The sequence below is a fragment of the Cylas formicarius genome, unplaced genomic scaffold (genome assembly GCF_029955315.1).
Source record: "Cylas formicarius isolate icCylForm1 unplaced genomic scaffold, icCylForm1.1 PGA_scaffold_4__25_contigs__length_36172078, whole genome shotgun sequence".
Classification (NCBI taxonomy): domain Eukaryota; kingdom Metazoa; phylum Arthropoda; class Insecta; order Coleoptera; family Brentidae; genus Cylas; species Cylas formicarius.
In genome coordinates this window covers 5,783,112-5,899,327 of record NW_026844334.1, presented here as the reverse complement: position 1 = coordinate 5,899,327, position 116,216 = coordinate 5,783,112, and the positions used below count along the sequence as shown (strand labels likewise).

Sequence of the window (116,216 nt, the reverse complement as noted above, 5' to 3'; positions counted from 1 at the left end):
TTGTGGTTTTCAAAAAATCGCGAAAGGCGGGTTTTTAAGGCTTTCTCGATCACTTTACCAAAGATAGGGATGATTGCAACTGGCCTAAAGTTATTTGGAATGTGTTTGTCTCCTTTTTTATAAACAGGAATTATTTGTTAAAGGCCGTCAGAGAGCCCACAATTTGCTCTCTCAGTATTTTTGAATTGAAGCAGTCAGTGGAATTTGAATTGCTCAGACTCATGATAGTGTCATGTATTTCGCTTTCTGATATGCATAGATATGCACATTGGAGAAGAAAAGGTTGAACTCATTGGGCGTGATCGAGTTGGGCGTGACTCTGGATGATCGATTGTTTTCATGATTGATTAAGGCCCAACAGCTTTTGCTCATGTTGATAGATTTGGATACAAATCTGGAATAGTAGACCTTTGTTTTAGTTTCTTTAATTTGTTGTTTGTAGTTACAATTCGCCTGTGTGTACTTTGTTCATGTATCGGGTGTGTGGGAACCAGGTTTCAGTTGCTCGGGTGTGGTACCTGATTGTAGGAGAGATACCAAAGGTTGACAAAGTTGGTAGTCAAATTGAAATTGATATTAAAAGCACCTGTGATGATGAGTTTTCTTTTTAGAGAGTAGAAATCTCTTAGGAGAAGCTCAAATCCGGACATAAACAAATAAAGGTCGCCGTGGCTCACCGATCTGTATACGTTTATTGTTATAGTGTTCTTGTGGATTAACTCTATTCCGCAAAATTCCGAGTGAATATCTAACGAGTATTTGACCGCAGTCCGACGGCATCGAAAACACACATCACATGCATCACAAAGTGTTCAGAAAGACAAAAAATATCAATATTTTTATCGAACAAATAACAATAATATAATAACAATTAAGATGCAAACTTCACTAATAAATACAGACCGATTCCAAATTGGCTGTGCAAGTTGTACAGTACTACTACAACTATTGATAAGAAAGTTTGTCGGGCTTACAATTAACAACATAGTTGACATAGTTAGTTATCCAGTGTCATTTTTTTTTTCTTACATAACGAAATGCCTCTGCCAAGTAGTTTCATTCGTTTCGCTCTAATTGAAATTCATAATATCAAAGACAAGTTGTCTTCTCAAAGACATCATCCACGTATCTACAGCACCATAGAAAACTTTTCCCTTAAGAATGTTCTAGTATGATATTTTCCAAATTGTCCATAAAAATCTCCACTAACAAAGGATTAAGTGGATTTCCCATAATCAAGCTTTCCTTAGATATGTAAATCTATCCATTAAATTCAAAATAATTTTGGTTTAAAGATACTATTAAGCAATCTAATAAATCTTTGTTCACTAATGGTTTAACCTATTTCCGACTGAGGGTGAAATCTACTAAATCTTTCACATCCATAGGTGGAATACTGGGAAATAAGTTTTGTACATCACAAGAAAATAGTGTTGCATTAGAAGGGATTTTGATATCTTTAACTTTGTTGATTAATTCAAAATAATGTTTTATTGTAAATTTTGGTTTAAAATCTGGGTGGAACTTTACACAGATTTAAATTAATACAGAACATGAACAATTTAAAACAATTACATACATAGGAGGACACACTGAAAAAGTTTCAAAACATTTGTCAAAATGTGGTTTAAAATTAGCTTTCAGAACTCACAACACAATAGCAAAATTTTTAAAAAACAACAAAACGAAATGTCCAAAATCTCAAAAATCAGGTGTCTACAGGTTGAAATGCGGATCTTTTCCAAAAATTTATATTGGACAAACAGGTAGATCCTTCAAGAAACGCATTAACGAACATAAAAGAGCGTTTAAAAACAATAGTCTAGATTCTAATTATGCTAAACATTTAAACACAGAAAAACACATTTTTGACGACAATTTTGATATTGTACATACAGCCACAAAAATGTTTGAGTTGTGCGAAATTGTTATGGCGAAATAAAAACGATAAAATTCGAGTTTTCTGGAAAACTAGAAAAAATAAAATAAACATATGATTGCCGGTTTCAACGAGCAAGGCGCAAAAAATCAACAATATGTATTTTTTCCGGATACCTGTGTCGTTGTAATTAATGCAGATAATTGCCTCAAACTAAACGCCGATATCAGCGGCCCCAATTAAATGTTCAATTAATTACGAATTATATATATACCCACGCCCCAGCTTTTCCATCAAACCGCCCGGTGCTAGCGCAGTGGGCCCCCTCCGACCGTAAAGCACCAAAATATAGTTTCCCCGACCATGTGGGCCTGTGCTAAAGCGGTGATAGTGCTATGTGCTTTGCATGTGGCACGGTGTCAAGTCCGTAAGTCTTTTTCCTTTCTACACGCACAATACATCACATCATGTCACGTCACAGATGAGATTTTCGTGTAATGAATATTCCAAACCATGATGCTTTATTTAGTGCTATTTTGATTTGGTAAAGCAACTTGGCCTTAGCCAATTGACAATGTTCAATGTTTTTAACTTTTCTTAAAACCTAGAAAGGGTATTTGTAACCAAAATTTCGACATGTTTTTAAAAACAGTTTCTAAGGAAAATTTAAAAAAAAAACATTTTGTTTGTACCTCCAAAAATAAGGGTACCGCGTCTTTATCTTTCGTATTAATGCATTTTAGACATCCTGTATCAAAGAGGAACACAATTTGAGAAGCAATTAAATGTTACATAGAGAGATTATTTTATTAACAAAATTACAATACAATGTTTACAGCACGTCTAAATACCAAAGAACAAAAAACAATTATATGCAATATATACATATACATACACATACATACTCACACATACGGTTAGATAAAATCTACAATGCTCAAGAAAAGATTTTATTTTGGTTTTAAAAATTTTAAATAGCAAGTTTGCGACTCGACTTGGAATTGTGTTAATTAGGTCAAGAGAATTTTTTATGCTTTTAATGTATTTAAACTTCCTAGTTCGAAGCAAATTTGAGGATGAAGTGGGATAAGGGTTTCTATATTCGTGTTTGATGTTTTAAATGTAGAGTCATCTGCAAAATTAACCGCAGCCACAGGGTCCATATGACCAAAGACATCATTAATGTAAACTAAAAACAATAATGGGCCCATAATAGAACCCTGTGGAACTCTGTGCATTAGAATTCTTAAACTTGACATTTTATTACTGCTTTCTATTAGGGAGGCAATGGGTTCCAAACCGTAAAATGACTGACTCAGTCAAAGGTCTTGGAGAGGTCACACAGCGTTAAAGTGCTATGCTTAAAGCCCTCAACTATGGCAGCGACTATGCGTAATAGTACTTGGGTGGAACGCCCCTTTCTAAATCTAAACTGGTTTGGATTTATCAAATTACTCAAAATAATAAGATAATTCAGAATATGTCCTTTTTTCTAAAACTTTTGAAACTATTGGGATGGTTGATACGGGTCGGAAATTATTTATTATTTCTTATGGATTGGCACAACGTTAGACACTTCAAAAATATTCAGTAAGGAAACACCTATTTATTATGTCAGTTAATGGTAAAACTATTACATGGCAGCATTCTTTAATAATCCTATTGTTAAAACTATAAAAGTCTAAAGCTTTGGAATTATTCAAAGACTTTATGACCTGCTCGACCTCAAGTGAATAAACCAGGGAAAATTTGAATGAGTATTTAGGTTTAGTCATGTGATGTATCAACAAATGGCTTAGCAGGAGTCTCATTCAAAGTTTCAAATATTTTATGGGCTAGTGTACTAAAAAAAATATGTCGAGTTCGACAGTGGATAAATCTTTCGTAAAATTATTTTTTTCTACTCCCATCTGTAAAATACCTAATTACACACCCATCTAGCGTGCGGGAAGCGTCAGTTTACCACATCAGTTTCGTTTCTCACGGATCCAAGCCACTCCTTTCTGGGATTTTACCGCACGGGTTTGGGAGCAATTCGATGTTTTCGGAGATATTTCCTAAGCTTTGAATTTAGACGTTTGTCAATTCTGACTTTCATGTCAGTGAATGTATTCGTGTTGTTTTGCTAAAATGTACCCAAAAACTAACGACTGTCGAAAAAGTATAGTATGCAACACGTTCGGTAAACTTTTTAAGTCACTCGTTTATTAAACACTCGCTCCGCTCGTGTCAAATAAACTCGTGGGTTAAATGCCGCTTACCGCACTTGTTGCATGCTATTACTTGTACCATACCGCTCGGTGTCAATTAATTTCCAAGAATCTTTGCCCTTTTTTTTGATAACTGTAAATAGTTTTTATAGGAGAGTTTTTTTTGTATTTTTTATTTCATTTTAATACTCCCTTTTGTATTTTTTATATATTGAAAAGTCTACTGGATTCTTTCTGACTTCCACGGGTCGAATTTTCGACAATTTATCTATAATATACTTATATCATGACATATCTACCCAATATTTGGTCAAGAAGATTTGACAATTCGTCAGTAGTGAATACATGTCCATAAACAGTTTTCGTTAGTTTAACCTATAATTGCTTATTAAAATTGAATAAAATGTGGCTCGCTCAGTGCAGCTTATATAAGGTTGTTCGGAAAGTCATTTCGTTTTTTCCCGTCAGAGGACTTAATTACGTTTTTTCGAAACCAACTTCACACTTAAGTCGCATAATCATTATATGTCTTGAGAGCTGATATTGCAAGGCTTGTGTGTGAAAAAGTTCTATTAATTCTACGCAGTAGTTTTTGGTTGGTGCCCTTTTAAATATGGAGAGCAATAAGCAGCATTTTCGTCATATTTTACTTTTTTACTTCAGAAAAGGTAAAAATGCTGTCCAAGCGAGAAAAAAATTGACGGATGTGTATGGAGAAGGCGTGTTAACAGTACGCCAGTGCCAGAACTGGTTTGCAAAATTTCGATCCGGCAATTTTGATGTCGAAGATGCACCACGGTCTGGAAGGCCGGTCGAAGCTGACAAAGATGCGATAAAGGCATTAGTTGATGCAAATCGGCGAATAACCACACGAGAGATCGGTGAGAGATTAAATTTGTCGAATTCGACTGTTTATGGCCATTTGAAAGGCATGAGCTTAACCTCGAAGCTCGATGTGTGGGTGCCCCATGTCCTTACGGAGCGAAATTTGTGTCGTCGCGTTGACGTGTGTGATTCGCTCCTCAAACGTCAAGAAAATGATCCATTTTTGAAGCGGATTATTACTGGGGACGAAAAATGGGTTGTATACAACAATGTTAAACGCAAGAGGTCATGGAGCAGAAAAGATGAACCGGCTCAAAGCGTGTCAAAAGCCAACATTCACCAAAAAAAGGTGATGCTCTCCGTTTGGTGGGATGTCAAAGGAATCGTTTTTTTTTGAGCTTTTGCCGGACAATACAACGATTAATTCAGAAGTCTATTGTCATCAACTGGACAAATTGAATGATTCACTTAAAGAGAAGAGGCCCGAATTAATCAACAGGAAGGGTGTAGTGTTCCACCAGGATAATGCGAGACCTCACACAAGTTTGGTCACTCGCCAAAAACTTTTACAGCTTGAATGGGACGTACTGCAACATCCACCATATTCTCCAGATCTGGCGCCTTCCGACTACTATTTGTTCCGGTCCCTGCAGAATTTTTTGGATGGCAAAACCTTTACCTCAAATGAAGATGTCAAAAACCACCTGAACCAGTTTTTTGCCAGCAAGGACCAAAACTTTTATGAGAGGGGAATTATGTTACTGCCAGAAAGATGGCAAAAGGTGTTGGACCAGAATGGCCAATATATAATTTAATAAAATATTTATTCATTATACGAAAACTGTCTTTCATGTTCCCCAAAAAAAAACGAAATGACTTTCCGAACAACCCAATATATTTATGTTGCTAACTAAATGAATTTAGGGCAGCCCGGACTGATTAGAAATGTTTGCTGAAGCTAAGTTCCTAACCAGCCATTGTGGTTGATAGAATACATTTTCGTCTTTACAAAAATAATACCTTGCTAACCTGTTAAGTGGCACCCATACAATATCGTCAGGATCTTAAAAAATAAAGTTTTTAAGAATACACCCGAAATCTGATTTAACGCTGGTCCTTTTTGACTCAAAAATATTTTCTTATCCTCTATAGGATAAACTATAAAAATAAACATGTGCTGTAGTAGACGCCTGATTCAAAAGAAAATAACAAGTTAGTAAACGGAAAATTAAGAACCAAAATGGCCGTGTGTTTGGGATTAAAAAAAACTAACGGCAGTAAAAAAAATGTTTTTGCTCGTGTTGTGAATACTTTGGAGGCAACTGAAAGTAGGAAATAAAAACAGTTCCTAAAATTTGTTCTTACATTAGGTTTTTATTTTTAATTTGTTACTGCTTTGTCATTTACATAATGTTAAAAAAAAAGGATTTTTTAAAGTATCTTAAACATTTTTTGGCCTATTTGGTTGTACTGTTGTAATGACGAAAGGTTAATTTATCAAATCCAGTGCCATCCTAGGAAGCATCCTAATCAATTGTATTGTGAAGGATATGTACGCCACTGACCTTTTGCAATTTTTGTTATTTACTTTGGACCATTTCATACCACAATATACTTAGTTACACCATTAGTTGAAGTAAGGAGTTTCGGACTTGTATTTTGGAAACTAAGCATTTCCGGACCTATGCATCTTTTTTCTTTTTTTTGCGCATGTTTTTGAAACACTCTGTGTACTTTAAAAGGAATAAATTAAGAAATTAAATCTTTAGTTCAGCCCTCTTGAGCTTAGCTTTCAAATTGATTGTATCATTATTGCGACGATTAGCAGTCAACACTGAATATTAATAAGACTGGCACAGGACCGTAATCAGATGTGACTGGTTTAATTTTCTAATAGCAATCGGAACCTCGAAATTGCCCAAGACGTATCTGTGCACGTGGCGCGTCATTGCTTACCACTAATAATTCACTTTTGTCGTTATCTTTTCCGAAAAATCGACCAGCTCCGATCATATTACGCACATGCGGTGTTTTTTTTTTCCGGTTAAACGACGCAGTTTCCAAATGTCGAAATAAAATACGTCCCTTGTGAGATGGCGAGAGCTTTTCGATCTTTTTTTTTTCTTAGAATGTAGAATATTTTTGGACGAGGTCAATAAAATTGAGGATTTTATGAAGGATCCCAAAAGTCAAGGTCTAGAAAATGTCATCAAATGTAGAACTGATTTTGGCATTGGTGATTTCTAATGGCTACGTTTATATTAAGAGAAAAATTACGGCTCGTGGATGAGCGCCGAAAGCTAATTTGATCCCTGTCACATCAGTTGTATTGTTTTTTTTTTCTATATTCGTGAACCCTGATGAAAATCTTTTTGGAAGACTGTCTGATATAAACTCCAGATCTAGAATAGTAATAGAATAGAAATTGCTTCAGTGTATCGTTCGTTTTAAAAGCTATAGAGAAACTACACTCAGAAAACTAACTAAATGCGCAGAAAATCACCTTGTAACAAAACAAATCTTTCTACAATTTAACAAATCAAAATATAACATCTAGCGTGCGGGAAGCGTCACTTTACAGCGTCAGATATTTCCCATGCTTTGAATTTTGACGTTTGTCGATTCTGATAGTAGGTAGTATTCGTGTTGTTTTGCGAAAATGTACCGAAAAACTAACGGTCGTAGAAAACGTATAGTATGCAACACGTTCGGTAAACTTTTTAACTTTTTAACTCACTCGCTCCGCTCGTGTGAAATAAACTCTTGAGTCAAATGCCGTTTAATATACTTTAAAACAAATTATTACTATTATTATTAAAAAAGGACGTTTTTTTTCTTTTATAATAATAAGATGACTGCATTAACCAAACCTGAACGTTTATGTGTTAAGGGCGGCCGGTTGTTACTTGTAAAAGATTTCTTAACATTTTGAGAAGAAAAGAGGGACTTCTGTCATGTGGTTTTTACCAGCCAATAGAACAAAGGTATAAAGTCGCCATTAGTGAATGCGTGCTCCTTCATTTTGAATAATTTTCTTTGATTTTATTGCCAAAAACTAAGTAAAAGCAATTAGCTTTGATTGAAAACAAAATATGTTCGTTTTATTTTAGGTTAAATGATTTAAAAAGTCTGTTTTTTTTTCATTATTTAATGTGAGAATCTTTCCCTAAACCATGAACATAATTATATGATTTAGATTATTAATTCAAAATCGGGACAAATTTAATTCCAATGAAAATATTATATTTTATAAGCATGTATCTGAAACTCGAAAATAGGACTTTCTATTCTTGGGATAGCGTGAACAGAAAAAAAAGAATTTTTCTTAGAATTTATGATATAGCATGTTTAGATTTTTATTTTAAGCATTTAAAATAATGTTTAAATTTAGTTCCAATGAAAATATTATATTTTATAAGAAAACCTGTTACATTAATATGGCATGTGCCTGAAACTAAAAAATAGGACTTTCTGCTCTAAGGATAGTATTAGTAGGGAAAAAAACGGATTTTCCTTACAATTTATAATAGAGGGCGTTGAAAGTGTTATTTTAAACAATAATATTTTGTCATGCTTATTTTATAATCTAGAGTCTCCTAAAATACAGTTAGCCAGAATGATCATCAACCTTAAGTAGATTTGAGAATGGAAAAAGTCTACAGAAATAAAGCAAATTGATGAGAATAGGAAGAGTTGGAGATGTGCATTTGTCACACTTTTCAATTTCCTCGTCTTTCAAATAACACTAATCATTTTTAATTATGATAATGCCAATAAATCGTATTTCTTTGTCCTGTGTTTATCGTCAGAAAATAATAATAAGATGGCACACGATAATGACATCGTGAAACTAGAGAAGAAAAAGAAAAAAGAAAAAGGTAATGTCCTCGGAGATATTTCGAATTCCCTTAATATACTGTCTTTTAATAGAACCATGTGGACAAACCAATGCTATTACTTTAATTTCGATCTACATGCTTTGGCGTTTTTTACTTTCCTCTTTTCTCGTTTTTCGCTTTCTTCTCCGGTGCTGTATTTTTTTCCTTTCATTCTGTTACGAAAAACGAAAAAAATCACATTTACTAGAAGTTTGTTGTTCGAGTTTTAACGGTGACACCCCGTATATTGTCCCAACGTTATCGGCGAGTCTTTTTCCTAATCCTACACGGCACATTACATGCAAAAACGACCCGGCGACTAACAGCATCGCGTTGAGGTAATTTGAGGAGCCTTGGTGGACGACACGTCGACACGTGTCATCGACATCTTCGCTAAAAGGCGATTTCCTATTTACGCGCGTTCAGCGAATCGGTTTGCGAACGATGACGACGCGCCAATCGAAATTCGACGAATTAATTCAAAATCGTTCGGACATGAATATTCCCGAGCAAATTAATGGGATACCATCTCGGCGTCTCTCTCTCGCTTTTCGGCGAATTTTAATCGCAATAAGTCGCGGATATAAAAATTTGAAAGAGCCCAGACGCGTCTTCAGTTCGCTACCGGGTTTTCGATCGCGTCATTTTTTTAAATAGTTTGGCGCGATGTCCGCTAAGGTCGTTTTGGTATTCGTACTCGCCGTCCTGGTGATGGTTTCGGCGAAATCCGAAAGAAGAAAACGACCGAAACCCATTCGTAAGTAACCCATGCAACAGGAAAACGTACCATTATCTCAGGAACTAGAAGAGACTGAACAAAAAGTTGCTTGGATTAATTTGGACTTTTCATTTATTATAAACTTGTATGCATATAAATCGGCCCATTGTGAACTTTTGACTTCAATTCCATTCAAAATATGCTGCTTAATACGAGTCTAAATTGATCAAAATTTATTTCTGCTTTTTAGATTAAGCGTAGTCAAATTTTATTACTAAAAAAAAGGGTTATTAACAATTATCAACTCAACACTTATTTTTTATTCATCTGTATGACCCCCTCTTTCCTAATAATATCCTACTTGATTATTTGTTTCTTGTGGAATGTTAAGCCACTCTTCTTCTACTGCAACAATAAGCTCTGGGATCGAGGTTGGGGTACGAAGTCTAGCTCGAATTCTCCGTTTCAGCTCATCCCATAAATGTTCGATCGGACTGAGATCGAGATTGGTTGCTGGCAACTCCATAACTTGAAAACAGACTTCTGTAATGTACTCTTGCGCGATCCTTGCCGTGTGCGGCCTAGCATTGTCATGCTTAAAAATGAATTCTTCTCCAATGCACTACCAAAAAGCCATATTCTGGTCCAATATCCAATTCAGATGGGGTAAGTTTTGGACCAATTGCAGTTGTTTTTGGGGTTAGGTTATTTTCCTTCAGTCTTCGTCTCACTGTCCACTGACAGCAACAGCTCGCTGGCGAAGTCCACTTTCGGGTTTGAAGGGGCAACTTGAGCGGCTTTCTGCTGTGTAGTATGTATCAAGGTAATACAATTAAACGCTATCCAAATGGTTAAAAACGAACAATGTGAAAATTCCAGTTGCAATTTAAGTCTATAACAAGTTTGTTACTGCATGTCACTATAACTACTGCATGAACACGTTTCATTTCCTTCTAAAAGATATATAAAAGATCAGCACTCTTGAAAAATTTAGACTTATACAGCATATTAAATTGTCTTCCAAATAGCATGTTAGTCAAAAATTTGCAGTGGTCCGATTTCTATGCACGGAAGTTTATATGTATATGTATATATGTATATGTATATATGTATATGTATTGGGTTTAAATGCAACGTTTCGCAATGATTGACGTCCATCTTCATTATTAGCCCGATATTTAAGGCGATTTATCTAAGGTATGTCAATCTTGTTTCAAATTGCTTACAAAAAGAGATTCTCTTGCCGTTGATTTATTTTGCAAAAGTTTTTAACATTCTTAAATGAAAAAAAATCTTAGTGTTATCATATTATGATATGTCTAGATAGACCACTGAAAGGTGAATTCAACGATGTGTAATATCCCGAAGAATTGAAGAACATTTAAAACATGCAGCGTCATTTCTCCAATGGTCATGAATTCTGCGCTAGTAGACATTGACAGCAATAATTATTCTTACACTAGTAAATAATATTGACTTTTCCTTCATCCAGTATTTACACTATTAATTTTTTTTTATTATTTTTTCTTCGTTCATAATATTTGCTATGGAAACAAAAATAAAAAAAAATTACAAAATCTACCGCCGGTTTAGAAGGGAAGGAAGTCGGCATAACAAAAAGAAAAACAGTCGTCAGATACGGAGTATTGTTACTTACCACTATAGTCCTGTCATAAAAACTAATTAAGTAAGTGGGATAGGGAATGGATTGGTGACCACGATGATTATGCCTGGCCCCCAAGGAGTCCAGACCTAAATCCACTTTATTTCTTGTATGAAGTACTCTTAAAGACCTTGTTTGATATTTGTACTGCTAGTAAGTTCCATTTTAACTAACCAAAAATAATCAAAATTCTTAATTAAACCTATCTAAAAGGGTTTCTCGAAAATATGCTTTGAAAATTATTTGGCAAATAGGCTTCGTACTAACGATGATGAGCAGTAATTCAGAAATGGTGATTTGTTGACCCCTCCTATTACATATCGTTGAATTCTTAGTTCAGTGTTCTCTCTAGACATAACATAATAGACCGGCATTTGAAAAAAAATGAGAAAACTGATGGTGCGCGAAGTATGGCAGCAGCGTTTTTTTTTTCATTTAAAAATGCAAGTTTTGCCAAATAAATAAAAGAAAAGGGTATCTATTTTGAAGATTAAAAGACCTTGGTATTGGTATTGGCCCTCGCGGGCGTCCAAGCACTTAGGCCACCAGATGGGCCCGTTGTGCCCCCAGGCCTCTCTAGAGGGCGTCCAGAATGCCGCCCCTCCTGTAGAAGGTAAGCAACTCCTTTAGCCCAATACCGTGCACTGAGTCCGGATCGATCAGGGCCGTTCCGAAAACTCCCAATCTTGCCCATGTCAAGGCAGGGAAAAGTGGTGAATCTGGTTTGATATTTTTATGTTTTGAATGTAAGGAAGGACGACAATGGCAAATGTGGAGTTGCTTTTAGACTTATTTTCTTTGGGAGATTGTAGTGAAGTGTATTTTGTCATGGAACGCTTCGTATCTCTAATGCATATGTTAGGTGTTTTAAGTTTTAGGTTCAGTGATTTGGGTTGACATAGTATTACGTCTCTGTACCCAAGAAGTTGATAACCGATTATTTTTGAGCTGGATGGTAATGACTAAAAGACCTTAGACAAATAAATCATTTTGGACGTCTAGCCAACGATTCCGAAACGTTGCGTTTAAACCTCATGCTGTTATAAATCGTTGAACTTCTCTTTCAGTATTAATATATATTATTATGGGGTGTTCCATTTGAAACAAAGTTTGTAGTGGACACGGCGAAACGACTCGCCCTGTATACATGCAAATAATTAACCCAAGCAGCTTTTATATTTAACTTTTTGTTCAATGCCTTCTAGTTCCTAAAATAAGGTAGTATATAATATAGTATAGGTAGTATATAATATAAAGATACTCTTGAGTAAAGCCAACGAAAATGATTTATATATAAACATTAAATACATAAAAAAAAACAAAAGTATTTTATGACTTTTTTTCCTGTTGTATGTTGTAAAATAGAGAATAATTAATAAAAGAACTTAAAAATGTATTAAAAAAAAAATAAAAGTAATTTTGAGTAATTAAAAGATCGATTTAAACAAATAACGATTACATAGCATTTAAGGACCTAATCCCGGTGACTGAGTGACACAGTGGCTTCAAAAAATTAAAAAATGAACTTGATTTTGAACCAGATGTTACGTATCCACTAGTCTGAAAATAATTAATTTAGGCAAAACAGGTAAAACAAACACACTTTCTAATGTTGGAAAAAGGTCGAAATAATAACAATAACAAAATAACAATGGACGTAACTTTTTAAATGTAAATGTCCATAAGACCAATAAACTAATATTGTCCTTCGGATATTTTGTGGACTGTCACACTAATGTAACTTTAATAAGTACCCGATGACATTTAACTATGAGTGTAGACTAACCAAAAATAAAAATTTGCCAACTGGTTATGTAGCTAATCCCAGACCAAAAATTAAACATAAGCACACATAATATAGCGCAGTCGGTAGGATCTTGAAATCCAACACGATATACAGTAAACTGTATAATCAAAGTTTGACTATACCAATAGTTGCAAAATCAAATACTTTAATATCTATCTTCCTTAGCTAAACCATTCTGTGGTAAACTTAAAGTCAAGAGAGACGAGTAACAAATCTGTATGTGGTTTATTGTAACATGGGTAATTAACTTTTTATATATTGCTGAAATGTGAAATCTACTTAAAAAAGGAGGGATGTCACATGACTTAGACAATTGTGATATTTAACTTCGAGTGCAGACTAACCAAAAATAAGGACGTGCAGTTAACACCATCCAGTAGGATTCACCAAATATAGCGCACATTCTGTATGGCGCAGTCGGTAGGACATGAAATCCCACACGAAATTCGGTAAACTGTATGATCTAACCTTTAACTAAAGCAATTAATGTGGTAGATTGCCACTTTTAAAATCAGTTTCCAGTTCAATTTTTTTTTACAATATCTACAAGGACAATTAACTTCTAATTACTTTCTTCTTTTGGCGGGCGAAATAATAATATAAATAATATTTTCTTCTTTTGTTGCCGTGTTGAAAGAGTGAAGTCCACTTTGAAAATTATTTACTAGAATTACTTCAATAGAAAAATATCGCAGAGGGTGAGGTAAATGCATAGATCAATTTCAGAAAATATAACATAGAAACTAACACAAAAGGAACATTTGTTTTGTCAACGAAACACCCTGTAGTAGCTCGGTTTAAAAATAACTTCTTTCCAGCGCCGTACCTCAAACCGTGTTCCAAGAGCGCCAAAGACTTCAAAGCGTGTTGCGTCGCTCATGGCAACGAAGCTCTCCCTACTTTGCTCAAGGGCGACCCCAAATTCAACATTCCGAACTTGACCCCGCTGCAGATCCCTAGAATCGACGTCGCTACCGCCGACTCCCTGAAGATAGTCTTCCTGGACGTGTCGCTTCTGGGTTTGGACAGCGCCAAATTGACCGACATGAGGTAAAGTCTGTTCATAGATAAATAGATAGATAAAGTGACTAACTGATACTAATTAAGGAAAGACCCGAGCAAGCGGTAAGAATGAAATATGGCCGAACATGTGTGTACTTTGCTTAGAATTTAATTATTTGGGGTTTTGTTAGGAAAGGTACTAAACAATATTTATTTATTCATGTATGTATTTATGTTTAAATCTACAATAAAATTACAAATTATTTTTATTACCTACTTAAATTACTTCAAATTATTCACGTAATATATCAGTATCACTATCGCTATCATTGCCTGTTCTAACTATTATTTGTTCTATATTATTTGCAATATGGATATACGATTGTTCCGCTTTTTCTATATGTTTAACAGAATTTGACCAACTTTGTGGAGGGATGTTAAAAACTTCGGTTACGACGAATGGCAGATTTCAGTTGGTGTCAAACATGTTCAATGGGATTAAATATACAGGTGGAAGCCTTAAAACTGTATGCCCTAGATTTTTCTCATAATTATCACAGACGTATTCCTTTTGTAGGTTCAAGCTTTGTAAAACCTTAATTAATTGCTTTTTGGTATAATCTTCGTGAAAATAACTGTCGTTATTATACATGTAGTTTTGGATTGTTGCTTTTGTGTCACATGAGAAAGGGGTTTTAGTCAACTGTCTACTGTGATAACTTGCATTGTCCATTACAATGACGCTGTTAGCAGGAGTGTTTGGAACTAGTTTATTTTTAAACCAACTTTCAAATAAATCAGCGGTGGTGTCTTCATGGTAATCTAGAGAAAAATCTTTAATATTTTTCACATTTTAGAGCCAGCATGCAAAATAGTTATTCTTTTACCTCTTCTTGATGGCTCGTTTGTTTTACACTTATCAGCTGAGTCAACCCAAAACTTTTCCGGGGTATCATAAGTGTCGAACCAGGTTTCATCCAAGTAAATAATTGGCCTTTGTTGTTCTCTGTAAATCCTAATTTTTTCTAGATATTCCAGTCGCCATTTCCAAATTTCAAAAGATTCCATTAAAACTTGCCTTTCGTCAATTTTTTTAAATCTAAAACCCATGTGTCGAATACACTTCCATAAGGTAGTTCTGCCACATTTGACACCGGTTTCATCTTTTTCATGCCTCCTAAATAAGATATCTAATGTAGGCGCGCTTTGTTCCTCGAATAACTGACAAATTTTACGCCGTATTATATCTTGAGCACTTTCATCTACACTCGAGAGAATGGCAGCATCGCTTCTTTTTTTCCTCGCTGAAATGGGATTATTCACAATTTTCCATACAGTTGACGTTGAAATTTTCGTCAATGTATTTTCTATTACGGACCACAATTTTACCTGATTTTAAATTCCGAAACTTTAGGTAATAATCTTGATGCATTGTATGTTAATGACCATCCTATTCAAAAGCAATTGATCATTTTCTTATATCTTTGAACAGACCTTAATTGGTTAAGCGATGGGGTTACTGTCGATGACATAGTACCCAAATGACCTCCGTCATTGCAAATACTTAGAAACTTGAGACCAAAATAACGAAACGTGTGTGGCATATATAGCAAGCAATGACTTAAAAGGAACAACTGAATATTAAATAACAAATTAAAAATATACATAAACAAATACGTATTATTTAAAATAAAAAAAAATTAACATTACGATAAATGATTTTAGTTTGGAAAGAGTTGATAAAATAAAATATTTAGGCCTATGCTTATATAAAGAACAAAATAGTTCTCTTAGTTGCAGCGTTATACAGATAACTATTTTTTAAGATATCTTATTGCAGTCTGGGGTACATGTAATAAAATAAAAATAATGCAAAATAAAATCCTTAAAACTCTATTTAATTTAGATTACAAACGCTGTATCATTCAATTCAAATTGATCCGATTGAAATTATATTTAAATCTGAACAATCTAAACTTACCTTTAAAATAAAATAGAACAAAACGAAAAGCAACACCATATCAATGAAATACATTCACAGAACTTAAGAAATCACAGTGACTTACAGTTACGGAAAGCCAGAACAAATAAAGAATTGCAATATCCAATTGTGAAAAATGAGACTTCAGTTAAAATGCTTTCGGCACCAATGCTTAATGCATTGTTTAGAAAGTTACCTTACTTCAGGTCTAGGTCGTATAATAGTGTATTACAATATAATTATAATATGTATATGTATTATCTGACTGAATAAAAGATTATTTTAAAAAAATACAGCAACAACAGTCTAACATAACCTCTAAATATTAAAACTTGGTTGACCTGTTAAACGACTTCAACTTCATTAGGAATTGATCAATTATTTTATGAATTTTTGGCCAGTGTAAAACTAATATAGGATGTAGTTCTTTTCATATACACGTCTAAACCAAATGACAAAAATGATGTTTACTTACGGACGTTAATGTTATCCACTTACTAGACGTTTTATAAGAAAATTAGACAGGACAGATGATGAGAAACTATCGGGCGTTCTATTTAAAATTTCAGTCTAATTTTCAACGTTTTTAGCGTAGATTTTGACGCGCACAAAATCGAACTGGACATTTTCGTCGGCCGAGTCTCCATTATCGGAAACTACGAGGTCGGGGGTAAAATTCTGATATTGCCACTCGAAGGAAAAGGGCCAGCGAACGTCACTGCCGGTAAGTCCCCCACTCACTCACTTTACGCCCTATATTAAATATCGTGCGTTCTCCCAACCAGCAATTATCTCGGCAATGGGATGTCCTAATCAGTGTCGAAAAAAAAATTTCTTTTCTGTTCTCCTTTCTCCGTTATCAGCTATCCGTTTCTCTGCAGACCTGGCATTAATTGGCTATATCTACTGAACGATTTTAAGCCGTGCACAAGCTACATAAAGCAGGAAAAAATTATTTTATTTATTATTAACTAACCAAAACTAACCAGAAGACGCAGAAGACACAGGTCCATAAACTTTTATTCTTGACAATTTTTCAAAAATATGCAATTCAAAAAAACTGAAAAATGGGTCTCCCTATTATTGAAAATTGGCTATGACTGAGAGACTGTGCTTCGGATGTCAGTTCATTTTATATGGAGATATAGCCCACATAAACAGTTAAAACTTTAGTATTTAAGGTTTTGTACAAGGTATTAAAAAATTAACAGATGTCTTAAATTTACAGTTATCGACATCAGATTTGGCAGAAGGGTTGAAGTCCACACCCGCATTTCATCTGTTGAAAAAGGACTTACTCAAATCTCGCAAAGTATTTTTTAAGAATTTTTGATTTTTTTTTTGTATATTTTGACTTCTATAAAAAAATGTTTTCTCGAAAACTATTAACCCGATAGGCAAAATTTGTGAACCAGGAAATGCGAGAGATTTTTCCATTATATACAGTGTTTCAGAGTAAATTATTAGCCGTAAATCAAAATTCGAGGAAAATATGGCCAATTGGTTTAAACAGTGATATAGGCCACATCGAGAGCTACAATTTTTGAATTTACGGTTTTCGTCTATCACATACGCTCTTCGAGATATTTGAAAAAATACAAATGAAAATTACAATTTCCCGCCCTCAATCTAGACGCGATGACGTCAATTTAGTATTACAACGTACTGCATGATTTCAGAAGTGTTTTCTCGAAAACCATTTACTCTTTTGTAAAAACTCATATACCAGGAAACATAGGAGATCCAGGGCTGTAACCTCTATTTCGAATATTATTTGCATTATATGTGTGTCGTTTATCGGCAAAAAAATCTAAAACATGCTAAAAATTTCCGTTTTTGTGGGTAAATTATTGAGGATAAATGAAAAAGTGCTAAAGATGCTATAATTTGATTTGAGAACAGTACCATAAACTGTACCGAAAGAGAGTTTCAGGTTTCCTCAATTATACAGGGCGCGCAAGATATTAGAAAAAATAGCATTCGCTATTATTTGTACAAATTTTAATATTTAACAAAGTATGCCGTAACTTTGAACTTCGGCGAGACTTGAAAGACACTTTATACAGAGTGAATGCACAATAAAATTACATCGATTTTGCGAAAGTTCCATAGTGGTCCGCAGGAGCACAATGGAAAAACAATGCGTCTCTCTAGGACAAGGAAAAGCTGCTACGCGCTACGAACTTGCCCCGCCCATCGACGATTTTCCGAAATCCATCTTGTTTGATTACGCCGCTGATCTTGCAATCATTACAAACAGAAACGCCATAAATTCGAAAATAAAATATTCATCGACAAGAAAAGTTAGAAGGACATTATTTTCGGGAACGAGTTATTTAAATCAATTCGTCATCTGAAGGCGAATTAAATAATTAACAACACGGCAAATGCGCACGGTGGTAAAATATGAGCCATATCAAATGTCAACTCGAATTCTATTCGGCACGGTAGTACCTACCTAAAAAGTAAATTGCTTTTTAATATAGTTGCGGTATAATTTCAAATCTTAGACGGTTTTAGTAATCAGCGGCGTAGTGTATGTTTGGTTAAAATTCAAAATTATGTGCTGAAATTTTTACTCTTTGAATAATGTGGTCTGTGGAAGAAGAGAAAATTTTGTTCCTTCTTTTTTAGTAATAGTATTTTTGCAGTGTTGAATAGTTTTTTTTTTTCAAATTTGGAGCCTTATTGCGTCGGATATTGCTGTAATTATTTTTTACAGTCCGAAAAGATCCAGTGGCTCGACAAGCATTTTATACCAAACCTTTACCTCATTAAATTATGCGATCTCATTTCAATAACACGCTGTATATTCTCAGAGACGAAGAACGAGAATTGTAAAATCCTTTTATTGTAGACGACGGCAAATTCAAATACAAATTCAACTATAAGCTCGAGAACAGAAACGGCATCAACTACGCCATCATCCAGGACGATGACCAGCTGACGTTTGAAGTCGGTCACGCGTATTTCAGACTCGACAATCTCTTCAACGGGAACAAACAGATGAGTAGGTTTCTGGTATCAAAACTGAATCGTCGTCGGACATTTTTTCCTTCTCAGGTGACAACGTGAACAATTTCCTCAACGAGAATTGGGAAGAGGTCACCAAAGAATTGGGCGGGGCTATACAGACCACCATCGCCGTCATAGCACGCAGGGTCGGAGGCGGGGTACTGTCCAACCTGCCCTTTGACAACTTGTTTTTACCATAAATTAGCAGTGCCGCTCGGTTTCAGTATTGTTTTCCATATTGTTGACGTCGTTCGTGTTATGTGAATAGATAACTTCTATTTATTGTTATTAGTTTTTGTCTTTTACCACACGCAAGGAGATTAATACCTGACTTGTTTTAAGGGTGGGGAAGGGAACTCAGCACCACAAAAAATACATAATTTTTCAAAGAAGCTTTCATATTCTACTGTAATATAATTTTCAAATCTTCTAGATTCCCGCTCAAGATTTACATCAAAGGTCCATCATCATATCATATTCTCTAGTTTCTCTGATAGATAGAGTTCAATACCTGAACAATTAAAAATCATTACTTTAGATCCAAATTAGATTCCGATTTCGATATTCTGGTTAGTTTCGACCTAGAACCCGTATTTGCTCAAGTCCCTATTCCTGGAACTCTCAACATTATTTCAGATATATTAAAATCCGAGAATTTGAAACCAAACCATCTCATCTTAATTGAAAAACGCTCGTCTGGAAGATATTTTGCTTGTAATAAACGTCCGGAATGGTAATGGATTCTCCATTACAACCAGTCATCGCGAGAAGAAAGCTTTGGCCTCATGGTCAAGAATCCCTCCGAGATTTTACAGACCATTTAAACTGTATACACCCTAATATACGTTTTACCATTAAATTAGAAACTAATAATAACCTTCCATTCTTAGATATTCTTTAGGTCATTCTATGTACAGAAAACCTAAGCACACTTTATCATCAGACCCAAAAATCATCAGTTATCTCTTGGTTATAGAGCCACCAACCCAGATATAAAACATCTTACATCTACTCTTCTCTCTAAAAATTTCCACATTAGAGATAATAAGCGCTCCATCACAAAATACACTTCACCACAACGTTCCAAATACAATGAAAAAAGCAACCCCACACTTGCCATCGTTGGCCTTCTTTACTTACTCATTTCACTGACCACATCAAAAGTTCTTAAGAAACATAACGTCAGAACCAGATTTACCAAAAATCCAAAAATCTCTCCACATCTTCGATCTGTCAATGACAAAATTTCGTTTGAGATACATATATTGGAGAGACCGAAATAAAAATATCAAGTACCCTCAAAGAACATGAAAGAGCCTTAATACTATGACATATAAATTGATCAACAGTTGCCGAACCCGATAACGAAACTAATGAAAACTAAAATTCTTGCATGTAATCAACTCTTCGCAATAGAAATACAAATCATTAACCTATTTGGTATCCTCATTAGTACTCTCGAAGTAGTATAGAACCTCATTAATTTCGATAAGTCGTTAAGAAATAATTTATTAAAATATGGTATGCAGGAATTTCCTAGATGGCAGAGTCCTGTTAGGGTTCTTACCAGTGCCTTAGATTCCACTAGAGAGTATCTCAAATTGCTGCTTTCGACTAGCTCAATATCAAGTCAGACTTTTGATAGGCGAAAATAAAAGCCATCATCAAATGTTAAAATTTATTATTGAAAATACAAAAACCCAACTACGCGTGCGCCAACCTAACCCCTAAGTACCAGTATTTCGTAATCCTGATGGGGTACCTCTTTCCCATCGAAAGGGATGTAACAGCATTTGTGACTCGGGTGCACCTGGCAAGGGAGCATTATAATTAGTACCAAGTTTTTTTCGGTTCATTTTCGAGCAACTATACCTTGCCCACAGTGTGCGATCCCCTGTGTCGAACCCTGCCTATATAGAGGTTTTCCCCACTGGAGGTTTTCCCCCCGATCACCGCGTCGGGTGGGACGTGGCCGTGTCTCGATGGTACCCAGTCGAATTGCTGCTCGCAGAGAACCTTGAACGGAGAGTGGAGAGTTTTCATTTTAGTTTATACGGTTATTGGTAAAAAAAAAAAAACGAAATCGTTGACTTTAAGAATTTAATTACAATAAAGGTCCATTAAGTGCAGCTTCCTTTCGAGGGCAAAATTAGCATTAACGGTTTGATAGAAAAGAAACAGGAATTCGAAATAAAGAGAAAAAAGAGAAATAGGTAATACTAAGAAAAGAAAGGGAAGTTTCGCCATGAACATTGGTGAACTACGAACTTCAAATTTTCCTGGGTTCCTCCTGGATCACTTAATTAAATAATACAATACATAAATAAAATAAAAACATATCACGTTGTAATGCACAATACAAACTGATGTAACGCACAAATATACGTTTAAAAAAAACAACAAATATACACTTAGAGTCAAAAAAATTCGGACAGTGTATAATATGATTTTTTTACTTGCTGAAAGATAAAGATCTGAGGCTTGATTAAGATTCTTTGGGTAGTTAATTGTAAAAAGATTGTTTGGTTGCTTATGGATTTTTTCCATTTTCCATTTTTCTTTCCAACCACGACCTTCCAAAAATAATGAGTCCGAAAGCAACCCCACACTTGCCACTGTTCTCCTTCCTTACATTCAAAACATCACTTGCCACATATCAAAAATTAGTAAAATCAGATTTACCTTTTCCTCTTTCCATTATCATTTCCAAGGAATATAGTGACACAATTGATATTTAATTCAGCAGTTGATTCCATGCGTGTCTGTCTATCTTTTGCAATCCTTTCTGCATTCTTATAATTATTAAGGGTTTTGTCTGGTCTACCCATTTAATTGTCGATCTGCTTCTTGGGCGTTTGATTTCAATGTCCCATGCATGATTAGTCGTGTCATTATTCCTGATCTTCTAGCTATATGCCAAGGGTACTTCAGATATATGCGGTTGTAAGTGCCTTTTGTGTGGACCAATTTCTTGTAAGCCAGATAGGTTGGTTAGATGCTCTGTCCACTATACTGGTAAGAGTCGTCTATAAACAGACATTTCGAAAGCCTTTATTCGGTTTTTACTTATATAAGCAAGGGGAAGATTAGAGCATCAACTAGACGGAGTTTCGTTGTTATGGGGATAGACTTGTCTTTCCATATTTTGTTTAGCTTGTTATCTTGACGACGGCGTATTTCGGTTTCACATTTGCCAGTGTTGGTAATTAAGGAACTAAGAAACCTAAAAAATTGTTTATCACTTCGTAGCCTGCAATTTCTGATGACTATGACTATCAACAATCATTATTATCATTTCCGTCTTTTTCTTCTTATATCAGTTTCTCCTTTGGAGGTTACTAGTCATCATGGCTACCTTCACTTTTGATACTGCTCATTTAAATAATTCAATTGCCGATAGACCAATAGACCAAACCATTCTCGCAGATTGGGCAACCAAGGGATTCTTTGGTGCCCTACACTTCGTTTACTTATAATTTTGCCCTCCATAATGAGCTTCTGCAGCTCGCTTCCTCGTTTATAGTTCTACTCATCCACGAGACTCTCAGGATGCGTCTATAAGTTCACATTTCAAAAGCTTCCAACCTCCTTGTGGTTTCTCTATGCCGCGTCCAGCCTTCCAAGCCATAAAGCAACAAGGGAAATACATAACATTGGACCATTTTTGCTCCTACTCTTAGTGATTTCCTGTTTATATTGAACATCTTCATTAGTTATGGTGCCAAGGTATTTGTAGTGCCTTACTTGTTCAATTGTTTTCCCGTCTACGACCTGTTGCTTGCTTCCTTTTTGTTATCACCATCATTCTAGTCTTGTTGATGTTCATGTTGAGACCGTAATCTTTGCTAGCTTTCACTACTTTATTTAATAGTCTCTGTAAATCCTCGAGAGAGTTGGAGGTGGATTTTGTGATTTATTTGATAAAGGAGACATACTGCGAAGCACGCCGCTGAACCATAGAAAGTTATCCCAACTCTTCAAGCCTGTGGGAAATTTTCTGCATCCGCCTATTCGCAATTTCGAAAGGAGAAGCTGATACAACAAGAAAAAGAAGAAAACGAAATTAATAATTGTTGATAGACAAGAAAACAACTTTTCATAGTCATCAGAAATTGCAGGCTACCAACACTGGAAAATGTGAAACCGAAATACGCCGTCGTCTGACCTTGGCAAGATAACAAGCTAAACAAAATATGGAAAGACGAGTCTATCCCCATAACAACGAAACTCCGTCTAGTTGATGATCTAATTTTCCCCTTGCTGAATGCCGAAAGGATTGTAAAAGATAGACAGATACGCATCGAATCAACTGCTGAATTAAATATAAATTTTGTCACTATGTTCCTTGGAGATGATAATGATAATGGAAGGAAAGGAATGGAAGGTAAATCTGACATATTTTTATTTTATATTCTTGACGATCCTATATTATATTGTATTATTTAACATTACATTGAGCGGAGTTAATAAAAAAAACTAAACTAAACAAAGTAGAATGCTAGTCAATTTCGGTTAAGCCAACCGACGCAAGAACAAATACTGCAAAGCACGCCGCTGAACCATAGAAATTTATCCCAACTCTTCAAGCCTGTGGGAAACTTTCTGCATCTGCCTATTCCCATTTATTAGTCGTACACAGCAATTTCGAAATTCCCGTATTGTTTTAATGTCAATAGAAACCAAAAATGGCCAACAAACGGTGTCAGCAAAATTAAAATATGAAAAAATCAAAGTTTCACATGGAACATTGGGACAATAATTCATAATGATATAATTCATGATGATAAATGAAAAAATAAAATGATAAAATTCAATTCAAACAATGAAAAAGTCTTCTTAAGACATAAAGTAATTCATAAAAATTAATATTCAAGGACCAGAAATTGCATTCAAGCTCATGATTTTCTTTGGATATTTTCTTACCTGGAACTGACTTTTCGGTATTTCTCTGCCGCCGTAGGCTACGTAAGCGACTTGCTTGCCGGGAATGACCTTCGCTGGGATCCAGTCACCCTCGTGGAAGGCCCTTCCGACGTAGATGGGTTGACCGTCCACGTCGGTTCCACCCCGTAGGGCCGTAGAGGGAACGCGTCTGCGCGCCACTGTATCGACCCAGTAATAGGCTAAAAACAAACGGAGTTACTTTTATTTCGCAATTTTTGGATAAATCGAATATTAAAAAGTAACTTTAGCTTAATTAATAATCACTGGGCGTCTGAAAATGTCAACTCATGTGGTTTTATAAAAAGGCTCAATTTTTTTTTATTAACTTTTATAAACTAACTAAACAGATACTTGTTGATTGGTCAGCATAATTTGCTAAAATCTCAAATAACTCCAAAACCATTATATTTTGATAATATTGGCAAAACAAATAAAGATTTGGACATTTTGGTCACTTCAACAACCACAGGATCCTCGACAAGGACAATCAACGTCTTTTATAAACCCACAGAAAGCAATAAATCACTCATAAATAATCATGAAAAATTACGGAGTCCTGCCTAGTTGGTTCGACTCTGGATTCATTCTTCTGAAGAAGAAACGTGTATACTTCACAGCAAATCAACACTACGATAGGAAATAAAGACTTTGATTGACATGCTGCAACTAGAGACGTCTGTGTCGAGACTGAATGTGAGATTTTGAATGAAATTAAAAAAATGAGACATTAAATATTTTACCTTTTCTCCAAAGCTACTGATATATTTTTTATTGCACCGATATCAGATAAATATTTTCCTGCTACCATACTATTATTTATTTATTGCATAAACCCTTTTTATTAGTATGTTTAATGCGTTGAGTGTAAAGAGCATTATTATTGTTCACAATCCAATAGATGGCGCTGCTTTGGATGCCCTAGCACAAGCGCCCTCTAGCGGCTTTTTTCTAGACATAACAAGAATACGAAGACGAATAATTTCTTTCTACCGCAGTTAGATGGCGCCACAAATACGGATTCATAACAAATTATCTTTTACTTTTTGGACCAAATGTTACCTTTTTCCTAGTGAAATCGGCTTTTCCGACATTTATTGTGCAGAAAACTACATCAAGCCAGCAGATATCAGCTTAAAATCACTAATTAGGGTAACTATTAAAATAAAATGACAGTTAATGTTTTTAAAATTACTTTGTACTTGGGTCAGTTTTGGTTAGTTTGGTTAGTAACTTTAAAGAACCCGGTACAAAAATGAATATACAACGAATTTTTATAGTTTCCAAATCAAATATTATTTATATAAGTAAAAAAAAAAAGATATGTTTCAACCCAGTTATCGGAATAAGTTGTATAGAAAAGATACTTAGTACCTAGTAACAAATCACTTCAAATTCAAGTTCAAGTATGCGTTTCACAAAAAATGTTGGGCTCGACTGCTAGGTTCATTCGCCCATTGCCGACTTCCGTCGAGGATCTTCGCTTTTGATCATTGACCAACACGTACAAAGAAAACATATAACCAATATTTGCTCAACTAGCAAAAAAACAAATTTGACCGATACCAAAAAAAACCGACACCCCCCGCTTCCGCCCCGGACCATCCGGGCCCATCCGGCCTCCATACCGGCTTGAACGGGGAAAAACAAAGGGATCGGCGACGATTATCACTTTACAACGTTCACAAAACACTGACAACACTAAATCCACTCAGTGGAGACCGATTTCAAAATTTTTGGACGATTACAAAGGATTCTGTAGGGAACGAACGGAGGTTAAACCGCCGCGTGCAATGTTTCACCACAGAATCAACAAATCACTTAAAAAGAAACTTCAGCAGCACTTCTTACTAATGCGAATGATGGTATACATAGCGAAAGAATGAAAGCTGCTATAACGAACGGAGGTTAAACCGCCGCGTGCAATGTTTCACCACAGAATCAACAAATCACTTAAAAAGAAACTTCAGCAGCACTTCTTACTAATGCGAATGATGGTATACATAGCGAAAGAATGAAAGCTGCTATAAATCAATAGAAAAGAAGTGAATATACATTGTATATATATCACAATATGTAATTGAATACTAGCTTCAATGGACATCCTTCTATTGAATTTATTCATGGCTATGGCAGATTTGATATGGGATGGTAGTATCAGCTCTTTTTAAAATAATGCTTTTTGAGTTTGTGTCTTGTTCGCTTGTGAAATGTGTCGAATGCTTTGGCAACATATTATGGATCATTTTGTATATAATATTGTATTACTATAAAAGAGTTTTTGATTGAAGCGAATCTTTTTGTTTTGCATATTCTTGGTGCCAATAATTTTTCTGCTAACTTTATTACATATATACAGTTAATATGCTTAGAAACTTTCAATTCGCTGTGAATAATCAATGATAGTTGAAGCGATATGAAGGATGGAGATCTTCGACGGTGACCGAAGGGATAAATCCACGTCAAAAAAGATACCAACCCTTACAACTCCAATATCACGACCTGAATCTAAATTATCTGGTTTAGCAAAAAATTTTATGCAAACATTTTAAATGAAAAATAAAATTAGGTGGTCTGGTCATACTTTGAAGTGTGAAAAAAGTGTAAATTATTTGTAAACATTAGAAACAAACGATTTCTTGGATTTCTAGCACAAAGGTTAAACCATCATATATTTCTTCAATTAAGAGAATGAAAAATGGTCCCTGCGCATATAGCCATTTTTCGACGTCATAGAAAAATGTTTTTAATTATAGTAAAATGGTTTAAGAAAATTATGCGGGTCATACCTGCCATTATGATATGAAAACTTGGCAAACTTGCTATCACGACACGAGCTTTCGCTGCAACTGATTCATCGATCCGCGCTGTGGCGTTTTTGATTATCCCTTATCAACTCTACGAAGCAGCAATCAAATAACGGAAGATTAATAATTTAATAAATCGCATTACACCAACGTCGATTCAAAAATCGAGCAGATTTCACCACAATTAAAACCTAACGCTAAATTTGTGTATATCTGAATACATGGATTCGAAAACGTGGTAGGCACAAATGTCAATGTTGGTATTCTTATTAGTGTTTTGAAAGGTTCTTCTGTTATCCATCATATCCATTTTTGCGAAAAGTGATGCCAGTTTGACAATCCAGTACATTTATTTATCTTTTCTTCGCCCAGGCTTTTCCTATTTTTTTTAAATTAATTTCAAATCGAAAAGAAGCATGCTAACGTACCTAAAACTAACCTCAAAAGGCATTCAATTATAATTAGCACATCAAATATGAGAACATTTTTTAGTACATATTGATTGATTGATGATTGATTGATGCCCTTGATTTGGAAACTCTTCAAAATATCTCGTTAATATTTCGGTCTCCTTCACCCACTACCAATCATATGCTATGTTTCTTAATGTAAATTTGGAAGGACAGTAATCATTAAACAAGGCGGACCGACCGAGTATAACTAGGCCAAAATAAGATGTTCGTTGGTGGTGTCGATTGACAGACCACGCGCACTGTGTTGCATAAAGAAGTCAAGAATGTCTGCCAGAAATATTAAAAAAAGATATGGACTCAAGACTGAAAGATGCATTTTCGTATGAGTTTTTTATAACACTGATGAAGTTGGAACTGACACCATAGCAATGTTTTATGCCACAGTAAGTTATGAAAGACAGAGTCGAAAGCTCCCCGAAAATCAACAAAGACGGCATAAACCTTTCTGTGTTACAGGCGCAAGTCCAATTGTACAATACGATGTCGAGTATAGGAGTCAAGATTAAATAAATAAAAACTAATATTTAAATAAGAATAATATGAAAACCGATAAATTGTAATAAATAATATTTTTAAAAAATATATTATTTACAACACAACTTCATTTGTAATTTTTCTTTATTATGTTGGCATGAACTATAGTCGTTGGAGTCCACAGAAATGAAACTAAAATTCATTTTCTTCAAAGTTTTCAACAATTTCTTTTTACCCCATGGGTCGAATAAAATCATCCTTTTCCATTTCAGACATTATTTTGTCCAAGATAGATATTTCTTTTTTTTTATTTCATTATCTTCAAAGATCTAAGAAGGCGGCGCACATTTTGGTTCTTGATGGTTTTTGGTGCCCTTAAATTTTCGTGAGCATCATGTACAGTTCAAAAGTCAAACTCGACGTGACACAAAAATCCTATTCTCGATTTTCAAGGTATGCCTACTTCGTGGAATTGACACGTCGAGCGAGATAAGCTCAACATTTCACGAAAACAAGTTTCAAGTGTATTACAAATACAAATACGTATTCGTTGCAGCTACAGCTTAAATAGCTGATAAGTTTTATCGATTCCCTCCAGTTATCTCAATTTTGGATTATTTTTGTCAACTTAAAATTGGATCGGAAATAGCTTACCTAATAGGCGAACCTTGTTTATTTAATGATGTCATTTTTCATTATCCGTCATATTGTTTTAACAGGCGCGAATTCAACTTCAGTTCTTTTTAAATTATTTTCCATCACCTGAAATTTATCGTTTCTGGAGAATTTTGGCATTTGGAGTGTTTGTTTGGTGTTTGATTTTTTGACTATTTCTTGCCGGTGATTAATTCGGAATTTTTTCGAATCAATCGCCGTCAACCGTTTATCAGACTAAAACAATAACGTTCCCGGAATAATCCAACGAAAAACGATATTTATGTTGGTAGATAAAACTCAACACTTCTGCAAACAAATCTTAATGTCCATGATAAGTCCAGATAAGGCTCTTCACCGAAGGTATATAAATTCAATAGGCACATCATCGATCCAGTAGTTTTTCCGATTAGACAATCAAACGTCGAATTGAAATAAAAATGGCAGGTAAATGAGCGTTTCGACTTTTAAAAAAATCGAGTCGAATTGCTTCATCTTTTAGCTTACTATTGGGTCGATACCGTGTCCAGGGGGGGAGTGCCGCACTCCGCCCTCCACGGAGGCACCGACGTTGACGGTGCCCCAATTTACGTCGGACGCGCCTTCCACGAAGGCGACTGGATTCCTGCCAAAGTTATTCCTGACAAGCGAGTCGCCTACATCGCTTACGGCGGTCAGGAAATCCCCGTACACAAATACCAGGTAACAGGATTTTTTTGTTATCTGTGGTTAGCCATGGACCCAGAAGCAATTTCGATGAAAACTAGCTCGCCTTAAGACGTGTTCATCTTTTAATGGCTTTTGTAATTCGATTATTATAAATATACTTAATACTACTTTATGGGACCACTACACTGATATATTACACTACATCTCTGTACTAACATTTCAAATTAACGATTGCTTGCGTGTACACACAGAATAGTAACCAGGTCCTTCCACACAGGGGTGTATTAAGTCCGTGGAGGCAAACATTACTCACATAACACGTTTCAGGTGCTTTGCGAGCAAACTTTTGACTGGGTTCCCGCCGGTGACGGACACATACCTCAAGACGCGGTAGTTGGTGGCAGAACTTCCGACGGAGAAAATCTCTACATCGGTAGAGTTCATCATGAAGGCGCGAACACAGTAGGAAAGGTATGCATTTTATTTATTGGGAGAGGTTGATTTTCTAAAATCACTTCGCGTTTGACAGGTGCATCCCAGCCACGGCAGCTGCTACATCCCGTTCGGCGGACAGGAACTGGGCTTCAAGGACTACGAAATTCTCGTGCTCAAACATTAACGCCCTGCTCGATTGCAGAATTTTTATTGCTATCTAATATATGAATTGTACATTTTTATACACAATTTCCAGTGCTTTTTAGTAAAATATTTTGAATTCGTATTCGTTTTTGTCGTCTTTAGCAATGTTGAAATTATTAAGTGCGCTATAAATAATATTAGAATTAACTCATGTGAATGTTACTTGCTTTATTGGTTTTTATTTCGCGTCATATTCACATTTCTGAATAACATTAAGCGGTATACGTGGACCAATGAAACGACAGATCAATTTAAGCCCTTGAATACCGTTGTTAAGTAAAGGCGGTGCTTAAATTGATGACGCAACAGAGTTTTTTTTTTAATTTACTTGTCAATTAAATTTTGGTATGGCCGCTGGGCTTAGATGCATTTTTTAAGAACAAGGCACTAGATTTTTTTTAACCTAACCAAACTCTACTGATAGGTTGAGGTTAAGTTAATCGTTAGCGTTTGTTTTTCGAAAATCTGCTTGCAATTCCACTAATTTAAGCAAATCCGCATCGAAAAGCATGGCGGATGCTGCAGCGAGGCAGTTGCAATACGAGTATAAGGCTGTAAGTGGCATTAAGCCAGTTTCCTCGATAGTATAAAGTAAGCGTCCTTTTATTTTTTAGAACTCCAATCTTGTACTCCAAGCGGATGTACGCCTTATCGAAAGACGAAGTCGAGATGAGGCGACCGGAGAAGTTATGTCCCTCGTGGGCAAATTGTCAAGTACAAGAATGGGAGATAGGGCGCAGCGAACTCGCCCAGGAAAAGCTGAGGAACGTAAAGTAAAGTATGTATTTAACTTATACCTTAAAATTTTGTATCATTCATCACCTCGTGTGCTTTAGGCGACAAAAAAGGGACGAAGCCCAATATGATTTTGCGAGAATGAGAGGAGCAACATTGCTGTCAGAAGGGGTTGATGAAATGGTGGGAATTATATACAGGCCAAAAACGCAAGAAACTAGACAAACTTACGAAGTGCTTTTAAGTTTTCTGCAAGAAGCTTTAGGGGATCAACCCAGGGATATAATTTGTGGAGCCGCCGATGAAGTTTTGTCAGTTTTGAAGAATGATAAGTTAAAAGAGAGGGAGAAGAAGAAGGAAACTGAACAATTGCTTGGTAAAAACGTCGAGTAGCATTGCAAAATGTGGAAACTTAATGATTAACTTTGCAGGTCCAATTGCTGAAGAGAGGTTCGCCCTTTTAGTAAATTTGGGTAAAAAGATCACCGATTTTGGCTCTGACGAATTGAAGAGCAACACCGGAGAAGAGAATATTGATGAAACTTATGGCATTAATGTGCAGTTTGAAGAATCTGAAGAAGAAGATGATGAAGATATGTATGGGGAAGTCCGAGAGGATATTGATGATGAGGAGGGGGAGGAAGCCAGAGAAGACGGAGCTATCCATGCAGAAAATGTAAAGAGTTAATTTTTTTTATTAAATTAGTGTTACATCATTGTAATATTCTAGCTGGGCAATGTGGATGAAATGAAGAAGGAGAAAGCCCTTCATCCGATGGATATTGACGCTTATTGGCTGCAGAGGAAATTATCTAAGATATATGATGATGCGATGGTGTCTCAAGCGAAGGCAGCCGAAGTGTTAAACGTGTTACGCGACGCTAACGACGACAGAGAGTTTGAAAACCAGCTCGTTTTGTTGTTGGGTTATGATTGCTTCGATTTTATCAAACAGCTGAAAAAAAATCGAAAAATGAGTAAGTTTTTTTTCTGGAAGTGCAATTTCAGGGCCTTACCATTTTAATTGTAGTTTTATATTGTACACTATTGGCGAAATCGCAGAGCGAGACGGAACGTCAGATAATCAAGGATAAAATGTCAGAGGATTCTGCGCTCAGTCGTATTTTAAAACAGCTTGAGACGGGCAAAGGCGAGGAAGAAAATGGCGGCGAGGAAACGGCGCACCGATCGCGAAAACGCAAGCACGGCGACGACGAAGAGTACAATTTGGGCGACTCCGATAAAAAGAAAGTGTCCGGTAACCGGAAACTGATCGATTTCGAGGACTTGGTGTTCTCCCAGGGGTCGCACTATATGGCAAACAAAAGGTGTCAATTGCCAGACGGGTCTTTTAGGAAGCAACGAAAAGGTAAGAGGTATTTACGTTAATATGACAATTTAAATCGATTTTTGAATTTGTTTTAAGGCTATTTTGGCGTTAACACAAATAGCTGATCCTTAATTCGCTGCTACGTTTGAGTTTTGATAATTATTTACTTTCGTATGACGCCATTTACGATGTTTTGCTACTTCCCCGCTTTTTTAAGTGAGCTATTTCAACAATTAAGAATTACTTTTTGTGGGATGTATACACAATGTGGGACATTTTCAAAAATGTTTCAGTCCATTTTTATGAATATTTTTAAATTAAAATTTGTATGTTTTTTGGTTATTTATATTCATCTGCAAAAAGGAAAAAAAGATTGGTGAGTTTTCGAGCATCATTCTCAATGGGGAAAATCGAGGCACCAGGAATAATTAAAAAAGAGTATGCAGTAAAAAAATATAAAGAATAACAGTGTATTATGTAACAAGTGCGGTAAACGGGATTTGACTCACGAGTTTATTTGACACGAGGGTAGCGCAGGGGAGCGAGTTTTTAATAAACGAGTAAGTAATTAAAAAGTTTACCGAACCTGTTGCATACTATACTTTTTCTACGGCCATTAGTTTTTTGGTACAGTTTCGCAAGACAGCACGAACACATTCGCTTAACAAACGTCAAAATTCAAAGCGTGGGAAATATCTCCGAAAACATCCGATTGCTCCCAAATCCGTGCGGTAAAATCCCGGAAATGTCCGAAGTGGCTCGGATTCATGGGAAACGAAACTGACGTGGTAAAGTGACGCTTCTCGCCCCCAGATCGGGAGTAGAAAAAATACATTACTTTATAACATGTAGAAATTAAAATGTATTTAGGATTCATTCCGTGAATTAAAACAACCGGGATTCTACTTTCCTTATTAAAATTGAAAATGAGTGCTTTTTCCCTTAAAATTCTCATTGTATTTTATTTATATTTTCATGTTTTGCTTTTTCAGAGCCTGTGTTTAACTTGTATAAAAATAAATTGGCATGTCTCTGCCACACGATAGGGCACATTCTATCACTAGTGGGCTAACAAGAGCTTTTCATTTCATAATTTTTGGGGGGCGGAGTTAATACTTACGGCTTCGGGTATTGATTTGTCTGTTCCTCTTCGCATAATATAAATCCACTAACTCTGGTCCATGGACAGTGGGAACTTTAACATTTTTTTTCATCAATCGAATCATATAGTTAAGTCTAAAAACAGTGTTCTTAAAACTAAAAAATATTTTAAAGTTTCAAGCATTCTGTAAATATTTTCAAACGATCTCCTAACCAGGCGAAGTCATGGTTTGTATTAGAGGCTTACAGCTGATATCTTCACGTTTTTGTTTCTCAAAAGCTTTCCTTATGGAACAACAACGTAAAGGTTGTGCAAGTATGGCTTGCATTCATTGCAAAAGTTCAGCAAGTGAGTAAAAGCGCCTAATAAAATATTTGTTGCACTTACTAATGCTATTCTAGTCACCCGCAGATGTCCAACTTAAAGAGATAGCATAAGTTAAGTTGCCTAAATATGAATGGTAACTTTGTAAAGGGGGAGAAACTGATTGCTGAGAGGAGCAATAACATAATACTGTAATATATATCACTAAGCACGAATATTGTACCTGCCTATGAAACAAGTTGACTATTTGTTTACATTCACATGAAATGACACTTCGGAATTCAATCGTTGCAAACTTCACGAGATTGCGGCATTTTTGCTATCAGTTTTGGTAATATTAATATGGAAAAACGCCTTTTCACTTTAAGAAAGTTGCTTTTCTCCTTAAAAATAACCAACTGCTTACATTAAAAAAAGAAATTTATCGCAAACCATATAGCTATTGTTAAAAAGGAACTATTTGTTATTCTATACAGTTTCACGAAATATATAGCAAGACGTTTCGTTAACTTATAGTAAATTAATTCACCTGTGCTTTTGAGTACTTAAAAGTATTATTCTGTGTATAGTAGGAAACGTCGGTGATGTGCAGCATTGGCAACATTGTCTCAACCGTCAAAATATTTGCATTACTTTGAAATCAGTCCACATTTATTAACTTCTACTTGTACCACAGCTACATATCTTACTGTATTTCTTACTGTAGTGTAGCGTTAGTCTAGCTCTGAAAAGCATTCTTATTCAAGGGTACGAGGAGGTGCACGTGCCCGCCCTCAAAGCCGAACCGTTCGCCGAAAACGAAAAACTCCAACCCGTCGACCAACTGCCCAAATACGTGCAACCTGTATTCGACGGTTTCAAAAGTTTGAACCGCATCCAAAGTCGTCTTTGCAAAACCGCCCTAGACAGCGACGAAAACCTTTTGCTCTGTGCGCCGACCGGCGCCGGCAAAACCAACGTCGCGCTTCTCTGCATGATGCGCGAAATCGGCAAACACATCAACCCGGACGGCACCATCAACGCGAGCTCCTTCAAAATCATCTACATCGCTCCGATGCGGTCGCTCGTCCAGGAGATGGTCGGCAATTTCGGCAAACGTCTGGCCAGTTACAATATCACGGTGCACGAGTTGACCGGCGATCACCAACTGACCAGGGAACAGATCGCCGAGGCCCAAGTGATAGTGTGCACCCCGGAGAAATGGGATATCATCACGAGAAAGGGTGGCGAGAAAACCTTCACCTCTCTGGTAAGGTTGATCATCATCGACGAGATTCACTTGTTGCACGACGAGAGAGGGGCGGTGCTCGAGGCTCTGGTCGCGCGCACCCTGCGCACCATCGAGTCCACGCAAGAGGACGTGCGTTTGGTCGGCCTGTCGGCGACGCTGCCCAACTACAAAGACGTCGCGACCTTCTTGAAGGTCGACCCTAGCGTCGGGCTCTACTATTTCGACAACAGCTTCAGACCGGTCGCGTTAGAGCAACAGTACATCGGGGTGACGGAGAAAAAAGCGACGAAACGTTGCCAGATCATGAACGAGATCGTGTACGAGAAGACGATGGAGCACGCAGGCCGCAACCAGGTGCTGATTTTCGTACATTCGCGCAACGAAACCGGGAAGACGGCCCGGGCTATTAGGGACATGTGTCTCGAGAAGGACACGCTCGGTCAGTTCCTGAAAGAAGGTTCCGCTTCGATGGAGGTGCTGCGCACGGAAGCGGAACAGGTGAAGAACCACGAGCTGAAAGATCTGTTGCCGTACGGTTTCGCTATCCACCACGCCGGTATGACGAGGGTGGATCGAACCCTCGTGGAAGATTTATTCGCCGACAGGCATATCCAAGTGCTGGTGTCGACGGCGACGCTCGCGTGGGGCGTTAATTTGCCCGCGCACACGGTTATCATTAAGGGCACGCAGATCTACGACCCGACCAAAGGCAGATGGGTGGAGTTAGGGGCGCTCGACGTTCTGCAGATGTTGGGTGAGTCGAGCTTATAAGAGTTTCATAAAATTGAACGTAACGTGGTGTCACACACCGCAAAATAAATAAATAAGTCAACATGGACAAATGAAAAATAATGAAATAATAAAACAGTAAATAAATATTGACAAAATGTCCACGTAAATATATCCAAAATGGTATGTGGCACGGCTTTATTTGGGTCTTTTCTACGTCGGCGTCATTTTAGTTTTTTTTTATGAACTAAACTATGTTTCAATGCAAAATTAGTTTATGCTGTAATATTGAAGGAATAATATTTTCGAAAGTGCTTTTAATATTAATATTAAATATTAATAAACAATAATTAACAGCTTGCCGTTTAGTTTTTTGATACCATGTTTTATTGTATTGTATTAGATTTTGTGTCCTTTGAGAGCAACACAAGGGCTTTCAATAGTCCAAATATGTACATAAAAAAAACAACTGACCATTTTTTAAAATTGCATCAATTTATAAAAACTGCAAATTGTTTGAAACATTTTTGTCATACAAATGTTGTACTTATTTACTTACCTGTTGACTTCTCGTTAATTACAAATTTCGGTGCTAAGAAATGCCAAGCATAGCATAGAAATTCTGATCAGTAACTGTACAATACAATACAATTTTTTAGTTTAAGTAATTGTTTCTTTTAGTAGTGTTCGATCAAAATGTTTTAAATAATATCTTACAATTGTAGATGGTTATCTATCATTATTTAATAATAATACGTATTTTACAATAACTTTTTATGCTTTTGTTATGTCCAATTTTCCTTCAAGGGACATCCGCATACGATACTTAGCGATTCAATAATAATAATATCGACTCCATTTGGTTCTCAGTACGACGCGACAGCGACGTAACGCACAATATAAATAAATATAAATTTAATGGTATTTTAAAAATTATTTCGGTCAATTCAGTGATCAATTGATCGGCCAATTGACACAGAAAAATTTAACAATTCCACAACCCTTACCCTTTTTGTACTGTAAAAATGTTAAATTTAATTTTAATTTAAATAGAAGTTAAACACCCTATTTATCAAATATGTTTAAAAATAAAATAGAGAACATTTTTATTATGATTTAAAGACAAATTTTAAAATATATATTTACTTCCAGGACGTAGACATCTTGCACCTAAAAAAAATCAACAATCTAAAGCTATTTACACAACTTAAAATTTTCTATATTTGAATTTATTATCACCTAAATTATGGTGGAACTAATTAATTGGCTAGTCAAAAAATGTTTTAAATAACATCTTGCAATTGTAGAGTGTTACTCTATCATTATTTAATAACAATATGTATTTTATAATAAATTATAATGCGTTTATAACCCTCCGAATACGATACTTAGCGATTCAAGGAATCCCAATAATAACATCGACTCTATAATAACATCGACTCTATTTGGTTCTTAGGACGACCCGACAGCGAGTATTTTAAAAATTATTTCGGTCAATTGACACAAACAAATTTGACCCGTTAATTTTACAATCCCATTGCTGATTAAATGAAATGTTGCGCGGCTATGTATCTACCTGTATTTAAAAAGTGATTTTTCACACGAGTAATATTGAAAGCACCTGAAAACGCGAGTTCTTTAGAGAGAGCAAGTGTTAACCAACACAGTTTTTGTTTTCACACCTTGAACAATAGCCCGGCTCGATTTCGATAGGTCTGTGTGCACACTATACCATACCTCGATTCTGACTTCTGGAACCCCCATCGGTCACCTTCCAATACCAGCACTCTAACCTTGCTTCATCTACCAATCGCAGGTAGAGCCGGCAGACCCCAATACGACACCAAAGGCGAGGGTATCCTCATAACCAATCACAGCGAGCTGCAATACTACCTGTCGCTCCTAAACCAGCAGCTCCCGATCGAGTCCCAGCTAATACCCAGGTTACCGGACATGCTCAACGCTGAGATAGTCCTCGGAACCGTTCAAAACGTAAAAGACGCGGTAGCCTGGCTCGGCTACACATATCTCTACATCAGAATGATGCGTCAGCCTACCCTGTACGGCATATCGCACGACCAGAAGAAAGAGGATCCACGGTTGGAACAGCACCGCGCCGATCTGGTTCATACCGCGGCCCTGCACCTAGACAGAAGCGGTTTGGTCAAATACGACAGAAAATCGGAGCAGTTCCAGAGTACCGAACTGGGCCGCATCGCGTCCCAGTACTACTGCACCCACGAGACCATGTTGACGTACAACCAGTTGCTGAAACCGTATTTGAGCGACATCGATCTTTTCAGGGTGTTCTCCCTGTCCGGCGAATTTAAAAACATCGCCGTTAGAGAAGGAGAGCCTGGTGAATTGCAGAAGTTGATGGAACGGGTACCGATACCGATAAAAGAGAGTATTGAGGAACCCAGCGCAAAAGTCAACGTGCTGCTGCAGGCGTACATTTCCCAGCTGAAGCTGGAAAGTTTCGCGTTGATGTCGGACATGGTGTACGTCACGCAGTCCGCATCGCGTCTGATAAGGGCCATTTTTGAAATCGTCCTTCATCGAGGATGGGCCCAGCTGGCGGAGAAAGTGTTGACCTTATGCAAGATGGTCGACAAAAGGATGTGGCAGTCGATGTCGCCGCTGAGGCAGTTCAAAAAAATGCCCGAGGAAATCATCAAAAAGATCGAGAAAAAGTATTTCCCGTGGGAAAGGTTGTATGACTTAGGCCCCAACGAGATCGGTGAACTGATTAGGGTACCGAAATTGGGCAAAACGATTCACAAATACATCCATCAGTTCCCGAAGCTCGAGCTGTCCACTCACATCCAGCCGATCACGAGGTCGATGCTCAAGGTCGAGCTGACCATCACGCCGGATTTCCAATGGGACGACCGCCTCCACGGCAACGCTGAAGCCTTTTGGATCTTCGTCGAGGACGTGGACTCGGAGGTCGTGCTTCACCACGAGTTTTTCTTCCTGAAGGCAAAGTACTGTCAGGACGAGCACCTGGTTAAGTTTTACGTGCCCATTTTCGAACCGCTGGCGCCTCATTACTTCCTGAGGATCGTGTCGGACAGATGGATCGGTGCTGAGACTCAGTTGCCGGTATCTTTCAAGTAAGTATTTATTCGTTAATAGTTCTTATTCTATCTCCAATGGTTTCTAATAATCAGGGCGCTGCAATTAATAGTAATAATAATAATAAACTGTCTTTATTGAAAATCAAAATATTACAATATAAGTAACAATACAAGAGTGGCGACATTCGCACAGCACCAACACCATAATTGTCATAATTATAGCATAAAGAATTTCATTAAATAATTTAACTGACAAAATGTTTATGAATATACAATGTCCTTAACTTATAGAAGAATTTACTTAGAAAACCGCAAGTCACCACCAAATTTTTACTAAATTTTTATACCCGTCTGAAGAAGGAGAGATAATCTCATCATTTAGTGTAATTTTAAAAGAGACGTTTTTTACAATATCTTAACTTTTATTTCCAAATAATAACATCTGCGGTTTGTGCAGATACCTCCGCAATTATTTTTAGATCTAAATTTATTTTAGTAGCGGCATTTAAAGCTTCACTAGCAACAAAAGATATAACTGAGTATCATCGGCGTATTGATGAGATTTACAAAATTTAAGAAAAGTAGAGAAGTCAGCTGTATAAACTGAGAACAGAATGGGTCTCAGAATACTCCCCTGGGACCACCCTTCTCCAAAGCAATAGCATCCGAATGAGTATGTCCTATAACTACCCTTTGGTCTCTCTGACCAAGAAAATTTTTAAAGGAAGAAAGAGCAGTAACTTTTATCCCGAAGAATTCCAATTTAGCTAGTGGAAGGAAATGATCCAAGGTGTCGAGCGCTTTGCTGTAGTCCAGGAGTATGAGACAAGAGTTTAATTTAGAATTCGCTGCTCTCAATAAATCACCAGTAACGTGAAGCAAGGCAGAAGTAGTGCTGTGAAGATGTCGAAACCCAGATTGAGTGTCTGGGAGGATCTTGTTATCGCATAGGAAATGACGAAGTTGTTTAGCTGCAATTTTTTCAATTATCTTTGTAGATGGTTGGCAGCAAACTGAGTGGTCTAAAATTGTTAATGCTATTTGGACACTCTTTCTTTGGAACGGGTATAACTTCAGCTTGCTTCCATGTGTCCGGAAAAATCCCGGTCAGCAGACACTAAATGTGAAGTAGTCAAAAGAATTATTTTTATATTAATGCTGTCTTAGCCATGAGCGTTAGATTTAATACTAATTAAAGTTTTATTAACTACCTCAAACCTTTCGATCTGTTAAGACCATACATCTTCACTCCCTCCCCTAGATCAGCTCTGTCCTCTCAAGAAAGTGCATTATCTCTTTCATTGGGAGTTTAAATAGGGTTCACAGCAGCGTTCGTAGTAGTGCGCGACAGAGACTGAAAGCCCACTTTTGGTTTCACTTAGAACCCTTGACTGCCTCAATCCCGATGAACTCTCCAAGTGCCGAAAGCACTTCAGCACACTTCCTGGTAGGCATCTCGTTGCTCTCAATACCATAAATCTATGTTTAAAATACACTGGGGGTAGATCCCGAGAGTCACATATATCCTAGTACTCCAGGAGAGCGGGCATATTCACTAGCTTCTGTCCCTGTATCTGTTTTGCACGTATCCGTGTACCAGACCTGTGAGGTACAAGCATATTTACATTTTTACAAAGCTAGTCGTCCGTTATAGGGATCTTCATTCTGCATGATGTATGAAAGGATCAGCCTCAATACTCTCGGTTCTTATAGAGAGGATTTCCTGATTCCCGCCTGTAATAGATAGCAAGGTGCCCCCTTTGTCCCCGGCTTTCAGTTTCTCAGGACCTATAATCTTAAGGTCTTAAGGTGTAAGAGCCAGTCACCATTAGGCAGCGCAACCTTTGCACTGGCTCTAGAGCTGACCATTTCTAGGCACCTCATCCTTCCCGAAAAGAACTTCCCACCGACGGAGTTACTGGACCTGCAACCGCTTCCCATAACGGCCCTGAGGAACGAAAAATACGAATCTCTTTACGGCGATAAGTTCCCCCAGTTCAACCCCATCCAGACCCAGGTATTCAACTCGGTGTACAACGGGGACGACAATATCTTCGTCGGAGCGCCGACCGGCTCCGGCAAAACGACCATAGCGGAGTTCGCGATTCTGCGCCTGTTCGACAAGAACCCCGACGGAAGGTGCGTGTATTTGGTGCCCAAGGACGCGTTGGCGGAGTTGATATTTGCCGATTGGCACAACAAGTTCGGTCAGACGTTGGGCAAAAAGGTGGTGCTGTTGACGGGTGAGACGGGTACCGATTTGAAACTACTCGCCAAAGGTCAGGTGATCATCACCACCGCGGAAAAGTGGGACGTGCTATCCAGACGTTGGAAGCAGCGGAAGAACGTCCAGAATATCAACCTCTTTATAGTCGACGAATTGCATTTGATCGGCGGGGAGGACGGTCCTGTCATCGAGGTAGTTTGTTCCAGAATGAGGTTAGTAACGCAAATTTTGGGGGCGTGGCCGCGATATGGAACGATGTTGTTTATTTCCATCTTTGAAGTACAAGAACATCATTTAGTGGAATGTTATTTTCTTCAGTCCACTTTGTGCACACAGTAAAACTCGCGCATCAGTGTTGTTTGTATCATTTAATTTTGTATCTTCATTGTCACTCCCATGTTGTTCATCAGCAGCACCATCTATGTCTTCCAGTAACAAATCTAATTAACAAAAAACAAGTAACAAAAAAAAAATCAAAATTAGCATAAACGTTTTTTACTTTTTACTTCTTTATCAGAAGAAGGCAGATAATAGTCGCAATTCACAATTCAAAAGACTTTTTCCCAAATATTGCATAGTAGACATATAGTATCGTTCAAATTTTCTTGGCTATTAGATAAAATATGGGTTAAAATAGGCAGCAAAAGTGTTGTATAATTGCCTATCCTTATCGACAATTTGCAAGGCTCTTTCAAGCAAATTGAGGTTTCTTAAATAACTTTTACTTGACTAAAAGAGTGATGAAACCAATGTACAAAAATTGCTGTAGACATCCATGCATTGGCAGGTTATTAATATTCAACAGGTATGTTCGCATTTTTGAAAGCTTTCCAACTAACAGCCTAACTAACGCGATCTTTGCTTATTTTACCCCCTGGTGCAGTCTTCTCCTGTAAGTTTGAATTGTTTTATCTTATTTACGTACACTTTTAAAGCACGTAGACAATGCCTTTTTCTGATATTAGAAATCCACCCTCCACTAGCCCTTGTGTAGGTTTTAGTGTAAAACATAAAATATGTCTCAATCATTGTGTGTAGTCCGTAAAAATAATAATAATAATTCTTGGTTCTTTTTTATATCTGAATCTGTTGATGTTCATACACCCTACTGATTTGCCCATACTTTTCAATTTTGACCAGGAATTAGTCGTTCTAATATATAAAACTTTTGTTTTATTGTTAGTGTAATATGTTTTCTTTTAATATGTATGTACCTTGTTAAAACCAATAACTAAACACTTATGCAATTAACCTTTAGACGCCATATGTTACATATAAACCATGCTTATGTGAATCCCCGGCCAAATTTAGCAAGCTATTTAACATATTTAAATTCAGTAGACGCTTAAAAACACAGATCCGGATTAAAAATGCAATTGAAACCTCGGTCCGAATTATTGACATTGAATTGTTTTTGGTGTGTTTCTCTGTTCTCCGAGATATTTCAAAAAAGCGATAACTTTCAGTTTTAGAATGAAACTTGAAAGTTTGACACCTTTTAATTCTGCACGGGCCACAGAACCTAGTAAAAAATGGCTCTCTTATTGACGATTTTGAGATTTTTTTCGAAAATCGCTAGAAAACATTAAAACTGTCCAAAATTTAAAGATATCGACTTGAAATTCTGCAGGAGGGTAGAGTTTGCTCCCCAGGTGGAAGCAATCGAAACTGTGAGGGATGTGAAATCTAGGAGGATTTAAAAAAATTCATTGTTTTTTTTTTCCTTGAGCACAGGCGTGTTGTTTTTTCGAAAACTGTAAATTTGATCGAAAAAATTCTTGAAAGAGAATGCACGAGATAAGTTTTCCTCTTAACGATTTTTTCAAAAACGTACAGGTTTGGTCGGTTACGAGCAAGAAACCAATAATTCCCGAAATTTATGGCTTTCAGATGCTGTAACTGAAAAATCTTGACGAAGGCTTCGATTTGGCTTGCAGTCGAAATATTCAGTTTTCATATTTACAAATTTCGCATATTGTACCGAGATATCTGATGGAAAACTACCATTTTGGGTTTGGGATTCGACTATTAGACAGGGTGCGCGAAATATTCTAAAATGACCATACATTTTGATTTGGATTGCCTATTTCAAAGGCGGGTGCGTCACGGTCTGTAGGAGTGTAAAAAAAGCGTCGAAAATGCGTATGCGCAATAAAAACAAAAATTTCAGGTACATATCGTCGCAAATCGAGAAACCGATCCGGATAGTCGCGTTAAGCGCGTCGTTGGCCGACTACAAAGACGTTTCGCAGTGGCTCGGGTGTAATTCGAACGCGACGTTCAATTTTCACCCGAGCGTGAGACCGGTACCGCTCGAGCTCCACGTGCAGGGTTTCAATCTAACCCACAACGCGTCGAGGCTCATAGCGATGGGCAAACCGGTTTACAATACGATCGTACGCCACAGCCCGCACAAACCGGTCATCGTCTTCGTACCGGCCAGGAAACAAGCGAGACTGACGGCCATCGATCTGCTGACGTACGCCACTGCGGAGGGCCAATCGGATAAGTTTTTCCACGCGGACGAGGAGGACATCAAGCCTTTCTTGGACAGAATGTCGGATAAGGTAAGTGCTATCTGCTGTGTTCTGTTGCTGGGGGTGTGGGTGGTACAGTGCATAAGGGGTGGTTTTAATAGGTTTTGGACAATTAAGGACACTTGGAAGCTACCACTACCGAGAATCAAATTTAAAGAGAAGTGAAGTCTATTTTTTGACACCTTTTCGCTCACACTTTCCATTTTTTAAGGGTGCTACTCTGAAGCAGTAAGGTATTAAAGGATCTGTTTGATAATAGGCTCGTTCTAGAACCCATCCAATGTGTCTTTCTGTAGTCTGACATTTCCAGTGCTGGTTTGTCCTTCGAATGTTCACCCGAACATAACAGCAGGACTATTTTTTAAAATATTAACAGTTCCATCACTGTATTTTGCCTCATTAGTTATGTTATTGCCTGGAACATAATTTATGGCAATTAAGGCACGTAGAATGTTGCCTAGACACATTAGAGCTCTGAAGAATGGTAACATTTATAAAGAAGACCAATCGTTTTACACTCAGCGTTTCTACACTTTTAAGTTTGATTCTTACGGCTATTTTAATATATGTTTTAAGTGCCTTTGAAAAATTATTATTAATATTATTATTCATTTTTCAATGAAACTTTCATGGGCCGTCGTAATACTTTTCACAAAACTTCTTTATTCCTCCTGCATCGGTTTTTCCTGAATCGAACTTGCTGATGTTTCGCCAATCATCCTGTTGACTTCTTCAGAGCTTGAATGAAACTGGCTCGCATTTTACTCTGTATCTGCTTATGTATTGTATGAGGGAGGCGGAGCTAAATGAGAAGCATAAACACCGTCTCGGATGACTGATTCCCATATTGGTGACAGGTAAAGACCTGAGTCGCGGTTAAGACTGTAAAATTGCTTATAGATTTCTATAGACTCTCGGACTTTTCGTTGGTAGAAGAATTGATTACATGCAAGAATTTTAGTTTTGTCCAATAAAATTTTATGTCCGGTTTCGTGATTGTGCAACTGCTGATGAGTTTATTCATCGTAGTCTTAACGACTTTTCATGTTCTTTGAGCCTGGTTGATATTTTTCGTCCGGTCTCTCCAATGTATGTATGTAATGTTCAAATGGAATTTTGTCTTCAGAGATTTTTGGGTAAGTGGTAAACCTGGTTTTGACGTTATATTTCTTTAGATCTTTTGATCTGTGGTCAGTGATGTTTTGAATGTAAAGAAGGACAACAGTGGCAAGTGTGGTATTGCTTTCGGCCTCATTGTTATTGGATGGTTGTGGTGAAGTGTATTTTGTAATGGAACGCTTATTATCTTTAATGTGGAAATTATTAGAGAGAAGAGCAGAGGTAAAGTGTTTTCATTCTGGGTTCAGTGACTCAGCCTGAGATAGTTTTACGGCTCTGTAAACAAAAGATAATTTTAAGATAATTTTGGATCGGTCTGTGTGCGTAGATTTTCTATAAACACAATGCCCCAGTGTTTCTATTGATAAGAATATCTGAGAATGGGAGGTTATTGTTAGTTTCTAATTCAATGGTAAATCAGGATGATTGGCAACATGTTAGCAAGTTTGACTCAACAAAAATCGACGCAGGAGGAATCTAGAAGTTTTGTGAAAAGTAATATTAGTGTATGACCTCATAACAACTATTGCTGATACACACCTTCAATGTCAAAACAAATCGTTCTTCTTTTCTACTCGAAGGCGTTAAAAGAGACGCTGTCTCAAGGCATAGCTTACATGCACGAGGGCTTGTCGGCGAGCGACCTGAGACTGGTCGAGCAACTTTTCGATTCTGGTGCGGTTCAAATCGCAGTCGTCACGCGAGACCTCTGCTGGGCAGTAAACATCTTCGCCTACCTCGTCATCATAATGGACACGCAGTTTTTCAACGGGAAAATTCACGCGTACGAAGAGTATCCTGTCACCGACGTCCTCCAAATGGTGGGCAGGGCTAACCGGCCCCTCGAAGACGACGACGCCAAGTGCGTGCTGATGTGTCAGAGTTCGAGGAAGGATTTCTTCAAGAAATTCCTGAGCGATCCGTTACCAGTCGAGAGCCATCTCGACCACAGGCTCCACGACCATTTTAACGCGGAAATCGTGACCAAAACTATAGAGAATAAGCAAGACGCGGTCGATTATCTAACGTGGACGTTCCTCTACAGAAGATTGACCCAGAATCCGAACTATTACAACTTGCAGGGGGTCTCGCATAGGCACCTCTCCGACCACTTATCCGAATTGGTGGAGAACACTTTGTCCGACTTGGAGCAGTCCAAGTGTATCAGCATCGAGGACGACATGGACTGCGTTCCCTTGAATTTGGGAATGATCGCCGCGTACTACTATATCAACTACACCACGATCGGTAAGTGTTAAGAAGCTGAGAATGTGAAATAATTGAGCACCATTTTTATGGACTCCTCTCCACTTTAATTAGAAATAGGATTAAGGATTTATTGTCTGTGGCGTATCTTCCGGTATTACGCTGCAAGCTGATGATCTGACTGAATCCATGTACAAAGTCCTAATTCTATGAAATATCCTTAAGTCTGACGGTTTCGGTCCTCAGTTTTGAGTAACTCATTCTTCCCACAGCCGACGCTCATTGTCATTGACCAAGCCGACCTTGTGCATGTAGTATTTGAGGCTGTAGTGTTCAGTCTATATTTTTAAGATAATTTTAAGATTTAATTTGTTACTTTATGATCCTCACCCTGGTAATCGCGGCGGCCAGCTTGCTAGAATTCAGGCTTTGACTGCATTCCTTGACGATTAGCGTGATATAGGACCAATGTGGACCAAGTAGTGACGTGTCTGCCTTTTTCCCTAACATGACATTTTTTTTGCAATTTTAGATGCGCATTGTGAGGGGGTTTTTAACGCCCTCAGTGCTGCCTCATTGCTTCCTTTCCAGCGTAGATCTCAACCACGTGTACTTCCGCTTTTAATATGTTGGGGAGTAAGCAAAGATCGTTTGTTGGTGCTGCTTATAAATTGCAATCCGTAGCGCCTTCATGTATTTTGGATTCATCAATATGCCAATGATGTCTTGCCCCCATAAGATCAGTCTTAAACTGAGCCCACTCATTCCTGCATGGCAGGTTCATTTCATAGGAGGGTCTTAGATAGTCAATAATAGTTTACCATTTACTAATCTTCTGACTCACTCATGTCTCGCCAGAAAATTTGTAAATAGTATTTCGACAAACTGCGTTAAAAAAAGCGCTCGAAAAAATTTCCGCCCTACATGTAACAATTGGCGCCCCCTATAGTCGATCGTACGTTTTAGAACTATTCAGTTTGTCGTTGAACAACAAAACCAAAATCCGCGGCCTGTTGGAGATCATTTCCTCGGCCGCCGAATACGAGGACATCCCAGTGCGTCACCGCGAGGACAACATCCTCCGTCAGCTCGCCCAAAACTTGCCCAACAAGTTGACTTCGCCTAAATTCAACGATCCGCACGTCAAAACGAATTTGTTGCTGCAAGCGCACCTGTGCCGGCTCCAACTGAACGCCGAGCTCCAAGGAGACACCGAAGTGGTACTGGGCAAAGCGATACGGCTGATACAGGCGTGCGTCGACGTGTTGAGCTCGAACGGGTGGTTGTCGCCTGCGGTCGCCGCCATGGAACTGGCTCAGATGGTGACCCAAGCGATGTGGAGCAAAGATTCCTATTTGAAACAACTGCCTCATTTTACGACCGAAATTATCAAGAGGTGTCACGATAAAGGAGTCGAAACGGTGTTCGATATAATGGAACTCGAGGACGAGGACAGGACCAAGCTGCTCGGACTGTCCGATTCGGAAATGGCGGACGTCGCCAGGTTTTGCAACAGGTATCCCAACATCGAACTCAGCTACGAGGTGTTGGATAAAGACGCGATCAGGTCCGGACACTCGGTGCACATCGCGGTCCAATTGGAGAGAGAGGACGAGGTTAATGGACCGGTCATCGCCCCCTTCTTTCCACAGGTAAGCGTAAAACAGGTCTCAAGGTGTGACGTATTGACTTGACTTTGTTTCCAGAAACGAGAAGAGGGTTGGTGGGTGGTCATAGGAGATCCGAAAACTAACTCGTTGCTGTCCATCAAGAGGCTGACGTTGCAGCAGAAAGCCCGGGTTAAGTTGGATTTCGTCGCGCCCAGTCCGGGTCATCACGGCTACACCCTGTATTTCATGAGCGACGCCTATTTAGGATGCGATCAGGAGTACAAGTTTTCGATTGACGTGGGCGATTACGAATCGAGCGCTAGTGATTCCGATTAGTGTTATTGTAGTACTGTGTGAGTTTCGAGTGGAGGAAAGTTGTTTTTTTTTTTTGAGTTACTTTACAATAATAAACGTATAGAAAGGGTTTTTTTGTAGTTTTATTTTTCGTAGTGACAACGATGAAAGTATCCGAATGCGACGAAAAAAAAATCGATCCTGAGCAATGCGACACAGTACCAACTTTAAAAAATGTTTAAGAATGAAACACAATACACATAAAAATTATCTTCACCACCTGGCAAAAACATCAATTTTGTCGACACTACGGTTATTGTTAAGAAACGGCGTGAACAAACACAAAAATCCACACATGAGTCGCAAAGATGATAAAGGCAATCTCTTTCCTAATAATTATAATAATAAATTTTACTTCACCAAAGGAAATCGATGTTAAAAAAGGAAAAAATGCTAGATTCTAAAAAAAATTTCATTTACCTACATTGTATTAATTAATCAGTAATTAAACACTATAGAAAAAAGTCTTCTAGAGAGTAAGGTGCTAAATCTGTTAGTAACTTTTTTATAGTGCACTTAAAGAGTTTTAGATTTGCAATTGCTGTTACATAATTTCATAATGTATTATATAATCTCAGGCACATGTAACAGTAACTCATTTTAGTTAATGTTAAACGGTGAATTGGGTCATTTCCATTCAAGGATCTGGTGTTATATCCGCAAAGAATATCAATGCTTCATAAATATATAAAGCGTACACCGTGAATATGCCTAAGGCCTTGGAACAGCCTTCTGCAGCTCTCTTTAAATTGCATTTTTTCGAAGCTACCAAGAGTCCTCTTTTGAACCACGAACATTTTCGATAGTTGACCACTACCTCCTCAAAAAATAACTTAATTTATTTAGCAAATACTCAATATGTTAGAAACTCGTTAATTTGTAAACCTAAGAATGTAGTGCTCTGTGCTCTTCGCAATATTCGCATTTTATATCAACCTATCTTTAGGACAAGTGGTGTTTCACCTATACCTAATCTAGGTCTCAAAATAATTAAATTTGCTTTTTCTATAGGTAAGCAGCTACGTAAAACGTAAGCATAAAATCTAATTCAAAAATCACGAAATAGGACAAGATCAATTAGTACAGCAAAAATTATAATTTATATTTCCTAACCTGCATTTTGCGCCAGTTTCTTTCTAAACAGTAACCTTCACACAATTAACTCGTTTTCCCCTATTTAACGAGACATATTTTGAGAGAATATTGCCATAAAACTGCTACATCTAAACTAAAACCTGTCGAATTGAAGAACTGTCAGTAGACATGTTGGTTGTTGAATGTTGCCAGTAGATCTGGATAATTCGTGACAATGGTTAAAATTGAATTTATCATTGCAATGAATCGTATGGGTCGATTCTCATTTCGATCGGTCTTTTTTCATTGATCACATCTTCATTGCTAGGATTTTCGATCCCTGGTTTCAATAATAAAGATAATAAATGAATAAGAATAGTGTTTCTAGGTCCTGGCGTTTTTTGTGTAGGAGCTATATGGGGTAACTCTATACATGGCACAGAATAGTACTGTTACGTTTTCGGATCGGTGTTGGCAACAGCTTAAATTTTTGCCAATAGAGAAAAATGATATATAGATTAAACTGTTCTTTGATTGGTCTTGGTTTAAAAACTATGCTTATGAAGATGCCTTTGGCTCGATTACTAGATCAAATTAACACTCTCAACCAACTTTTACCAGCAGTCCAAAAAAGTTGCTCTAAATTCAATTTAATCGGCAACACTGCTTCGGTTACACTAAGTGTTGGTCGGTTGTGCCACATATCGATCGGTTTGTATCACACACCCGTATTTAATCAATATTCGCGATGCAAAATTTGTTTGTATGGAGCGAGTTTCCTGCGCTCCGGCAGCATGATAACCTGATTCGAAACCCTAAATGATCCAAAAGAAAACTCGCAACGTAGCGCACCGTTTCGAAGATATAGCCGTCGGCTTCCAATCGCCAGAAAATGTGAAACCCGCCTCCCGTTACATCGAGTTTCTGGGAGAGATAATACGCGAAACTCCAGAACTTTACATATCGGACGAAGGCGGTCCCGACAGCGAGGAAGTGAACGATCTGATTGCGGGGAGAAGCAAACTAGTCGATCTCAGCTCGAACAGCTCGCTCAGCTGGAGCAACGAATTCGAAACGGAATTTACTAAGAAAGTTCAATCGAAATTGGAACACCTCGACAAGGTAGTTCGCGGTTTAGAGACATCACAGGATTACGACATAGAAGAAATCGAAGAATGGAAAACTTTATTTCCAAATTTAAGGTACGCGCGACGTTTGACTGTCGACCGGCTGCCATTTTATACGTCCTCGATTAGAATTTTAGGTTATACGCAGTCGAATACCAATTCTGCCGATACCTGGGTCGGTTCCGACGTAGATGACGTGCGACTCGAGAAAAACAAGTATTTGCTCAAACCGAGGGGATCACAGACTATCGGAAAACAAAGCGCCACTTCTCTGCAAAACACGCGATTACGTCAGCACGTTGCCCGAGGTCGGAGCGTCATCCCGCAAGGTCTGCCTTATTTGACTGCGAGACTCGACGATCGTGACGTCGGAAATGGTTTTTCCGACATCAGAGCGGAACGTCGAGGAGGAAAACTGTTAACTCTGCCGCCTATAGCGAACCAGTTCCGGTCGGTTTCGGCGGTGCCCAGAAATCGGGCGAGTGTTAGATCTAGCGTGTCAGAAATTGCCCTTAAAAAAGACTTGATGAAATTTTTGGACCATATCGCGTTTAGCAGCAGATGATAAACGTGTGTAGATTTCTTGCGAACTATGGTAGTCGAACGGTACGTTATAATTAAACGGGATGCGGTTTGTTTGTGAATATACGGGGTGTTACGAAAATTTGTAATTTTATAATTAGGAAACGCGACGCGTCTGATTTTATAATATGCAGGAGTGTATTGGAAATATTCGAAAAATTGACTAACGTACGTTGGAGGGTTGAAGACCACCCAAAATTTCCAAATCTTAGTTCTTATTCTGATAATATATACACGGTTCTACAAAATTTAATTACAATATTGATGACTGTTGACCACCAGTTTTTAAAGGATATTAAAAATTTCAAAGATATTTGAAAAAAAAACGAACTTTAAGAATGTTACTATGGGAATTAATAATAATAGTAATTGCAGTAAACTAAAGGCTGGGACTGCAAAACAAGTTAAAAAAGAAGTCCAGTCCGTAATTTTTAAGTTTGTCACGATACATACTGAATCTCATAGCATGTGTACAAATCATTAATTATCTATGGATAATAAATTGATCGATGATGATAAAGATTTACATTTTTTTTCTGAAAGATGTGGTATTATTTTTTTATGTTATTGAGAACAGAATACTATGACCTTTGTAAGCACCGTAGGAAAATCTTTCAGACAGCGCTTTTAAACGTTGAGAAGAAGTGAGACCTCCATATCAAAGATTTAAAGTGTGTATGTATTTTATTTTTTCTAAAAGATACAGAAGCGTAGGATTTAAAAATATATTATGGAAAAAAACGATTTCATGAAATTGTTCTTCCATTGGCAAAAATCCAACATAAACACTCTTTTTGCACTTTCTGAATTCTGTTTACAATAGAGGTTTGTCAAAAAACTAAGGTGACTTTTAAGTTTTATCAAAAAGTATTTATTTATTCATCAAAATGTTGCCCCCTTGAAGCACTTCTGGTATAGCCTTAAGTTCTTCCAGCGATTTTTTTCTTTATCTCCTCAACGCTCCAAACCTTAAGTTTTGGGAACAGGAAAACGTCGCAGGGGGCCATATCCGGTGAATATGGTGGCTGAGGCAACAGAGAAAATAGTAACTAAAACAATTGATCGAGCTTGGCGTGTCTTTTTCGGTTTTGGCGATTCTGGGTTGTTCCATTGGGACGACTGGGCTTTGCTTTCGACGTGATAACCCATGATTCGTTATCAGTTATGACCTTTTTGAGCATATCAGGATAATCATTGACGTCGCTTAACAGCTCTTGAATGATGCTCCTTCGACGGTCCTTTTGTTCAAAATTAAGCACTAACTAAGCACTTCTCTAATAGTGATTCAACGATTTTTTAATACCATTTGTTTCACTTCTTCAAAGCTTTCATCAGCACACAAACACCTCTAACGATGTTTCACAAAAAAAAGTAAACATGTACACTGGCTAAAATTGTGAACATATGTTAGGGACATGTGTACCAACATAAAAATAAATATCGAAGATCAAATGTACGTAGCTCGAGCAATTATAAAAGTCATCTTACTTTTGGAACACATTTGATCCTAACAAGAACCATATGCGATAATTAAAATAACAAAAAACCAGTGAATTTATTAATCTAATTTTAAGGTTAGATGTTAAAAGTTAAACCTATCTTTACTTTTTTTTTATTTACCTTGTGGATGATGGAATGAAAATGAACGCTAAAACTATACTTATTAGTAAATTTAGATTATTAATATCTGATTTTGATTATATTTTTAAATTTCTGATATTTAGCGCATTGATCCCGGAATAAAACAAGAAACATCTTATTATAAAATTTAATCAACAATAATTAAACACTACAAAAGTGGTTGCTCAATTTGGGAACTGAATAAATCTCAAATATACCGTCTAAGACACTCATGTGAAAAGATTTGTGGGGTGAGTTTCACAAGTTGCGAAATAAACTATGTTATGCGATCAGCTAGATTTCGACATTTAAGTCAGTCTGTTCGAATGGTTTCCTAAAAACATCCACGACATTGATTAAAACGCTATTTAGTAGGTACGACAGAGATGGGTTTTTCGCGGTAATCGCCTTAGAAATTAAAAAACAAACGAACGGAACCCCACGTATAAAAACGATCCAGCGTGTAGACATAACAAATATTCACAGTCAATATTGCTAAACAAAACTATATTATATACCTATATACAACTCGATCTGCAAGCGTTCGTAAACAAAACGCCCGGTATATGTTGATGTATTTACAATATCACAATTTAAACGTTTTGCTAAAATTTACATATCTTACAATTCCACGTGTTAGTCAACCGAACTAATTACGACAATTATACTTCTAAAAGAGTCAACAACGTTATTAATTCATCATGGTAATATCGTTTAACCGAAAAATTGAATCGCGCGACAGTCTTTTGCGAAAAAATATCGGTTTCACCCACCTCTGCGGAATTTAAGCTAGGCGACCAAAACCCCAGAATATACACCACACAGAAGCGACAAGAAAAGCACAATAACATTGCTTATTTGACGTCACGCTTACCCCATATTATGCAGAGAGAATTTTAAGGTTCAATTTACTCCTCAAATGGAAAACAGATATACTTTAACATTAAACAATAGGAGACTTTATTTGTCTCCAAAATAGCCTTGGTAATGTACGTGCCCTAGGAGGCAAGTCTAACCGATAGCAGGCCTTTAACCATATAGATTAAAAGAAATGCATATTATACATATAACTTTTTAACCTTTTGAATTAGTAAACAATCTTATGAATGAATGAATTAATGTCTTTCGGCACATTTCACGTTTTCTTTTCAGTAAGTAAACACAACAAACGAAAAGCCCAAAATAATCACCAACCCCGGGCAACGATATACGACAGAGGATTAAAAGGCAACGGAACCGGTTTGACAGTTGCCTCACACTTCTCACTCGAAACATTTTGACACAACATTTTGTCGCTTCTGTGTCGTGTTTATTCTGCGACCAAAACTTTGCCAGAGCAAAGCGCGACGTATGTCCACGACCTACTCATTTGTCTCTTGTCAAAATTTTGGTTGTCCTAGCCGAGACATGACGCGCCATATTCGAATGACGCTTTAGCGGTCGGTCGGACAACAGCGCCGATGCGCAGAAGCTCGCTTTTTATTTACAAAGCTCCGCGTACGTTGTATCTGGTTCGACGATTACGTAATTTTTATACCGTGTCGTCACTAAAATCGGGCATAAAAAAAGGAAATTTTTGGCTAAATTTATCAATCAATAAAAAAATATCTTAAATATCAAAAAGTAACCCGATTTTTAGTTCGTATATAAGGCATGATTTTGGTGGCGACACGGTTGAAACGGTCTTGCGAGTTGCGTCGCAACGCAAACGCTATCCAGCAATATATGTATATAAGCACGAAAATCGCCTCTCCGTTGTAAAAATATACGCTATAATAAACATCTTTATAAAATTCATGTAAGTTACGTTAACGTCAACGTCATTTCTGCCGCCAATTTTTCCGCTATGCTGGATCGTAGCGGAGGGGAATGTCGGCGGTCTAACGGCCCGGCGACGCTGGGATTTTAAGAAGAAGAAAAATTTTGGTTAGTGTAGCGCCTTCACAGTTAAGTACATTACGTTACCCACGGAACAGAAAGTAAAATATAGCAAGTAAAAAAGGGACGCTGAGGCTGTTTAAACGAAACTCATCCAAACCGATGTACGTATAAAAACAATCGCGTATTAATTAAACGTAAAAGTAAATGGAATGGTGGGTCGTGTAACAATCGTCTTGGACCTTGCAACATATTTGGTTTATATATAGGAGTAGGGTCCGTCTGTGAGGGCGCTACACAACAATAGTCAAGAGTTCTCGTCTTTATTGGTGCCGCCGCCGCCGGTGCCGCCCCCTTGGCCCGTCCCCGCGCGCCCGCCCTTCACCTGTTTGTATTCCAAGCCGGGGTCGAACTGCATCAGTACGAATACCTGCAAGGGGAGAGATTCGCGACGCCGAAGCGGCAACGTTGCGGTGCTCACCTGATCCGTGGGCAGCAGCTGGAAGTCGTCGGGCGGGTTCGTGATGACGTAACGCTTGCTGCTCGCGTCGCACGACGAGCTGGTGTCGCGAAACCGATACAGGCCTATGCACAGCATGCCGAACTGTTTGAGAGCGGCGACGAATAGATCGCCGTACTTCCCCGTTTCGCCGAATTGGGCGAGTGGCCCGTCGTACAAAGAGATTTGGCCCACGCGGCATCGGTCCCGGTTCGATAAACTGTCCGGCGTACTGGCATCAAGAAATAGAAAAACAACTTTTTTTATATACGTTAAAACGTTTCTGCAGACGTATCTGTATAACCGGCGGCAAAAGGTACTGTAGGTACTAAGGTACTAACCTCAAAAAATTTCGAATATAGTGACATGCCTGGAGTATTACAGCTTTTTATTATGCCTCAAAGATGTTTTCTTGAAATTTTTTGTAACATTTCCCTCCGGTGATGGACATACGATTAATTCGTTAAGACGCCTGATTGGTTTTAGCTGGATAGCTCAGTTTCCGTAGGTCTCATATTGTTTCCCTGTGTATTAATGAGGAAAATATCTGGTCTGTTGTGAGCGACCGTTGTATCTGTTAGTACCGGACGCTCCCAGTATAGCAGATGTGACCTACTTTCGAGAGTTGATTTTGGTTTAAATTTGTAAAATGCAAGCGAATCTTTCGACAAAAGTTTCCATTCCAAGCCCAGTTACTGATGTATGATTTTTGCCAGTTGATTGTGCCTTCCTAAATAATAATTATCTGCTATATAGTGCGCTCGACCCACCCATGATGTGTTCTATTGATTCTCCAGTATTGCTACATTTATCAATGGTGTTGATTTTCCTTGTCGTGTACTGTGAGCATAAAGCCCTAAGTTTCAGGATAAAGATAGCCCTGTAGTGTTAGCACTATGAAGTGCTTTTTATTTCCAAGTTTGTATTTCCTGGTGTTGAGTGGTGTGAAGTTTTTATCATAATGTCGCACTAATTCTAGAGACCTGGTTTCTGCAAATTTTGCTTATATTTAGAAGCCACCTTCTTTTCTGGGGATATAAAACCGTAATGTTGATAAGTTGTGAATTTTGTTAACATTCTTCTTATTCTTCTTCTTCTTTCTAACCTGGATACCATATTAGTAGGCTACTGCCTGTTCATTGCCCACACGTCTTCGCCGGTAGACGACGTCCAGCATTGTCGCCACCGTTTTGGCGGTCTTCCTTGAGATCTTTTCCCTACTGGGTTGTTCATTTTTGAGTTCTTGACGAGTCTGCCATCTCCCATTCTTTTTATGTGTTTGTCCCAAAACCTTCGTCTTTGCCTCACCCACTTTCCTATGTCTTGTATTCCGGACTGCTGTCTGATGTTCTCATTCCGTATTCTATCATACAAAGTTTTACCCTGTATAGTTCTTAATATTTTCATTTCAACAGTTCTCATCATTTGTAGAGTTCTGTTTGTATCTACTCTTGTTCCTGTTGCGTATGTTATAGCCGTTTTTTATATCTTGTTTTTGCTCTTCGTATTAAAGTATTTGTTCTTCAATACAATTCGAGCCGCTTTCATTATTTGCTCTCATTGTTTCTTGCGTCGTCGTTATTTCTGCGCTCAGATATTTAAAGTGATTTGGATGTTACTAAGCATTTAGTCTTCTCGGACTAAGATATGGAAACAAAATTCATCCCATTTTATGGCCAAGTAGTTTTACAAGGTGAAAATATTAAAAAATCAGGAAAAAGTTTACCTGTATCCCCCCCTAAGTCCGGCACCTTCGGCCAATATCAGTTCGAGTTCCGGCGTCGCTCCTCCCGTTATCAAAGAGCGGATGAGCGTCAAGGCGTTTTGGTTGAAGTACGTCTGGAATCAACACGAAACCGTGGTAAGTTAGCACCGCACGCAACGTCGCCTCGTTTACCGTAGACATCAGCGAATCGAGGACGCTGACAGCGAACGCGGTCCCGCAAGCGAACGGTTGCGTCAGGTAGAGTTCGGTATCGGGATCGTCGTCGTCATCCTGATCCAAGAACTGAACGTTGCTATCGTTCACCAACTCTGAAATTGAGGAAGATGATGGCTAATGGACAAATGTTAAGTGATACTTGGACCAGAAATATAGTGCTTTTACAACCGACCCCGTGATTAACTTTGCCTACTGTTTATTACTCGAAAACCCTTATAGAACCTTATAGAACTTACCCGTAACCATTTCTACATAGTTTCATTATTAATAAGCAAAATATGTAATAATATATTATAATAATAAAGTATCACTCATTTAAAAAATCACTATCGCTATTGTCGTCACTTAGTTCAATGACCAATTCCGCCCCTAATCGTTCTCGATAAACATTTTATTATTTTATTACACGTTTTTCACAGTTAAACCAGCTTTGTACTGATATTTTAACTACTTCTTGCAATTACGTTTATGGTATCATCAGTAAATTTTGGTGCAGCGTTATTTCTTCTAATATGCGCTTTCAACTCAGATCAATATATAATATGGAGGTAATCTCAAGGTTTCATGTCCGTTTTCCGAACCGCGAATATAATATATAGTCTTAAATAATACTATGATTGTTTACAAATCGAAGAACTATGATTTTTAAACTTACCTGTTAGGTAAATAGAGTACACTTACTTACCCTTACCCTTTGAACTATCCAGTGAAAACAGCCTCACAGGGTCAAACCTCGTGAATCAGGTACATAAATACATACTTACTGGAAGGATCACAGTCAAATACCTCCGTAATATATTCGAACATATTGCAATTTAAATTAAACTCTTAAGAACGACGCACATCACCTGATGTTAAAATAAACGCTTCTATTTATTCGAAAATACCCTCGCAGCATCAATGCTTAAAACGTTCCCTTTATGTTTCAAATAAAAATTTCAAGTTTATACAAATATTCGTTACGGTCCATCTCAGGCAAGACCAACTAAATGCAGAATAAACGTCTGGGTTTTACCTTGCTCCTGTGAAGGTCTGGGGTTAAATCCTTAAATCGTAATAAATGCACTATATTTTTGGTCGTATTATACTAGGTTGAATTTTACAGGTTCTTTCAGATTTTATATATACCAGGGTGGTATCGAACTTCCGAATGATAACTTCATCGAGAGTAGGAGCGGTAGGAATATGTAGGATGGTCATAGAGACCTGGGGTGGGCGACGAACCTGTAATCATCGGTACATTAGCGCCGTAAACGGAGCCCCGCCTCTGCAAAATAATGGGGCTGCCCACGGGGCTTCCGGTTTCCCCGTCACCGTTGGTTTGGCTCAGAACTCCGATCGTATCGTCGAACGTCATCGCCTTGATGTTCAACGAAGCCAGAATGGCTTCTTTATCGGCGAGAGTGGGATCGTCGTTGCTCGGCACTTTCGCTGACAGTATGCAGCACATGTCGCAGAGGTTTACGTTTACCGCTCGCAGATCGGCCCTGCTCAGAGGCGAGCCCTGCAAAGCCGGCGATTAGTTTTGGTTAGCGAGGAAAAAAAGAAGCGATGCTCGAGTGTAGATGAAAGTGCTCAAGATATAATACGGCGTAAAATTTACCAGTTTTACGAGTAACAAAGCATGCCTATATTAGATATCTTAATTAGGAGGCTTGAAAAAGATGAAACCGGTGTTAAATGTGGCAGAACTACCTTATGGAAGTGTATTCAACACATGGGTTTTAGATTTAAAAAAATTGTCGAAAGGCAAGTTTTAATGGAATCTTTTAGAATTCGGAAATGGCGACTGGAATATCTAGAAAAAATTAGGATTTACAGAGAACAACAAAGGAAAATTATTTACTTGGATGAAACCTGGTTCGACACTTATGATACCCGGCCAGCATGCCAAATAACTATTTGGCATGCTGGCTCCAAAGATGGTTGGATTCCAAATGGACTTTCTCTCTCTACTAAAAAGATTCTTCTCTGGATTACCGTGAAGACACCACAGCTGATTTATTTGAAAGTTGGTTTAAAAACAAACTAGTTCCAAACATTTCTCCTAATAGCGTAACTGTAATGGACAATGCAAGTTATCACAGTAGACAGTAGACTAAAACCCCTTCCTCATGCGACACAAAAGCAACAATCCAAAACTACATGTGCAAAACGAATACGCCTGTGATAATTATGCAAAAAATCCAGGGCATACAGTTTTAAGGCTTCCACCTTGCCACTGTATATTTAATCCCATTGAACATGTTTGGCACCAATTGAAATCTGTCGTAACAATGTTTTTCCCAGTGTTAACTCTAATGTCCTCAAACTTATAGAAACGGAAGTTTTTAACATCCCTCCACAAAGTTGGGCAAATTCTGTTAAACATATCCATATTTCAAATAATATAGAACAAATAATAATTAGATATATTATGTGAATAATTTTAAGTAATTGAACTTAAAACTGTTAGCTAGACTTGCTTAAATGATACAGGGTAAATTAAAAATCTTTTCTCATATCACATATACGACTAGGTACGAAAATTGACGTGAAATTAACGTTAACTGTTAGCTGGGAAGGAAGGGTTGAAACTCACGTTCAACACCGAGATCTTGGGCAAATTCTGGAGCATCTTCCATTCGCGACGTATGTAGTCGACCGAACCGACGATGACGACGTGCTTCAACTCGTGGTAGTGGAAGTTGCTAGCGCGCAGCGGCATCACCAGGTTGCGCAGGCCGATCAACGGCGAGTCTGGATCGGCGAACAAACACACGACCACGTGGCCGTTCAGTACCGTCATGGCCGCTTGGTTGCGATCCTGAAACCGACCAATTCGTAACGTAAAGTAGATGGAACTCATCGAAGTCTATATAAGAAAGTTAAAGCAATTACATAAGTATAACAGCATAAAACTAAAAAGATGGGTAGAGTATATTGAAGAGCTATTTAAAGATGAGCGAAACACGGATCATGGCGTACAAGGAAACATAACTCGATCAGCAATTACCAAAGACGAAACAGAGAGAGCCACTAAATTAGCAAAAAACCAGAGAGCAACAGGACCAGATGAAACACCAACTGTTAGTTAAGTTGTTTAATTTGATACACGACAAAGCAGATGTACCATCTGATTGATTGTTTATTCCGATTCCTAAATCAGCAAACGCTAGAAATTGCAATGAACCATAAGGTGGATGAGTCATGTCTTAACATTGTTTCTAAAAATAATACACCAAAGAATTCACCCCAAAATTGAGGAACACATTGAAGATACTCAGTTTGGATTCCGTAAGGACCTAGGTACAATGGAGGCTCTGTTCAGCATTCAAGTTCTAATTCAAAGATGTCGACATATGAACTACGATGTATTTATGCGCTCTATTGACTTCGAGAAAGAGTTTGACAGACTGCAGCACGAAAAAATGATTCGAATACTAAAAACAACAAGAATCGGTGACAAGGACTTGCGAATCATTGCCAACCTTTACTGCCACCCAAAGGCAAATGTGCTAATAGGAAATTAGATGACCCAAAGCATCTTAATTAAAAGATGGGTAAGACCTTCTGTCACCATTGCTTTTCAATCTATACTAGGAGACAATATTCCAAGAAACTATAGAAAATATCGAAAAAGAAATAAAAATAAATGGGGTTATAACAAACAACTTACGATAAGCAGATAATTCCGTTCTACTGGCAGATAACCTTTAATGTTCAAAAACTCCTAGATGCAAACGTTACGGTGTTAAACTTGACATCAAAAAGATCAAAATTATGGCTGTAACTAAAAAACCGAAAGAAAGAAAGAAAGTAAACTTGAAAGGGTCAAGAAGATTTAATATCACTGGAGATAAAATCCAGAATTGAACAAGTAAGAGCAAGGTTCACACGTATAAGGAAAGTGGTGTGCGTACCCGATGTTATGTGTTCTCAATCCTGTTGTATGGAGTAGAATCTTGCACTCTCACAGAGACTAACTTAAAAATGCTGGAAACTTTTGAAATATGTATGTACATCACTAACATAGAAGTCATTCATGAACAGAATGAAAAGAAAAAAAGAAAAAGAAATCATTGCTAACATCAAGATTAAGAAACTCCCATATTTCGGTCATGTTATGAAACATACTGAAACATCCAACAGGAACAAGAAGAATATCTTGGCTGGAAAACCTACAGTGGCTCGGACAATCAATTAATATGCTGACATTCGGTAAAAAACGGATATGGCAGATCAAGAAGAAACATCCAAACAACATAGTTTTCCGTCTTTTCAATCCACACGAGATCATTTAAATATTAAGGGCTGTAACGGTTAAACACAGTCAGTTCGAGTGAAGCAGTTTTCATTTTACGTATTTCTTAGCCTTACCAGTATGCACTCCTCGAGGTTCTTCGCGGGACTCCAATGGAACATTCCCGTGCTGTCATATTTCATTTCAGTCTTTTCAAAGTCGAAATCTTTCGCCTGGTCGTCGGCCAGGCCCACCGGCAGCGCGACGCCGTTGTTGTTTTGGTTCGTGCCCCCACTACTCCTGCTCGTCGGCCTAAAACGCAGCCGATAGGTTTCGCGAGTGTCGACGTAATGCGCAGATTGGTTCAGTTCAAGCGCGTTCTACACGCCGTCTACGTAATCGTCTAGCGATCTGGATTTTTGCAAGAATCGCATGCACTTACGTCGAAATGACGGGCCGACCAATCGGTAGCGTTCTCACTTTTAAATATATCCTGACATGAAAACAAACTCAAATATTATTTGATCCTGTTGACGGATCGATAGGTTCTTAAAATTCTTTAAAAACTCCTCGAATTAATTTTTTTTCCAGTTTCGTGCAAAATTGTAGGCATCATGCCTCATAAACAGTTTCCTTTCCATTTTAATATGGTGTCTGAATATTTGATTTTGTCAAATTTCATGTCATTGTATATTGCAGCGCGGCCGTTTGGTCGATGACGTGAAACATGCTGTGTAGTTGGAATTCGTGTGATGTTCGTTTTTTTTTTATTGTTCGGATCGTCTAAATTTTACGCGATGTCGGGAGGTTTACCTATACGGAAAAAATTCAAAAGTTTGGGTCATCTATCAGCAGCTAGCGGGTTGATTAATTTGCAACGAAAGCACTGCAGAAAAGGGGTACATGAAGTGTTACTTTCATTTTAATCTGACCACTTTTCAAAGGCCACATTTTTTCGTGTTACGCTGTTAAACTGTCCAATTCCAAAATTATTTTACATATTTGAAACAAATGAATCGTTACATTTTTGGATCAACATATTTACATATTTAGAATACCCTAAAATACTATATATTTTATGGTCTTTTAAAAGTCGAACAAATTAAAATCATAACAGGTTGATACCTTGGGTGTATAAGCGAGAATACTACAGCCCAGTTCATCTACATCCCAGTACCTCAACTTGCGGAAAATAGGGGTCTCTGAAACTATTTGGGTATTCAAGGATAGTGCCTTTACTATTACTACTTAAACGACGGATGAACTGGAAGGACTGTTTCCAAAGCAACGTTAAAGATGTAAACAACTTAATATACATAAGGCCGGTTCTAAAACATGGGGCGAAATTTATGTAAAATCGTATTATCGTCTAATTAACCTTAATATTCCTTAAAAAAGTAAAGGAAATGAATTTTAACAAACAATCGAAACAAGTTATTTTGGATTTTCGAAATTCGTTTATAATTTGAAGTTGTTGAATTCTTTTGGTTTTGTTATTTATATATTCGCGCCGCAAGTTTTAGAAACACGCCGCCCAGTGAAGTGTGGGGGTAAATACAAAGTGTCCTGGTGTTAAGTATTAGCTGTAGAGGAGTGTGTTACGCAGACCATTCAAGAACGGAACAATATAAAGACTCATGCGACTACCGTCAACAATATTTACGTTAGCGAGTGCTCAATCGTTTAACTGACAAATGCGAAAGGGCGAACCGACCAGTGCCATCGCGCGTGGGCGTTTCCCGTTTATTAAAGCCGATCGCATTCGCTGACGCGTGCGCGTGTCATCTATTATAACAACGTGATTTGGTCGAGCAACATCAAGATGGAGGGGAGGCGTAAAAGTAAACAGCTATATAAAGCGTACATGAGTTTTTTGACTTCATAGGCCAGGTGATAGCCGGCATAATTCGTAGTTTCTTGCTCCGGCGGTCTGGAACATATATATAGCACACTGCTGATAGAACGCCACATAACATACGTTTTATAATATCTATACCGTGTAGAAAAACAAACACGACGGCAAGGCGGGTTTGAGAAATTTTAAATTTCTTTACCCTTTGGAAGGTGTCGATTAATTAATTAAAACGTAGTGCTCGACAAGGGAACAAATTAGGTGCTTTGTTGTTATGTTACGTATTTTTTCATTTTCGATTTTGCTTAGTTTACGTATTTAAAAAAAAAACGCGATCTCACATTAGCAGCTGATCCAAGGTTTCAATGAATAGCGAAAATTAAGAATATTTTGTATTATGTCGGTTATGTAACTAATCAGCTTTTAACTTACTGACTTTATCGTGTGTTGGCCATAATTTTTTTTTTACACACTGTGTTTATTCGTCAAAGCTGCAACCTCGTGTTTAATGATTTCGAAAAATGTGACGTCAAATGAAACGTACCTGGAGTTGTAATTCGGTGACCCAACGTTATCCACAGCGTTCCGCGTGATGTTAGGTTTCACCTTGTTCACTTGCTTCGTTGAATTGACCATGTTCATCGACGGGAGTGTGCTGTTCCTGTGGTTCCTTTGGGCTACTGCAAAACACGCGCCGTTAGAGTCAATCCGAATATTCGTCCCATCGAGGTCAAGGACAATCTGAAGTAGTTTAGAAGCGCTTTTTTCGACGTCATAAATCGGATCAAGCAAGCCACGCCCACAAGTATTAGCGTATAAAAGCTGGTGATAATCGAATATCGCGATTGCAGATCGCAGAAGTATCTTTGTGCAGCTATATGGCAACTACAATGATCGAGAATGAGCGCGAAAGTTTGGCGAACCCCTTGATACTTGAACCCTTGGTTGCAGATATATTTTGTATAAGTGAAATACTTTTTTGTAGTAGGTATACTTCTATGCGGTTCTTAAAAAATGAATAGCTATACGTCTTGATTTGTTTTTCGTATAATACATATATATGAAGGGCAGACACAAAAAACGTTCCAATCATCATTTTTAACATTTTTAGGTTGAAGCGACAAAACAAATTGTCTCAATCATATCAAAATTTATCGCGTATGACACTCGAACTCACTCGGGTATTCAGTTTAGAAAGAACCCTAAATAATATTACTAAACTCATTCAACCAGACGTCGGAATGAAAGTTATCAAACTCAAAAACCTATGTATGTTCCTACAACGGTTACCCATAAGCTAACAGATGTCGCTGAAATGTCGATTATGAAAATAGAAATGGACCCTCATCGATCGGACCCTTCATATTACAGTGCTGTATTATACGCGTCGCCAGTTTGATATACCCTTTTGTACATAGAATGCATGCGTGCGGGGGATAAGAACAAACACATCGAAATTATATACATTGGTATGTGCGCGAATGTGTGAGACTTACAAATAAAATTGTCATGGCGATTCAAGTCACCTGAAATCAGAAACAAAACCAATTAGGCGGCATTTCACTGCCGATACAGGCGAATAATCTCTACCTCAGCGCGGCTAACCCGAACCTATATAGTAATCGAGACTAGCAAGCTACATGTAACTATACGGCGTAGCCCGCGATGATCTAAGATCGCTATATAAAACTAAAATAAGGATGATGGATATCGCTAAGGTCAGAGTTTCTCAAGAATCGGTCGGATTTCGATGACCAAACGAAAAACAACTGGCAAAGTAACGTAAACGGATGGATGATCGCGGATTCGTTTGCTATAGCGATAAACCGCGAAAAATGACAAAAACAAAACGTAAACAAGGCACTATAAAGGGGTGCTCTTGGATAATACGGAAGCGAACGTGATGTGACTTAAGAAGAATTGAGAACAAAATACCTCGAACATGAACCTTCTTGGGCAACTCTGGTGGTGTGAAAGTAGGAGGAGGATGATGGTCATCTGTAAACCATAAACCAATCTCGCATTCAACTATTAATCGGGAACCTAACTTCTATTTCATCTAAACTACGATCTTTCGGTATACTAAACGCTTTTACATTTACACAACATCGACAGTTTTTTCTTCATCATATATTGCTCATTTATAGCAGCGGGTCAACCGATCGCCGCAAAGTGGGTAAGGCCCACTTCATTTACTGCGATTGGTTGACCGTTAATACTGTTACTCCGCATAAATTTTAACGTCTAGGAAAATACATTCATGCAAAAATTGCAGTATATCAATAAACGTGGTCATGCAACATACGAAATATTTGGTGTGGACATGCTCTAACATCCAAACAAAGTACACAGAAAAAGTGGACGAAAGTACGGACACCGGAAGGTAAAACTTAACGCGAACTATATCGTGACGTCGACATTTTTTTATTTGCCGCGTTACCGGACGAAATTTGATAGCGGCTCTTTTCCCGATCGAAGAAGATCTCGTTTTCGAAAATAGACGTGTGACGTCGTAAATGTGTGTTGTGACACAGAAACAAATAAAGTCGTCATACGTACTTGAACGGCCTACCAATTGTATGGCCCTGACCCCTTTCCTGAACGTCGATACTGCGTATAACGAATCAAAAGTATTATTTTTTAATGTAGATAATCCACTTTATTTGCGGGAAATTGGTCACAACATTACAGTATGTTTTAGCGACAGAAAATAAGGATACGGAACCATCCCGTTTATAGCAAACAAGGTGCACAAGGTGTACCAAGCTTAAGTCTCATTTTTAATCTGACTTGTTGAGACCACCGCTTCAAACACACCAAGTACAACACTGATCTTTATTATCTGTCACGCGATATCTCATCGAATTTTCTAAAATCTCTGGCGATAATACAGATGGGCAAATCAAAATTTATGTAGCTCAATTAGCGCGTTAAGACGCTTCAAAAATGGTTATACTGATCCGATCTAGCTCGATACCCGATGCTGGTACAACCATATAGCACACCGTCGCCAAAATACACAATCGAACGTTTCTGCATTGCCATCTGCAAAGCGTGGTTATGACTAGCTAACAATAATCCGTAACGTCTAACGTCTGGCTAAGCATGTCACTGTAGCAGAGTGCACTTTTCAGTTTTTGTATATTTTCGTTCAACGACGTTATCTCACGAATGCCGACACATTTTCACGAAACGACTTTCGTTAGGTCATATTGTTATGTATAATGTGGTAAAAGTGGTATTAGAGAAATCTGTTGCGTGGTCGTCTAACGGAAACGTTCCATCCACAGGAAAAATATTTCGAAACATCCAGTTGGAATAAAAATTGATATAAATATACGAAACACATATACAAGGTGTTTTTCAAATAAAAGTTCAAAATACTGGAGGTTATTCTTTGAGTGATTTATTCGGTTATGCAATTATTTTTTTTTCAAGATAGAACCACAAAATCGTTTTTAATAAAAATCTTAATGTTCCTCTAGTCGACTTTGTTGACGCTGGCTATCACTAAAACTTTTTTCTAAAGGTATGCTTTGTTTTTAATGCAATGTCATCGTTATTTAGGTTTAGCGGTTGGTCAACAAAGGGAAACTTTACTTTAGAGATTTTGTTTGGGCTCGAAATGGAAAGTTTCCGGCGACCATTAGTAAAGTGTGCGTTTAGTATAGATTTACCTCAAAGAAAAAAATGCATTCGTTCGTATATACCGCGGCTGTTAGTCGTTAATTTGAAAAAAATACGCCTAAACCAAACGAAAAAAAAAGTTCGAACGACATCGATCGAGAAGCACGAAGCGTGGCATTTAAAGGGTGGCCTACCATCGATAATTCTTTGGTAAGAGTTAAGGCCGTGTTTGACCATACCCGTTTGCATCATGATCATTCCGACATCTGCAAGAAAAAAATCAAAAAAACCAAAAAACAAAGATGCCGATCTTCGCTGTGGAAGAACACACAAAAAAATATTGAAGTACTGAAAATTACACACAAGTTAACGGACGAAGGGGGGGATGGTTGTTTTATCAGAGTCGCTAAACCACTTGAAAAAAATGTATACCTAGTTGTATCTTCTATGCATTGTCAGTAGTAGTCCAAATACTTTGATATCTTACTTCCATGTTCTTGAAATAAGCCAACGTAGTAATAAGCAAAAGTTGTTTTCTGAACGTGATTTGAAATTATTTACATTTCCAATTTCTCGAAGTCTTGTATTGTTATGTTCTTAAAACGTTTTTGTTATTCTTTTGTTAATATAAATAATATTTGGATCTTTCCCGTGGTTCAACGTCTTTGATATGTGAGCAACGGTTAAATATTATTCACAAGGACGAAAAAATACTGGTGGAGTATTCTCGGGACCCAGTTTCTCAAGGAAATCACGTTTCAAAAAAAAATTTTTTTTTAGGTGGGGCGGGAATTCGGGCAATTTATTCCTAGCCATGCATAAGATGTGCAAAAGGGTACAGAATGTGTATAAATATAATGTACATTCCGGTACGCAGGCATTTCCAGCGAAATCGTCAGCCTTTCAAAAATCTCCGAAAGAAATTCGTTAAAAGAAAAACGATCTGCCGTCACGGAGATCGGTTGGTGCAAAAAAAAAAGATGAAAAATCTATCGTAAGAATAGATATAAACTGGGTAACGTTAGTTTCGTTAAATCTACTGAAAGCCTTGAGAGAAAGATTAGGAGTTCAAAAGAAACCAGGTCGCGATGACGTAAACAAAAGCACGATACAAACTTTATACAGCCGGTCTTCAATGTGGCAAAATTTAAATTTCGGCATTTGAGAAAGTGGGGGCGGGGCGGGATGGAAGTTGCACTAAATTACAAAATGTCTCCGCGACGCCCCGAAAGATGCAAATACACGACGTACCGGTTGCATTTTTCTGGGCGCCTGTGTAAAAAGTAAAAACAAAAAAAAATCGTCAACATTATAATAGGGATAAAAACGATATTCGCAGGCAAAATTTAGACAGATCTAGAGTCGCTGTATAGATCATAAATTACCTAAATCGTAGGACCAGTTTCGTTGTTGGGTGGCCACTAAAAGTCACCATAAGTGTTACTCAGAAACATAATTCCGTTAACGGAACCGAAAACAATGACAAGTAAATTTCACTAACGCAATCGGTGACGTGCCTGTAAAGGGTCGAACAACAATTTCTTTGGTTAAGCTGAACTTGACATGTGAAATTGCCCGGTGGACGAAATGATGGCGAAGTTAAGTATTACAACTACTTAAGGACCCGCATCGTGGTCGTAATAGAATAATAGAGTGTTTTTATGGTTATTAAGAGGTCTTAGTTTTTCCAGGCATGAATACCCAAGGAAAAATAAAGGAATAACGGAAGCATGTATACAGGCCATAGTAGTTTATTTTATAGAAAAAATTTCAAATACAAAAGGTTTTTTATTTAAATGTGCTGCACAGGATAAAAATTTTTGCCATTATACAGGGTATTTCATTGATTTTTAATAGCAAAAGGCATATAGTCGATGTAGAATTAGATTGTGCGTCATTCCACATAACAAAATTTGAAAAAAATAAATTTTACAATTGTAAAAACGATGTAATTGGTTAGTAGATAGTTAGTAATTATGAGGCTTAGTAAACACGAAGTGTTCCATTTAAAGTACGGAATCTGAGTGCTATGAGGTACCCTGTATAATAATAACTATCCATACAAACAATATTTGCATTTAAAATTTTTGGATAAAATAACTTCGCACGGAGATGTAAAAGAATCCCGTCAGTAGAGTTTATTTTGTGCCCCTTCACAGGCACTTCTATAAAATTTCCGAAACTTCAAAGAGAAAATGGAAACAACGTGTTACGTATGTGTGTGAGTGTAGATATGTGTGTAAGTAGAACGATTAAATCTGGCTAGAGAATAAACCTGATATGTTTACAATAATTAAGACGCGTGTTTGAAAAAAATCTGTATAACTCACAATTTTTACACTTGCACTTCTTGATCAACGTTTCGTCCTTGATGTCGTCGTGGCAGGCCTTACAGTAGAACCACGCCCTAAAATAATGGATCAAAGAAAAGTAGATGGCGCTTGTAAATCTCCTAATTTACCTCTTAACTTCATCGGCAGATTGGGCGATAAAAAACCCTTGGGTGTTTGCGACTATTTTAGCACCGCGGGGGTTTATCGAGATTTTCGTATCCGCCCCCTCCACCCCCTTGACCTCTATGGCCAACAGAAGGAGCTTTAGTTTGGTGAAACACAATCTGAAAACGGCAGACCGTCAGTTTATCCGATGGGGGTCAGAAAAATACTTTGGATGCAACTATACTATACTCCATCTAGTTTTGTTCAGAATCGACGCGTTAGCGTTTCTAGGAGGTTTTAAAAAACACATAGTGCGTTTAGAGATAGCTAAAGCTCTTGCCTATAAAAATGTTTTTAAAATAAATTGGTAAAAAACTGTATCAAAAGGTTTTTTTTGTAACCTGTTCCAAATTTTGATTGACTACTTAAATTAAAACTTACTAACTACCGACTATCAAACATGATCAACTATTTATAAAAAAGTACTAGTTTTATAATTAACACTGCATGTAAGTTGTCTACATCAGTGTCCAACACTGGTAATAAAAAATGGTGTACAATTGTAGTTTTTTTAGTGTAAATAGATATAGTAAGTTTTATTCATCAATTTCAAATACTAGTCATAAAAGAGGCTGTTTATTTGTACACTATGTTCATCTAAATAAGCATATTAATTTCAGTAAATAGAGAATGAGATTAATAAAAAACTGAGCTGCATTGTATTTTATTTTACTGTAAGCAAAGAATTGAAGTTCTGTAAGTCAACTATGACTATTTGCATATTATAAATAAGAAATGATATTCTGTTGTGCATTATTTAACAGCAAGGAAAGACTTTAAGTTGTGTAAGTTAATTTTATTGTAAATAAACACAGTGATGGGCTATTGTGTATTATTTTACTGTAAGTAAAGAGTTTAGGTTCTGTAAGTTATTACCAACATTTTTCATAAAAAACTATGTGTACATTATTTTATTGTAAGTAAATACAGTTTATTTAAATCAATAGATAAATGTGTTATTGTGCATTATTTCACTATAGGTAAAGACTGTAAGTCAAACTCAAACACCAATCATAAACAATCGTATGTAAGTGAATATCGTTTTAATATAAATAAACAAAGTAAGTTTTGTAAATCATGAAGTCATACGTAAACTTAGACGAAACCACCAAGCATGCAAAGCAACACCAGCGACCAGAAAGTGTATTTATAAAAGCAGAGCAAGCGGGGTGACAATACAAAAAAATATAACGCCAATTTTTTTTGGCACGGTATCATTTTTGGGTCGCGCAAAAACGCCCGAACAATTCGCTTCGTCCCCCTAAAAGGTCAATCCAAAAAAAAGGAACCACCAAAAACACAAAATCATCTAATCTATGAGTATGTAGGCCGGGTATATATCTAATTTTCAAACTACACCGAGTTTAGTCGTTTATAATACACAACATTAGTAGGTTATAACCAGTTGCGTGTTATAAAGTCTACTGGAGCTCTTACTCGCTGGCCTGGGGGAAAGACATGCCCGTGAACGAGGGGGACAAAGTCTCAGTGTACATCTCGCACCCAGTCCCTTGTAGATAATCGTTCTGCCATACTTGTGTATCGGGAGACTGAAACACGAGGAGAGTGTGTCGCCCCCCCTCTCAATAAAATGAACACAAACGGTTCTCCCGTTAAATAAATAAATAAATAAACAAATAGACGAAACCAACAAACATCAACAGCAGATAATACACAAAAGCTTGCCGAAAATAATCATAACGATCGGATGGTACTGAACATCTTTCAGCTTGGAAAAAGTAAAAAAAAATGGTGTTCGCTGCGTGATGCCGATCTTATATAGACGTCGCCGTATTCTTCCGATTTGACTGATTTATTTACAGTTGAAGTTCTACACAACACGATAGCCGGATTAAATGCCAGTCTTACGGAGTATTAAGAAGTACATAATATATTACAGTTTACTTACATGGTGATAGTGAAACTATTGTAACGTGATAAATTATAACGACAAGTTAAAAACAATAAAAAGAATTTTATAATAACTATAGACTTTTGTGGCTCTCTATTTGGGGTTTAGTAAAAAAGTAAAAGTAAAAATTTGTCTATTTTTATTTTCGTTATATGTGTTGCATAAAATCGAAACACATACATTTTGAATATGTTTTCAGTAACGCAGGGTGTTCGGCAAAAGCGTGGCAATACAAAAACATGTTTTCTTAAATGATAATTCCAATTGTTTTTGAATTTTACGGCGCCTAATTATTGGGAGAAAAGTAGAAAAAATTTCAAAAAATATGCTGGAAAAACTTGCTTCTATAGGTATATGGAAATCTTAACAAAAGTGGTAGAAGGGCGATCGCTAAAAACGATAAAGTAGTTAGTTACAGGATGTTCTGTGTAAAAAATCGAGGTTAAATTAGTTTAATCACTAATTGTGATTTGCAAAAATTTATATATTTTTGTATTGACTTTTTAAAAAAAATTTTGATTCTTGTTTGAAGTTCAGACAGTTTTTTGAAAATGTACTATAGAAGAGTTTACTATGTAAATGTTTATGGAAAATTTGATTTCAATTAAAAACTTGGTAATTCGTTTTCTTCATTAAGCATAGTATAACTATAAAAATTAATTCGAGAAATATACCGTTCCAAAATTCTACGTTCATTAATGCATAAGCTTTTATCGGAGAAAAGCAAAAAAATTGTTGTTTGAAAAAAATATTAATGTTAGGAGTAAAACGTAAAGTAAACTGTAATACGCGGGCTTCTAATAGACAGTAAAATGACAAGAAAATAAGAAGTTGTTCGAAATGATGGGGAACTTGTACAGAGTATGATCGGGTGCAAAATTCTATATATATATATATATATATATATATATATATATATATATATATATATATATATATATATATATATATATATATATATATATATATATATATATATATATATATATATATATATATATATATATATAGTCATAGTTCGTTCAGAGAGTCGCTTTTGGTTAGACTTACTCGGCCGCGTGGGCAAACGGAATGCCAATAAACGACGAGCTCAGTGTTTCAGTGTACATTTCCATGCCGGTACCGCGTAAATAATCGTTGGTCCACACCTGCATTCCTGGCGACTAGAACCATTCGAAATATCTGTTCCCTAATTGCACTGTACAAAGGCACCGTGTTCAACGGCAGGGTAAAAATTCCCCCTGTTTGGTTTACCCCGTACATTTTTACCCTACCGATTCACGACGAAATTCTGCTGTTGATTACACACGAAAATGTCAATATCCGACAATGGATAAGTGACCAAACAAATCGCTACCACCAAAAAAGAAAGCGACGGTCGAAAAATTGTTTGCAATTAAATTAAAGGTAATTCCGGGAGATGGCCCAAATGGTTTTGACCTGATGGCAGCATTAAAACGGGGAGTTACCTAGAGCAAATTTGGTAAACCTTGAAATTATTGTAGAAAATTCTTATACATCCAATCATATTGTTAAACCATTATAATTCATTTTTGTGTAAAGAGGAACGATACAGAACTACCATATAAAATGATATAAATTGGTAATACCTAAGGGTAGATGTTAGATAGAGTTCTCTTAACGATATACCACTTTTTGTAACTTTGTAACTCTCAATAATTCCACAATTCCGTACGTACTTCGGTACTTCGTGCATACAAATGCTGAAAACTGACGGATTTATGTATGGTTTAATCGGTGAGATTCCTCGATTATTATTAGTCAATTAGTGAAAAATCTATTCCTACTTAAAATGTTAATTATTAATATAAAATGGCACACATGACACAGTAAGTTAGTCGGTAATTACTACTTACAAACACAAGACGGAACAGAAATAACTTCAAAGCTTCCAAGTCTAAGAAAATACTCCATTATAAATTAAGTATCTATATAAAATTTGCACTGCTGTCCTAGGAAAATATTTTAGATTATGATAAACCCTTATATTTGAAATCAGTTTAAGCTTTCTAATGTGTTTTTAATATAGGAAATCAACCTATCTAATGGGGAAATTCAACTTGAAATCGAGCTACCCCAAGTAGAGACTGTTTTAGGAAGATTTACAAAAAGCACACTAATATGAATTAATATAACAGTAAAGAAAATTTCCTTACTCTTAAAATATACCAGTCCGATTTACATCAGGCGGGTTTCGAAACTCATTTCGAAGTCAAAACCATAAAAGGTTGTAAACGGGGTATATCGTTAGGAGAACTCTACCAAGTATTTATAATTAATATATTAAAAATATTTTTCTTTTTATGTACTTACGTTCTTAATTTCCCTTAGACTTTTGTGCAATTTTGAGCAAGTAATAATAATAATCGCGTTTAGTCGTAATTTTCCTTGTCTTTATTTAATGGTTTTATCGGTCCCAAATTTTTGGGATAGACGACCCAAAGCAAGAAAGAACGAAAAAGAACAGAGAACGTCATAGAAGAGAAAAACATTGGAAAAAGAACAGTTGCAGTGTGATAAAAAAGATAATGTTACGATGTTTAAAAATATGTACCCTGTGTGGCAAAATATTTGTCATTTTATGAGAAATATATTTTTATGCTGATTTTTTGACTGTTTAAGGTTTGAATGCTACTTAAAAACAGGTGGACAGTAGCAGGAATATCCCTGTTTTGCATCTCCCATCCCCCGCAACAAATAATAAGATTCCTAACTAATCAAACTCTTAGTTTCGTCGCTTATAGACGGATGGCAGCACAAGCTAAATTACTTCTAGTGTGGGCCAATCTCGCGGACTTACTCTATATACAATTCAATTAATCAATCATCAGCAATCAACAATGTTCTTGACCAAAACGCAAAAAATTCTTCGATTTTGCGCGATCGGAACGAAATAAACCCCCTTACGGTTTTGAAGGATCGCATGGCGAACAAGTTGGCCATCATGGTCGAAAAACCGGGCGCCAGGCAGGACTGGGCTATAAATCCCAACTTGAGCTCGGCCAAACATATGACGTCGTCGCCCTGCTTCCAGTCCCACGATGGAATGTTAAGTAGATACGCCTGCGGGAGACAGAACCGACGCTTGGTCATCCGGCACGACTGCGCCGCTTATACGTATCGGCAAAATTGTTTTACTAAATGATTGTAGCAAAACGTTTTGTGATGATATGATCAATAATGCGCAAAATTATAGTAAAACAATTTCCGAGTCTACCAAATCCAAAGAAGGAAGACTATAAGAAAGGAATAAATCCCTAAAAGTCGTATTTTACAGTAAGATTTCGATATTGCAATTTGTGTGGTTATTTTACTAGAAGATTTATCTTCTTTTTAGCCTACTATACCTTGTTGTGATACTGCATGAGCTGTATGATGACTCTAATGTCATCACTGTAGTTCTTGATGGAAATCACTCTCATGATGTTGGCCGCGTCTTCTGCGTCCGGGTCCTGGCAGTATTTGTTCGCCAAAACCAGACAGGCGTCAGCTTCGTGCACCTAAAACAACCCGAGGTTATATTCGACACCCGGCTTAAGGACGGATCGAATTTTAACGTCACGAGAACAAAATCCGGAAATCCCGCTAGCCGATTGTGCAATCGTGGCAGTTAAAATTTGATTTTGTTATTCGACAAGGCTTCAGAAGGCTCGGTGTAAATGATTTGGCGAATGAAAAATGAACTAAACTTCAGTTGCGAACCTAAGTCTCATAAATTAATGGAAATGCATGCGAAATCACTAACATTCCTCTAAGCTAGGAATCCAAAACTCACGTCGTGACGTTCGTAAAAAACTATTATAATCGGTGCCAAAGAAATTTCTGAACTAAACGCATGCAAGCTCCGTTAAATTTTATCGACCAATATAAGGGGACTAAAGATAGATCGCCATCGTTAAAAAACAACTTACCCACCATGACCAAGGCTTCACCGTGGTGTTTAGCATTACGGGTTTGTTACCGATTTTGGTAGATATATTTGTATTTATTTGCCTTTTAAGGTTTTTTTTCTTTAATTTCTATGCCATATTCTACTCATCTAACTCCTTTATGACCAATCAACTAGTTACTTGTGTCTATGATTGTATGATCTAATGTATGATGTGCGTTTTTCGAAAAAAATACTTTCAACTCACTACCTTTTGTTTTAATCATAACATTTGCGCACATATTTACAAATGCCGCATGTTTTTGTAACCTTATCCTGCCGAAATGAATATTATATATTAATTTGGATAAATAAGAATATCTGGAGCAAAATTATCATATTTGGAGCCATTTTGCTTGAAAATTAAGGTGCAAACGGTATCGCGAGTATTTTTGGCAGGCAATAATTCCATAACACGATAGATATATCGCAATAGATAAGACCTACCTTATTTTTGGCGAAGAAATATATGTTATAGTGCGAAAATAGTAAACTATAGTACGAAAGTAGGCTTGTTCCTCAACTAGAGTCTCCAAAATTATTATTTACATACCCTAGTCCAATCTTCTCAAAGGCAAATTTCAGAATGTACATAAAGAAATAATAGAATAAATAATAGATGCTTAACTGTCAAATGTCATTGTTTCTCTCTATATTTATATCGGGGAGGCTATTAACGCTAATTAGTACGGTGTGAAAACATCGATTCGGATATTCGTCGTACATTCTAATCTACTCCCTATACAACCACTGACTAAACTGGAGCTATACGTATGTAAATTTCGCGTCATTACCGTTACCGAAAAAAAAATGGCGCCCGCGGTCCGCGCATTTCAAATCAACTTTTTTATACCGGGTGTCGTGAGGCTGACCGCTTACCTTCACACGCTGCAGATCGATTGGGTTCATTATTGTACCTTGGAAGAATTCTACGGTGGTAAAATGTCTTTTGAAGAGACCCTCCAGTTCGAGGTCGGGCGGTTTCCTGGACATTGGCAAAAATTCATAGTGTAAAAAATACTAATTGTTCGGAAAGGCATCAGTTTCTACGCCGGCGCGTGTCGATACCATGCACCAAATATATAGCCACTAAACTAACCCAAAAAGAGAACCAAAAGAACGGAAAACAAAACATAACGATGAAATTTGCGTCGTGAACGATAAAGAACAAGCGGCAAATCCTTCCCCATTGTCCGGTATACCTTGACTCGTTCAAGGTCGACGGCGTTCATCATGGTACCCTGAAAAAACTCCACCGTCGTATAGTGACGTTTCAGCAAACCCTCGAGTTCCAGATCGGGTTCCTTTCTAAAATACACGAGTTAGAAAGAGCACGGTGTACACTTAGGGTGCTTCTTCGAATGTCAGGGATGATTGGTATCGAATACTCTACTACGCACTCATAATTTACCACCCTCTTGATTTTTTTTAATACCCTTGTCTTCTTATTTCGTTTAAATGATGTTGACTAGAATTTTTTTTACTGTCCAGGGGCAGTTCATGTTTTTTTTGAAGACGATTTATGTCAAATCGAGAGTCACAAACATCGCTATAGTTTACTACCAAACGTGAAAATGTCAATTTTAATATCCCCTCGACCGTCTATTCCGTCTCCGTAAGTAGATGGTCTACGCAGGTTCACAACCCGTATTGATTTTGTGGCCAAAATTAAATAGTCATTTTCAAATTCCAAGTTTCATCGATCTCACATAAACCGTTTTACCTAAAGATCTTAATTTTGATAGGATGGGAAGTGGACTTTTGATATGACTATTATCTTCTTGGCCCAATTTAATAGTAGACATGTCCTTACAAACTAAAAACTAATCGACACTTTTGGACACGTCCGATTTAGACCAAAGTATAAATATTTACAGGAAAATTGAAATGGATTCTTGGACAGTATATCCCACTTAAGTACTGTACACCTTTGTGAAATCTTTATTGCAGATTGATTTTGATTTTTTTTTTGTTGGATAGATCTCTGAAAAATGCACTAAAACATTGTTTTCATGAGTGCTTCAACTGGGACTACTTATAAAAGAGAGAGAAGAGAGACATACTATTGCGGATTTAAAAAAAAATAAATTGCCAAAGAATTCTTATTCAGGAGGACTTAGAACCCAACTGTACCAATTTCTTTAATATTTCAATAGAGGGTGTTCGAACTATCGTTTATGCGCTGCTTAAGGCAGTACGTCGTTGTAAAATCTTTGATTACGGTTTGATTTTGACGACTTTTTTTTGTTAACGCAGTAAAACTTTATGTTTTTTTTTACATCAATCTAAAGTCAATTAGGGTTTTTTCCAAATTCGGTTAAGCATTAAGCAATTTCGATCATCCCTTTTTGCTGGATAGATCTTACTGACGAGAAATGAAACGGTTTTTTCATATAGCATCGACTAAAGTCATGGCTAACTGACAGAGTTTCTTGAAGCGGAAAATCGAGAAGTACTTTTAGAGAGATTTTTTAAATTGAAAATGATAACAGATTCGTATTCTGGACTACCTAAAAGTGACTGGACCAATGACCAAAGTTTTATATGTTATCAAAAAATAAATATTGTAAACCTTGTAAATAACGATTATTTGGTATGTGATTTTAATATCAATTTTAATTATACATATTTCAAAAATAACGATAAAAAATTCTTTTTAAGGGCCACTTATTTTTTAGTATCATTTTAATATAATAATAATAGTATAATCAACAGTCGATTTTGATATATTTATTATTTTCTTTAGTTCATATCTAATTATCTCTAATCATATCTGATTTTAAGAAAGTCATTAGTCTTTCAGTGAAACATTTATTTATTATTATTATCAAAATTGAGCCATAAACAAACATTCCATAGGAGTAATGCTTTAGCGAAGCGCCCGCCATATTTCGAGCACCGTGTACTTGAACGGAATCAAACGGAAATCAAAGATTTTACAGCAATGTATACATCGAAACATTATATAAAAATTGGTATAGTCGGGTTCTCAGTACTCCTGAATAAGAATGCGTTGCTGGTTCATTTTTTTAAATATCTCTAATAGTACTTTTCTCCTTCTTTTGTTAAATAGTTTCAGTTGCCCATAACTTTAAGTTGAAGCAATAAGCAAAACAAGGTTTTGGTGCATATTTCAGAGATCTAACTAACAAAATCGAAAAATATACAAATATTTTACAAGGGTGTACAATTCTTAGGTGAGACAAAATGTATAAGAAATCGATAATAACTTAAAGGCATACTCTGTAAAACCAATATTTTATGTAATTAACGCTCCTCGAATAATTTAAGAGGATTTAGGCACAATTATCACTCGGAATAGCTGTCGAAGAAAAGAATGTCCTTCAAAATTATCGCTAGGTTAGTTTTTTGTTCATACGCAAGTAGATAGTGTACGCCGGTTCTGGACCCTACTCGATCTTACGGACAGAATGACATTTAGCAAAATTTTCGCTTCCTCAAAGATATTTTTTGATTTGCAAATTATAATCCTTCTTGAAAATCGTTTTTTTTTTAATTAAATAGTGGCTCTCATCCGCTAATTAAAAAACAAGCAATTAAATCGTTTACCTATGCAAGAACACGACCTCGACGTCGACGTCCTCCCGGTCCTCGTGCAAAAAGTCCTTCAGGAAGTGGGACACCGATTCGTACGTTATATGTCCGCAGACCACTATATGCCTGTTCACAAAAAATCGCGTTAATATTGCGGGCCGTACCGCGGGAGACTTTCGTTAGTTCAAGGGATGCTCTAATTAAAAAAAAAAGTGCCTCTAACTACTACGCAATCGAAACTTCCGTTAGTAGACGCGGTTAGTGGATTAATCACAAACGCATGCAAATCTCGCCGGTCCAATTCCGCGAAAGGTAAAGAGTACTATTTACAAAAAAAAAATTAAATTAAAACATTAACGTGAGATCGCCTAACCACAGCCTTGCCACGCACATGGATATGAACCAGAACCGTGTCGGTCAAAGAGGTCAACGTCCATCTCAAACCGGCACGATTTCCAAGTTAGAGACTGCGACACATGCAAACCACCGTCAATTTTCCCCGTATATAATACCAGCAAGCAAAAAAGTAACACATTTAGGTGGCGAAAGTGGGCCGTCACGCCGGCTGACACCTACAGAGGAAAAACTGCGTATATGTACACAAAAAGAGGAAAACACCGAAGGAGAGAGACAAAGAAGCGTGCAGGAATCAGTGAACACCAACGGATTTCTCTATACGGGGGAGGGCGCGAGGTCATAAAGAGAAACGCTAAGGCCGCGTGTTCGATTGGCGCGCGCGACCAAGACAAACGTCACACAACTCTACGCACAGACTAAACACTCTGGGATCCGTTTGTCTTGGGTCGGATTCTATTTTTTTTTTGCCCAACCCCGCGAATCACTATCGAATCTCACGTCTATATATGTACGTCTCTCGGCCCATAATGCAAACAAATTCTAGAGTTTCTCACCTTCGACCGCGTTCGTTCTTCAGGGTGCCTCCGTATTTCGGCCTAGTCCCGATCAAGTCAATGATCTCTGGGATACAACTGGCGAAAATCGCCTATTCCGGACAAACAAACAGTTGCATAATATTCGGACAGGCGGTATTGTACAAAGCGCGTTGGTTGCATTTCGCAAGACACAACCAAAATCGGCGTACGCGCACACGGGACGGGAGGCGGACGTGGACAACGGGGGAGGACCCGGCGGGGGCAAAACGGGAAGAGGGTGCAGTGGGCGGGATTTCCTCACACACTGAAACAAAGCCCTATAATATATCGAGTAACCATATTGTAAAAATTGAGGAGCCTTATTGGTGAATGTGTTATTTTTTCTAGTGGCGACATCTGGTCGCGTTCCCGCGGTGGTGCCGGATCCAATCGACAGGTGTCGCTTGGAACGGGCACGAGGCGCAAATTTCGACGCGTCCCGCACATTCGTTACGACGCGCGTGCGTGGCTCGTTAGGCTGTGCAGGCATTTAAGGTGCTTCTATCTGACTACGGGGCTATATAGTCTATGGTCTAAGTCGGAACTCAGGGGGGCAACACGATCCATAGCACTAAATATTTAGTTCTCGCGGATCACTCCGCTGGACTATCCTCTTAACGGTCCGCATTCTGTATGCTCGACTGTTAATTTGTTAACACACAATTGGATTACGAAAAAACCCAAAAACGGGCAGAGTGTTTCGGTTGGTGGGCCATTTCGTAGCGTGGATTCATAAAATGAGCTGTTTTTTCTCCCTACATGGATTCACCATAGTGTGGCAATTTAGGTTGGCAACATTGATGAGGAAAATGACATGCAGTAGCAAATGGAATCACCGCATTAATAAGTCACAGCCAATCTTGACCACGATGTATATAGTAAATATTTTCCTAAGTATTGAATTGAAAAAATTTGAAAATTCTTGGAAATTTAATGCTGCTCCCTTAACTTGACGTCGTGTCATCTGTGGTCCAGTTTGTTGGCGTCTGGTTCTCTGATATTCACGGTGAATGTCCTATCGCACGTTTGTGGAGAATGACTTAAGGTAAAAATCTGAGCTACCGACGTAAAATATTTTTGGAAATGCGGTGTTGCCAGATATACTCGTTTTTTTGTTTTTTGCTTCTAACTCGAAAACCAGTGAAAATAACATACCACAGTTTAGTAGTTTTAGATGGCAAGTTAATTGCTCATTTAGGTACCAATAAAAAATATGGGGTGTACAATTTAAAATTCCCACGTAACATGGATTTTTATAACTTGCCAATTGAGTCTTATCTTATGAACGCCCTGTAATCGATAAGTTAATTCTCATAATATAATATAAAAAAGCAATTTAATAGGGAACCGCAAGTAAAAATTCAAGGGTTTAGCTGTATGGGTTGCGAAAAATGTAATAATATATAGGGCGTTTCATTTGAAAAATGAAAGTTACGAGTATATCAGGCAGCACCGCATGGTCAAAAATGTTATGTAGCTCATATTCGCTTAAATAAGTAACCAACATTTCAGGTTTTTCCCGTAAGCCATTGTCCATAAACGTCTAATAAGAACCGCCAAGCAACTAATCCTATACAAAAGTAGACTGAATTTGTTGCAGAACTTTTTGAAAATCGACCTCAAAAACGTACAAATTAGATGCATCCTCGATAATTGCCTCACACTTTTTCTACAACTTTCCTGAGCAACAAAGAACTCACAGAGAAAATCGTATGCTGCTTTTTTTTTATAGAAAAAAAAAACCACGCCGTACGCACTGAAACACCCTGTGTAACAATAGCGGTGCAGATTGGAAGCCACTAACATACAAAGAAAATGGCGCGAAGCATACAGAACGGACCCGCGTCAGCTAGCCTAATACAGCATGCCAAAGGGATGTTAAAATCTAACTTGGCCGCTTCAGAAGTGTTACCCGATCGATAGTCCCGCCGCTGGGTGACATTTCTGACGCGTACTAGACAGTGCCACTCGCCAACTGACTTGCATCGCTGCCCGGTCTAGTCGCTCGATAAAAGCTCAAATTCCAAAATTCAACAACAATATATATACGGCTTATAAAAATTTCAAAACTCGAAGTGGGGCGGCGGGGTGAGGGGGGAGGAACGAATTTATTGCAACACTACGAAAATCTGAATGGGAAAACCGTTAGATTATACAGGGACGCTTCCGTTCGTTCCGATCGGGTATACTTGAGCGACGGACGGCGACGAAGCACCCTGTATATTCTAATGTGCCCGGTCTGGTCTGTGACTGCCTTCAATACCTGCGCCTGATATCTTTGCTGTATTTTCCGCCGTATTTGGGACGATTGGCCGCCAACTCGGTGATTTCGGGGATCCAGCTGGCAAATACAGCCTACCAGAGAACCCACAAACCCCATCAGGCTCCCCAATTAAAAGATAAACGTTATTCGCGTACGTGTAGCTCTGTATCCCGTGAAGCATTCGTTGGTCGGGATTGCATAAACACGGAACGCCAACGAACCACAGACCATGGTAAGCATAGCGTAGCCAGAGCGAAAACTCACTCGTTGTGTTATATTCATCCGGGTTCTTATATAAAAATAACTAAAATGCTAAGATAACGTTGATAAGTTCAACGTCAAGTGTGATAAACGAAAATGTATTGTTAACCAGAAGATATAAACGCAGTCTCCGTGGTCAAGTTATTGGAAATTGTTTTGGTCTGTGACAACGCTGACAGTTGAAGCGGTATTTGTGCAATCCTTCTCAAGTGTGTCGACAAGTGTGTAATATTATTTTTTTAACACTTTGGGCGGGATAGGTGCGAGAAATTGATGCCAGGCACCGGGAACAATGGAATCGCATAAATATAAGTCGTAATTGTTAGTTAACGGCAAACCTAATGGTTAGTAGTGCACTATATTAACGAATCTACGGTCAAACGCGCAGTGTCAAAAACAACGTGCGTCTTTCTACGTCGCTAACGCACGATTTTATATGTTTGCGTCTAATATTCGGGTGAAAGCTTTGTAAAATTAGTGCTTTAGCCTGACGTTTAAGGGAATGGCATATATTTGGTGACGCGAAAATGAGGACAAATAGCTCACTAAATTAGCGAAAAGTGTCAGATAAATTTGACCTAGCCTTATAGAGGTCAGTGCACGATATTTCGGTTAGAAGTTCGGTTCTCTTGAAGTTGAAGTCGATAAATAATACTCCGCTTCACCATATAACGACAAAAATGTTGAAAAGGGACATACATGCTTTCAACCAATAACCAATCACTATATGAGTTTCACTTCGGGTTAACGACAATATTTCTTTGATTAGTTTGATATAGAGTTGTGTCAATCGCGATTGATTCGGTGACTTTGGTTCCATCACTTCGTAGGATCGAACGACTGAATCCCGCTTGTTCGTAACGATTCGATCACCTTGTTCGCTCTCGCTGCCGCCCTGACCGGTCTGAAGTGAGCGAATACAGAACGACCGATCGACCGACCGTACCAAAACAAATCGAATTCCCTTTGCGGAATACGATTCATTCGAATGGTTTAAGATTTAAATGCATGACTGAGACAGGCCAAGAAAATGGAATAGGAGTATTGTTATAATTATTCTATAGTATTGAGTTGCGACATCGATCGGTAGATTTGCTTATGTGTTGAATTGAATCTTGAATGAAATATTTAAACAACTTAATGCATTACTGGTACAACCCAATACGTAGCACCTATTTTGATAAAATCATGATGTAATAAAAAGCAGAACGCAGCTAAATATTATACTAACTAAAACAGCAAACAACATATAGACATAACAATAATTCAAATTCAAATGAATCTGAATCGGTCGTTCGGACTGTTTAGATTCAGTGACCCTTATATTGGCAACAAAAAGTATTGAAATGAACGACTGATTGAAATCTGTCAGTGATTGATTCGGTCCTCGTAAAATGAACGATTGACACGACACTAATTTGATATCTTTAATTGACCTGCGCGACCATCTAGATGTGAGCGGCGAAATTTAGGTCTTTGGTTAGTCAGAAATCTGTAATTTCGTTTGGCGTGCCATCTGTGGATGAGCGGGGAACTTTTTTTGTTATTACAAGCTGTGCTACTATCTGTCGATGAGTGGCGAGACTTTGGTTAGTTAGGAATGTGTAAGTTCTCTGGAAAAACGAGATTCGAAAGTAATCAATCCCTGTTATTGTCAAACTCGTATTAAATCGAGTTGGCAAACTTGGAGGAAAGATTCAACGTGGCAAAATAATGGTAGTAAATCATGTAAAAAAATCGAATTTTCCGACTTATAGCTTGTCAATTTTTTTTTAAATTTTATTCTTAATGCAGTGGTCTGAACTCTCAATGAAATAAGCTGGTATTTCACACACAGCCCTGATTTAGTAAAAGTCATCATTACAAAATAAAAATGTTTCATAAATCTGTCACTAGAGGGCTCTTTACCTAGAATATTTTTATTATCGATTTTATTTATTTAGACTGATATTGCAAAATCGAACAGATTGCCTTAAACATTAAAAATTTGTTTATATTAAAAGAGCTTATTATTCAATTGCTACTGTGATGGCCTATCAGGAATATTCAACAACTGAATATCGCGATATGCATTTTTGCTACGGAAGAGAAAATGGAAATGCAGATCAAACACGACGGTTTTATATTGAGGCTTATCTGCCAAAACATTCATCAACATACGCAAAAGACTTGGTGAACGAGGATAATATGAATAAAGAGAGACCAAGGTATAAAAGAACTGCTGCAGGAGAAGAAAGAATACTTCAAAATGTAAAGGCTGACACGGTCCTTTCATGTTTAAAGCACTGTATGATTTGATTTTGTCATTTGATGATGGCATTGTTATTTCGCATTAGTAGAACATTGAAAACCCACATGCAAAAATTGAAGGAAAACATCATCGCCGTTTTTTTTTTAAATGTATGGGCAGCGATTATGGAAAAATCGTTTAATGGAAAAATGTACTTGCAATTTCTTCGTGGATACAAAAAATTGGCTGTACGAAGGTATTTAAATCAGGCATTTGAACATTGATGGATAGGTCTGGACGAACCTCTTTAGTGTATGACACCTATAAAGTCATTAGAAATAATTTAGGCGTATTTTTTCGTGTTCGACATTTTTAAAAATGTATAAGAAAATGTTTAGAAACGAACTGTGGGCATTTAGAAAATGAATTGGATGTAAATGTCGTATACCGTTTAATTCCCGATTATTATTAATAATTATTTTTTTAGAGAATGTTAATTATATTTATGTTACTTAAATTCAACATGTTATTGTATTGGCTTAGGCCATTTCTTCACTTTGTTAATTTGTAGCATGCAGGTTAATAATGCTGGCCTGCATATCGCGATAAGTATCGGTATCCATATTTTTCTGTAAATTAGAAGTGCGGTATTCGGGCCGAGAAAATACCAGCTTATTTCGTTGAGAATGAAGGCCACTGTGTTAAGAATAAAATTTAAAACAATGAGTTTTGAGAAGCTATGACACTGAAAACATTACGATTTCGATTTTTTCGAATCTTTACTCCAAGTTTCCAAACTCAATTTCCTAACACAATGTGTATTTCTAGTTGAAAGCATGGTGGCAAAAAATGTCGCCTCTTTAAATGCAATCTGTAACCTCCATAATGCTGACTTTTCGATAGCGGATTGAAACAAGTATTTAAAAGAAGTATTGTGCGGGCTGGCTGTGTGCAATACGAAATATTGTGTGATTAATACGACATGCATGTCAAGACCGGCTCAAGTACAAGTCGTACACATCCGATTTATACGTTTTTTTTAATGATTACACTGTTATCTTACAGCAAAGAAAATATGGTTACGGTGTTACGGAAAAAAAAAAGAAAACGCCTGACAAAAAAAATTGAGTGTGCGAAAAGTGTAACCAGATTTTCTTTGAAATTATATTCAGTACCTCTTTCCATGTTCTCTCTTGTACTCGCCACAGTACTTGGACCTTGTACCTACTAGATCTATGATTTCCGGAATGCTACTAGCAAACATTGCCTGCAAAAACAGTCTGAAATGCCTCATTTTTACTTTCTCTTGTCGATTTTCTCGCAATATAGACCAAAAACGGTGGCACCATGTCAACTTAAGTCGCATTTAAATCGCGACCGGCTGCTTTGCCGTCAGCATTTTTGATCTATGTTTAAGCAATCGGGTTATAAAATTTTTTTCAGCAGTATTAAGATAAAAAGTTCGGTATATATATATAGAGCGTCAAAAAAAGCGACTACAAGCGACGGGGCGGTGCAGAAACTTGGCAACGTGCAAACAGAGATACACAACGAATGCATTATTTAAATGCCATGCCGTCAAATATAAAAACGGGTAAATTAGATTTTTTTGGTATAACTGAACTCTTTCTTTTTTCATCTCTCCTTGTTTGGGATATTTTTGAATCCTGTCTGGTTACCCATTTTTATACTCGCTCTACTCTCAACATATTTTTACAGACTACAATACGTTGCCGGGTGACTGTAAAATTCGAACAGATCCGGTGTCAAAAGAAAACAGCCACAATGAAACGTATATATTCCGGAAGCGTAAGGATTCGAGGAGACTCAGTTTGGCAGGAACGGGTTCGGATAAAAATGTCTCGGGGAGGAAACAAGTTCAAATTATGTCGTCAATTAATATACATTTGATGATAGTTTCGTGATTTTTTTCTAGCCGACGGCACAAAACTGGATGTAATAGAGCGACAAGCATCAACACGTTCAAAAATTAATTTTAAAAAGTTCATAGAGTTGACAAATGCTTAGTATAGTCTCGCTTCTTCTTTTCCATAACGTGGGCACGTCAACTAAGGACATTCACCCAATACTGACTTCCGTCGAGGTTTTTTTTTCATTGGTCACAGACCATCACTTAATAAAATATAACCAACATTTGTTCTTTGACCCTTCAATAATCCTTAACCGATCACAAAAAACGCCACCCCCCTCCCTACTCTTCTCATCGGAGCTTACTGGGCCATCCAGCCTCCATAAAAACGATGGGGTCGAACTCCAAAACACGCACTGAACACCAAAAACACCAAATCCACACAGTGGAGACCGATTCCAAACTTTTTGGGACGAATACAAGGGATTCCGTGGGGAGCGAACGGATGTTAAACCGCCATGCGCAATGCCACCGACAGAATCCCCATGGTTAGTATTCAGGATGTTTTTAGTACGTCACATATCGAAATTTGGTAGGGTTTTAAGAAGGCAAATGTTTGATGTGACAAACAATTTTTAAGATAATAAACCACATGACATTCACGCAAATGGTTAAGATTAAAAAATAGTAACTTCTTAACACCTTGTATCTCGACACTAAGCATTCGTTCACATACGATTGCATGAACTTTTGTTATTGATTTTGTTAAAGCACTTTCCGGTAATAATCTACGTCATCTCCTCCAAGTTACCAGCAGTTTTGCACCGTCGCTAATGAACGAAACGGCAGTGACCTGACCTACATTTATTTACAACTTCCCAATGTTGGATATACAAATACGAACCGTCCATTAAAAGTTATCGACGTTCAAAATTTTAAATGGAGCGCCCTGTATATCATACCATTTACTCTTATGCTCTGAAATTTGAATGTTACGACTTAAAATTTGTAACTTCGATGTGGGACATGGAATATAAAATAAAATGATACAAGATATAGGGTGTCAAATTTAAAATTTTGAACACGGCGGCGCGATTCCTGCGGAACCGGATATAAACTAACTATGCCTAACTCACAAACGATTATGATATAAACTTTCAATGGATGGTTGGCGCCGAAAACCCTGTATATAATGGAAAAAATTCCGGTCAGCTGCTGCGTCAAAAGCACCGAAAATGAAAACCGGACTCGGCAGCTTCAGACAGATGGAAAGCTGCAAGCTGACATCGCAACAATAGCATTTTATATAACTATATATTGAGAGAAAAAGATAGAACGAGAGAAAGAGAGAGAGAGAGGAATGTAATATTAAGTTCAAAACGTCGTGTCAAACTTACCAGGCCGACGAGAAGGAAAAATACCAGAAAAGTGCGTCCCAATACCGTGTGACAGAAGACGTCGCCGTAACCGACGGTCGACATGGTGACGATTAAAAAATACACGCATGTCCAGTACGATAACGGGTGCGGGTTGCTAAACTCTAGGGGGTCGCCAGAATTTTCCAGCTGAATTTAAAAACAAAATTCGCGATATACTCGGTTGCTTTGAAAAAAAAGGGTACTAAAATTGCATGAGTATACTCGAAATCAGGAAAGATGACGTCATAAATGATGACACCCGCAAGTGCGATAAGAATACGCTTCGTATCACTACTAACGTAATCGTCATATTTCCTGAATAAGTGTATATGTTAGTCAGGTCTACATTGCATAGACCTTCAGAGGTCTGCTTTTACATTTTTACCTCTTTTTTAAACTAAATTTTATATTTTTAAATTTGAAATTATGTTTCTGTCTTTTTAATATTCTCTGATCCCGACGAATCGACTACAGCCGTTAATTCGCTATTATTTTGTCATAACCGGCGATGACACCAAAAATCAATCGAAAAATGGTTTTGCATATTAGAAAAGCATAATTAAAAAATTTGCACAAAAATGCAGTGCGAATTTGTATTTTAGTTTTGCAAATATAGACCCTCAAAAGTTATCCACAATTTTTAATTTCGTTTTTTGAGAATCCAGCATATTATGTCGCCTGATAATTGCAAGAAAGTATAAAGTATTTTGAAATTAATGTTTAAATTTAAACTATATTCAACATTCAGAACAATGAAACAAAAAACATTTCATACATAATTTTTATCTATATCATTCTTCTTAATCAAATTTTAAGGGAAAATATATATATTTTTTAATTTATGTTTTATTTATTTTATTTCTCTCTATTGTTTCTTTTCTTTCGTCGATCAGGATCTGATGGTTTTTCACAACAGTTCTATATATCAATCTGTTAATTTTTGGTTGTTATATTTTTATCTCTGAGCACAGAATTCAATAGAGCGACGGCATTCCTGATTTGAAATCATCTTGTCTTGTCTTTTACTGCATTGAGTTTTCAATTGTTTGAGACATTTATAAATTCTGGCATCTCGATTTTCCCGAAACAAATTTTGTTACCCGCTGCTAGGTCCCTTCATTTGGAGTCTTTGGTAAGTTTTCGCGTCAAATAAGTTAAGTTATCGTAGTTTTGAGCTATCGGTACATGATCGGCGGTAAAACATGGTGTGTGTCCATCAAAGGCCCACCCACAGTTTGCATTTTTATTTCCAATTTTTCAAAGCTCCCGTCCAGTATGTTTTGAACAGAATTGGCGACACACTGCATTCCGGTTTTCGCCATTTTGCTGCAGTGAAATATGGTGTTGTTTATTTTTCTAACAGGCTCATTACAGATTTAACCAGTTCCACATTGATTTGTTTTTTTTTTGGTTTAGGTTGGGCTTTTTTTTAAGTCGATAAAGACTAGGTGAGTTTCTTCGTTCCGTGCCATTTTTTCTTCATATCTTGGTACTCCATATTTCCCACATTGGTTTTTGTCTCATAGTAATCATATATGGTTAATACATTTCTAAAGCAGTATCGTGAGGTACCTATACAGTTTTTCACATTCATATTTGAGAAGTTCTCCTGGGAAATTTCATGGACCAGATGATTTTCCATTTTTCATTCATTTAATTTAATAAAAGTTTTAATTCAATAGTGGAGACTTACACTAATACAGAAATTGCATTTTATGTACAGGTGTGAGAATGCCTTGTCTTGGAAGCTTATTGAAGATATTAAAACAACAGTTAAATCCATACCACGTACGGTTGATTTAAACCAAGATATTTTGAACCTAGGATGATTTTTTTCAAATGGTTTCGCCAAATAAATACCGATAATGCTTGTTTTTTTCATAAATTCTAAGCTAATTTTTCAAGGGATGCCATATAAAACTTTCAAACTTGATTAGGAATTATAGATGATCGTTTAATTAATCACATTCTCGAGCTTTAAGATTGACTATTTTTATTTTCTAATGTGCGAATGTTTTTAAATCGTATGTACGAAAACCTGGATAGGTGGGTTTTATCATTGGCCGCCTGGATTATTAGATTTAAATCGTTTGAAATACAGTTTCTCTTTTTTGGTTTTCTCTTGTCAGGTTATAAGAAATAGTCCAGACAGGATTAGGCAATCAATAATGCGTAGGATAAATGCATTTATTATATGGCAAAAAGGACATTTTCAACACTTATTATAAAAATTGTATTTCTCTTTTACCTTAGATGTCTTGCTTATTTGTTTTGTTTTTATTCGGGTTACATTGTTCACATGTAATTGTTTTGAACCTAATTGATAAATGTTGGTGCAAAATATAATACCTAAACTAAATCATTTTTCCAAAAAATATTTTTATTCGACGTGCAACGCTTTGCAATTTATTTTATTTTATTATTTATCGGCATTATTTTTCGACGACAATATTTTCTTTAGGTTTAGTTAAGAAGAATGATAGAAGTAACATAATTCAATCCTATACATTTTTTGCAATTATTGCAATTTGCTTGTTGGCTGAATATTTCTTGTCTTTTTTTTTTTTGAAGTTTAATAGCGATAAAGCTTTTAAAGAGGCAGGAACGGTATCGTAAAGTTTGTAAACGTTATAGGAGAAGCTTCTTTGAGAAAGAGACTTCCTGTGTGGTGATGGAGAGATAAGACCCCTAAATCTAAGGTTCAATCTGTGAACTTCTGTCCGATATGTTTGTCAAGTAAGGAGGACTGTTATTAAAAATAATGTTGTGAAAAAATACCAAAGGAGTGTAGTCTACGCCTACTCAGCATATTCAACCACTTAGCATCCCGTAGTTTGTGTGAGACTGGATCATATTTTCTTATACCATAAATTAACAGCAAAAAAATTTTTTGCACTCTCTCAATTCTATATGTGTCAGTTTTATCTAGGCATGGATCACAATAGTTAAAGCAATTTAACACTAGAGAATCCGCTGATTTAATCTTTTGAGCCTCAGACAATAAATGGTGATGCGGATAAAGCAACTTTAAGGAAACGTATCCCTTTTGTAAATAATAGCCAATAATAGATGGTGTGTTTTTGTAATAATAATTCCTCCGTAATATATATATATATATATATATATATATATATATATATATATATATATATATATATATATATATATATATATATATATATATATATATATATATATATATATATATATATTACGGTTATATATGGTTAGTTTATAGAAAATTATGGTCATAAAACAGTGCGAAAATATATATATTTCTAGAAGAAGTAGCTTGACTATACGAGGTGTGTTCAAAAAGTAAGGTGAAGTTTGTAATTGAACGTGCTACGTATACTCGATATTCGATATTTTTTTTGTTATATTGCACGCACGTTTACTATTTTTTTGTGATACAGAAGCGTTGAAATGTTTCAACCGCACATAGTGAATCTACTTGTTACTAAGTTTTGGACATGAAACGTGTAGCAGCAAAATTTGTTGCCAAACTGCTTCATTTTGAACAAAAGGACCGTCGAAGGAGCATTGCTCAAGAGCTGTTAAACGGCGTCAGTGATTATCCTGATGTGCTCAAAAAGGTCATAATTGACGAGTCATGCGTATATGGTTATGACGTGGAAACCAAAACCCCGTTGACCCAATGGAAGAATCGAGAATCGCCAAAACCGAAAAAAAGCACGTCCAGTTCGATCAAATGTCAAGGTTTCACTTACTGTTTTCTTTGATTGTCGTGCCGTAGTACATCAAGAGTTTGCGAGAAGCAATACGAAGATAACGTCCGGAATTGTGGGAAAACAATTCATGGATTTTGCATCACGATAACCCACCTGCTCACTGATAGTTGCTTGTGTCTAACTTTTTGGCCAAAAACAAAACCACAATCGTGCCTCAGCCACCATATTCACCGGATATAGCCCCCCGGGACTTTTTCCTGTTCTCAAAACTCAAGAAACCCATGTAAGGAAGGAGGATAAAGAAAAAATTGCTGGAAAAACTCAGAAAGTGCTTACCAGAAGTTCTTCAAGCATTAGGAACAACGTTGGCACAAGCGTATTATATCTGGGGACGACATTAATTTTAATAAATAAATAAATAATTTTTGATAAAACTCAAAAGTCGTCTTAGTTTTTGAACACACCTCGTACATAGTCCACGTATCGTATACCCACTCACCAAATGGATGATGCCTGCGGCGGTAAGCCAAACGGATATAAATATCGATACTAGCTGAGCAAGACGTATGGAACTGGAAGTCTTCAAAATGTTGAGGTACTGCAGGATGTCGGGGACCGTCATAAGGCGTAGGGCACGAAGAAATCGGAGCCCTACGGGAAGACGTCCTCAGTTGAACGCACCCGGATCGAACGAAACGGATCCGACAAACTCACCGATCCACGTACGGTCCAGGTAAATCGAAACAAACGACGGGGGTATCGTGAAATAATCGACGAACGAGTACATCTCTAGCATGAACCATAACTTATCACTAGCCGCTATAAACTGTGAACAGAAGGCGAAAATTCACAAAGTTTAAGTTCGGCGTTAGCTCTAGACTTACTCGTATAAAAAAATACACCATAAAAAATATATTGAAGGCAAGGTCGATTTGTTGAGTCACGTTTTCGCTCCACTTTTGGCAATTCTCCACCTGTTCCCTAAGAAAAAAAACAGGTTATTAATAAAACCGCCAATCATTAATTATATTTATTAATACCACGAAGGGGCGTGGCCAATTAGTAAACCTAAACATGTTGTCTTTAAGACTTCGTAGTTGGGGCTTCGAAAAAATAAGTATGTTGAGAAAAGCAACATGCATAAAACACAATTTTGGATTAAAAAAAAACAACGAATTCAAAAACTTTCCGCGAATTTTAGTTATACTGTGATTTTATTTATGAACCATCGGACTACAAGCCGATCATGCTCATAAGTCGCCGACGATCGCTTTAATTCTCGTAGGCCATGATAGCGATGCTTGGCAAAGGTTGAAGCAGCTGTTTTCGTACGCACGAGTTTCGCAGACGTTAAATTAATCAACCGTTACAGTAAATTTAATCCTCACCCAGTATTTACGTTATTAATTTATTTGATAAAAATTAGGATTGGGGGTTTTACTTAAAATATCAAAATTCTCCTCTGCTTTCTGGCCCCACGAAGTAAAGAAGAAGAACTATGACAATATTTTTGATAATGATTTGATTCTGTGGTGGAGCATTGCACGAGGCGGTTTAACCTCCGTTCGCTCCCGACAGAATCCCTTGTATTCGTCCTCAAAAGTTTGATATCGGTTTCCACTGTGTGGACTTAGTGTTTTTAGTGTTCAGTGCATGTTTTAAAGTGATAATCGTCGTCGGCCCCGTCGTTTTTCCCTGTTCACGCCGGTATGGAGGCCGGATGGGCCCGGATGGTCCGCGGTGGAAGCGGGGGGAAGCCGATTTTTTTGGTATCGGTCAGAATCGTTTTTTGCTAGCTGAGCAAATTATTGGTTATTTTTCTTCTTTGCACGTGGTGGTCATTGACCAGAAGCTAAAATCCTCGACGGAAGTCGGCAATGGGCGAATGATCCTAGCAGTCGAGCCCAACATTTTTTTTGTGAAACGCATAATTGAATTGAATTGAATTGATAATGATTCAACATGCGCGTGCGCGAGGTTAAAAAAAAACCTTTGTAACCAGTGATGTCGCGGATTTTAACAACCAATAGATAGATCTCCAATAACTTGGGATGCGACATTTTTTCAAAATGTAGTTTTCGTTAAATGTCCCGGCAACACGAGTTAAGTGTGTGTTTAGAAAGAAAACGGCACAAAGTACAGGTTAGTGGGTGAAATGTAGAGGCATACGTGGAAAATCAATATCTGCTCAATTGTTGCCGTATTAGGACCACTATATTATATAATACCTATTTGGTTTCACAGGCAAAAAATTCGACAGCAAAATCAGTATTGTACGATGTACACTTGCTGCTCTTATCTGGGCAAGGTGCCATTCCTTCATAGGTACTAGGCAACCCTACTTTTATGGCATGTTCTTTCATACTGTTCGATATAGTTGGAGAATCGGTGGGTTTGGGTTTCCAGTCTTATTAGTCGTAAGCCGTTATGGGTAGCAACTTATACTTATTAAAATTAAAGTTGTTTTTAAACAAATATACTTACTTTGCGTCTATAAAATAGATTACGAGCGATGCTATGCTAAGTATGAAGACCAGTACAACCTGAAACAAGGAAAATCCACTTTATTTTTCCCTAATTATGCGCTTCCTATACAATTTAATTAGCAACGTCGCACGCCTGCTAAGTCCTTGCGTCTCCAATTTTATCGAAATTAAAAGGTGCGAAATTGAAAGCGTCCCGACAAAGCTGAAGTAATTGACCGGAAGATGTCGCGACCCAAGCAGTTTCCATGCTAATCGAGCGTCCGATTAGACATTTTATTGCATCCGCGTGTCATTTCAAACGTTTTCAACTACGCGCTGTCACGAATGCAGCAAAATCCATCGCCCAATGTTTTTGAAATCGTCAACCAATCAATATATTAACTTTCATTCGCGAAATGAGCCTTGTAGTCGCGCATTTGCCAAACATGCATCATTTTCCGGACTTACCAGGATGCGGCCAGTGGTGGTCTGGCCGGAAATGAGTTCCCCAGCCCAATCCTTGGCCTCTGTCATGAACGTCCCCTCGAACTCTTGCTTGTTCTGACGCGCCGCTTTCTGTTCTTTCTGTTTGGGGTCGTTCGGGCCGTATTCGGCCTCCTTGCGGCAGCAAAGGAACGCAAACAGTCGCCATACCTGCGAAAAATGTGTTATTGTTTTAAGAATTTTGTTAACTGACATTTTTTTCGCAAATAAATATTGCCTAAAAGTGATGCCGTCACAAAACGCAAGATATTTTTTACTATCGCTGTTAAAATTAATCATTTGTAGTCCGTTCTCTTTCTGATAGAATAGAATTCGACAGGACAAAAAATCGCGTTGGTCATGACAGAAAAAACTAACCAAGCGTCCGGCAGATGGAGCGCGCGCTGTTTAGCGTTTTTTCTGTCGAATTTGAATCGATGTCAACAACGCGTGACAATATTATTTGATCGAATAGCTAGCTATTCCAAATGCGACGCTACTTATTCATTATTTTAATGACATCTGAATAATTATGTGTTTATGTGACCAAGTTTATTAAAAATCGTGGTAAACATGTTTGTCGGGACGACATTTTTTCGAATGCCAGCTTTATCAACTGCAGCGCGGCGAAGACCGTCCTTTAATTTAACATTCCCGGAATTAAAATTTATAATTATGCTAATTAACTAGACGTGTAGTTGAATTTAAAACAAATTGCAGTTGCTGTATGGTGTGGACCGCGGAAAATCCGCAATTACACCACGGCGGCATATAATAAAGGCTAAAACTAATTTCTAAATTTAAACTTGCGATTATAATCGATGATAAATTATTAGAGCCGAGGAAAAGTCGATATGCATGGTGTCATGGCAGATAGCATCACCCGGGTGACTGAACAATGTGCAATGTAGTGATTAATGTTCGCCTTGATGAACGCATATCGCTCGCGGGTATTTTGCTAATCGAGTTGAGGCAGCAAACTGGAATTAGAGCCGTCTCAGAATTCCGTATAATATAATGCATAGTTAGAACGTTTAGACGCGCCCTTAATTCGTTTTTAGTGTACCTAATTTGAGTTTAATGGGCACTGCGACTTGTCAACGTAGCTAGTTAACCTAACTTTTTGAAACACGTGTCTACGACTTTAATCGATAATTATATCGATGCAACCGGAACTAAACGTCAGACGGACGTCAAATGTCAAATTCGAGCGATAAAAAACTCTCGCGGATAGGTAAACAAAACAGGTACTCGAGAATTGGGTTAATTACTTAACGATTATTATTTTATAAACCCGTTCGCGCGTAAAACTTTACGAGCGCTCGATTTTCCGTTATATTTCCCGGTGTACTTACCGCTCAATAAAACGCGGGGTTTATAAAAATAACGACGTACGCGTCCGACGAAAAAGAAAAAAACAAATTTCAACGGCGGCGTATATTTTAACACAATACTTAATAGTTGACACTAGTTCAGATGCCAAACGTCTATTTATACACTTTGTAAGTTTACAACCAAAAGTCGCGGGTTCATTAGGCGGTCGCATATTATAAATACCGGCAGTCTATTTATAATCGAGTTAAAGAAATTGTTATTTTCGATGTCTAGCGCGCGCGACTCATTTTACGCGACTTACTAGAGCATTGTTTATACTTTTTTTTGGCGAAGTCGACCAACTAGAGCGTGTTTTTATGTTGAAAATGCCCAGGACGCAGGTTCGTCGTAGGGAAGAGTGATTTCGTCTTGTTTTCGGCCGATTATTTCGTTCTCTTGATTTAGTTTTTTTGCCATCCCTAATCCTTCTCCATTTTATGGTAACGGTAAAAAATATTGAGGTAAGTCACTCAATATGCGCATGCCCGGTTATTTAAAATTCCGCTTTCAACCAATAAGACGGCGTTCAACAACCAACATGGCCGCTGACAATTTGTCGATTCGACAGGTTTCAGCGGTAGCGTTTTTACGGCAGTATTTCCTCAAAATGTGCCCAGATCTCGTTAAATATTCTGTGAAAATAAATAAGGTACGTAAATATCGCAATTTAGAAAAAAAAAATGCACAAAGTGCAGGATATTTTCCGTCTCTAGCCATAGATGTTCTATTTGAAAATAATTTTGGGTCAGATGACCAAACCGATAGTTAATTTCCAGCGACTACCGCTTTCATTATTTAAGTTGTACGACTTTGGCGGTAATAAATATGCATACCGGAACTATTTATGATGTATTGACAAAGTAGACGCTATGGCTCCTATCGATCGCCACGTGTCGCGAAATGCATGTTATAAAATTATTTTTTTTCGATATTAAATATTCACATTTCGAGAGCAAATACAATGTTGACTGAGAATTTTAACAGTATTACACCCATTTGCGCAAGCGAGTTATAGAAAGCAATAAATACGATATCAACACTCTTCTAGTTGTAATTTCTAGTTTTAAGGCCTTAAATTGTGCTAACGAAAACAAACTTTGTTAGAGCTCAAAAATACCCACCCCACCTTACTTTTTCACAGAACTACACGCACTACTGATGGAAACCGGACAAAAAATAAAATTGTGTTTAAGATTTATTTTTTGTTTTGTTTTTTTAATTACACGATAACCGAAGATTAGTAAAAGCTTTATCTAATGGGGCGGAGAAGGAATCGGTATAACCTGATATAAGGGGACTGAAAAAATAAAAAGTTCGTGGGTGCAACAGGAGCAAAAATTTTTAAAAAAAAATCCCAAATTGTGGTTCAATTGTTTCGTAAAAAAAGCAAAAACGTCACAGTTTCGGTTACCGTATCCGAATTTGATGATAAATTATTCAAAAAATTCGATTTTCCAATGCGGGGTTGTGCCGGGGTTTCGTCACGGGATTGGATTAGACTCCAAGTAGGGCGACCGCGTTAATATAGGTCAAAATCTGACCCGGATCGGAAGGGCGGCCTTACCAAAACGATACACAATCCCGCCAAGAAGGTGCATATGGACGAAAGCAAAAAGCACCAGTACTTTCGTTCCTGCAGGCAATTGTCGAGGGTGACATTCGTGGGTGTGACAGGGGAAACGCACTCCGGGTCCTCGGCCGTCATTTAGCCGCCCGCGGCGTCTTATCGACCACTACCATCGAACGAACCCGGTTATTGCACACGCATACACCAAACAACACACTGATAACTGCTGACGTTACGACTGCTACGACGCGCTGGACATATATATTACTGCAAATATGTTTTGTGAACGTTGCATGCGATCAGACACCCGCAGAGCAACTGAGAGCGACGCCTGACCGCGACGACGCCAGCGCCGACGCGTCCTTCTGCTGCAGCGGATCGATTGAGACGGAACGAGATCCGACGACGTCGCGACGCGCCTTCACGTGACACGAAAAGCACGCCCCGAGTGTTATTGTTTATAGGATGGCTGATTATTAATGGGTACCGGCGTTAATTACAATTTCCGAGTATATGAAAAGTTTTAAGTTCGCTTAGAATGAATTTTTTAGGCGACGGCCGAATGACCATGCCTCCGTGATCCTCTAAAAATAAAAGAAGATAATCTGTACTTTGAAGAAGATATACAAAAACACGTTCGGGACTTAACCTCAACTTTTTACTGTATACCTGTACATTATATATATTACGAGTTTACGATATTTAATTAATTTATACTTACTTTTTACTTAACATCCCTCACAATGACGGAAGAGTCGAACCTAAGGTAGTTCATTAAACCGCGAATACCGCGCGGGCTTGATAAAAACCACACTTCTCTCCTATTCGCAGCAGTAAAAACGGGAGCGTTGATAACGACGCGGATTCCTTTTCGACTGATGACGACAAGCAGATGAACAGCGAAGCCGAATACGAATCGTCAACCAACGTTTTATCAAAATCGATAGACGACGACAAAAGGGAACGAAAAGTGATAGAACCTCAGGGAAATTGCTACTGGTGAACCTGTTCAATGGTTGTAATTAGAGTTTTACCAGCTTTTTTTGTTTAAATTTTAGCGGAAAGGATAGAAACTTGAACATAGTTGAATTACTGTGTGCAAATTGTACCCGATGGTTTCACGAGTCTTGTATCGGGTACCAGTTGGGAAAGTTAGTATCCTTTCTATCGAATTATGTCTTCCTTTGTAAAAATTGTTCACCCACGGGGCTGGAAACGTTCCGGAAGAGCCAAGCGCGTTTGTACTCCAAAGCCAAGCAAAGTGGGCTTGCTTAATTTTGTTCTTGCAGAAATTACGCAAATGATAGTAACGACCATTGCCAACCTGCAGCAAAGCAGCGTGAAAGAAGGGTCTAACCGTTTAATGTTCAACAAAGAGAAGGAGATAATACCATATATTGAATACCATTGGGAAGCCCTTACTACCACCTCTAGAAGAGTGACGCAGTCGTGGCATATAACCGTCACTAAGGCATTAATTAAAGACATCCATATACTTTTTGTTTTCGAAGAAGGTCCAGATGGTCAAATGTACGGACTTATTAATACTGACCTGACCCAATTAAAACCCAATTATGATGCAATGATCAAGGGCGGGACCTTGAAAGTGACTGATATGGGAATCCAACACGGTAAAAAAATTGCTTAATTTTTTTTACCAAAGACCCAGTTTCTTCAATGTTAAGATTACCAGTTTTTATCATTAAAAAATCTTATCAATTGATTCCTGGAAATTTCTAATCGCCGAATTTTATCTACAGATGTCATTTTCTCTTAGCTTTAATTTGTTCCTTGTCCTGTGAGCTTTAACTGGGACGAGTAAGTATTTAGTGACTAAAAAGACTCACTTAATTACACACTGGTACGTTTGAAAGAGATTTTAACCTATTGAAAATCAACCAAACCATTGACAGACACAGAGCACATAAAAGCAACATTGTTTAAAGTAGGCCGTGGTTACCCCGTGCTGCTAATTTTCGATCTGAAATGTAACGACGGGTCTGACGTCATTGGCTTAATCTATGGGTGCGTTATCCGTCCCAGGAAGAAATAAAATTTTCGGTGCTAACTGGGTGATTAAATCCCATATCGGGTGACTAAATAGCACCATGGAATCTGTTTTTCTTTATTCTTTTTTTTTAATTTTTTTAAATCAACTTTACCAGTCACCATTCAATTTCGCGTTTTCCCAGTCAAGTAGGCTAGGTTTATTTTGACATATTTTTCGTCTCGACCACTTACATTTTTCATTAGGCTAATTTGCTTATTTTAAATGGCCAAAATAAAAGTGGTGAACAGGCCGAGGCCTCGGAGTAAGGCCCTTTTAGATTTTCGATTTTCTTTTACGAGATTTACGTCACACGCAGTTCCAGTCGGCGGCGGCGTCAAATCCAGGAATACCAAGAGAAAGTTCCCCGGCGAGGTGGGCGGGCAGGGAAAGAAAGGTCGGGGGGCCGATCTGGGGACGCCGAAATTGCCCGCTCACGGGTACCCCTTGGATCACCCGTTCAATAAGGACGGGTACAGGTATTTGTTGGCCGAGCCCGACCCGCACGCCCCCTTCAGGCAGGAATTCGACGAGAGTTCGGACTGGGCGGGAAAACCCATACCCGGGTGGTTATATAGGACGTCCATACCGAGTACGGTGCTCCTCGCGTTGCACGACCGGGCGCCCCAGTTGAAAATTTCAGAGGACAGACTCGCAGTGACCGGCGACAAAGGATATTCTACGGTGCGGGCCACACATTGTAAAAAAAATAAAATAAAAATATTATGTTTTTTAAGTGTTTAATACTTCGGTTTTAAGGTGTAACGAAAGGGATTTGGTATTGGGAAGCCACGATCGAGGAGATGCCGGAAGGTTCGGCGACGAGATTGGGGTGGGGTCAAGATTACGCGAATTTACAAGCCCCCTTGGGTTACGATAAGTTTGGGTACTCTTGGAGGTCGAAAAAGGGGACAAGGTTCCACGAGTCGCACGGTAAACACTACAGCGACGGTGGGTACGGAGAAGGCGACACCGTCGGGTTCCTGATAGTATTACCCCGAAATGGTACTACAAAAATGGTACCGAACACATACAAGGACAGGGTAAGAGTTCAGGAGCGCGTGAAACGTGTGCACGGGCCAGTTGTTTTTAGCCATTGGTGAAATTCAAAAGTCACTTGTATTATGAAGAGAAAGACAACGTACAGGAGAGGTTAAAATCTCTGATGACCTTACCTGGGAGCAAGGTAGTTAATTTTAAGAACGGCGAGTGTCAAGGCGTCGCTTTCGAGGATATCTATCAAGGGTCTTATTATCCTGCACTTTCGTTGCACCGAAACGTGACCGTATCCGTGAATTTTGGGCCCAATTTCAAGTATCCCCCCTCGACTAAAGAATTTAATTACAAAGCCGTGAGTTTGTCGCACGAAATGCTCACACTGTTGCGCAAATATTTAATTTTAGATGGCCGAAAGGGGCGAGGAAGCTATTTGCGATCAAACTATAGCCGACGTCATTTATCTGACTGAAAATGAAGGACGGTTGCGTCTCGATAGTTTCGTACTCTGACAGTAAAGTACCTTTTTTTTTTTCAATATTGTTTTTCTTCCATTAAAAAAAAGTGTAAAATGTTTATAGCTAAGTGATGTAACTTCGTGCCCACAAAAAATTTTCAATTATCTCTGTAATGTAATCATTAAAGACAAAATAAGTTATAAATGTAATAAAAATATCCTGGGTGTACCTTGGAATGTAAAGCCAAGAAATCAAATTGTTTTATTTATTCTCCCAATCCTTCCAATCTCTAAACTTTATAAAGAATTTTCATCCATACCAGTTTACACTTCATAGTTCTTCGTGAATTTCTACACATAGCCGCTTAAACAACTGTAAAATGAATATCAAAAAACGCCAATACGTATAACCTCACACTGTCGGCAATGAAAAAATCAACCAGCTGATAACCTAAAATTCTAACAATTCGAATTTGAGAAGTTGTTTAAATTCGCTGCAAATTTCACGAATAACTTCACAACAACGCCAAAAAATGAAATTCTCAACTAACCAAAATCCGTGTGTCTACAGCAAATTTTTCCTATTTTCCGAATCCACCTCGACAATTAGGGCTCGCATCGATTATCCGACTGCTCTCCGCCCATTGTTCGGGCGTTTTGGCCTCGATTGCCAGCGCATGGACCCCGTTTTGCAACTCATATTTAAGAGCATCGTTTATTATCCGGTGTCTCTGTAAACCAACTCAAAAAAACAACTCGACCAGCAAGTTTTGCAGTTTTACCTTTAACAGAGGCATGCCTGTGAATTTGTCTGACACCACCACCACTTTGAAATGCGTTTCAGAGTTCTTTGGTACGTTGTGCATGTGGGACTCGTTGATTACGCGTAAGTCTTGGGGGGCCAAAAGATCCGTCAGTTTCGTTATTATAGCTTTCTCTACAGGCTTTTCCAAGAAAGACATTTTTCTCATCAAATTTAGTATCGGCATTTAAAAATTTGAAATGGGTACTAATTTTAGATCAACTCGCTGGCTTTGGTTACTTTTTGTTTATTTTCCAAAAAAAATAATTATTTAGGGAGCATTAGGAATGCATATATGCAAACTCATAAGAAATAAGAAAACACAGATAAAACCGCAGAACAGCGAAAATTTGAATCGAGGTCACTTTTCTGTGATGATCTGCACGTTCCATTTTTCGAATGTTGGGCACACTGGTGTCACATCATCGTGTCACTGTCACTTCGCCAGTGTCAAAAATCTACGTTAAAATCAGTTAAAAACTTTTATTGACTAAGCAAAAGGGCAATAAAATTAAGTTTTTCCAGTACTGAAAGTAAATTTTCTTTTTCTAACTTCGTTCTGTTATTGTAAAGTTAACTGTGCAAGTTCCTATTTTAAAGGTAACGGAAATTTAAGCAGCCGCTTACTTTTTGGAAAAAATGTTCATTTGGGATTGGTTTACTGGAGTTTTGGGATATTTAGGTAAGTCTATATATGCAAAGTACATTTGTGGAATTAAATTAACGCAAAATATATTCAAGATCGCGAGTGGCATTTTTTATTCTTTATTAGTACTTTCATAATCACTTTGTACTTGAAATTTTCTGATTAATTGATGTTGATTCAACTGGGATTAATCATAGATTTTGGCTTATAAAAATTATTTGTTAGTCTAAATGTATATGAATTTTAATTTTGTTAGGTGTGTTGTCTTGTTCAGGTTCATCAGTATTCTCACATTATTTTAAAACGAAAAAGTTGATTGGTTTATTTCCAAGTAGCTTATAATTTGTTTTCCTACTAGTATGGCGTTATTTCGACTAATTATTTACAATTACGTGCTACGTAATTTTGAATCGGTATAACCAAGGCTGATGACTTGTAAAAATCGTCCAGTTGAATCAGATTATGTCGTTATCAATTTCGCGTAACTATTAATGTTAAAAGGTCGTAATTTGAATAAATAGCAAATTTTAGCGACTGTATCATAATAGATGTTTACCTGTTAAACAATATTCCTATGTTTTGGTTGAAATAATGAAATTGTTAGGTTTACAAAAGAGAAAAGGAAAATTCGTATTCCTGGGACTCGCGAGTTCGGGAAAAGCCACTTTAATTCGGCAATTAGTCGATGACAAAGATATTAGCTCGGTGCCCTACGTGTTAGATACAGACACTGACAACACTAGTGGTGAGTTATTAAGCTCATATTAAAGCCTTTGTGCATGTTTACGCAGGATTGTGGAAGAAATCTGGCAAGCTACTTTTCCTGGGCTTGGACAATGCTGGAAAAACTACCCTTTTACACATGCTCAAGGATGACCGGCTCGCACAGCATCTTCCCACTCTTCATCCTAGTAAGACTAATTATATCTGTTTCTTCATTATCTTACTAAAACAATTAGTGTTTTTATTTCACTCGCCTATTACTCCCTATAAATGTTTTCGATAGTATAAGAGATTTTTTATTTTTTGTACTTAGTTTTTATTGAAACTAAATTTTTTCTCAGCATCCGAAGAATTATCCATTGGTAACATGAGGTTCACTACATTTGATTTGGGCGGACATTCTCAGGCCAGGAGGGTGTGGAAAGACTATTTCCCGGCGGTGGATGCTATCGTATTTTTAGTAGACGCCAATGACAGGCCTAGGTTTTTCGAAAGCAAAGCCGAATTGGACTCGCTGCTGACGGATGAGAGTTTAGCCAATTGCCCAGTACTTATCTTAGGCAACAAAATTGATTTGCCGGGCGCAGCTTCGGAGGATGAGCTTAGAAATTTTTTCGCTCTATTTGGACAGACAACCGGCAAGGTAACGGTATTACCAAAGCGAGTAAAGAAACAGTGGAAGTAACTTACTCTTTTAGGGCAAAGTACCAAGATCGGACCTACCCGGGCGCCCCTTAGAATTATTTATGTGCTCGATTTTGAAGCGACAAGGTTATGGCGAAGGTTTCCGCTGGTTAGCCCAATATATTGATTGAGTGTTGAAATCCTTTTCCGAGTTTGTTTCGTAACGTTTTTAAAACTTTATAGATAATTTGTTTCTAAATTTGATTAAGCCCTACCTTCTCTAAATTCAGTCCCATATTGGTAATTTTATGGCCCACTGTTGTATTTTTAAAGCAACTTATCTGTAAAGTTTTCGCTGCCATTTCTGGATGTAAAGAAAACTTTGAAATAAGTTTACATGTATTTTTTTATGTTTCATTGGTTCAATTAATAAGTGGCCCCTCGTCTTTTTTTTTCTGTAAATTATTGCCCAGGAGATTGTTGTAAAAAATTGTTTTTACCTCTGTATAAAAAAATGATATTAAATGCCCCCCCCCACCCCCATTTTTTTTTTAAATTTAATAAAGTAATTACTTTCTATAAATGTCTTAATTTCCTTTTTTTTAAATTAGTGAGATATATGGCTTAAAAAAAATGTAACAAGCTTGCCAGTTGATTGAGTCGAAATTGTATAATAATCGAAAAATAACTTTTACAGTGCAAATATAGAAAAAATTGTTGCCTCTACAAAAGTTGTGACAAAAATGAATTGCATATTAACGTAGAAGACGGTTGGAAGATGACATCGTCATCAATTCATTTTATTGATCTGTGGGTGAAATTCCATGGATCACTCGCCCATAACCGGCACTTGTTCGGGTACAAACCTTTTTGTTGTCGTATTACATTATGACTGTTTATCTCAAACATTCACTTTAGTATAGCTAAAAAAGTAAAATAAAACAATCTTTTTTAACTGATTAAAATTATTTTTTAGTTACAGCGTTTATCTGCCACACAGAAATCGCATTAAATTGTTTAATCATCAATCAAAGCATACGTCGCATGGTAAAATTTTACTTGGTATTCCAAATAGTTTCCCGTATCCAACGCGTATAATGCGACACCCTGGTGTAAACCCCCGGAACGTTGATGTTTCCGCATTCAATACCGAATGAGGTTATGCCGACAAGGTACCATCTGTTGTTGCTGCGTATTTGAAGCGGTCCGCCAGAATCACCCTGAAAGTAAAAAATATAACTTATTGAGAACAGACTTCTGCGTTCACGGGTGATTCAACTAAAAGTTAGCGTACCTGACAAGTGTCTTTACTCTGAGTCCTACTGCCGGCACATATCTGCTCATCTTCTACTATCCCCTTTGGCAGTTGTCTTTTTGAAACTTCCCGATAAGCCGTCTGACATTCTCTCTGCTCGAACAGCTCCAACCCGACCTTCTGGAGGTCGGCGCTGCCGCCGCCCCCCGAATACGCAGTTTTGCCCCACCCGGTGGCGACAAGATTTTTGTCGCCGTAATCACTTGACGTGAAAATGCATATAGGCGTGACGTATTCGGTAAGCGTCACGGGCTTGTCGAGCTCTAACAGAGCGAGGTCGTTATACTGGGTTAGAGCGTCGAAGTTTGGATGACGAAGTCTGCGTATTACGGTGTATTCTTGAGTGTTCTCGGTGTCTTGTTGTAGATTTAGCGTTCCCAACTTCACGAACTGCACATCGCCGCTGCAACAACAATTCTTTTCTGTGTCATGTTCATATGGAGGCAACGGAAAGAAGTAGTAGATATCCTTCAAACAAATATTCTTTTTTGGCGTGTTTACAAATTAAAAGTTAGGTTAGATGTTCGATTTATACGATATTGAGGAAGACCAAGCATGGAAATGTCATTTGATGAATAGCGACCAAAATTGACTGGTAGATAAAAAACACAAGCAAAGACTAAGAAACAATAAATTCTAAAATGCCTGTCCTCTTTCAAATTTCCCGCTACTTAATACAGTTTTGACATTTACTAGGGAAATCTACAATTGCCTTTTTTTATTCTATGATACGGTTATAATTTACAAGTGAGGTTAGAAGTTGCTTTATTTGGTTCGTTTAAGACAGTTTTAAATCATGGGTCTGTCGCGTTAGGTGAACCGTTCATTTTAAAAAGAAGAAAGGAACGTTGGTGGCATTCCAACCGCACCAAAATTGAACTCTGACCACTGTAACTCACATGGATTCAACTGAGACACAATGCGCGGCCGTGATGACGTAGTTCTCGCTCACCAGGCTACCGCCGCAGAGCCACTGCTTGTTGTCCTGGCTTCCGAACCCCAACGCTGCCTGAAATCGAACACTTTACAGTCAAAAACTCGTTCTTAAATATTCGCACAAGTCAAGCGGGTACCATATGGGGAAATTCCTTTTGACCAGAATTAGTTCCTCCGATCACCATCACACGAAAAGTTGGCGCTGAAGACGTCGTCGTAGATTGGGAGTAGTAATTGTCGCATTCTGAAACGAAACTCGCTTGGCAAGCGGCCTAATGGCGGAGTCGCAGGGTTACTTGTTTCAAAAATGTCTTTTGCCCGTTCCAGCACTTCCGCTGATACCGCCACAGTGTCTTCGGTGGGAGGTACCACGATGGCGGAGTTGATGCGGACTCCTCCACTCAATGGGATAATCTCGGGCGACCAGCTACTTCCGGTAACCGATTGACTCGTGGTAGCGGCGGTACTGATGGTGGAAACGGTACTCTCTGGCGTCACCCATTCCGTTAGCTCGGTTTGGGGTGTCGAAGGTGTGGACGGGACCAGGACTGGACTCGCTGGGAACGCGTTGTTCTGGTCTTGATCGCTTAGGGGTGGGGTGACGATTTTCGCGACGCGGTCATTTCGAAAGACCCGTCCTGGAAAATGGCGGCTGTTGTATCGAAAATAAGAGGAGTCGTGGAGGCTTACCGATTTCCTTAGCGCCGATAAGTTGAATCGCGAAAATCACCGCCAGGGGAATTACGCGCGGCATCATGGTTACGGCGGTACTGCCGCTTAATTTTCGATTTTGCAAGAGAGGAAGTACCATTAATGTATTGTAAATTTCATCAGCGTATTAACCTCGACAGGGTCGAAAATTGGCCTCAAATTAGGAATACCCGTCGTTGCGTGGACGTTACCTCTTTGTATTCGGGATCCGACGCGACGCGGTGCGGCGCGGAAAAGTGCCAAACGGAAAAGGAAGCGTATTATTGGCGTCCGAGTGAAATACGGAGGGGAAATTGTGGGGGATTTCTCTCTAAACCGTTCTCCGACGGAGTTATCCCTCAGAGATACGCAGCTATTCGAACAGATCCAATTTGGAACAAATAGTTCATACTCGTAAAGGCCTGGTGTCACGATATTTATTAGTTTAGCAAAGCGATTAGATTCAATAGTGAACTGTCAACAAGCCTAAAGGTATAACATCTAAAGACCCTAACCAAATCCTCGAACAGGTCAATCAATTTGCCCATATGTATGCGAGCGATGGAAATTTGAAAAGTGAAATATAAGCACAAAGCACAAAAAATTACAAAAAGTACTGAATGCCTTAAGGATAATATAGGAAGTAACACACTGAGAGCAAAGTAAAAGCAAAGCAAGGAAAAGTTGCCTAAAACAGGATAGGATAGAATAGGACGCTATGTAGATGACGCTATAAAAACTACTTCACCCTTGCAATCAAGAAGTGATGATGCTAGGTGGACATCAACAAGATTACACTCATGACAGCATTGAAAGACCCGTCAAAATCTAAATTGGAAAATGATACGAAAACCGTTGAATAGGTCAATTTTCTTACGTATCCGGGTGCAAAATTAACGAGAGATTAAAGTTAAAATAACAACGATAAAAGCATCCCACAAAGGCTTTAATTTTTCAAAGAAACTTTCACAGAGTGCTTAATGCTATTTGAATATTAGTTGAATCGAACTTGGTGACGTCTCGATATTTTTCGTCCGGTCTGCTGTAAACTCCTGGTATCCCAAACGGAATTTTGTCTTTGACAGATCGAAGATTTTGAGAGATTTTTGGTCAAGTGGCAAAATTGGTATTGACGTTATATTTCTTAAGAACTTTTGATATGTGGTCAGTGATGTTTAGAACTTAAGGAAGGACAATCACTCGTCCCATATTAATTTGAAAGCATCTCTTTACTGGACCTTAGCTCCCCACAGCAGCCACAAAGTTCAACCATTAGACAGGAGTTGTTTTGGTCCTCTTAAGGCCAAGTATCCCATCGAGTGTGACCGTTGGATGACTCAACATCCTGGGAGGGCTATCACACAATATCAAGTAGCTGCTCTTTTTAATGAAGCCTACAAACTAGTTGCTACAGTCGGCAATGCTTCCTCGGGATTTTCAGTGACTGGAATTTATCCATTTTTCAAGAGTATGACTTCCTCCCGGCTGCTGTAACTGACAATGTAAATATTATCTCACCAGTCCAAGCAGATGAAAATGACCCAAAAAATGACCAGACAGACAATATAAATACTGACCTGCCAAACCAAAGAAATGAGAATCAGCCAGAAAACAATCAGACATTAGACAATACAGAAATTTACCAGTCAAATCAAAGAGTTGAAGCTAAACTAAAAACTTATCATCAGGTTTTCAAAATACCACAAGTTTTGAAGACAGAGAAAAATGAACATATTGCACTTACTGCTATCAGCCCATTGCCTAAAAGAACTGACACGGAAAAAAGAAAAAGTTTAAAATCGGAAATAATTTGGAAAACAAACAAAACGAAGAATTAGCTACATCAGACCAATGGAAGAAAAGAACGGCCCTGGAGACTGCGAACAATTACTCCAGTGGCAGGACAAGTGCGCGCATAATAACTTGTAGTTTTTTAATAATAAGACTGAGAATCCCAAAGCTTAGGTTTTTTATATGTTTATTTGTAATATGCCAATGTAATAAATACTACCTAAATATAATAGTTTTCATTTTAACATACTTTAAGCGTGAAACTGCGTTTACTTACCCCAAGCGACTCTAAAGAGGGACAACAATGGCAAGTGTGGAATTGCTTTCGGACACATTGCCTTTGAATGGTAGTGGTAAAGTGTATTTTTTGATAGAAAGCTTAATATCTCTATTGTGAAAATTATTAGAGGGATAAGGTCTTTAAATTATGGTTTTAGTGACTTAGGTTGAGATAGTTTTACGACCCTGTAAACAAGAGATAATCGACGATTTTAGGGCCGGTTACCAGTGTGAAAATGTTTGGTCCGATTTTCTATTGATAGGAATATTTGAGAATGATGAATTAACAAAAGTATCATCAACGTACCGTCTCCATAAATGTGCTTTTAGATAGAAGGTGTAGAGTTTTTTCTTCCCCGACACTGATGATAATGGAGAACCCATACCTGTTTCCGACGTTTTTTAAAAAATTTAACAGTTATAAAAAAAATGTTCTAGATAAGCATTTTTTAATTAAAATAAAAAGGTTTGGGTAAAAAGGTATCCAAAATAATGTTGACAGTCTCAGGAATAGAGATTTTAGTAAAGAGGAATTCTGCGTCGGAACTAACCAGAATATCCTATGGATCTAATCGATGCTTTTTAATTGAATAATGAAAGAACAAATTAAGTAAGTCGAAGGGGTAACTCTGGTTTGTGAATCTTAGGGAGTCCGTAAAGAGGGTCAATTTTAGAGTCACAGATTAAATCACGATCATTAATTGATAAAAATGGCAAAGAGCATACCAGCCAAAAGAAGATCCAGAAGTGGAGAAAGAATGCTTTACATCCTCATCAGCAGCTTTACTAGAATAAATAGGTGATAACCTATCAGATGGGAAAATGTATTATAAGAAGAAGAAGCAGAAGAACGATTTTAGCAAGAAATCCTCATATCGCGGTGACTATATTTTTTCTACTCCCTTCTGTAAAATGCCGTATTATACATCAATCTAGCGTGCGTTACTTTACTACTAGAGTTTCTTGTCCCACGAATCCGAGCCCGAGCGGATGTTTCCGGAATTTTTAACCTTACCGACTTGACAATTAATAATTAATAAAAGCAAAGCCACCTAACTAATATTTTGTTTTTAGAAAAATGTGTTTACTTATCTGGTTTGATTTGGTGTCAAAATGTTGCAAAAAAACTACCGGTTTTAAAAAGTTTTTGTTCAAACTAGGGTGCTATTTGAAAAAAACTAGGTTATCCTAAAAAAATAATACTTCATTACATTAAATGCAAATAGCATTAGACAAGTAAACAAAAGTTTCATTTACAATTTTTATGCAACAAGTGCGCTAATCGGCAACGGTAAACGAGTGAGTTAAAAAGTTTATTGAACGTGTTGCATACTATACTTTTTCTACGACCGTTAGTTTTTCGAAGCGAAACGAAATTGACGTGGTAAAGCGACGCTTCCCGCACGCTAGATCGGTGGGTAATTAGGCATTTTACAGACGGGAGTTGAAAAATAGTATTTATGAAGGTCACAGCCTCCTAGACAGAATTTTCAAAAATTAACTAAAAATGACAAAAAACAAAAAAGAAAACAGAACAACCGTCCCATCCTAGGTAGAATGATCTCCTGAATCCAAAAATAGGTGTGTAGGTTGTGCCATGTAAAATTCGGTTACTGTCGTTTCCGCTCAAACCGGAAGTGGAACCATTGACTACATATTGCTAAAAAATTGGACAATTAGCCTATATAAACCCTCCAAATTTCAAATCGCTCCCTCAACCCGTTTGAAAGTTATAGAGTGTTCCCACTTAATTGTGTAACAATATTAATATTTTCGAAACCAAACTTTACAAGAGAGCAAGATACGGTTTTTTTGAAGCTAGATTTCTCGCTCGATCACATCGAAGAATGGTTAAATGGTCACGAACCCCTAGTAGATTTTCTTCGACATTACATCCTAACATACGTTTTACCACTGAGTTGGAAACTAATACTAACCTTCCATTCTTAGATATTCTTATCAATCGAAAATCAGACCTAACTCGTCACCGGACGAAAAACATCAACTAGACTCAAAGAACAGGGCACTCAGCTGTTGCCGAACACACTCCTGAAACCGGAAACAAAATTTTATTCAATAAAACTAAAATTCTTGCTTGTAATCAATTGTTTTACCGACGAAAAATCCGAGAATCTATAGAAATCTATAAACAACCTAACAATCTTAACCGCGACTCAGGCCTCTACCTGTCACCAATATGGGAATCAGTCATCAGAGACGGTGTTGATGCCCTTCATTTAGCTCCGCCCCCCTCAAACAATAGATAAGCAGATACAGTGTAAAATACGAGCCAGTTTCAGTCAAGCTCTGAAGAAGCCAACAGGATGATTGGCGAAACGTCAGCAAGTTCGACTCAGCAAAAACCGACGCAGGGGGAATCCAGAAGTTTTGTAAAAAGTATTACAGTAGCCTGTGGAAGTTTTTTTGAAAAATTAAAGGTTAGTGACTTTGCATACAAAGGCGCAATTTAGTGAGTAAGGAATAGTATATTATGCAACAAGCGCGGTAAAGGGCATTTGACTCACGAGTTTATTTGACACGAGCGGAGCGCAGCGGAGCGAGTTTTTAATAAACGAGTGAGTTAAAAAGTTTACCGAACGTGTTGCATACTATATTTTTTCTACGACCGTTAGTTTTTGGGTACATTTTCGCAAAACAACACGAATACATTCACTGACATGAGCGTCAGAATTGACAAACATCAAAATTCAAAGCGTGGGAAATATCTCCGAAAACATCCGACTGCTCTCGCGCGGTAAAATCCCGGAAATGTCCGAAGTAGCTCGTATTCATGGGAAACGAAACTGACGTGGTGAAGTGACGCTTCCCGCACGCTAGATCGGTGGGTAATTAGGTATTTTACAGACGGGAGTAGAAAAACACTGTTAGAACAATTGTTTGTTTAATATCTAAGACACTGCAACATTAGCAAAAGTAAGGCAACGTTTTTTTGTTCGATTAAGGTGGCCAAACTTTATCTTCGATCCACTGTATGTAACGGGACACTCTGGTGTATACTCCCGGCACGTTGGGCGCTAGCCCGCAGGCTTGACCGAACGATGTGATCCCCAGTATGTCGTACATACATTTGATATCGTTCGTTTCCTCTTTGTAGACCTGAAGGGGACCTCCGGAGTCGCCCTCGCAGGTGTCTCCTATGATTTTCCTCGACCCCGCGCAAATCATTACGTCGTCTCTGATGCCATCTTTCAGTTTGGACTTACCCGCCAGCCTTTTGAACGTCTGGTTGCATTCGGGCTGACTGAATAACTCCAACACGACCTTTAGCAACAATTTGCTGCTGTCGGTGAAAGTACCCAGTCTGCCCCAGCCCGAGGCTATCACTTTACTGTCGGGTAATCGATTATCGTAGTGGAGACAAGCCGGTCTGGCGAAGGAGTTCAATTCTACTGCTTTGTGAAGCTTCAGTAAACCAATGTCGTTGTAGTGGGCCGGTAGGACGTAGTCTGGGTGTTTTATCCTGTCGGCGACTTCGAACTGCTGAACGTTGATGAGATCGTCTACATTAATGAACCCCACCCTCACGTACTTTGCTTCGCCCCTGATAAAAGTGCTTATTCAGTCCACAGAGCACCCTTAATACCCAAAAACGATTTGGGAGGTGACTCCTACTCACCAGTTCCTGTCAGTGAGGCAGTGAGCCGCCGTGAGTACGAACTGCTCACTGATCAGTGATCCGCCGCAGAACCACATTATCTCGGCCTCACCCTGGTAACCTATGTGAGCCTTAAGCGAAGTGCATCAGGTATATTAAAAGTTGAAGCAGGACCAGTCGATTTAGCTTACCATATGGGGGAACTCCTGGGCAGTGGCCTCGGTGCCACCGACGATCAGTTCGATCTTATCGAACGGACAGTCGTACCTCACAGTGTCCTCTTCATCGGGTATTCCTATATAAGACGGTTCCGTGACCCAAACGTACTGGCTGTACTCCTTGCATTCTGAAACAAATTAATGGCACCTCGGGTTACGATGTATTGCTTTGGTAACAACTACTGAGCATGTAGGATAATGAGTAGAATTATTTTTTGCACGCACCTTGTACAAAGTCACTTTCCTTTTCTCGAAAGTGAAACGGCACTATCGGCACATTTTTTAAATTTTTAAAATCTTCAATAGTAAAGTTTTGGTTAGTTCTGGTTAGTTTCTTTGCTATCCAGAACAAACTCCGGTTTTGGAATTTTAATAACTATTTTTCAACCCTTAACCTCTTCCAGTTTCAATAGGTTTCGTCAGAGGACTAAACCCATATATCTGCCAAATTTTGTGCTACCAATGACGTGAAAAAAGGAGCAAAATTTGAAAAATTTAGCTCTAACGGTTCGAGAGGAAGATATGAAATGTTGCTACAAGCATAGATACTTTCATATAAGTGAAATTATCTCGTTAAATAAAATCTAAAGCAAAATTTTGAAAAAGTGAAAACAGAAAAAGCAACTATAGGCTATTTCAGATAAGTCTAGAGTAAAAAAACGAAGAAGTTCACACAAAACAAATACCCAATCTAGGGTGGTGTTTGGCCAGGATGGCAGTAATTTTCTTAGAAACTAAAAAACATTTTAAGCCACTTTAAAAAGTAAGGATTTTGATTTTGAAATTTTTTGCTGACGAAGAAAATACTCCAAAGAGCGGAAAATTTTTTTTATGTGTGAGGATTAGTGGATGAGTGAATTAATAACCTACACTTGGTGCCTTGTTTGTATTGTAGTATAACTGGTGAATATACTGCATAGCTGAAATGATACAACTGAAATAGGATATATGCCTTTAATGCTCTGAATCGCCTCTCTAAAGGCTTTTTCTAAATATGGCTTCACTAAAAGGCTTGATTGGAGACCAGATATATGGTAGTAGGCTATGCACCGAGGCGTAATTGCTAGGGATGTGAGCAAAAGTGATAGGATTATCATGCCATTAATATAGATATAAAGTACTGAAACTTCTCAGTAGGTGATTTCATTAACGTTATTTTTCTGATGAAATTATTTGTTTTATTCTAAAATTTGAAGTTCAATTGTGGCCAAATTCTTTTCGTGTATTCCTAAACAATACAAGTATGCCATTAAGAGGTATTCGTTTGGTCACCCCTTTGCGTCCTAATATACAGTGATAAATGTTACTTACTCGCCAAGGATATTTCGCCAGGCTTTCTAGTCGGTTTCGGTTTCGGCGGAGGCTCTTTCAAGTCCCCCTTCTGCACGCAGCATACTATCGATTTGGACCACTCGAAGCCGCAAATTTGGGGATAGTGGCCAAGCTGTAGTTCCCTGATGGCCTCCTCGCATTCGCTGTAGTACTTGCAGATGCCCACTTTGCCGTTCTTCTCGATAACGCATGGGTCTGCTGCGGACACGAAAGTACCGATTTTAAGCAGAAATTTGTCCACAGGTTCGACTATGCGGCACTTCACGCGCGTCACAAGCGCAGCGAGCGGCAAACGTTTTTAAATCAACATTGTAATTATTAATGGGATAATAATTAGTAGTAATTATTGGGTGTTCGCGAAAAACCAACGACATATATGACTCAGTCGGATAAAGTTTTAACAAATAGCGCATAAACTATGATAGCCATCAATTAAATAAATTATGACGCTGAGTCATGATATTTTTAAAATTTTTAAGGTGTTGTCTAAAGAAAAGCAGGTTTTCCTAGCGAGTGTTCAAGGATAAAGCTCCACCGATCTGTTGGTCGGCGTTACAATTTGCGACTGCGACGCAAATGATAAAAAGTTACTTTGCTCTGTACGACATTTTTGGAAAATCCAAATTTGAACTAATTCGGAAATACAATCATGGCCAGGGGTCAAGGATCGTTAATCTTACGGTATCCCCAAGTTTTGCGATAGCGATAGTATTCATTTATTCTTAATAGCTCAGTTATACTAAAAACCATAGTTTGGCATTCCGTTTTTAAGGCTTGAAGGTTATTAAGGCTTTAAACTGTATCAAGGACGACAAGTGATTGGTTTTATTTAAATCCATCATAAGATTCATTCTCTTCCTTAATTGTTCTTTGTATAATTTCTTCTACAACTTCTACAAATCCCACAACAAGAATCTTGTACTCATATCTATGCCATTTCTAGTTAACATCAAAAAGTACCAAGGGACAAATTGAATGGAATATATAATTACTAACAATTGTAGCTATATTAGATATTAGAATTAGCCAAAAATAAAATCGTCACTGCATCTTCATGGTGTTACGCCAAAGCCACGTATTTTGCTTAATTATGGCAGTTGTGGCATATTTTGAATATTATGATTAATGTTCAAAATAAAAAAAATGTTTTTATTGGTTGAAATGCTGTATATAAGAAAATGATAAAAATGCTAATATGACTAGGCGTCAATAAATTACATACAAAATATATAAAGAATATGAATTTAATTAATTTCCTGAATACAAAGTTGTTAAAGTATTATTAAGGGATGTAAAGTTTTAATTACTCAATCCAGATGCAAACTATTGATATCGCTTATTTAAGTTCTAATTAGCTCTCTAAATGAGCCTATCTTCCCTGTGTATTTCCATCTATTTGCATCTGGCCTTGTTCACATTTTTTTGATTAATTCTTATTTTTATATTTTGAAATCGGCATAAAATTAGTTTTTTTTATAAAATAATACACAGGGCCTCCAATTTAACAAAACATAACTTTTATATGTAATACTTTTTAGCACACCTTCTATATACTTAATATGTAAGTACGTAAAATTAAATCTTCAACTTTTGTATTCGACTATATTTCTAAAATGTAAAGCAAAAAAGTCAATAATGGATCGTGTATATTATAAGGCTTTTTTTAAAAAAAATACTCCTATTAAATACGTACCGCTAATTAATTAAACAACAAAAGCACCCCTTAACTATTTAAAATGTCTAAAAATGCACCTTTATGGAGAGTTTTTGGTTTAGTTTTAGTTATATTATTATAAATTTTATTTTTCACAACCAACCTCAATTAAGTATAGAAATGATTTTTATTAGTGAAAGAATTGTTCTCTTTTTATCACCCTTTACGTGTGTATTTTAAGCCTTTTTTGAAAAAAATATTTCTAAAATATACATACTGCTACTTTCCGAAAAACATTTTTTATGATGTTAGGAAAGGTTTAGTTTAAATTTCCAAGTATATTATTAATTTGTATGTGTTTTTTTTTGAGCTTTTTTAGGGAGTTAGATTAACTTAAATTTATTTTTTTATAAATTTTAAACACTAACTGGGGATGCATGTTCAACTATAACATGTTATATATTTTTGAAACCAGCATAAAAGGGCCCTTATTTATAGAAAATGATATACAGGGCTTCCAATTTAAGAAAACATAACTTTTATTTGCTATGTTTTATGGCACAACAACATTAAATAACACATATTAAACCCTCCAACTTTTGTAATAGACTTTATTTCTAAAATGTCAAATAAAAAAGTGAGAAGGAGGCAAAATTTATAACGGACCGCCCTTTAGACGTGTATTTTTTGAAAAATATTTGTAAGTATATTATTAATTTGAACGAGTTTTTTTTTATTACCTTTTATTTATTACAAATATTCACAACTAGTAAATACATTGGGGACAGCATCCCATTCTATATCTTAGGCAAAATGTAATTCTAAGCAAATGGTTTTTGTCTAGGCAAATAGTGCCTTTTCTTTTTCAAGTGCTAAATAACTGAGCAAATGCTATTTCACTAGCCAAATGATATTTGCCTAAGCATGTTTTAGACAAATGGAAATGGAAATATTGTAATAATAAAATAAGGTCCAGTATATTGAGTGAATATTTTTTATAAGAAATCGCAGAATACGCTCCAGTTTATTTAATGAATTTTTTTTTATAAATTAATTCTACAAATAATAAGTAAAACGTAAACATGTAACTTAAACAAAATAATTGTAAAAAACTATCAGTGAATAATAAAAAATATAAATATTTACTTAAATTTACTAAACATACTCCTATACACCAAATACGTTCAACAAATCTCACATTGCCTAACAACGAATTAAGCATATGACATTTTCGTAAATAGATACATAGAATTTCATGAAGCCTAGGCAATAGCCATTTGCTTGAAACTACCATTTGCCTGCGATATTTTCACCAGCAAGAGAAAGACAACAATCCCCATTCCTAGCAGCCGTTTTCCATTGCAAAGTTTGCCTCACTTTTCTATCAAAGGGTGCCGAGTTTGCCGGCGTTTTAGTCAAACTTACCGTAATACAAGCAGACTCCGAAATCGCAATTGAGGAGGACCAGAGGCAACGCGACAAACTGCACAAAACGCATGGCCGACTCGATCGAGTAACGACCCAGGTATCTCGGTGAAAATTACCAGAGGTAAACAATGCCGTGGGTCCGACCACGCGCGAACATTTCTGCAAACTAAACAAACTAGGATCAATGGCGGGGATCCCCTTCGCTTTCGAGCGCGTGTTCCTTCGTGACCACTTAAAATTTGAATGCTAATAAGGTTGTGACACGTACGAGGCGTATCGCCTTCGGTGCATCTCGAAGGGGTTTTGCGTGAAACTGTATGAATATTTGTGTTTTTTTTTTCATGAACGATGATATTAATTGCTGCGACTCGAGGTCGCCCGGTCAATTAATGCCTCTTATGGCCGGTTAGTCCGGCGTGATGTTATTGTTTTGAACCTGTAAACGATAGCGCGGGACATTCGGACAACGCGAACTATTTATTTACCAAACAATGCGATAAATGTTATTGAATAATTTTTGTGCTTCATTCAATTGTTTAAAAAAGGATACC

General features: G+C 37.6%; 10 protein-coding genes across 13 annotated transcripts; 6 read left to right on the top strand and 4 right to left on the bottom strand.

Moving 5' to 3' along the window:
- The first annotated feature begins 2,164 nt into the window (after window positions 1-2,164).
- On the top strand, window positions 2,165-19,261 carry LOC132701254 (protein takeout-like). 2 transcript variants are annotated; one of them, XM_060669041.1, is made up of 5 exons: window positions 2,165-2,306; window positions 13,799-14,030; window positions 16,554-16,687; window positions 18,821-18,973; window positions 19,027-19,261. In XM_060669041.1, exons 1-5 carry the CDS (start codon window positions 2,243-2,245, stop codon window positions 19,176-19,178), a joined length of 735 nt encoding a protein of 244 aa, XP_060525024.1. In that variant the 5' UTR covers window positions 2,165-2,242; the 3' UTR covers window positions 19,179-19,261. The 2 variants fall into 2 exon arrangements, with proteins under 2 accessions (XP_060525024.1, XP_060525023.1); XM_060669040.1 differs by lacking the exon at window positions 2,165-2,306 and adding an exon at window positions 9,391-9,549.
- Window positions 19,262-20,657: 1,396 nt separating this feature from the next.
- LOC132700819 (natterin-3-like) lies at window positions 20,658-26,818 on the bottom strand. Its single transcript, XM_060668369.1, has 4 exons — window positions 26,709-26,818; window positions 23,902-24,101; window positions 20,851-20,994; window positions 20,658-20,788 (listed from the first exon to the last, which is right to left on the bottom strand). The coding sequence occupies exons 1-4, from the start codon at window positions 26,713-26,715 to the stop codon at window positions 20,699-20,701; spliced, it is 441 nt and encodes a 146-aa protein (XP_060524352.1). The 5' UTR covers window positions 26,716-26,818; the 3' UTR covers window positions 20,658-20,698.
- A 1,859-nt stretch (window positions 26,819-28,677) lies between these two features.
- Window positions 28,678-29,713, top strand: LOC132700818 (natterin-3-like). The gene is made up of 4 exons (XM_060668367.1): window positions 28,678-28,774; window positions 28,830-29,029; window positions 29,324-29,467; window positions 29,526-29,713. Exons 1-4 carry the CDS (start codon window positions 28,768-28,770, stop codon window positions 29,613-29,615), a joined length of 441 nt encoding a protein of 146 aa, XP_060524350.1. The 5' UTR covers window positions 28,678-28,767; the 3' UTR covers window positions 29,616-29,713.
- A 312-nt stretch (window positions 29,714-30,025) lies between these two features.
- On the top strand, window positions 30,026-47,309 carry LOC132700817 (U5 small nuclear ribonucleoprotein 200 kDa helicase). The gene is made up of 13 exons (XM_060668366.1): window positions 30,026-30,189; window positions 30,250-30,413; window positions 30,472-30,746; window positions 30,802-31,046; window positions 31,101-31,347; window positions 31,401-31,739; window positions 33,873-35,111; window positions 36,903-38,202; window positions 40,042-40,605; window positions 42,564-42,960; window positions 44,631-45,297; window positions 46,222-46,907; window positions 46,962-47,309. Exons 1-13 carry the CDS (start codon window positions 30,145-30,147, stop codon window positions 47,199-47,201), a joined length of 6,408 nt encoding a protein of 2,135 aa, XP_060524349.1. The 5' UTR covers window positions 30,026-30,144; the 3' UTR covers window positions 47,202-47,309.
- Window positions 47,310-48,993: 1,684 nt separating this feature from the next.
- On the top strand, window positions 48,994-50,524 carry LOC132700813 (uncharacterized). Its single transcript, XM_060668363.1, has 2 exons — window positions 48,994-49,495; window positions 49,550-50,524. The coding sequence occupies exons 1-2, from the start codon at window positions 49,113-49,115 to the stop codon at window positions 49,983-49,985; spliced, it is 819 nt and encodes a 272-aa protein (XP_060524346.1). The 5' UTR covers window positions 48,994-49,112; the 3' UTR covers window positions 49,986-50,524.
- Window positions 50,525-51,756: 1,232 nt separating this feature from the next.
- Window positions 51,757-96,433, bottom strand: LOC132700811 (calcium-activated potassium channel slowpoke). Its single transcript, XM_060668359.1, has 28 exons — window positions 96,109-96,433; window positions 93,156-93,341; window positions 92,707-92,765; window positions 91,107-91,203; window positions 90,937-91,048; window positions 90,722-90,873; window positions 86,510-86,677; window positions 78,468-78,559; window positions 77,572-77,682; window positions 74,881-74,986; window positions 73,421-73,573; window positions 72,981-73,136; window positions 69,578-69,690; window positions 68,104-68,259; window positions 67,973-68,049; window positions 65,837-65,908; window positions 64,575-64,625; window positions 63,951-64,013; window positions 63,512-63,541; window positions 62,560-62,695; window positions 62,028-62,093; window positions 60,301-60,475; window positions 58,523-58,747; window positions 57,166-57,445; window positions 55,897-56,033; window positions 55,726-55,838; window positions 53,982-54,231; window positions 51,757-53,930 (listed from the first exon to the last, which is right to left on the bottom strand). Exons 1-28 carry the CDS (start codon window positions 96,247-96,249, stop codon window positions 53,808-53,810), a joined length of 3,600 nt encoding a protein of 1,199 aa, XP_060524342.1. The 5' UTR covers window positions 96,250-96,433; the 3' UTR covers window positions 51,757-53,807.
- LOC132700812 (set1/Ash2 histone methyltransferase complex subunit ASH2) lies at window positions 92,179-99,855 on the top strand. 3 transcript variants are annotated; one of them, XM_060668362.1, is made up of 8 exons: window positions 92,179-92,364; window positions 96,943-97,110; window positions 97,170-97,348; window positions 97,401-97,742; window positions 98,478-98,858; window positions 98,918-99,201; window positions 99,252-99,509; window positions 99,562-99,855. In XM_060668362.1, exons 2-8 carry the CDS (start codon window positions 97,004-97,006, stop codon window positions 99,664-99,666), a joined length of 1,656 nt encoding a protein of 551 aa, XP_060524345.1. In that variant the 5' UTR covers window positions 92,179-92,364; window positions 96,943-97,003; the 3' UTR covers window positions 99,667-99,855. The 3 variants fall into 3 exon arrangements, with proteins under 3 accessions (XP_060524345.1, XP_060524344.1, XP_060524343.1); XM_060668361.1 differs by lacking the exon at window positions 92,179-92,364 and adding an exon at window positions 96,686-96,877 and having other exon boundaries at window positions 98,484-98,858; XM_060668360.1 differs by lacking the exon at window positions 92,179-92,364 and adding an exon at window positions 96,686-96,877 and having other exon boundaries at window positions 99,562-99,854.
- A 26-nt stretch (window positions 99,856-99,881) lies between these two features.
- Window positions 99,882-100,756, bottom strand: LOC132700816 (bolA-like protein DDB_G0274169). The gene is made up of 2 exons (XM_060668365.1): window positions 100,394-100,756; window positions 99,882-100,342 (listed from the first exon to the last, which is right to left on the bottom strand). Exons 1-2 carry the CDS (start codon window positions 100,598-100,600, stop codon window positions 100,193-100,195), a joined length of 357 nt encoding a protein of 118 aa, XP_060524348.1. The 5' UTR covers window positions 100,601-100,756; the 3' UTR covers window positions 99,882-100,192.
- Window positions 100,757-100,819: 63 nt separating this feature from the next.
- Window positions 100,820-102,964, top strand: LOC132700814 (GTP-binding protein SAR1b). Its single transcript, XM_060668364.1, has 4 exons — window positions 100,820-101,095; window positions 101,851-101,970; window positions 102,124-102,425; window positions 102,481-102,964. The coding sequence occupies exons 1-4, from the start codon at window positions 101,053-101,055 to the stop codon at window positions 102,595-102,597; spliced, it is 582 nt and encodes a 193-aa protein (XP_060524347.1). The 5' UTR covers window positions 100,820-101,052; the 3' UTR covers window positions 102,598-102,964.
- A 420-nt stretch (window positions 102,965-103,384) lies between these two features.
- On the bottom strand, window positions 103,385-115,973 carry LOC132700845 (uncharacterized). The gene is given in 11 exon segments (XM_060668416.1): window positions 103,385-103,626; window positions 103,701-104,124; window positions 104,621-104,730; window positions 104,795-104,901; window positions 104,954-105,295; window positions 105,348-105,496; window positions 110,362-110,979; window positions 111,055-111,164; window positions 111,225-111,379; window positions 112,563-112,781; window positions 115,663-115,973. Coding segments are annotated over 11 exon segments (2,472 nt in total). The 5' UTR covers window positions 115,736-115,973; the 3' UTR covers window positions 103,385-103,461.
- Between the last annotated feature and the right edge of the window lie 243 nt (window positions 115,974-116,216).

Excerpts from the sequence above, each read along its gene's own strand:
- LOC132701254 (XM_060669040.1), top strand. The coding sequence starts at position 9,459 with ATGTCCGCTAAGGTCGTTTTGGTATTCGTACTCGCCGTCCTGGTGATG. Across the intron at positions 9,550-13,798 it reads AAAACGACCGAAACCCATTC|CGCCGTACCTCAAACCGTGT; the intron begins GTAAGTAACCCA and ends ACTTCTTTCCAG. Across the intron at positions 18,974-19,026 it reads CAACGGGAACAAACAGATGA|GTGACAACGTGAACAATTTC; the intron begins GTAGGTTTCTGG and ends TTTCCTTCTCAG.
- LOC132700819 (XM_060668369.1), bottom strand. Across the intron at positions 20,995-23,901 it reads TACCGAAAAGTCAGTTCCAG|GTTCTCTGCGAGCAGCAATT; the intron begins GTAAGAAAATAT and ends TCTCCGTTCAAG. Across the intron at positions 20,789-20,850 it reads GATCGCACACTGTGGGCAAG|GTGCACCCGAGTCACAAATG; the intron begins GTATAGTTGCTC and ends CTCCCTTGCCAG.
- LOC132700818 (XM_060668367.1), top strand. Across the intron at positions 29,030-29,323 it reads TCCCCGTACACAAATACCAG|GTGCTTTGCGAGCAAACTTT; the intron begins GTAACAGGATTT and ends AACACGTTTCAG. Across the intron at positions 29,468-29,525 it reads GCGCGAACACAGTAGGAAAG|GTGCATCCCAGCCACGGCAG; the intron begins GTATGCATTTTA and ends CGCGTTTGACAG.
- LOC132700817 (XM_060668366.1), top strand. The coding sequence starts at position 30,145 with ATGGCGGATGCTGCAGCGAGGCAGTTGCAATACGAGTATAAGGCT. Across the intron at positions 30,747-30,801 it reads GGAAACTGAACAATTGCTTG|GTCCAATTGCTGAAGAGAGG; the intron begins GTAAAAACGTCG and ends TTAACTTTGCAG. Across the intron at positions 45,298-46,221 it reads TATCAACTACACCACGATCG|AACTATTCAGTTTGTCGTTG; the intron begins GTAAGTGTTAAG and ends CGTACGTTTTAG.
- LOC132700813 (XM_060668363.1), top strand. The coding sequence starts at position 49,113 with ATGATCCAAAAGAAAACTCGCAACGTAGCGCACCGTTTCGAAGATATA. Across the intron at positions 49,496-49,549 it reads ACTTTATTTCCAAATTTAAG|AATTTTAGGTTATACGCAGT; the intron begins GTACGCGCGACG and ends GTCCTCGATTAG.
- LOC132700811 (XM_060668359.1), bottom strand. The coding sequence starts at position 96,249 with ATGACGGCCGAGGACCCGGAGTGCGTTTCCCCTGTCACACCCACGAAT. Across the intron at positions 62,094-62,559 it reads TCACCGAATTACAACTCCAG|ACCGCCGGAGCAAGAAACTA; the intron begins GTACGTTTCATT and ends TATATGTTCCAG. Across the intron at positions 60,476-62,027 it reads TATGAAGTCAAAAAACTCAT|GCCGACGAGCAGGAGTAGTG; the intron begins GTACGCTTTATA and ends GCTGCGTTTTAG.
- LOC132700812 (XM_060668360.1), top strand. The coding sequence starts at position 96,855 with ATGACGGAAGAGTCGAACCTAAG. Across the intron at positions 97,349-97,400 it reads GTTCCGGAAGAGCCAAGCGC|AAATTACGCAAATGATAGTA; the intron begins GTTTGTACTCCA and ends TTGTTCTTGCAG. Across the intron at positions 97,743-98,477 it reads TGATATGGGAATCCAACACG|TTCCAGTCGGCGGCGGCGTC; the intron begins GTAAAAAAATTG and ends CGTCACACGCAG.
- LOC132700816 (XM_060668365.1), bottom strand. The coding sequence starts at position 100,600 with ATGCCGATACTAAATTTGATGAGAAAAATGTCTTTCTTGGAAAAGCCT. Across the intron at positions 100,343-100,393 it reads CAGGCATGCCTCTGTTAAAG|AGACACCGGATAATAAACGA; the intron begins GTAAAACTGCAA and ends GTTGGTTTACAG.
- LOC132700814 (XM_060668364.1), top strand. The coding sequence starts at position 101,053 with ATGTTCATTTGGGATTGGTTTACTGGAGTTTTGGGATATTTAG. Across the intron at positions 101,096-101,850 it reads TGGAGTTTTGGGATATTTAG|GATTGTGGAAGAAATCTGGC; the intron begins GTAAGTCTATAT and ends ATGTTTACGCAG. Across the intron at positions 102,426-102,480 it reads TTGGACAGACAACCGGCAAG|GGCAAAGTACCAAGATCGGA; the intron begins GTAACGGTATTA and ends TTACTCTTTTAG.